The sequence below is a fragment of the Aotus nancymaae genome, unplaced genomic scaffold (genome assembly GCF_030222135.1).
Source record: "Aotus nancymaae isolate 86718 unplaced genomic scaffold, 86718_ANA_hifiasm-v0.15.2.pri h1tg000173l, whole genome shotgun sequence".
In the NCBI taxonomy this organism is placed as follows: Eukaryota; Metazoa; Chordata; class Mammalia; order Primates; family Aotidae; genus Aotus; species Aotus nancymaae.
This window is the reverse complement of record NW_026988588.1, coordinates 939,192-1,055,180: the sequence shown is the minus strand read 5'-3', so window position 1 is coordinate 1,055,180 and position 115,989 is coordinate 939,192. Positions and strand designations below refer to the sequence as shown.

The window sequence follows — 115,989 nt, the reverse complement described above, 5'->3', positions numbered from 1 at the left end:
TACAGCCGTGTTGAGCACGGGGCCCCAGCGCTGCGGCCGGAGGGGCCTGGGTGAGATGTCATATCTGGAGATGTTGCTCTGTCCCACCACACCTCCCTCCAGACGAGCTGTGGCTGCCTGCATTTTTAACCGCAGTGATTTTCCACTCAAGGGGCAGTGCGAGAGGTCTCAGGTGGGGGCAGAGGTGGAGGTAGGGGGCTCTGAAAACACCCCAGGAGATTCTGATGCCTCCCATTCATCCGTGGGTGGGGACATTCCCCAGGTGGGGTGTCGGTGCCATAAAGAGCATCTCATTTCTTAAGCCTTATGATATATTACCCCATAGAGAGGAAAATGAGGAGTCAGGTTGAGGGCAGGGAATGAAGGAACCTGCAGGCATAAAGTGGGTTCAAGACGAACCTCAAAGGCATCTGAGTTGAGAGGTGGGGCACCGGTCCCCAGGCAGGATCACCGATCGTGGAGAATCAGAATGTCAGGAGGGATGGATTAATGGCCCAAAGTCAGAAAGATCTCCAGCCTCATCTCTTCGTGGGCCCCAGAAGTACCTCCTGGGGTTGGGCCTCATTGTCACTCACAGAGGAGCCCCTCCTGCCTGAAAAGGTGCTTCTTCTTGGCAGTGGGGGGTCTGCTTCTTGGCAACCCCTCCAAACATGGCAGCTCCACACATTTGCCCAATCTGTCTTCAAGCCTGGCCTCACCTGCCCTCACCCCAGATGGCCTCATCTCCTATGTCATTTTTCTTTAAGCATGAAACCTGAAGTTTATGACAGATCATCTTAGTAAGAGGTTTCAGCTAAGTGCATGTTCTCAAAGAAAGTAACAGCAGTCCACTCTGATTCTCAAAATCTGACAGGTGGGCAGAGCGTTGAACCACAAAGTGGCCACAGCAGCGATCCTTCTGCTCTGTGATCGACACACATGCACCCGCTTTGACGCTATTAAGTCCGGCTCCGTGAGTTGGGTTTCACTTAATGACAGAAATGTACTCTCCCTGCGGGTTTCAGAAAGCTACTACCCTTAAAGGGCCAGCTTTCCCAAAAGAAAATCTTAACTCAGCAGAGATGAAGTGGGAGGAGACCAAGGATGACAATGAACACAAACGCAGATGACTCCATCCGCTGCCTGTCAGGCTGACACATTGCCTCACGAAACCCAAAAGCGAGGTCGCTGAGAACCTCGGCGTAGAAAGGTGTTCCAACTACTCAGAGCTCAGGATCACAGGAGGATTTGCCTCGTGCACCAAAGGAAACAACTTCATGAATCTTCACGCATGGATAATCTGGCTCTGTCAAGAAGTGGGCTTGGTATGGAGTGATGGGAACGGGATGCTTGTGGAATCGGGGGACTGGAGTATGGAGTGGTGGGAAGAGGACCACGGGCACACAGCTCTGCCCTGAGGACATGGCCCCTCCACAGACCACGGGCACACAGCTCTGTCCTGAGGACGTGGCCCCTCCACAGACCACGGGCACACAGCTCTGCCCTGAGGACGTGGCCCCTCCACAGACCACGAGCACACAGCTCTGCCCTGAGGACATGGCCCCTCCACAGACCATGGGCACACAGCTCTGCCCTAAGGATGTGGCCCCTCCATAGACCACGGGCACACAGCCTGGTCCTGAGGACGTGGCCCCTGCATAGACCATGACCACCCAGCCCTGTCCTGAGGACGTGGCCCCTCCATAGACCATTATTATTGTGCCTGAGAAAGAAAAATAAGTTTTTATCCCTTCTCTTCTTTCTTGCAAAGGGAAGACCCCAGCAAGCTCTCGCCACTGGTGGGCAGTGGGCAGCACGGACACGATGTCTGGGCTGGGGGCAGCACGTGGCTCCAAGTGAGAGAAGAGGGAAGAGACCCCAGGGATGTGAGGGTGGGCTGGTGGGTCTCACAGGGGAGGAGGAGGGTGTGAGGGACCCCACGGGGCAGGGGCACTGCACTTCCAAGGGCAATAGCCAGGGGTAGAGGACTGATGGTGTCCTGGGCTAGTGTGGGTTGTTACGTCCTGTCTCTGTGCCCACCAGGAGCCTCCTTCCAACACTGCATTACCAGTCAGAGTTCTGTGGGGAGTGTGTACACGTGAGTGTGCATGTGTGTGCTTTGCACATGTGTACTTGTGTGAGCATATGCTGTGTGCACTGGACATGTATGTGCATGTGTGTGCTTTGCACTCATGTACATGTGCTGCATGCACGTGTTCCTGAGTATGTGTGTGCATGTGTGTGCTTTGTGAACATGGACGTGTCTTGCATTATGTGTGTGCATGTGCTGTGTGCATGTATGCATGTGCACTGTGTGGTGTGTGTGTACGTGTTTGTGCCATGTGTGTTGCACATGCATGTGTGTGTGCATGTGCTGGATTTAGCAAATCAGAGACTCAGAAGGGAGCAGGGGCAGGAGCTGTGTGACCAGCCTCCTGGACATACCCTGGGCCACTGGCTCTCCAGGCTCTCCAGGCCTCTCCCGCCCACTCAGCCCCTCATGCTCTGGCAATGCCCAGGATCTGGGCCTTTCATCGGTGCCCCAGAGCCCTTCTCACGGCTTTCTGAGGGGGGCTTAATCACCACTCATGTGTGCTTGTCCATCCCTCCAGGGTCCTCCTGACCCAACCTCCATCAGCCCTGGCCCTATTTTTTTTGGAGATGCCCTGAACTGTGTCCCCTAAACCACACAGAGTGCACGAGGTGACACGCCACCTGACTGCTGGTAGCTTCCCGTGCTGAGACTTTAATGCTGAGCACGAGTTTTTTTCCAAGTGAAGACGCTGGTTCCTCCTCCCTGTCTCTGGGAACCTCCAACCCCACATGCAGCCAGCTCGGTGTGGAGTGAGGGGAGAGGGCTTTGGAATTAAATAGCCCTGCCACTTTCTGGCTGTCATTTCAGAAAATCATTAGACTCCCTCAAGGTCTCTAGTTGGTCTGTGGATGATGGCAGCCCCAGTGGTGCCTGCCACCTAGACGTGTTGTGAGGCAAGACCTCAGGGCCCCTGCGCTTTTGAGAAAGGGGTGAGTTTGTTCACTGGGGGAGGAGTGCGGGCATCAAACCCAGTCCTCCTGAGAGCCCCTTGCTGCCGGCTCAGGATGAAACAGAGGATCCGAACTCTACTGCTCTCTTTTGGAGCTGCAGGAAGCTGCCTGGGTCATGTGGGCATTATGTATCATTAAATAAAAGATAGTGAAGACCATGGCTTCTTTTCAAGCCAACAAATTTCAGTGGATAGAATCCCCCAAAATAACATGTGCACTTGGACACCCTGAGCTAATCTCAGCATTGCTGGTGTGAACAGTCCTCACGCAGTTCAGAGCCCAAGGACAGGGGTGTGGCTGCTTACAACCCACCCTGACCAGCCAAGGGGTGGCCCCAGGGCCCCAGCTCAATTCCAGGTGTCTTCGGAGATTGGGGGTTTAGGAGGGACAGGAAATCCTCAGCAAAGCACATTTAGCCAAGTGCTCTCTGCCTCTATTTGGGAAACCATTTCAGCTGCTGTAGCAGACGATGAAACAGCAGTTGTCTAGCTAACACAAGAAAACGTGACTCCCCCACCAAAACAGCGGAGACAGCCCTGGCACTGTGGGACGCAGATGGTCTCAGAGACCCTTCTTCCCACTCAGGCGCCCATTCAGCCTCCCAAGATTGTGCTGGGAGTGCAGCGGGCTGTGGGGTTGTGGTGGTGAAGGCAGGAGTGGCATGTGGTGGCCCCGGGGACCCTGGCCAGATGCATCCAGGGGCCGCCCCCACCTGCACCCACCGTGGGTCACTCAGGCTCAAATTTGCACAACTTTGTTTCACCTGCTGCCCTGGCCCTTCCGAGCCAGGAGATGTGATTTGTCTACCAAAAAGTAAGCCCTCAAGTTCTATTTTTGGGCTCAGAAATGAATGAGGAAAGCACTACAGAAGAGAAGGGAGATGCATCGGTTCCTCCTGCAACACAAACTACCTCCAGCTGCCCCCAGGGCTGCTACAGACATCAAAGGAAGTCACAGCAGGGAGCCCTGTGTCAGCTTACAGCCCAGCCTACAGGCTGCAGCCCAAGGGAGGCTGAGGACATGCCAAGGCCACCTGTGCCCACTTCCACCCCGCTGGGACCCTGCGAGCCAGCCCTGTGCTGGCGGGAACCAGCGAGAACCTCACTCACCTGGTCCTGCCATGGCGGCGCATGTCAGCCACGCTGCAGATGAAAGCATGTAGACCCACTAGGTGTCAGAACCTGCCTCACTTTCCTACCACATCCAGTGACACCTCTCATTAGTTTAACTAAAACTGAATGCTTAATTTGGCCATATGGAGACAGAGCACAGCAAGCTGCCCCTGAAAGCACTCATTAGCGCCTGGCCGGTGCGTGCGGTCCTCCTGTGGGAGGTGCTGCTGGTGGTGGGATTCTTATGCCCTCGCAGGGAAAAGCTGTCCTGGACCCGCAGCCTGGCCAGCTGACCTGGATCCCCACCACCAGCCAGCCGGTGCCTCTAGTGCACTTTCCTGTCTATCACACGAGAATAGTAGCAGCTCAGGCCAGGCACGGTGGCTCACGCCTGTAATCCCAGTACTTTGGAAGGCCGAGGCAGGTAGATCACCCGAGCTCAGGAGTTCGAGAAAGGCCTGATGAACATGGTGAAACCCCATCTCCACTAAAAATACAAAATTAGCCAGGTGTGGCGGCACCTGCAATCCCAGCTACTTGGGAGGCTGAGTCAGGAGAATTGCTTGAACCTGGGAGGCAGAGGTTGGAGTGAGCCAAGATAGGTCACTCCAGCCTGGGCAACAAGAAACTCTTCAAAAGAAAAAATAGAGCAGCTCTCACACAGAGTGTTTGGGAGACTGGAAATAAAGTGTGTAAAATGTCTGGTACGTACTAGTCACTAATAAAAAGTGGTTGTTATGATTAGCTAATATCGTGTCAATGACTCTTCATTGATAGTGGTGTGGATTAAGGAGAAGCCCTTGTTTCAAAGGAAACAAAACACAGCAGAACACAACTTGATGTAATTTTATACATGATTATCTTACTTGCAGACAGTGATTTACCTGAAAGCAGGGGGATATTTATCTCAGGGATTCAATCTGTAATTTTCAAGTCAGTGGTCATACCCTTTGTCTGTATGATCAGATTCTATCATATGCTTCTTGAGAGAAAACATTTTTTAAATTATCTTTTCTTCTTAAGGGATAAAAAAAAAAAAAAAACCCTGAGAATATCAGTTGTGCCCTTCCTGGCTCATCGTAATGAGGTAAGGTGTCTATGACATTAGATTATTATCAACACACCCACCTCACTGTGGCCATCAGACACTTACGGAGGATGTACCCGCCTGAAGACACACGCGTGGCCTAGGCCAGGGAACCGGAGCCCCACCGCCAAGAGAGGTGCATGTGTGCCCCGCCAGGAAATCCTAACGGACCAAATATCTAAACGCACAAAATTTTGGAACTAAACCTAATCTAATGCAACTTCTTCGCTGGTTTAATAAGGGGGTGAATTTTTTTACTCTCAGAAGGAATTTTCCTCAGCAGTTTCAGACGTTGTTCTTAGGGTATGTGAATGCACTTAAGACATTTGGTTTCCTATAATGCAGATAGAAACCTTCTATTATGACGTTTTCCAGTGTATGAAGTGAGACTTAGTTGTGTTTTCAATAGCCCAATGACTGCTAGAGAAACTCCTATCTTAAGAAAACAGAAAAACCAATAAAACTCAGGAGAAATCTCTTAAGAATTAACAGAAAAACCATTAAAACTCAGGAGAAATCTCATGCCCAGAGAGATTACAGAACAATTCTTCTGTGACCCTAAAGAGAAGCACACAGCACAGATGAGGTGCTCAGCGAAATGCAGGCATTGAGAAGTGAGAGGAGGGTGGTCACGGTGCATGTCTGAGATGGACTTCTGTCCCGCGTTCTGTCAGAGCAGTTCATGACGTGGGAAAGCGTAGGGCGCACGGTGCGGTGGAGAAGCAGGGGCAGTGGAACGTACTCATGGAAAGAAACAGTTATCAGTGGCTCTCTCTGAGTGAGAGGCTTGTGGATGACATTTCTATAATGAATACATTTTACATTTATAATTAGGAAAAATCATTATTTTCAAAATACTGATTCCAATTGCATAAGTCACAGGAGTGACGGAGCCTAAAATCCTAATGTGATGCGATGATAAAGATGCTCATGCAGACGCTTCATTTCCTTTAAGATGAAGGGAATTTTCTTGGAAGATACTTTTTCTCTCCTACTCAGGGGTCTTTTTAAGCCCCTTTCACTTGGAAGGACAATTACAGTGGAAATAACCCCAAACGCTGCCCCTGGAAACAGCTCCCGCGGCCACCGTGCGCGCTGGACCTGGTGTGGCCACTTCTGATTCTGGGGTTTGCTGGAGAGGCCTGCCAGGATGTCACCTCCCCAGGCTCCTCCCTGAGACAAAGCTTCAGACAGAGGGTTCCCCGGCGTTGCGGCCGGCACAGAGCCTCCTGAGTGCTGGCCCAGTGAGTTCCTCGACCCTGGGATCAGGTGGCTGGAGAGCCAGTCCCAGGGGTTTCAGCCAAGTCCCAGCTCAAGGAAGCCACCGATGGCCATGAGCTACTGGCCAGGAAGAGAGCAGTCAGCTTGGAGTCTCTCAGGGAAGAGGCTGGGTGCCCTTCCTTGGATCGGAACTGTCCAGGCGGCCACCTCATCCTTGGCCTTTGAGAGCTCCTGATGGTCAGGGAAAGGTGACACGGGAGCTGTGCGTCACAGAGGGAAGCCAGCCCCACACCAGCCCAAGCCTGAGCCTGATCATCCAGCTCCAGCTGAGACCTCCAAGAAGACACTTTCTGATCTTAGTTCGTCTGTGTCTGAAAATGAGGCCTCTACACCTACAGGTCACATGAAATGTGTGGCGTGGGCAAAGTTCTGGCAGGTGGTGAAAACCCAATAAATATCTGTGAGATGAGCAACCACTGTCCCATGTTCCCTGGGGAGGTGAATGCAGGCCCCCGGCAGCCCCCTCAATCTGCACATCCAGCATGGGGCTCAGCTTCCCACCGTGGCTACAGAATCTCCGCAAACTTAGGACCCTCTGAGCCTCCAAAATGGGTCTCCTGGCTAAAGCCAAGGTGGCCGGTGGCTTGCCTCCCCTCCTCCCCTCTCCCAGGGCCCATCAACCCCGCTGTCTTCTCAGCCAGCAAGGTCCTCGCACCCTGCTCTCCTGCCCACCCCCAGTGCTCTTCCTGCACCCCCGTCCTCCCCCTCCTCACCCCCATCCTTCCCCCGCTTCCCCCAGGTGAGCTGTGGGGCTTCTGTTCCAGGCCAGTTCTTTGAGTGATGCTCCCTGCGCTGTCCCAGATTCCTTCCTGTGGACCTTCTAAGTTCTTTGAAGCTGCCAGTTCCCAGCCCTCAGATGACAGGACCCAGTGCCTCATACTGATACACAATACACAGTGCCTGCTGTTTACAACCGAATCTTAATGCATGGCACACGGCACCTAGTACACAATGCAGAGTGCTTCCTATATGACTTTAGCATCCAATCTTCACAAAAGAGGCTGGAGAGGACACAGTGCGGCCCTAATGTTGCCTCTTTCTCACTGTGCCTGCCTCGGTCAAGGCACCTGACCTTCCTGGGTTCCAGTTTCCCCTTCTGTAAATGGCAAGTGTCCTGGAGGACTTATCTCTCACAGTCCTAAAATTCTACAGTTCTGTACAGCCACGCAGAAAAACAGCAGAGAGGTTCCTCAAAAAACCACAAATAGAACTACCATGAGATTCAGCAGCCTACTGCTGGGCATAGACCCAGATGACGGGAAGTCCGTGGGCTGCAGGGACATCGGCATCCCACACTTACCGTGGCGTGGTTCATGATCGCCAAGGAATGGACTCGCTCTTGGTGCTCAACAATGGATGAATGAATGAGGAAATGTGGTGTCGATGCACAGTGGAACACTACTCTCCTATAAAGAATGAAATTCTGGCATTTGTGACAATGTGGATGAACTTGGAGAACATCATATTAAGTGAAATAAGCCAGGTACAGAAAGACAGATACTGGGTGATCTCGCTTGTATGTGATATCTAAAAAAAAGGAAAAATCTTTTAAGTTGATCTCCTAGGAGCAGAGAGCAAACAGCAGTTATGGAAGCTTGGGTGGGGAGGATGCGGACAGGGGATGGGAGAGATTGTTCTATTGCACAGTAGGCTGACTTTGGTTAATAATAAAATAGTGTATTTGACAAGATAGTGAGAAGAGAGGCTTCCGAGTGTTCTCACCAAAAGAAATGATACCCGCATGGGCGATGCATGACACATGCATGACACATGGTGATACCTGCATGATGATGCACGATGCTGATAAATGCATGATACATGCATGAAGTGATACATGATACATGCATACCACATGATGGTACATGTGTGATACATGATACATGCATGATGAGACACGCATGAGGTGATCATGATGATACGTGCATGGTGATATATGCATGGTGATGCAAGCATGATGGCACATGCATGATACATGATACTCATCATGATCCATGCTTGAGGCGATGGGCACACACGCTACCCTGATTGGATCATTACACAAAGCAGATATGTATGGAAACAACAAATCTTACCCCATAAACATATACAATTACAATGAGTCCATTCAAAGTAAATACATAAACTTTTTAAGCCTTCTATAACCCAGCTCTGTCTCATTTGTCTTCTAAGTTTTTCATGCACCTGTTATTCTGTCATTCGTGGCACCCAACACAGTGCTCTGCGCGTAGATGGTTTATGGCAGGTAGTCAGAATGAATGGAAATAAATTTCATGCTTTCTTGTGTTGAGAGAAGCAGGAAAGGAGAAGGGACTTACAGAGTGCCTACATAAATTGGTTATGAGGAACAAATAAACTGGGAACAACAAACCACGGCAAACTGCGGGAGGCCTCTGGGGAGGCAGACTTCTCCGTGCCTCATGTTCCAGTGCAGGGTGAGCTAGGCTCTGTTACCATAAACATCGTGCTCAAGGACGTAAAACCCCTTCAGAGCACCAAGACAACCAGACTCGTAGGCTCCTCGTAAGGCCCACACTCCACCAGGTGCACAGAGATAACAGGCTAAAGAAAACCACATGTTCTTGTTTTGTGAAACTCCCAAACCGCCACTGTCATCGATCTTTAGAATGGCACACCAGTTCCGGCTCCCTGATTCAGTTCTGGCTCACTGATCCACTCCGCCATCACGTCACCCTCTCCCCACCATCACTCCACCTCTACCCTACAGATCAAAGTGATTGTAAGCATAAATACCGTGAGGAACCTAAGCTCAGGGCCTTCACTGCCTCCAGAGTAATAAGTGATGGCCCCCGGTCCCACTCTCTGCACTCTTAATCTGTCTCTTTCTCATTCCTTTGTTGCCACCAAACTCAGGATACCCATGGGTGGGGTGTGGGGCTGCTTCCCTACATTCCTGCTACTTACCTTCCACTAAAAAGTATCAGGTACTTGACTATGCACTAGGCACTTGCTACTCACTTTTCATTACTGTTTTTCATCCTCACAACTTTAGGGAATGGGTATTTTTGGCCTCACATGATATATGAGGAAACAGTGTTAGAGAGCTGAAGCAACTTGCCTGATCTGTCAAAGCGACACGATTTGGGCTCTTAACCTCCACCCAGATGGCTTTCAGCTGCTCTCCAGAAAGCTGAGAATGTGGGGAGATGGGTGGTTTCTCTAGCATAAGGCTCTTCCTTTTATCCACTGCCATTAGCTCCCATACAACGCAGATGTCTCCATGGTGACACTGGTTTGTCCATGTGGAACTTCCCCATGTGTGGCCCCGTCACTGGCCATCAAAGCCACATGTCACGGTCCCCGTGCCCTTAAGAAAGTGTGTCTTTTCTGTCATGTGTGTTTCTAGTTCCCTGCTCCCGTCTGCTCAGGGACTGAGCTGCCGTGAGAAATGCTACCCTGTTGTACCTGCAAGCACATATTATCCCACAGAACCCAAAACTCCTCCAGGAAAAACAAAGACTCCCAACTCCTTCCCTTGCCAGCCACCCGCTGCCGCCAGAATTCACTGCAGCCGACACAATGCCAGGCTTCAAAATGGGCCTGTGAGACGTTTGTCTAATTGTGTCTGAAACACCTGCATAGAACTAAGGCTCTGGTATTTTCTAATTATAGGAACCATGAACAATCATGGTGCCGCCAAAGTTGAGGAGGCATTTTTATAGATGCAAATATTCAGTTTCTTCTGCCAGAGACAGAGAAGGCTCACTGGATTTTCTGTTCTACCTCAAAGGCATCGCATGTTTTTCCTTATTTCTTGTAATATAATTTTTTTGGAAACAAGCCAACCAACTAAAATAACAAATTGATTTTTAACCTGGCAGCTCCCAGAACACACTGGCTGGACCCCGATCACTTCCCACACTGTGGAATGTCAAGGGCCTCATCTTTAAAGCTGTGGCTTGAGGTTTGCAGGCCTTATCGCTCATCAGCTATCCTGCCAGATGCAAGTGCTCCAGAAGCTAGTGCCCAAAGACACAGGACCTTCCGGAAAGGAGACTTCAGAGGCTGAAAAGTGTCTTGGGAGAGCGGCCTGCTCTACACCCAGCTGGCAACTAAGTTGGTGGTAGTGTTGATTTCACTGTCCGTCTTGGCTTGGGTTCTCCCAGAAACAGTCTGTGAGTCAAAGATTTGAGTGCAGGTGGTTTATTAGGCACCTGCTCCCAGGTTAAAAAAAAAAAAAAAAAAAAAAAACTGGTCAGGAATGGGAGGATGAAAGCTAAGAAACCAAAATGTGCAGAAGCATCGCCCTCGCAGGTGACATGGCCATGTGCCAATGTGTCAGCCAGCAGGATGTTGGCATGGTGCTGAGCACCCTCCAGGAAACGTCCCTACCTGGAATACAGGTGTGATGTATGGAGCACCTGCAGCCACTCTGCAGCATGAGATGAGTGTGAGTAGAGGAAACACAGAATGAAGCTGGAAGATGAAAAAAAAAAAATCCTGGCTTGCTGACTTCATGGGGCACATACTGAGCCTCAGTAGATCATTTTCAGGTGGAAATATGAGAGAGAAGAAAACCCCCATTTTATTTCAAAGCTTATTGTGTCTATCAATCACCTGCAGATGTTGTCAAAATGCAGATTCTGACCAGAGACTTGGGCTTGCAACTGAGATTATCTGCAGCTGAAATGCAGACAGCACTCTGAATAGCAAGGATTTCAGCCCCAAACTAATCCTAGCTACTTAAAACAGATAGTTTCAGACTGGGGAGGAAAATACTATTTCACCTTCTTTAAACTACTATGACTTGGGGGTCTGTTAAAATCTCAAAATAAATAAATAAATAAATAAATAAACTTCATTTCACTCTATTTCATTTAGGAAACAAGTGAAGACCCGAATCATGAGTCTCTTCGGAAACTGTTCTCAGCCTTCCTAGCTCAGTGGAAATGGCGTTTTTCAGGGATGCTGAGCCCAGTGGGGTCGGGTGGGGTCTGTACTGGCTCCCCAGGCATTCACACCTTGGAAAGCAAGTTGGGTGGGGTCTGTGCTGGCTCACTGCAGGGTGTTCACACTTGGAAAGCAGGTCGGGTGGGGTCTGTGCTGGCCCCCAGGTGTTCACACTTGGAAAGTGGATCAGGTGGAGTCTGTGCTGGCCCCCGGGTGTTCACACTTGGAAAGTGGGTCGGGTGGGATCTGTGCTGGCTCCCTGGGGGTGTTCACACTTGAAAAGTGGGTTGGGTGGGGTCTGTGCTGGCCCCTGGGTCTTCACACTTGGAAAGTGGGTCGGATGGGATCTGTACTGGCTCCCTGGGGGTGTTCACACTTGGAAAGTGGGTGGGGTGGGGTCTGTGCTGGCCCCCGGGTGTTCACACTTGAAAAGCAGGTCAGGTGGAGTCTGTGCTGGCTCCCAAGTGTTCACACTTGGAAAGCGGGTCAGGTGGGGTCTGTGTTGGCTCCCGAATGTTCACACCCTGGAATTTGGGTCAGGCGGGGTCTGTGCTGGCTCCCAAGTGTTCACACTTGGAAAGCAGGTCAGGCAGGGTCTGTGCTGGCTCCTGAGTGTTCACACCTTGGAAAGTGGGTTGGGTGGGGTCTGTGCTGGTTCCCGAGTGTTCACACCTTGGAAAGTGGGTTGGGTGGGGTCTGTGCTGGTTCCCGAGTGTTCACACCTTGGAAAGTGGGTTGGGTGGGGTCTGTGCTGGCTCTCAGGTGTTTACCCTTGGAAAGCAGGTCAGATGGAGTCTGTGCTGGCTCCCAGGAGTTCACACCTTGGAAAGCTGCAGAGCTGACTTCGGGTTGAGCCCTTTCCAGTCCCTGCATCATCCCTCATCTTCATAAAGCATACGGTGCAGGCCACATGTTGGAAAGCAGCACTTCGACATTGTCCCCTGGATTCTCACGGCCTCCCTCTCATGGGAGGGCACATGTGGACCCCAGCTCTGAGAATGTCTGAGCTCTCTCTCTTGTGTGTGCTCCTGTGGAAGAAATTTGGCCTCCGACTGCCCTCGGGAGAATGGAGATGCCCCAGTGCCGAGGCCAGAGCCAGTGCATGAGGCCACGGAGGCCCCCTGACTCCTCCAGTGGGTTCCTGAAGCCACGTCCCTTCCCATGGTGGAAGAAAGCTGAACTCCCACATCCACAGCCAGGCTGCAGTGCTGCTCAGGAAAAGGTTGGGTGTGCTGGCTTGGCTGGTGGCCCCTGAATGCCCGGAGCCTTGCGGTGGCAGCTGGATGTTTAGAAACTCGCCTGCTTTGGGATAACACAGTGAGACCTTGGGGGCTGCGCTGCCTGAGATGATACTCTTGGGTTTGCAGGGGAGGTTTAAAGCCCTGCTGGAGTCAGCGGCTGCCTCTCCACCCTGGGATAAGAGCAGCCTGCCCCACGCTGGCTTCCTGCAGGACGCAACCTGCATTTTCACCCTAAACAGAAGCAGTCTTGGACATCTGCTCGCCAGCATAGAAATGAGTCGTTTCCCCCAAGTTTATTTTAGTTAATGGATTGAACTGTTTTTTTTTTTTTAACTGCATTGCTTTGAAACATCGCTGGAGTTTCTCAGTCTTCATGTTACTACATTTTTGACATATTGTGATTAAAATGCTGTTTTAATGATGGTCAAAGCAGCTTCCAAACCCTCCTTCCCTGGCGAAGCCGCCAGGAAGGTGCGCAGGTGAGCTCCCGGTGTGCGTGGGCCACTCTCCCCGTTGAAAGACGTGAAGGGAAGGGAACTTCTCGCTGTGCAGGTCACCGGCATCGAGCTGCTGTCCTCTGTCCTGCTGGGCATGGCCCACACACCACGCCAGCCCAGGCGCCCCAGCTTTCCATGACTGGGAGGAAACGCCGCCCGCCCCACACAGATTTGAAATCTGCAATTTGGAAAACTGAACTCATCATCTTTGTTTTTTCCTTTTTTACTTTTCAATTCCTTCTTCTTCTTCGGTCCTCCACTCTCAAAATTTTGGAGTCACCATTGATTCTTTCCTCTCTCTCCCCTGTTCAGTCCAAGGCCAAGTTCTGCCCTACCCAGAGGTGGCATCATGAGCATCTCCTCAGTGCCTTGGCGTGACGGCTTCTCCTCTGCCATCCACCCTGGATGAGCCAAAGATGGTCCTTCCTCAGAGACAGCCGCAACGCACGCACCACTCCCCTCTCAGAAATACCTGCCACGCACCGCTCCCGCCTCAGGGACGCCCGTCACGCGCCACTCCCTCCTCAGAAATACCCGTTACGCGCCGCTCCCCGCCTCAGAAATAGCCGCCACGCACCACTCCCCTCTCAGAAATAACTGCCACGTGCCGCTCCCGCCTCAGGGACGCCCACCACGCGCCGCTCCCGCCTCAGGGACGCCCGCCACGCGCCGCTCCCCGCCTCAGGGACGCCCGCCACATGCCGCTCCCGCCTCAGAAATGCCTGCCACGCGCCGCTCCCGCCTCAGGGACGCCCGCCACGCGCCGCTCCCGCCTCAGAAATACCCGCCACGCACCACTCCCGCCTCGGAAATACCCGCTACGCGCCGCTCCTTCCTCGGAAATGCGTCTCGCCATCACGCGATCTCATGTTTATTGAAGGAAATCAGATGCAGCAGCAAACATGCTTCTCAGCCTCAGAAATGAACCCCTGGCCACTGTTGCGGTAAGTCTGCTCTGTGCTTCTGACCAGTGTAGAAAAGGTTCATGAATGAGGCACAGGCAGGCCTGCGGTTCCTTCCATCGGGGCATCCAAAGCCTGGGCAGCTCCAGGCAGTTTTAAGAGAGGCTGTCGACAGGCTTATTCCAAAGCAAACAGCACCACGGCCCCGACAGGCCAATGATAGAACTGTGCAGTGCCTGCAGGCCCCGGGGGCACAGCCAGAAACTAGCCTGCCCTGGGGACACGGGGCCCAGGGGACACAGCCACAGAGCCCAGCCTGCCCTGGGGACATAGGGGGGCACAGCCACAGAGCCCAGCCTGCCCCAGGACATGGGACCCGGAGACACAGCCATAGAGCCCCACCTGTCCTGGGGACATGGTGGGGCACAGCCACAGAGCCCAGCCTGCCCTGGGGACATAGGGGGGCACAGCCACAGAGCTCAGCCTGCCCCAGGACATGGGGCCCGGGAGACACAGCCACAGAGCCCAGCCTGCCCCAGGACATGGGACCCGGAGACACAGCCATAGAGCTCCACCTGTCCTGGGGACATGGTGGGGCACAGCCACAGAGCCCAGCCTGCCCTGGGGACATAGGGGGGCACAGCCACAGAGCCCAGCCTGCCCCAGGACGTGGGACTTGGGGGGGGGGCACAGCCACAGAGCCAGCCTGCCCCAGGACATGGGACCCGGAGACACAGCCATAGAGCCCCGCCTGTCCTGGGGACATGGTGGGGCACAGCCACAGAGCCCAGCCTGCCCCAGGACATGGGACTTGGGGGGGGCACAGCCACAGAGCCAGCCTGCCCTGGAGACACGGGGCCCGGGGACACAGCCACAGACCCGTATGAACACAGCAGAACTTCCAATCAACCAGATAACCACACGGCTGCCACAGCAATGTATGAACACAGCAGGGTGGCAGCCCCACCATTCCCCCCACTCCCTGACCCGTACTGACACCCACTCCAGTGACACCTCAGACCTTCCTAGAAAGGGCAGGTCCTGTAACATTTGTAGGTGAATTCTTGGATGTGAACCACACGCCCCTGGACACTGATATTTCCATAAAGAGAGAGTCAAATAGAAATATAAGCAACCTTGCAAAAGTTCTCAACATGTGGAGAGATCTCCTATCTCCCCTTAAATACCGCAAATTTCTTTGCAACAGAGACCATATTTTATCTCTCTGATGTTTAGGATAAATTGGCAGGTAGCCTAAAAATCTCATTTTAGAGATACGGAAATTGAGACCCAGAGAACGGCTGTTGTCTGGTTTGGAGAGAAAAAAAGAGAGCTAATACAGTCTGGAAAATGCATTTTAGAGAATAGTTGAAGATAAAAGAATATTACAAAGCCTGGCAGATGCTAACGTGTTATAAGCACACAAAAGAATTTAAAACTACAGTGATCTTTTCAAACATCGTATGATTAATTTAATTCATATGGTGGTCATAAAAAGGAGATTATTTCAGAGTAATCGGATTTATACCAGCTGTGGAGGCAGAATCCTCATCCCCATCCCAGGCCCTGTGACTGTGTGACGCTCCATGGTGAGGGATTAAAGCTTCAGGGAGAGGAGGCAGCTACTCGCCCAACCTGGAAATAGGGAGGGTGTCCCGGGTCATCTGGGTGCCACCCATGTAATCTCAAGGGCCCTTACATGGAAGCTGGCAGAAGAGAGAGGCCAAGGGACACTGGATGAGGGAGGGACAGGATAGGCAGGCCATCTGTGGCCTTAAGGATGGGGAGGGACCCACAGGGGGGTCCCAGAGGCTGGAAGGTAGAGAATGGCATCTCCCCAAAGCTGCCGGAAGGAGCCCAGCTCTCGCTGAGTGGACGCCACATCGGACTCCTAACCTGCAGACTGTGAAATAAGAAACCTGTGTTCATTTGTGACAGCTGCCCCCAAAGACTAATGCAGCCACTTATGCCAATATATACATTTTCCTATTTCTCAGAAAATTCTATAATTTCCTGTATAAGTACAGATTTTCCTGTACTGCTCAGGACACTGTCCTGATATGAAGCTATTGGTAGATAGAAAATCAATAAATAGAAAAAGTTAGGCCGGGCGCAGTGGCTCAAGCCTGTAATCCCAGCACTTTGGGAGGCCGAGGCGGGCGGATCATGAGGTCAAGAGATCAAGACCATCCTGGTCAACATGGTGAAACCTCGTCTCTACTAAAAATACAAAAACTAGCTGGGCATGGTGGCACGCGCCTGTAGGCCCAGCTACTTGGGAGGCTGAGGCAGGAGAATTGCTTGAACCCAGGAGGAGGAGGTTGCAGTGAGCCGAGATTGTGCCACTGCACTCCAGCCTGGTGCCTGGCAACAGAGTGAGACTCTGTCTCAAAAAAAAAAAAAAGAAAAAGCTAAAATACTAGCTTTTTAACTAAAGAGGGATGCCCGCATGAGCTCTCTTGAAACTCATTCACTATCATGAGAACAGTGCAGGAAAGACCCACCCCCATAATTCAATCATCTACCACTGGGTTCCTACCCCAACACATGGGAATTGTGGGAGTTACAATTCAAGATGACAGACAGGTGGGGACACAGCAAAACCATTACCAGGTAGTCTGGCAATTTCTTACAAAACTAAACATACTCTTACCATATGATCAAAACACTGCAGTTCTTGGTATTTACCCAAAGAAGTTGAAAATTTGTCTACACAAAAGTTTGTACACAGATGTTTGTAACATTGTTACGCATAATTGCCAAAACTTGGAAGTAACCAAGATGTCCTTCAGTGGGCAAATGGACAAATAAACTGTGGGACATCCAGGTAGTGGAATATGATTCAGTAGTAAAAAGAAATGAGTTATCAACCCATTAAAAGACATGGAAGAACCTTAAATGCATATTGCTAAGTGAAAGAAGCCAATCTAAAAAGGCTACATGCTGTGGGATTCCAACTATAGAACATTCTGGAGAAGGCAAAACTATGAGTGAAGGTAAGTTTTTTAAAAGTCAGTGATAGACTGGATAAAGAAAATGTGGCACATATACATCATGGAATACTATGCAGCCATAAAAAAGATGAGTTCAGGTACTTTGCAGAGACATGGATGAAGCTGGAAACCATCATTCTCAGCAAACTGACACAAGAACAGAAAACCAAACACTGCATGTTCTCACTCATAAGTGGGAGTTGAACAATGAGAACACATGGACACAGAAAGGGGAATATCATACACCAGGTCCTGTTGGGGGTAGGGGGCTAGGATAGGGATAGCAAGGAGGTGGGGGACTAGGGGAGGGATAGCATTAGGAGAAATACCTAATGTAGATGACGGGGTGATGGATGCAGCAAACCACCATGGCATGTGTATGCCTATGTAACAAACCTGCATGTTCTGCACATGTGCCCCAGAACTTAAAGTATTAGAAAAAAAAAATCAGTGCTTGCCAAGGCTGAGATGAGGGAGGGCTGAATAAGTGGAGCACAAAGGTTTTCTGGAGCAGTGGCACTACTATGCATGATACTAAAATGATGGATCCATGGCGTTATACATTTGCCCAAACCCATAGAATGTCCAAAACCAAGAGTGAACCCTAATGTAAACTGTGGATTTGGAGTGATAATGATGTGATGATGCTGACTCTCCAATTGTAATAAATGCACCCTCTGGTGGGGGGACACTGATGGTGGAGGAGGCTGTGCCTGTGTGGGGGCAGAGGGCATATGCGACAACTGTGCATTTTCTGCTCAGCTTTGCCATAAGCCTAAAATTGCCCTAAAAACTAGTATCTAAAGATAAAATGGTTCGGTAGAGGGATAGAGAATAGATACATGGATATGTGATAAAACAGGAATGTAAAATATTAATCATACAGTTAAGTGGTGGAAATATGGGCTTTCACTGAAAAAAATCTTTCAATTCTTCTGTGGGTTTGAAAATTTTCATAATAAAATGCTGTGGAAAAATAAATGTTGATATCATGAGTTTCTGCCATCCAGGACATCCTGACATCCAGGTGGCAGAGTCTAGAGCTCTGCATAGAAGTTGGCTCAGAGAGAAAATTTAGAAAGTAGCCAGCATGCGTTTCATAGGGTGCAAATCCAAATTTCTGCAGGAGCCCGGTGGTTAAGGACGGTGCTGACCTATCCTGACTCAGGCATCTAGACAGGGCGGCCCCTCCTCAGCTCCACTGGCAGCAATAGCGAGATGCTGGCCCGGTTTTATCTGGTATGCTAATATTTACAGGAAAAGTGACAAATCTGAATCTTAAACCTTTTGCTTCATAAATGTTGGTAAATTCAAATATTAGTTTAAAAAACCAGACTATGTCTGAAGGCATTCTTGGGAGTAGTCTTTGGGGTTGGTAAGCCTCTTTCCTTACAAAATCTGCAGGGATGATCGCCCCACCAGCCACTTGCTCAGAAGAGATGCCCGGGTCCCACCAGCACCTCACTCAGGAGAACTGTCCGCGTCTCACTGGCCACTCAGGAGAGCTGCCGAGTCACGTACTGTTTTCTGACAGCGTTGAACCCACTCTCCAGGGCATCCAGTCATTTACAGAGTTGCTGGAAGATACACCATTTTAAATGGGTTCTTCATCCCACAGGCAGTCATTACTAGGACGGAATATTGTGGGATTCCTCTTTCCTGGCATATCTGGAAATCTTTGAAATACAGAACATAACCACCAACTAGAAAATTACCAGGAAATACATACTGCTTCCCAAATAGTTCAAACACTGAGTGAGTTCCTTGCAGTGGATACTGATGATTCCTAGGCAGTCTCTAATGCAGGTGATTCCTAGACAGTCTCTACCGCAGGCAACTCCCGGGCAGTCTCTACCGCAGGCGACTCCCGGGCAGTCTCTACCGCAGGCGACTCCCGGGCAGTCTCTACCGCAGGCGACTCCCGGGCAGTCTCTAACCGCAGGCGACTCCTGGGCAGTCTCTACTGCAGGCCTGCTGTGTCACCATGTCGGCATTTCACCCTTTTCTGAAGTAGCCATGCAAGAACTGGAGAGGTCTTCAGGAACTGCTGGAGGGGCCTAACCAAGGAAGGGTGACCGTGTGGTCCTCCCTTGTTCAGAGTGTGCTCAAGTCCACACGTGACTTCAAAAGATGCTGCAAAACCATGGACTGAAGCTAAAACTAACAACGCAAGCCCAAGGCTTCAGCCAAAAATGAAAAGAAAGAAAGAAATGGAAGCACAGTGCTGCTTCAGCCTATTTTAGTTTGGGCTAGGAAAATCAGTCATCGATCTCTCAAGACATTTTATCTGTGGGTAAGAAAATAACACCTCTCATAAACAAACTCATTTACAAGGAGAGAAGTGTAAAGCCAGAGGGTGGAAGCATGTTAAAAGATTCCGTTGCTGAGGGCAGCACGTGACCTGGGACAGACACAGCAGCAGAAAGGCAGGAAACAGAAGAAAATCTGTTGTGGCTGGGAGGAGAGGTTTGCTCAGAGCCTTGCCATCAGGACACCCCGGCCTCGTGGAAAGGTATCAAGCCCTGCACCACCCAGCCCCGTTCTCTTTTTTCAAATGGGCTAGAAAAGGGAAGCCTGACAGGAGCAGTCTCTGAGCACCCATGGCTATAACTGAAGGCGCTGAATTAGCATAATCATCCTGTGCATTTTCCAATCAGAGGCATATTTCAACCACTCCAGATTATGATGTTCTAAATTTAAGTTCAATTTTATATTTGAAAAATATACATACCATTCTTGAGAAAAAATAACTGTATGTAAACATAACTGTGCAATGTTTCCTAAAGGGCTATGAAATGTGGTTTCATTCTGGTAAAGATGATTTTATGTTTTTGTGACATTACTTTTGCTAATAAAATGTTTTCACTTAAAAACAATAGCAACAATAACAACAACCAAAAATAAAAACCACAATGTATCACCTATTTTAAAAGTTCTCATCTACACAGTTAGATACTATGGAAATATAATTTTCTCACTTCCATTTAAATCAAAACCACAGCTTCCCACCTTAAGTGAAAAAAGAAGAACAAAGTCAACTCAAAAGTAATGAGAAGAAAGGAAATAATAAAAATCAGAGCAGGAAACAATAAAATACCAAATGAAATAGAAAAATCAATGAACCAAAATCTTGTTCATTAAAAGTATCGATAAAATTGACAGACCTTCAGCCAGATTAATCAGAAAAGACAGGAAAGGAAGACATAGTTACCAGTATCAGGAATGAGAGAGGTGACATTATTACAGATTCCACAGATATTAAAAGACGAGAAGGGAATAATATAAACAACTTTATGACAATAAATTCCATAGCTTAGATGAAATGAAGGATGAAAAATATAAGCTATCAATGTTTAACTCAAGTAGAAACTGGTAACTTGAATATCCTATCTAATATATTCAACTTACAGTTTAAAATCTTTTCATAAAGAAAATTCCATTTCCATATTGCTTCGCTCATGAACTCTACCAAACATTTGAGGTAAAAATAATACCAATTCCACACAAACTCTTACAGAAAATTGAAGACTAGGGAAATCTTTCCAATTCTATGAGGACTGCATTACACGGATACTAAAATCAGACAGACACTTGAGAAGAAAAGAGAACTGCAGCCCAGTCCCTCATTAACATAGATACAAAAATCCTTAACAAAATAACTGGAAATCAAATGCAGCTACATAAAAAATAGTACAGTATGACAAAACTGGGCTTATCTTCAAAAACGCAAGGTTGGTTTAACATTCATAAATCCATTAATATAAATCATCATATTAACAAAATATGGCTATCTCAATAAGCACCAAAAAACTTGGAAAAAAAATCCTGCATGCATTTCTGATAATTCTTCAGCAACCAATAAATGGAACTCCTTCAACTTGATGAACACCTGTCAAAAACATAAGCTAATATCCTAATTAATGGTGAAATACTGAGTGCCTTCGCTTTGAGATCAGGAACAAGATGGAGTTCACCTTCCCCACTTTGGATTGTATTAAGGGTTCTCACCATCACAATACATCAAAGTAAAAAAAAAAAAAAACCAACTGTTATTATCCCAAGGTAGAAAATCCAACAGAATCTATTCTAAAAGTGATTATAATTAACTGGTAACATTTTTTAAAACTGCAGGATACAGATAAATACAAGTGTTTCCTCCGTTTTTGTCCTGGAAACTGTTTCTCTCTCACTTTTGCAGGATCATTCTCTAGACACAAAATTCTTTACTGATAGTCTTTTCTTTCAGAACTTTAAACATTTCACTCCATTCTCTTCTTAGTTCCTGATGTCTGATGTCATTATTATCATTCCTCCATTGATAAAGTGTTTTTTCCCTAACTGCTTTCAAGATTCTCTTTATGTCTTTGGTTTTCTGCAGTCTGAATATAACATGCCTAAGTGTTGACCAAGCCTCTTGGTATTTATTCCTTAAGCCTCTTGATTCGTAGTCTTGTTTTTCCCATTAATTTTGGAAAGTTTTCAGCTATTACTTTACATCTTTCTCCTCATCCTTTCTTCCTCCTCCTGGTATTCCCAAACATGCATATTACATCTTTTGTAATTGTGCCACAAATCTTTGATACCATTCTGCCTTTTTCATTCTTTTTTTTTACCTTGCTCTTCAATTTGAGTGGTTTCTATTGACCTGAACTGAAGTTCACTGATGCTTTTCTCAGCCATGTGTAGTCTGCTAAAAGCCAATCAAAGGCATTCTCCATTTCTGTTAGTGTTCTTTCTTTTTATTCTGAGAATTTCCATTTCTCTACCTACATCACCCAACTGTTTTTGCCCGTTGTTCACTTTTCCCACTTGAGCCCTTAGCATACTCATCATAGTTGTTTTTAAATTCATGTCTGCCAATTCCAAAGTCTCTGCCATATCTGAGTCTGGTCTGATGCTCTGTCTCTTCAGATCGTTTTGACTTTTGGTGTACCTTTTCATCTTCATCTGAAAGCTAAACACGACGTATTGAGCAGAAGGCATGGAGGTAAGCAGGCTTTCGGTGTGAGGTTTTAGCCTCTGTCTAGGAGGGAGGCTGGGCTCATTGTCTGCTACAGCTGCAGGAATCAGAGGCTTCAATATCCTCTGGTGTCTTTGCTTTTGTCTCCCCTGTTGTCTTGGATTTCCCCTGAAACTCCTTCTTAAGTTGAGTCGGAGCTCTGGCCCCCTTGGCGTCTTTATTCAGGAGCTCTGTAGTTGTGAGGCCAGGTGGAAGAGGCGTAGGGAGGAAAGAGAAGAGGAGAAAAGGGGAGAGGAAGGGAGGGGACTGTAGTGCCATGATTTGGTCTCATGTTTTCAGGGGGCCTGCACACTGTGGCTGTAACCTCCACAAGTGATTCTCAAGGTACTGCCCCCTGAGACAGGAAGGCTGAGAGGCTGGAGCTGAGTGATTTTTCCCAAGTCAGACGTGCTGGTGAAGGCCTTGCCCTTGCAGAGTGGGGTCTGTAGGGAGAAAGCTCTGGCTGGCTTCACAGTCACCTTCCCTCCCCTCACCACACTGGAGGGGATCTTTCTCCCATCTTCACCATGGGAACTTGGTGGTGCTCCTGGAAGTAGAACCCATGAAATTGAGGCAACCAGCAGACCAGACATCTGGGAGCCTTCACTCCGCAGTCAGTCCAGCCTCCACCAATGCCTCCATGGCCCCATTTGGGGCCCCTATCCATTTCGGGCTCCAGCAGCTGCTCTTCCAGAAGCCATCATTCTCTGTGTCTGCCTGTTTCTCCAGTTTTGGGGTCAGCAGTTTGCCCTGTGACCACAACTCTCTGCTGTGATCTAAGAAAAATCAGTTTTCTGTTTCTCGCCTTTCTATGGTGAGGGCGGGAGAGACGACTTCCAAGCTCTTTTACGTGCTGGAATGGAAACGAGAGGTCTCCAGAACAGCCACATTGGAAAATGGTATGGCGGGTTCTTGGTGTTAAAAATCAGCCTTTACAGAAATTCACCCAGGAGAATGAAAATATGTCAACACAGAGACTTGTACACGAGTGTGCATTATCAGCTTTATTTGAAATAGCCAAAAACTGGAAAGAATCTAAATGTCCATCAGCAGGTAAACAGATAAATGTGGTATGTCCACACAAAATCCTGCTCAGCAATGAGAAGAAATATATTGATATATATAATAAATTAATCTTTCAAAACAATCTGAGTGAAAGAAACCAAAATATATATACCATATAATTGCATTGATATAAAATTATAGAAAATGAAAATTAATCCCTAGTGACAGAAGGTAAGGTTGGAGTGGGGGTAAGGAGGGGCAGTGTGGGGAACACGGAGGGGCCCAAGTGACTCCCTTGCAGGATTGTGCGTGATTTCGGTTGTGGGGATGATTTCATGATAAATGCCTGTCAAAGGAAAACACGTTTTATACCTTAAATATGTCTGGTGTGTCTCTTACACCAGAATAAAGCTGTTTCAAAAGAGAGGAAAACTAAAATTAGCTCCTTCTGACAGGAAGTGGTTAGAGAACATATACAATTAATTTTATTACTGAAAAAGAAGGAAAATAAAGTTTATCAGTAGAACATTTTTATATTATGGAGCTAGAAAACTCTATAATACTTCAGGAGCTAGAAAACTTTTGTAATACATATGCGTCAGAGAAAATTACATGTTTAGCCAATATTCTAGAACTTATCCACCGATGCAACGAAATGCTGTTTTCCCAAAACACAGACCAAGAATAAAAATTCTTATTCAAATATGCGGCCATCGCTCAATAACCATTTTTGGACTGTCTCATGGATTTGAAATGATTTTCAGTCCCAGTTTATGAGCAACATTAGAAAATTACTTTTATTGTTTTATGATCATGAAATCCTTATTACATTTCCTACTTTAAAGCTGGGATTTCCAAAATGTATTTGAAAGCAGACCAGTTTTGACACAGTGTAACTCACTGCCTTTCAACAGCTTCCTTAGCGACCATTTTCTGAAGAACATTACCTTGGAGCAAAATTGGCTTTGAGTTTCCTCCTATGAAATGTGCACAATGCCTGAAAATCAGACAGTATAGAATAATAAAACTACGTGCTTGTAAATGGAAAAAGTACTAATATGTGAAGCAAATAAAATATGGCTCTTCAATGATGAGTTTAAAACTGATGCTGTCAAAAAATATTGGTAAAAATCCCCCCATCTTATCGGCATTCACTTTATCCATCTTTGGAATAACACACGCTTTCTCTTTAGAATATCTTATATTACTCTTTTAATTACATAATATTAGGTACATTGAAGAAATGGTATTAAAAAATTCCTTCAAATTATAAAGTATGAATACTCAGATTCCCTGAGCCCAGGAGTTCAAGACCAGCCTGGGCAACATAGCAAAATCCTGTCTCTACAAAAATATACAAAAATTAGCCAGGTACGGTGGCACACATCTGTAGTCCTAGCTACTAGGGAGGCTGATATGGGGGCTGATATGGGAGGATCGATTGAGCCCAGGAGATCGAGGCTTCAGTGAGCTGTGATTGGGCTTCAGTGATCAGTGCACTCCAGCCTGGGTGACAGAGTGAGACACTATCTCTAAAAAAAAAAAAAATAACAACAAAAAAAAAACGCATCTGACTTAAGAACCAAACACTGCCAGTTCTCCGCTCTTCCCAATCCCACCCTCTGACCCCAAAATATGTGAACACAGATTAGATAGATGAACAGGCAGACGTGGTTTGGTTTTGCTTTTGTGCTTTATGAAAACGGTTTCATATGTCAATGGTCTTCAGTGCCTATGATTTCATTCCACATTATGTTCCTAAGATCAAGGGTTGCGTGCAGCATGCTGCTCTCCGATTTTACCACTCTGTGCTATTTCTCTGTGTCAATTTAACAGTTTATCTACCCCTGTCGATACGTTTGGGTTGTTTCTAGTTTGGTGCTGTCACCCTGCACGGTCCCCTAGCACATGTGGGGACTTTAGAAGAGTAGTTCTCAAACTGGACAGTAGAATCCCATGTGAGAGCACGTTTATTATAAAAGGCAGTTCACCCTTCCCCAGATATTCTGAGTCAGTAGCTTCTGGAGACCCAGAAGTCTCCATTTTAACAAACACTTAAGACAATTCTAATGCAAATGCTCTAGACACTGCAGTATAATCAACCGTGTTCTAAACACACACCTAGTGTGCTGGGCAGGGATGTATGCACACAGCCAGACTGTTTCCAAGATGTTTCCAAAACTGCTGTACTAATTTAGACCCCAACCAACAAGGTGCAAAGTTCTAGTAGTCTATGTATGCTCCACAGATTTTCCCTTCAATCTAATGACTGTGAAATGGTATTTCATTTTGGCCTTAATTTTCATGTTCTTGATTTCTGTATTTTGGTATTGGCTCTTCATATTTTCTCTTTTGTGACATACCTATTCAGGAATGCTGTTCAATTTCCAATTATCCTACGGACATATAAAATTTTCTTTTGTCTGCTATCCTGGATAGTAGTCCTTTGTGAATTATATATGTTGCAACTACCACTTGTGGTTTATCATTTCACCCTAAAGGTGTCTTATAATGAACAGAACCTTTTAATTTTTGAATTCATCCACCTTTTCTAGTATGCCTAATGCATTTTTTTTTTTTTAGATGGAGTCTTGCTCTGTCACCCAGGCTGGAGTGCAGTGGTGTGTTCTTGGCTCACTGCAACCTCCGTCTCTTGGGTTCAAGCGATTCTCCTGCCTCAGCCTCGTGAGTAGCTGGAACTACAGGTGTGTGCCATCACACCTGGCTAATTTTGGTACTTTTAGTAGAGATGGGGTTTCACCATGTTGACCAGGCTGGTCTCGAACTCCTGACCTCAGGCAATCCGCCCACCTCAGCCTCCCAAAGTGCTGGGATCACAGGAGTGAGCCACCTTGCCTGGCCTGCTTAATGCATTTTTAAAGAACTGTTTAATAAACCTAATGTTATTTTAAAAATTTAATTTTGATGATTCTCCTTTAAAATTTCTTTTAACAGTTAATGCTGGAATTGATTTTTGTTTGGTGTGAGGTTTGATCATTTAATTTCATGTGCATAACAAACAGTACTAGAACAATTAATTAAATAGGTCACTGTATTACGGTTCTCCAGAAAAACAGAACCAATAGGATGTATACAGATACACAAAGACTTGTGATAAGGGACTGGCTCACGCAGTTATGGAAGCTGAGAAGTCCTGCTGTCTGTCATCCACAAACCACAGGCCCAAGAGAGCTGGTGTTTTTGTTCCAGGCCAAGCCCGAAGGTCTGAGACCCTCCCACTCCCAATCAATCATGCCTAGACAAGGTGTCACGTGCTAAGGCATGACCATTCTGATAGCATCCACATGGCAAGAGGCAGACATGGTGCCCAGGTGAAAGGGAGGCAGTCTGTGGAGTGGTGGGGGCAAGATGCTCATCAGCACAAGTGACAGATGAACTTAGCTAAGATAATAATGTCTCTAAGCTGTGACTGACATTTCCTAACCCATCATCAACCATTTAAGGTGAAAATCCTGATCATTTATTTTAGGCTGTCAGTGCATGAAACATCTTGAGTACATTAAGAAATGCCTGCACAGTCAATACCTTTCCTAGATGTTTTCTGAACTTTCGAATGAAGAACACTTCTTTCCAGCAAGAACTGCCTGTTCTAACCCCGAAACATATCTCAGTCCATCCTCTTTCTCCATCCTACTGCAACCAACATAGCCCGGCAGCTAACATCCTTCACCTGGATGACTGGGCAGTCTCCCCACTTCTGATCTTCACCCTCTCAGGTGCAGAGGATGAAAGCTCTTCCCCAGAGCTTCTGAGCGAGACAGTGCCTGCGTGTCATCCCAGCTCCCCCACCCAGGCCACCATTTTTCACCTGCACTCTGGTCACACTGTGACCTCAGCACCTGAAGTGTGCCAAGCTCACCTAGCTTTTGCATATGGCGCTCTGCTCACTGGGCACTCTCCCTGCCACTTCCTGGCGCCTTGACTCACCTCAGAGAAGCCTCCTTGGGTAGCTCCTCACTATTCTCCACTCAGCGCACAAACCAAGAGGCCCCAGGAAACTCCTGGCTGGCTTCCACACAGAGCTCCGCAGCTCCAAAGACCTGCTTAGTTCATTTTCATTTTGGCCAAAAGCTGCTTAATAAAAGATATTCTACTAAAATTAATTTAAAAGTACACAAGACTTTTGGCCAGGCGTGGTGGCTCAAGCCTGTAATTCTAGCACTTTGGGAGGCCAAGGCAAGGAATCAGCCTAGGCAACACAGTGAGACCCCATCTCAAAAAAAAAAAAATTTAATTAAAACAAAAATCATACAAGACTTTTAGCTAATTTCATTTTCAGCTACTTCCCAATGTAATATAAATTGCGTATGTTGCATATAATAAATTCAGGTGTTCCCAAATTTTAGCATAATTTTTTAAATTCTGTTATTAAGGAAAAACAGATAGTAAACCTATAGCTAGTAAGGGAGACTAGTGTCCTGGTGTTTTGGTGAAATCACAGCAACGTGTAAGCATTTCCTTCTGAATTCTTGATACTAATAGAGCATGAACTCTAAATTCACTGAAGATGTAACATTATGAAATTTAGACAATAATCACAGGCTATTTAAGGAGGAAGATTGAGAAAGTTAAGTAACCAGTAGAGAAATGGTCTGCCTTTCTGGGTGAAGATGCTCCAGTGCCAACACAGCTTAGGCAGTGGCCTCGCCAGTGTGAAGAAGCCACTGTCTGCACAAGCAAGAACCCTCCCAGACTCTCCAACTGCTGACACCGTAGCAGCCTCAGCCTCAGCCGCAGCCTCAGCCACAGCCACAGCCACAGCCACAGCCACAGCCACAGCCACACCCTCAGCAACCACCAAGCCCCCAGCCACAGCCCCGGCCCCAGCCCTGGTCTCAGCCACAGCCACAGCCACACCCTCAGCAACCACCAAGGCCCCAGCCACAGCCCCGGCCCCAGCCCTGGTCTCAGCCACAGCCACAGCCACGTCCTCAGCAACCACCAAGGCCCCAGCCCCAGCCCCAGCCCCAGCTCTGGTCTCAGCCACAGCCACAGCCACAGCACCGGCCCTGGTCTCAGCCTTGGCTTCAGCTTTAGTCACGGCCTCAGCCACAGCCTCAGCGCTTGGGTCGGACATGGCCATGCACCAGGAGCCCCTGCCAATCTGGGCTGCATTCTCCCACAGAAAGTGGCACCTACTTTCTGTAACTGTGGTTTTTTTTTTTTACTTTCAAACAAGCTTACTGCAATGAGAACAGTATGAGCATTTTATTATACTGAGGAACTTTACCAAAAATTATATGAAACTGTTCATCCTTTTAGAAGTTGTTGGGGTCCTGATGGGGATGAAGAAGCATAATTATGTATCGTTTAATGTTAGCATAAGAGATAGACAGAAAACACAACTGATTTTTTAAGTCCAAAAATTTTTCAAATGACCAATATTATATTTGTTCAACTTCTGGGTCATCTTGATGTTTATATAGTCATTCCCAATGTTTCACCAAAGCAAAACATGAAAAACAATAAAAATAATAAAATAAGAGACTCCCAATAACACAAAGCTTTTATGATAATAATTATGGAACACGGACATTTTAATGAATTTCATATTGCAATGAAGACACTGAACACTTAGAGACAATTATATCGATACAATAAAAACTGATTCCACAGAACACTTATAAATGCATATACTTTCCTCCAAAGAAACATGTTTTTCACAGATTTAAGTAACAAATGATTTACATAGGATTCTTCAGATTCCAAAATATGTACAGAATTTTTGTCTCTACAGAAACTGACGAGCAGTGGTTGAAAAAGAGAGTTGCTTTGCCCAACAACATGGCTCTTATGAAATTCTGTATTGATACACAGTTTACAGTAACCACAGATTTTCCGTCTATTATTAAATGAAATTCTGGACACATCAGCATAAAGAACAAAACTGTTCCCGTTTCCAAATACTGTTTCAGACGACATCACATGTGGCTGACAGCATGACTTAATTTAGCCACACACGTGCACATGCGTGTGCACACACACACACCATCCCCATCTTGTCTGTGACTCCTGATTAACACACTGCAGCAGCGGTGATGAGTTCACGTTAGAAGATGACACAGCAGCAAACAGCAAGGCGCCCCCACTCCTGAGAGCTCTGCCGCAGCACCGCAGGGCTGCGTCCCGAGGATGTGCAGGAGGAGCCGGTTCTGCGGTCCCTCCAGTTTGCTGGAGAAGGTGAGCAGGTGTGGCAGTGAAGGTCACCAGCATGCCTGGAACTCAATGGCCACTCTGAATGTGGATTTTTAAAAGCTTCAAACTGTTTTAATCTGGTTCTTAAGTTTGATTTAGCTATTTGCAGCCATCTTTCAATGTTCCTAACCATCATCCTAAGACACCCAGACTTTCAAATTAAACTCCGAGGAACCCAAGCCGGCACCTGTGCAGTGGCCCCGGAAGCCGCCCTGGGCTCAGGGAGTTGCATGTGTAGTGCAGGAGGCTCTGGCAATCAGACCTCCGGCCATGAGAAAAAGCAGGGCCCAGCAACATCCGGACACAGCACAGCTGTGCATTGGGCAAGTTCACTCAGGACAGCAGGAGCCAAAACCTGAGATTCTCATCAACCGGAGGGACCAGGAGGACTCTGGACAGTGGACTCTCTGAACAGTGCAGTCAAGAAACAATAAAAACACAACACATTTTTTATCTTTAACATCAAAATGACTGAAATATTTGCTGTTTGTCCCTTAGCCACATCAGATCCAAATGAGGTCACTGTCGAACCTTCTGGGCCCCGGGCTGTCAGTCATTTCAGAATCATTCTGAAGGATTTAGGTCCGAAGCTCGTAGGACCAGCCCCTGAAGACCCAAGTAAGGAAGTGCCTCTCACCCTTGGTGAGCTGCACAGAAGGATGGGTCTGAAAGTCCCACGTCCTACTGCACCTGCATCTACCAGTCACCAGATGGGTTTCCTCCCACATCACCGTAAAACGGGGCGAAACACAAAGACCTGGGGTGTCACACGACAACTGGAAAGATCACCTTCCTGAGTCTCTCCAAGTGGTAAGCGTCCAGGTGGACGTACTGAAAGGACTGAAAATACGAGAGGCAGGAACTGAGAGTCTCTTTATCAAAACTGTAACTCAGCAAGAAACACTAACATGCATATACCAGGTGAGCAGGAATTCCCAAGAAGGCAAGAACACCAGGCTCCCTCGCAGGAATGGGACTGGCACTGAAAGGCGTCCCCACTGTGGGAGCTGGAAGTGTCCCATCACAGGGCTTGCTGGCTGCGGCCGCCAGCGTGTGAGCCTAAGTGGAGAGCCTACACCTTCGGGACACGTCGGTGTGACTGTCTCTCCTGCCTTCTGAACTGAACTCAGTATTCCAGCTATAAACCAAACTCCAGTCAGGCACCAGTGAGACCCAAAGTGTCCCAGAGAGTCGGCTCTGAGGTAGTGTTGTTGGCTCTCAAACACCACCATGGGAGTGAGCCCGTTCGGAAGCACACGACTGAGGTGCGGAGAATTCACTGGGCTCTGTGTGCAGGCAGCAGGGTCACTGATCAAGGTCAAGTCACATTCAATGGACAAGTCATTTGAAACATCTAAAAACTGTTTATAACCACAGCTATAAACTAAAATGCTTTACATTCATTTTGCTTAATATTTGAAATCGGTGATAAGAATCCTATTTCAAAATTTGCTAGCATGAGACCTTGGGAGATTGAAATGATTTTCTACAGAAAAAGCAGAACCCTCTTCTTTCCTAAAGAAACTCCAAATGGTACAAGTCCAACCTCCCATGCTTCTTTTTAACGTCTAAACTCCAGGTTACCTTTGCAGAACTGTAACAGAAATGACAGCGGAAGCAGACTACACAACAGCATGTGCTGAACCTCACACAGAGGTAAACACAAATCCCGGAGTGATCCTGCTGGTCACCAGCCAGCACAGGCAGCCCCACGGCCTTCCCAGCATGGGCAGACACGCATGGTTACTCCAGGGGACGCAGGACTGCCAACGCCGCCACATAATACACAGGTTCACATTTAATTCACACAAATGTAATGCCCTACTGTTCACCTGTCCAACGTCAACAACTCACAACCATTTCGTGTGCTACGTGGGAGGTGAGCTTCGCCTCTATGGCCTAAAGGACCCAATACGCATACACAAGACGAAAGTAAAAAATGCGACCACACGTGTCTCTGTACACTTCATGCAAGCTGGGCACTATGTGAAAAGAACACATACAAAGCACCCTTCCCAGGGTCAAACTCTCACAAAAATGGCTGATTAATATGCAAAAGAGCCTGCACCCGTCAAAGGTCCGTGCTGGCAAACAGTGACACTAAGGACTGCCGGTGACCTTATTTTTCTTGCAGCAATGCAGGGATGTTGATGTTCCAACCAATGGCTTGCCGGTCAAACCCACAGGTGAACAGATTGCACACAGGGTGGTCTTCGCCCCACGCTGAGCAGCACACCATTCTCCTGTGGCCCTAGTGACATCAAACAAACCAAGATCAATGCATTAGTCCTGACAGTAAGATGTGTAAGACCTCCGCCAAATGAATAACCCCATCACTGAAAGTAAGAACGGTGAAACGACACGGTGCACAGGACCAGGCCCCAAGAGCCAAGACCACCGAGCAGGGCAGAGCCACAGAACATGCGGCCAGCCCAGGACGAGTGAGGCCGGGGCCCCAGTGAGTTCAAGGGTTGGTGGGACTTGCCCCAAAAGCACTGTATGACTCCTTCTTTAAGAAAATGAGTAAGATTCCAGGCAGACAACACAAGTAAATGATCAGTGTGAAATTTTTGAATAAATGAGGCTAGGAGATATTTAGGGGTAAATTTTAACTCAAAGACTTCAAATTCCATTTTAACAAATAATTAGCTTTGGTAATAAAAGAACTAGAAAAATACATTTGATGTCATATAAAACAAGGATAAATAAATGGCCTTTTAGGTAGATTCCTGCCATCTTCAGGAATTCCAGTTAAATATCAGCATGTTGGAAAAGTTACTGCAAAACATTTAACAGAGCTTATAGCGTATCGGTGTGTATGTACGTAGCAGATGCAGGCTCTCACACAACACTTGGAATATCTGTGAGCAATGCCTTAGGACCCCATCTGCATTTTCTAAATCACACAACAGCTCTCATGGGTTGCTATTACAGCATAAGGTCCAAGAGTCAGTATTAAATAAAGCTGACAGATTAAGAAACACTCAAAGAATGGCGTAACATTCTCGTGCAAAAGAGTCACATATAAATATCCTATTTATGCATTTGGAGAGAGAATCACAATAGGCCACAAAAATGAAACAACTGTTAAGAAAGACCACATAACAAAGGATTACAAAAGGCGCAGGACAGGAAGCAGCAATGCATCCATTAACTGGCGGTAAAACCAAGGCTGTGGGCCTTGGTTTTTTTAAGGCGCAACTCACAGCATTCACTGCAGAAGTGCCCAGGACAAAGAGCTTCCAGCAGAGAGTCAGCCAGCACTTTCGCCTCAGGCAGAGCTCTCACAGGATTTCTATCTCATGCGCCCACAGCAACGCCACCCAGGAACCAGATACACCCCGAAGATGCCCCATGCCACTGTGGCTGCCCCAGTGCACATGATGTGCTCCAGGACACTCAGCACGGGGCCACGTGGGTCTCTACTTCACAGGGACCCTCGCGCCCCAGGAGCCTCCATGTCACAGGGACCCTCGCGCCCCAGGAGCCTCCATGTCACAGGGACCCTCATGCCCCAGGAGCGTCCACTTCACAGGGACCCTCACGCCCCAGGGGCCTCCACAGGGTTCTGTGACACTGAAAACCACAATTCTCTGAAGAGGTGTTACAAGTTCTAAATAAAGTTAAGTCACATTTATTAATCTTAAAAATAAATCTATTTCACATACCACTTTAGGAGGGAGTAAACCCAGGCACAGAATCCTACAATGCCAACAAAGTTGAATGTTCACAGATAACCGAAAATAAAACTGTCTACGTGGAATTAGGACCACAAAGAACCATTTAGAATTCCCTTTTTCTGAGGGAAAATACTCTCAGAGTAATACAGTCCTATTCATTCTCATGAATTTGTGCTTCAAAATGCAAACTTTACGTGCTGCACAGCAATTTTACAGTTCACATGAGCACCTTCAAAAGAGAACATCCTGGTGTGTTTAGGATGTAGCTTAGGGGACACATGATACTCAGCTGTTAACAAAATATGGAAAGATTCCCCAGGACAAGCATTCATGGCTTTGTTAGGGTTTTGAAGTATATTTTAGTTACTGTAACTTCATTAAATTTTTCTACTCCACTATTTTGATTTGTATCAAGGAGTAAAAACATCAAGTTAACTTCGAACAGTGCATGACTGTGAAGGGGAACCGAAAAGACACCCAGTCTCAGGGAATGTCATTTCCAGAAAGTCTGTACCACAGGAAGAAAAGGTGTTGCCGCGCTGGGAGCCCCCACTTTCGCACCCGCCTCCCTGACCGCCCACCCTGCCTGCCGTTTCAGAGGCTCACACCCCGGGCAGAGCAGCTATGGCCCATGAGCCACGAGCCGGTGTCCACTCGTGCTGCCTGTGAGCATGTGTGGCCCTGTGTACCCACAGGGGGTCTCAGGGAGCAAATCCATCTACTTACACAGGTATCAAGATAGTACTCCAACAAGATCAAAAGAAGACAGGAAAGAAGGAGACTCGGGGGCGCTCTGTTAAGCACAAGGCTGGGGAGACGCTGCCTCGACCGTGGGGGGTTTCTGTGCATCGCAGCTGCCCTGGTGACCTCCTGGGGGAGATCCAACAGCAAACACCACCCACACTATGGCCCAGGCCCAACTCAGAGCACGTCAGAATCACCAGGGAATTTGAACAGTGGCCCCCAGGTCCTCCAGGGCCTCTGCATCTGTGCAGGTGCCATAGTCTCGATTCTCTTTGCGCCTTCCAGGCAACCAGGACGGGTGGGCTGAACAGCATATACCGAGAAACTCCCTCTGCCCTCTTCCGAAGTTAGCAAGGAGAAACCCCTCACCTTACAAGAAACTAACATTTAAATAGATTTCTTCCTGTCTCAACAACCTGCCATATAAATTGGTTTTTCTGGCTGGAGGAGGAGGAGGTCCCACCTTAAAGACTCCTCAGTCTACAACCAAGCCAGCTTCTGCCGGGCCACAGTGTCAACACTTCCAGTCTGTACAGCCTCAACTGCAGACATCTAAGCCTGCTTCCCTACAGAGCAGCCACTAACACGTGCACGAAAGAGCGTGTTCCTCATGGCTGCGAAACAAAGGAAGTGCATGTTTTATCTTATTTATTTTTAAACTTAAAAACTGACCACGGCGTTGAGAACACTGAAGTAAGTCTGGAATAACTCGGGTATGCGACTCTACTTTTTCAGCTTTAAACTTTATGAACTCTAAATATAGCTCAAGTATTTCCAATGAAAATTTGGCAGGCAAAGACTTGGTAAGAAAAGAAGAATGTAAAATATCCCTAACAATTTTATATTGATTACATGTTGAAATTATATTATTTTTGTGTATTTGATTAAATAACGCTAACTCTATCGTTCAAGTTAATTTCTGTCATTTCTCTCTGTTAACATGGTTATTAGAAAATGTGAAATCAAATGTGCAGCTCACATTCCGTTTCTACTGGCAGCAATGGGCAGGCTGTGTAGCCCATCCTCCTCCACCATGCCCTGTGTGTGCACAGTGACCGTGCCATTACCTGTCGGCTGCTCCGGGGAAGTCGTGCCAGGCGCACTCCTGACATATCAAACAGTCTCACTTGTCGGTTGTCATGGGGGAGGGCTATGATTTTTTGGCCGACACATACGTTGATCCTGCAAAGAAGAGATGAAGGTGGATTGTGTATGAAACAGTGACACTCTAAAGTTTTTGAGTTTACAGATAATGATGCAGGAGATTCCTTATTATTCACAATTCAAAGCAAACTACATTAACTACGTGTACCACCTGCTTACACGCAGTATTAAAAGGAGACCAAATTACTCACACATACCTACGAGATCACACAGACCCCATGTGCATACACACAATACAGACACACACACACTGCTCAATGGTGAACCAGACCCACCCAAACACAAGGCTAACCCCTCCCGGTGAGTAAAGGGACGTCCTCAACATCTGGCCACAAATGGGTCATTCTTATTCTCACAAATCTCACTAATCCAACCTGGTTTTAGACTAACTTAGTTTAAGCTTTCACGGAATACTGAGACTGTGCTAGAGGCTGAAGGAGCCCAGGTCATTCTTATTCTGACAAATCTCACTAACCCAACCTGATGTTAGATTAAGTTAGTTTAAGTTTTCATGGAATACTGAGACTGCGCTAGAGGATGAAGGAGCCTAAACCATTTTCCCGAAGGCTCTATCAGTGAAACCTCTATGAATAAAACATGAAATCACAATCAACCCTTTCACATTAAACTAAGCCACTTACTTAACCAACAGATTTACTTTACCTGTTAATGGCAGAGTCCGTGCGAATAGTTGCAATGGGGGATCTCATGTTTTTCAAGTCCCAGACTTTCACCGTGCGGTCATCACTGCCTGAAACCACATTGTCTCCCACGGTGAACACGGCAGAGGTCACAGTGCTACGAGGAAAGGGGACGGGGTCAGACACAACAGCAAAGATGCAGAGGCGACACCACACACTACACACACAACCCTGACTGAGGGTGGGAAGGAGGTCGGAGATGCACAAGCTCCCAGCTGTCTCCTCTGCAAACCGCGCCTGCCTCCCAAAGCCTCTGCACCAGTGCAAAAAAAAGGACAGCTGATTCCTTCCCAGGGGATGAGGAATACACAGTACATTCTACTCTACATCCCCAGGCAATGGAACAAAGAGAAGTGACAGAAACTAGGGCTGGACAGAACATGCCCAAATGTCTACATGTCTGGGTCTACAGCAGAGAATCAAAAAAAAAAATCCATTCCAACAATTCTCAATCAATTTAATCATGACACAGGAGTTTGAAAAAAACACTCTGACAACTCAACAATTCAAACACGGACAAAGGACTTGGACAGATATTTTCCCCAAGAAGACACACAAACAGCCAAGAAGCCCTGCACACCAGCGCCCACAGCAGCATTACTGACAATGGCCAGAGGTGCAAACCCACGTCCATCAGCAGATGGACTGAATGCAGCGTGTGCACACGGCGGAATATTATTCAGGCATAAAAAAGAAATTCTAACACATGCAACAACATGAATAACTTTCAAGACTCCCCCTCATCTAAGATCCCTGAACAGGCAAATTCATAGACACAGGACGTAGAACGGAGGTTCTCAGCGCCTGGGGGAGGGCAGGAATGGGGCGTTAAACAGGCACAGAGTTTCTGTTTGAGATCATGAAAAAGCATGAGAAATAGTGCGGGCAGTTGTACAACAATGTGATTTTATTTAATGCCACTGAAATACATATATAAAACAGTTAAAATAGTAAATGTTATGTATATCTGACCACAAGTTTTATCTTAAAAAGTTTGAGGAAAAAAATTCAACATCAGAACCACTCTTGGAACCTGCTTATATAAATCCAACATAATAATGAATAATTTTCTTTTTAATTCAAATGTGTTGAAGTACGTGGCCCTCAGGGAAAGGGGTTCAAGGAACTGAAGAGGGCCTAAAATGGTTAAGATGGAACGCAAAAGCTAGCAGAAGACAAGAAATAACTAAGATCAGAGCAGAACTGAAGGAGATAGACACAAAAAACCCTTCAAAATAAATAAATCTAGGAGCTGGTTTTTTGAAAAGATCAACAAAATAAACTGCTAGCCAGATTAATAAAAAAGAAAAGAGAGAAGAATCAAATAGATGCAATAAAAAATGATAAAGGGGACATCACCACCAATCCCATAGAAATACAAACCACCGAAAGAGATTACTACAAACAACTCTATGCACATAAACCAGTAACCTGAAAGAAATGGATAAATTCCTGGACACTTGCACCCTTCCAAGACTAAACCAGGAAGAAGCTGAAACCCTGATTAGACCAATAACAAGGGCTGAAGTTGAGGCAGTAATTAATAGTCTACCCACCAAAAAAAGTCCAGGTCCAGACGGGTTCACAGCCGAATTCTACCAGACATACAATGAGGAGCTGGTACCACTCCTTCTGAAACTATTCCAAACAATACAAAAAGAGGGAATCCTTCCCAAATCATTTTAGGAGACCAACATCATCCTGATACCAAAACCCAGCAGAGACTCAACAAAAAAACAAAACTTCAAGCCAATCTCCACGATGAACACAGATGCATAACGCTTCAATAAAATGCTGGCAAATCGACTGCAACAGCACATCAAAAAGCTTATCCATCATGATCAAGTCGGCTTCATCCCAGGGATGCAAGGCTGGTTCAACATACGCAAGTCTATAAATGTAATTCACCACATAAACAGAACCAAAGACAAAAATCACATGATTATCTCAATAGATGCAGAGAAGGCCTTTAACAATATTCGACAGCCCTTTATGCTAAAAACTCCCAATAAACTAGGTATCAATGGAACGTATCACAAAATAATAAAAACTATTTACGACAAACGCACTGCCAATATCATATTGAACAGGCAAAAACTGGAAGCACTCCCTTTGAAATGTGGCACTAGACAAGGATGCCGTCTCTCACCATTCTTATTCAATATAGTATTGGAAGTTTTAGCCAGAGCAATCAGGCAAGAAAAAGAAATAAAGGGTATTCAATTAGGAAAGGTGGAAGTCAAACTGTCTCTATTTGTAGACGACACGACTGTATATTTAGAAGACCCCATCATCTCAGCCCAAAATCTCCTTAAGTTGATAAGCAACTTCAGCTAAGTCTCAGGATACAAAATCAATGTGCAGAAATCATAAAGATTCCTATACACCAATAACAGACAAACAGAAAGCCAAATGAAGAGCGAATTCCCATTCACAATTGCTACAAGAGAATAAAATACCTAGGAATACAACTAGCAAAGGATGTAAAGGACCTTTTCAAGAACTACAACCCACTGCTCAAGGAAATAAGATACAAACAGATGGAAAAACATTCCATGTTCATGGTTAGGAAGAATCAATATCATGAAAATGGCCATACTGCCCAAAGTAATTTACAAATTCAACTCTATCCCCATCAAACTACCAATGACCTTCTTAACAGAACTAGAAAAAAAAACACTTTAAACTTAATATGGAACCAAAAGACAGCCTGCACAGCCAAGACATTCCTAAGCAAAAAGAACAAAGCTAAAGGCATCACGCTGCCAGACTTCAAACTATACTACAAGGCTACAGTACCAAAACAGAGACATAGACCAATGGAACAGAACAGAGGCCTCTGGACCAACAACACACATCTACAACCATCTAATCTTTGGCAAACCTGACAAAAACAAGCAATAGGGAAAGGATCCCCTGTTTAATAAGTGGTGTTGGAAAAACTGGCTAGCCATGTGCAGAAAGCAAAAACTGGACCCCTTCCTGACACCTTACACTAAAATTAACTCCAAATGGATTAAAGATTTAACGTAAGACCTAACACCACAAAAACCCTAGAAGAAAACCTAGGCAAAACCATGCAGGACATAGGCATAGGCAAGGATTTCATGACTAAAACACCAAAAGCATTGACAACAAAAGCCAAAATAGACAAATGGGATCTAATTAAACTCCAGAGCTTCCATACAGCAAAAGAAACAATCATAAAAGCAAACTGGTAACCAAAATGGGAGAAAATTTTTGCAATCTACCCATCTGACAAAGGGCCAAAATCCAGAATCTACAAAGAACTAAAGCAGATTTACAAGAAAAAAACAAACAAACCCATTCAAAAGTGGGTGAAGAATATGAACAGACACTTTTCAAAAGAAGACATATATGAAGCCAACAACATATGAAAAAATGCTCATCATTACTGGTCATTAGAGAAATGCAAATCAAAACCACATTGAGATACCATCCCACGCCAGTTAGAATGGCGATCATTAAAAAATCCGGAGACAACAAATGCTGGAGAGGATGTGGAGAAATAGGAACACTTTTACACTGTTGGTGGGAGTGTAAATTAGTTCAACAATTGTGGAAGACAGTGTGGTGATTCCTCAAAGATCTAGATATAGAAATTCCATTTGACCCAGCAATCCCATTACTGGGTATATACCCAAAGGACTATAAATCATTCTGTTATAAAGACACATGCACACGTATGTTCATCATGGCACTGTTTACAACAGCAAAGACCTGGAACCAATCCAAATGCTCATTAATGATAGACTGGAAAAAGAAAATGTGGCACATATACACCATAGAATACTAAGCCGCCATGAAAAATGATGAGTTCATATCCTTTGTAGGGACATGGATGAACCTGGAAACCATCATTCTCAGCAAACTGACAAAAGAACAGAAAATCAAATGCCGCATGTTCTCACTCATAGGCAGGTGTTGAACAAGTGGACACAGAGAGGGGAGCATCACACATTGGGGTTTATTGGGGGAGGGACAGTAGGAGGGAAGGTGGGGAGGGATAACGGGGAGAAATGTCAGGTATTGGTGATGGGGGGATGGAGGCAGCAAACCACCTTTCTAGGAATGTACCTATGCAGCAATCTTGCATGACTTGCACATGTATCCCAGAATCTAAAGTACAATTAAAAAAAAAAAAAAAGTTTTAAGACAGCAAAAAAAAAAAAAAAAAAAGATGGGAGAACCACGCCCTGAAGATGGAAAGTACCATAAAGACAAGAGGGGGAAGAAAGGTTTCATCAGTTTGTGTTATTTAAACTATTTTCATAAACTTTGCTCTTAAAATGTAAAAAACACTGTTTGACATGGTGCTAAGTATATTAAATACTCTTGCTAGTGGTAAAATTGTATTAAACATATAAACAAAGGATGTTATCACTTGAATTGCACTGGGGATCACTGAAGAAACCAGTCAAAATCTGCAGAGGAAACCGTGTCCTCATCGGCTGAGGCTGGGCTGGCGGGGGCTGGGGTGACCACCTAAACCAGCCAGCAAAGGAAAGTCGCCAGCACCTGCCAGAAGGTATTTAGGACTCAAATAATAAAATGGCATTTGAAGAAGAAAATTCAATCACCTCTTTGCTTGCTGGCAAAGTTCAGTAAAAAGAATGTGATAAAAACCTTACTTTTCCTGTGAGCTAAGGACACCTCATCCAGGCATGATCCACAGATCTCTTCAGCTGTGGCCACAGGGGCTGCTCGTCCTGCCTGGCACAGGGCTGGGGTCAGTCCGTGTGCTCCCCAGTCCCCCATGACTGGCCCATCCAGGAAGACATGCCCTGACTTCAGGGCACAGTGGGCAGATCCTGAGACAGGGGCAGTGGCTTCTCAGAGAGACACAGGCTTGACCCCTACACTGTCTCCCAGGGGACAAAAACTGGGGTCACTCACTCTGTTCAGAGGCATAAAACCCATCTCATCCCTCACTGAAGCGTCTGGGATACCTATGAGAACGACAGCATGTGAATTTCCACCTTTCCAAGAAGGAAGTGCCCTCTTGTCATCACAAATCACTAATGTACGTGGACAAAGCTTGGTTTTCATATCCACCCTCACCATCAAAGGTCTGTCCATCCAAATTGCCTGGAACTTCAGAGTCTGAAATGCCAGTTGTCCCGGCCACTGAGGCTGTATCATGAGATGAGATTTCACGCTTTATGCGGCCCTGGATGAGAGAAGCACCATCCAGTCACCAAGCCCATTTATGAAAATCCCCCTCATGTAAGTGGACGCGAGATAAGTCCTAATTAAGTCTAAGCTCTGCTGCATTACAACAAGGTTTTAAAACACACAACACTGAAGTACAGCAAAGCTACTAAGAAAAGAGCCAAGGAGATTCAACAGCACCTGGGAACACGCTCGGACACTGAGGCCCCGGAGCACAGCCAGGATGCGGCGGCGGCGACAGCGCTTTCACATCTGCCTTCTCAGAGGCCTGGCCATGGCGCCCACAGCTGCAGCGTGGATTTGCTGACGCTGATCCCCCTGCCAGGACCTGACGTCTGGTCAGGGCCCTCCCTGTGCTGGGGCATCATGGCCCATGGATGCAGCAGCCGCCCTGCCCAGACACATCAGAAACTAGAGCAGGTCCTTCCCCAGGGGTGACAACCAACACAGTCTCCTGAGGAAACTGCCCGGCTGGAAACCACGGCATCACCACGGAGCAGGACACGAGCAGACGCTTAACACAGTCGGGTAACGAGAGCAGCACGGGCAGAGGAGAGACTCTGCAAAACCAACCCAGTAACTCCTCCGGATCTTCATCTAAAAAAATAAGGAACAACATGAGGGCCTGACTACAATCAGGCGCTGCGACGCTGCAGCGACGTCACCATGAGGCCTGGCAGACCCCAGCTGCTGGGGAGCCTGGAAGGGCGAGGGGAGGGCTGCCCCCGACTTCTCTTTGAACTGGAGTCTTCAGGATATTTGGCCAAGTAAACATTCTGCTAAATTAATGGGAAAAAAGGCTCAACAAAAGATCGCCTAACCCCATGTTAATGAAATGCTGTAAGACATTAGGTTTTTAATAAATCACAATCCTGACAAGTATTGTCGGACATCAAAAGAAAAAGGAACTGGTAAAGAGGCAGCAGTTTCCAAGGCACCCTCAGCCCACAGGTCCCATGGGAAGGCTGGCGCACACAGTCACTCACTGGAAATGCTTCCGATGCTGCCAAACTCCGGCAAACTCATTTATCTTGTCGTGCAGGGCAGCCGAGCATGCTCCTCCAGCTGACAGCATGGCACCTCCTCGCCGCACACCACTGCCTGGTCTGGAACATTCCGCTCCCTCTGCGAGTCTCCATCAGCGGAAATGTCGTGAAGCTGGCATCCTCATTAGGACGAACAGCTGTCTCCCAGTCACAGAGACACAGAACTGCTTCTGCATAACAATCTGCTGAAATTTCACAGCGACGGAAAAGAAGACATGATGCGGAAAACGCTGGGCCACAGAGCGCTGATGGGAGTGCTTTCCTGGCACATCAAACACTGACGATCATTCCCTTTCCTATTTTTAAAACGCGGCTTCCTCAGGTAATGTGTTTCCATCTGGGGAGCAGGCCTGTGTGTCCAGAGAGAGCCAGCGTGCGCCAGAGGAGGCCCGCGGATGGCAGCCCCATCCTGGGAACACAGGCTTCTCAGTCAAGGTACCGACAAGAGAGCTTTGAAAGGAATGGCTGTGAAAGCACCACTGCGGCTTCACTGCCTTGGCGGGTCAACTGTTCTGTTACGCACTTGTATAAAGTGTGAGTGCAACATCTGCACTGCCCAGCAGCCCCTTGACTTTAAAAAGTGCTTTAAGTAACCAAAGGACCCCCCAACAAGCCCGCCCAGGACCCCTGGTGCCCTCAGAATGGGCGCTTCACAGCAAAAGGGAAGACGTGGGTAGCTGCGTTGTGTTCAGGGTAATCAGAGCCCTTCCCACAATTTTCCAAACTACCTGCATGAAATCCAAGTATCACACGAATCGGGTCTTCCCTTCACAGCCAGACCGCCCACATGTACACTCCGGAGTCTCCAAAGCCCCATCCCAGCCTCTCTCATACCCATGTCTTTCAGAATTCAAGAACTCACACAAGTCTTCATTCGATGAACTCGGAGGACTCACCGAAAAACAGAAAGTCACATTCGAATACAAAGCATTTCTAAATACTCCTTGATGGCTACCTCTCAAAAAAGTGGACCCTAAGATAAAACAATCACAGCAAAAATCAAATATGTATCACACATGATTCTTTCTCAGAATTTAAAATTCAACTGTTCCCTGGAGAAAAGAAGTCAGTTCTCATAACACGTAGTTCTACCTCAGTAGTCTCATGGAGCCAAGCTACTCTTCAAACCACCTCGCCAGAAATAGTGAGACATTTCCCAACTAAGTCACTGATAAGGGCTGCACTACAGAACTGTTCATGCAACAAATACTTATTAATCACGGCTGTGTGCAGGCTCCGCTCCTTGTGAGACCGCGTGCAGCAGAGTGGGAGGTGAAGTTGCTCCAGTGACACCTCCCTCTTCCCAGGGAAGGAGTCAAGAGACTGGCCACTTTTAGAAGGTCAGCAGTGTTAGGCACACAATAGCACCCTAATGGCTGGAAGTGCTGCCGACAGGCACCACAGCAAAGCTACAAAGCCTCTGCAATACTGTGTTACCATGGCCCACAAAAACGAGCTTCTAAAGTGACTTCAGACCACACTAAAGCCTCCCTAAGATTTGACGAACTGAATTACTAAGAACCTTTCCACACACTATTCAAAGAAAACATTTAGAAAACATTTAGTTCAATAGAACCTGACCACCTCACCCGGCCAAAGATCAGGTCCATAAGCTATATGCAGGCACAGAGAGAACACTCTTCTGCTAGCTCAAGAGCTTCACCTCGGCAATGACACAAAGAAAGAAGACCCATTACAGACACGTTGAGCTGTGTTACCTGGACTCAGTTACAGCACTCAGCTCTGTGATCTCTGGACTAAGAACACAGCACTCACCTATATGATCTCTGGAGTAAGCACACAGCACTCAGCTCTGTGATCTCTGGACTAAGCACACAGTGCCCAGCTACGTGATCTCTGGACTAAGCACACAGAGCTCAGCTCTGTGATCTTGGACTAAGCACACAGCACTCACCCATGTGATCTCCGGACTAAGCACACAGCACTCAGCTCTGTGTTCTCTTGATCAGCTCTGTGTCATGTACTGATCTTATAATCCTAGAATGTCAAGGCTACTAAGGACACAGACCATTTCTTATAACTACTGCATCTGCAGGAGCCTATACAGACATATTTTCCAAATATATGCTCTTAACTTTTTGCAACATGGCCTTCTGGAATATAGAAGAAATTCCTAACACCCATGCACTCATGTTCTTTTTCATAGGAATGGCCCTTAGTCTTTTATTCGCGTTTTTATTCCTACATATTCATTTTAGAATGTTCAGCAGCAAGAAGTGAGAGAAATCAGTGAGATTGAGAAAGAAACAGCATTAGAAACTAGCACAAAAATAACAAAAAGCAACAACTGACTTCCAGAGAAGCCAAAACAAAACACAAAAGACACAACACAGTAACGCCCAGGCTGTGAGGCCGCCCGGGCAGGGAGGCAGCGTGGCAGCACACACTCCTCAACAGACACAACACAGTAACGCCCAGGCTGTGAGGCCGTCCGGGCAGGGAGGCGGCATGGCAGTGTGGTACACACTCCTCAACAGACACAACACAGTAACGCCCAGGCTGTGAGGCCGTCCGGCCAGGGAAGCGGCGTGGCAGTGTGGTACACACTCCCAAAGCACTGGTATGTCCCTCTCTTAAACATACATGAAATAAAGTCTTTTTTCACAAAGTGTTGGTTCTTGAGGCATCACTGGAGAAATCACTTCTGGGGAACATCATGCTCTCCAAAGACGGTGTTAAATGAAGTGTTTCTCTGCTCTGCTGCTGAGCACTGGAAACCCTGCAGGTCAGAGGCGTGCAGGGACGTCAGGCAGCGCTGGCTGCAGGTGGCTGCATGGACGCGGCAGTGGGTGCTGATCAGAGGCTGCCAGGCAACCCTCACCTGCCACCCGGGCCCTGGCTCTGCAGTGGCCACGCACACAGCATGGTCACCACCATCCTTTCCAAACGTAAGCTGGGGCTTTAGGCAGCCTCCCTCCCCACGCTGCCCGCTCTGCCCGCTCTGCACAGATGCTGGTTTCTGCCATGTGGATTCTGACTGAGACCCCCGCACCTGTCTCCAGAGTCTGTCCTAAAGTCCAGCACAGTTAGGAAGTTTCTAGTATGTATCAATAGCCTGATGGCTGCTTTAGGGTCATCTTAACGAAAAGAGACAGAATCCGATCAGTCAAAACAAAGCTTCAGGTAGAGCAATTCAAATGCAATAATTTCCTTAAGTCCTTATTTTATTAGTTCCTGAGTAGCCCTTCTTAAATGAGGAACTTTAAAAGCGTAAAATAGAGATATACTAAATCTCTTCTCACTTTTAAAAACAGTATTCTAACTTAGAAGCAACTTTAAAACGCATCAACAGGCAGCCAGGTAAAGTGGCTCATGCCTGTAATCCCAGCATTTTGGAGGCTAAGGTGGGAGGATCACTTGAGGTCAGGATTTTGAGAACAGCCTAAGCAATATAGTGAGACTCTATTTCTACAAAAAATGCACAAGTTAGTAGGCAGTGGTGGCACAGCCCTGTAGTCCCAGGTACTCAGAAAGCTGAGAAGGGAGGATCCCTTGAGCCTGGGAGCTCGAGATTGCAGTGAACCATGATCATGCCATTGCAGTCCAGCCTGGGAGAGAGAGTGAGGCCCTGTCTCAAAAATAAATAAATAAAAATTTTAAAACATGCCCAGGGACTGGTTCAGGAAGTGTGTTAGGTTCACACCACACTTCACTGATACTGAGAGGGGAGGCCGAGACGGCAGCCCTGCAGGCGGTGGCTCTGCTGCTGAGAGGCAAGGATTCTCCTCTGCACAGAAAGCACCATGGGCCTATGTGCCCAGCCAGGCACTGCATCTGCTAACGTCTCCTTGGCAGTTTCTGTGGTAACAAGACAAAACATTCACTAATAGACATGAAACACCCAAAACCACCCCAACACGATCGCTGCAGTGAGATCCTGTTCCTGCCAACTGCTGCCCACTACAGTTCTCTGGAATCTGTGTACCCTACTCAGGCCAAGCAGCAAAGCTCAGAAAACCTGCCACAGGCGACAGAGGGAGTCCTCAGGGACCCTAGCCTCAGTTTTACAATAACCTTGGATATCAGCCGGCTATTACTAAGAATTGTATTTATATAAATATATACGCTTCCTCAAAATAAAATGAATTACCTTAATTAATTTATGCAGCAACAAGGCTAGAACTAGGGGCCAGTATCTTAAATGAAACAATGCAAACAGCGAAAGACAAAGAGCGCAGGTCCTCACCGGCAGGTGGGAGCAAAACGACATACACACAAGGACAGCAGAGGACTGACGGACAGTGCAGGGACCCAGGGTGGAGCGGACAACAGGATTGATAGTGCGGAGACCCAGGACAGGGTGGACAACAGGACTGATGGACAGGGCGGAGACCCAGGGCAGGGTGGACAACAGGACTGATGGACAGGGCGGAGACCCAGGGCAGGGTGGACAACAGGACTGATGGACAGGGCGGAGACCCAGGGCGGGGTGGACAACAGGACTGATGGACAGGGCGGAGACCCAGGGCGGGGTGGACACATGACTGATGGACAGGGCGGAGACCCAGGGCAGGGTGGAGACATGACTGATGGACAGGGCGGAGACCCAGGGCAGGGTGGACAACAGGACTGATGGACAGGGCGGAGACCCAGGGCAGGGTGGACAACAGGACTGATGGACAGGGCGGAGACCCAGGGCGGGGTGGACAACAGGACTGATGGACAGGGTGGAGACCCAGGGCGGGGTGGACAACATGACTGATGGACAGGGTGGAGACCCAGGGCAGGGTGGACAACAGGACTGACAGACAGAGCAGAGACCCAGGGCAGGGTGGATGATGGGAGGACTGATGGACAGGGCGGAGACCCAGGGCAGGGTGGACACATGACTGATGGACAGGGCGGAGACCCAGGGCAGGGTGGACAACAGGACTGATGGACAGGGCAGAGACCCAGGGCAGGGTGGACACAGGACTGATGGACAGGGCAGAGACCCAGGGCAGGGTGGACACAGGACTGATGGACAGGGCGGAGACCCAGGGCAGGGTGGACAACAGGACTGATGGACAGGGTGGAGACCCAGGGCAGGGTGGACACAGGACTGATGGACAGGGCAGAGACCCAGGGCAGGGTGGACACAGGACTGATGGACAGGGCGGAGACCCAGGGCGGGGTGGATGATGGGAGGACTGATGGACAGGGCAGAGACCCAGGGCGGGGTGGACATAGGACTGATGGACAGGGCAGAGACCCAGGGCAGGGTGGTCACAGGACTGATGGACAGGGTGGAGACCCAGGGTGGGGTAGATGATGGAGGACTGATTAACAGGGCAGAGACTCAGGGTGGGGTGGATGATGGGAGGACTGATGGACAGGGTGGAGACCCAGGGTGGGATAGATGATGGAGGACTGATGGACAGGGCAGAGACTCAGGGTGGGGTGGATGATGGGAGGACTGATGGACAGGGTGGAGACCCAGGGTGGGGTAGATGATGGAGGACTGATGGACAGGGCAGAGACCCAGGGTGGGGTAGATGATGGAGGACTGATGGACAGGGCAGAGACCCAGGGTGGGGTGGATGATGGAGGACTGATGGACAGGGTGGAGACCCAGGGTGGGGTGGATGATGGAGGACTGATGGACAGGGTGGAGACCCAGGGTGGGGTAGATGATGGAGGACTGATGGACAGGGCAGAGACCCAGGGTGGGGTGGATGATGGGAGGACTGACGGACAGTGCAGGGACCCGGGGGTGGAGCGGACAACAGGACTGATAGCGCAGAGACCCAGGACAGGGTGGACAACAGGACTGATGGACAAGGCGGAGACCCAGGGTGGGTTAGATGATGGAGGACTGATGGACAGGGCGGAGACCCAGGGTGGGGTGGACACATGACTGATGGACAGGGCAGAGACCTAGGGCGAGCTGGACACATGACTGACAGACAGGGCGGAGACCCAGGGCAGGGTGGACACATGACTGACAGACAGGGCGGAGACCCAAGGCAGGGTGGACACATGACTGACAGACAGGGCGGAGACCCAGGGCAGGGTGGACAACAGGACTGACAGACAGGGTGGAGATCCAGGGCAGGGTGGACACATGACTGATGGACAGGGCGGAGACCCAGGGTGGGGTGGACATGGGACTGATGGACAAGGCAGAGATCCAGGGCAGGGTAGATGATGGGAGGACTGATGGACAGGGCAGAGACCCAGGGCAGGGTGGATGATGGGAGGACTGATGGACAGGGCAGAGACCCAGGGCAGGGTGGATGATGGGAGGACTGATGGACAGGGCAGAGACCCAGGGCAGGGTGGATGATGGGAGGACTGATGGACAGGGCGGAGACCCAGGGCAGGGTGGATGGTGGGAGGACTGATGGACAGGGCAGGGACCTGGGGCAGGGTAGACACAGGAGGACTGATGGACAGGGAGAAGACGACCTATGGCAGGGTGGATGACAGGAGGTTGCCTGGTATGTGCAACAAGTGTCACTGCAGTGAGGGGTACACTGAAGGCCCTGGCTTCACCTCAATGGAGTACATCAAGGTGGTAAAACTGTACTCACACCCAAGGAATACCTACAACATTTTGTTAAATTATCCTAATTTAATCTAACTAAAAAGACAACCACCAACCTTTCAAGCATACGGGTGGGGCTGTAACCCTGAGAGGAGACACAGGTGTGCTTCCAAGGCCCTGCAGCAGCCCGCAGACCGTCCTCATCCCCATGCCACGTCCACCCCGAAGGCCCTGCCACAGGCCCAGCCATCCTCGAAGTCACCACCTGGTAGACGGCTGGCTCTCCAGCTTCCCACAGATGATGACTCAAAGGCCATCACCAAAAGGAAAGCAGATCTGAAAGCGGAAAGCAAACCGATCCACAGACCACATGCGGCCTTTCCAATACCCACCTCCCAGGCAGCCGGCCGGACAGCGTCCAGGGGCCCACCCCCGAGCTGACGCCTGCATGCTGACTGTGACCAAGCACCAAGCTCAGGTGCAATTCAAACTGCCCATCATCCAGCTAAAAATGCCGCTTTCCAAACATCATTTCCCTTTAAAAGCATAAAGAAAACTCGTGACACAGAGTGCAAAACTATGCTTACCTTTCCGAGCACACGATCTAGAATTCAGTATTTAGGACCGACTAGCTCCCCCAGGTGTTCAGGAATAAAAGCATACGAAGATGGCATCACTTCAAAGTCATCATTATAGTTTTTCAACTGATTTCTTAAAGTCTTCTTTGGTTAGATGTGTGTTTTGTTTTCTTTAGAAGAAAGCACCAAAGGCCACATTTTGGGAATGAAGTTACAATCGTCTGTAAATAATTAAAGCATCCTCAAATATTGCATCCATGTTGAGATGACCTCCTGTTTTTTCACTGTTGAAGTTTATCCACACCGCAAACACTGCCAGCCCAGCAGGAGGCAGAGCCACCGCCACCCATGGAGGAGGCTTAATGGCCAGTGACGCTTCACCCGTCAGCTCCTTTTTATAGCAACCAAAATAACAAAACAAACCAACAAACAAAAAATGGGGATGGAGAGAAGAAGAAAATTCCACAGGGGGTGGGGGTGCGCTGGTGGGGGGCGGGGGTCTGAGGGCTGAGGGCTGGGGCTGGGATCTAAGCAGGCAAAAAAGCCTCTCCCAGGCACATCTATCCACCCACGGTCTGCAGTGAGGGCCCACGCTGGAATGGCCATCTGTGGGCTCAGCTCCCTGGGTGTGTGCAAGGGCATGCAGCAGCCACGAGACAGCCAGGCTACGAAGTTGCTGGGCTCACGGAATTACACTGCCAGGTGAAAAACACACAAACAGAAAAGAACTTAGTTCAGGGGAAAAGCACTAACTTCCAGCTGCAGCTCCTCGTGGTTAGGACAAACACAGGCACTCCGGAGCTTCTGCGCGTTCTGTTCGTTCCAGACCACACTGTACGGCGAAGATCGCTGTCAGGTGAAGATCGTAGTACGGTGGACACACGAGCTGTCTGCTTTCCCAGTGCATACAGAAGTCATATCCACACCATCCTGTAGTCTGTTAAGTGAGCAATCGCATCACCTCTAAAAACACAATGTGCATTTCTTAAGAAATTTTACCGTTAAAAACACTAATAGTCATCTGAGCCTTCGGTGAGACATAATCTGTTTGATGGTGGAGGGTCCTGCCTCAATGTTGATGGCTGCTGACTGATCAGGGTGGTGGCTGCTGAAGACTGGGGCAATTTCTTAAAATGAGACAGCAATGAAATTTGCTATAGCAACTGATTCTTCCTTTTACAAAAGATTTCTCTATTCCATGTGATGCTGTTTAAAAGCATTTTACCCACAATTGAACTTCAAAACAGGAGTCAGTCCTCTCAAACCCTACCACTGCTTTACCATTGAAGTTCATGGAATATTCAAAATCCTTTGCTGCCATTTCAACAATGTTCAGAGCATCCTCATCAGTACATTCCAAATCAAGACACTACTTTCTTTGCTCGTCCATAAGAAGCAATTCCTCATCCATTCAAGTTAATCATGAGACTGCAGCAATTCAGTCCCATCTTCAGGATCCACTTCTAATCCTATTTCTCTTCCTACTTCCACCACATCTGCAGTTTCTTTCTCCACTGAAGTCTTGAACCCCTGGAAGTCATCCATGAGGACTAGAATCAATGTCTTTCAAATTCCTGTTAATGTTGACATTCTGACCTTCTCCCATGAATCACAAATGTTCTTAATGGCATCTAGAATGATAAATCCTTTCTAGAAGGTACTCAGTTGATGTTGTCCAGATCCATCAGAGGAATCACTGTCTATGGCAGCTATAGCATTATGAAGTGTATTTTTTAAACAATAAGACTCGAAAGTCAAAACGACTCCTTGATCCACGGGCTGCAGAAGAGGGGTTGTGTTACCAGGCATGAAAACATTCATCTCCTTTCATCTCCATCAGACCCCTTAGGTGCACTGTCAATAAGCAGTACAATTTTGAAAAAAACTTTTTTCCTGAGCAGTAGGTCTCAACAGTGGGCTTAAAAAAATATTCGGTAAAACCACAGTGTAAACAGATGTGCTGTCATCCAGCCTTTGGTGATCCATTATAGAGCACAGGCAGAGCAGGTTTCACAAAATACTGGAGGGCCCTAGGATTTAGCTGCACTGGCCCCTCACCACAAGAGCATCAGGCTGTCCTTTGAAGCCAGGCATTGACGTCTCTTCTCTAGCTGTGAAAGTTCTAGATGGCGTCTTTAACAGAAGGCTGTTTTGTCTACACTGAAACTCTGTTGTTCAACGCAGCCATCTTCATCAATGATCTCAGCTGGATCTTCTGGAGAACTTGCTGCAGCTTCTCCATCAGCACTTCCTGCATCACCGTGCACTCTCGTGTTATGGAGACAGCTTCCTTCCTTAAACCTCATGAACCAACCTCTGCCAGCTTCCAGCTTTTCTTCCACAGCTCCCTCACCTCACTCAGACCTCATGGAACTGAAGAGAGTCAGGGCCTTGCTCTGGATTAGGCTTCGGCTAAAGGGAATGTTGTGGCTGGTTTAATCATTCCAGACCATTCACACTTCCCTCAGATCAGCATTAAGGTTGTGTTCTTACCATTTGTGTGTTCACTGGAGTAGCAGTTTTCCTTTCCTTTCCTTCAGAACTGTTCCTTTGCATTCAGAACTGGCTGTCCGGTATAGGACAGCCAGCTTTCAGCCTCTCTGCCTTCAACATGTCTTCCTCACTAAGCTTCAGCATTTCCAGCTTTTAAGTGAGGGACATGCAACTCTTCATTTGAACACTGAGAAGCTACTGTAGGGATGTTAATTGGTCTAATTTCAATAGGGTTATGTCTCAGGGAGGAGGGAGGCCTTAGGAGAAGGTGAGAGACAAGGGAATGGCCAGTTAGTGGGGCAGTCGAAACATACTCAATTTATCAACTAAGTTCACTGTCTTCTATGGGCGAGGCTCCTGGGGCCTCAAAACCAGTTACAACAGTTATAGCAAAAGCACTGCCCACCCTCACATAATCATGACAAAAGTGTGAAATACTTTGAGAATGACCAAAATGTAGCAGACAGGAAGTGAGCATGTGCTGTTGGAAAATGGCACCAACAGATCTGCTAGGCCAGGGCTGGGCTGCCACAGACACTCATTCGTAAAAAACATCAATCTACGGAGTACAATCAAACAAGGTGTAAGAAATAGCCACCAACAGCTGAATTCCTGGGACACACCGAAATTTTCAAATTAAGCCTTTTTATTTCCAAGAACAACACACACTACAACTTTGTATTCCTGCTACATGAAGTATCTAAAATTGCTTTTCATACAAATCAGTACACATTGGGTCACTAACAGTGAAATAATAACAGCCACGCAGTTATGCCAACTAAGTAGTATCACGGTAAAACTCCTGCTATAACAGAGAGATGCCTTAACACACAGTGAAAAGAAATCAGACACATCAAAAGGCAAAGGTGACCAGTCCTACTAAACATGTGCGATCAAAGCCTTCAGCAGCTCACAGCACGGAGTTCCATCCCCATCCAGCAAAGATAACGACCACACATTTCAGGAGACCCATTTGGCTACGGTTTTCTTTCTTACAGTGAAGCACTGGAACTCAAACTCCAGTCTTTCAAAAGGCACAGAATTCAAAGCAAAGTACAGGGATTACAGTGAGAAAAAAAATGAAAAAGAAGAAAAATGTCTCCTAGAAACTGGATCACAAAACCGGGCCAGTTACCCTTAAGCCTTTAGAACAACTTCTCGCCTTAAGAAAACCCAATATACAGCAATTCGTATTAACTAGACAGTTAACTGAATTGTAGAAGACATCAGATTCTAATACACTGTACTAAATAATTGATGCTGGATTCCTACAAATGAAAATATGCCCTAAGATATAACTTTGGAAAGCACATTCCACATCCTGTTAATATAAATTATGTGAGAAACGGTATTTTTAGTCACATATGTTGAAGAAATACTGCCTCCGTTTAAGCGATGATCACTAAAAACACCCTGCATACAACTTTTCAGGGCTACATCAACAAGAACAGCACACTTCATAAGACCTGCATGTCTGAGGTTTGCTTTCAATGCTCAGGAAAAGAACTGGTGAAGAGGACTCAGGATCACCCTGGAAAACCGACAGAGCGACTTCCTAGATGAGGAGGCAGTCCTGCAGGCCCACGCCGGGCTGCGGGAGAACATTCCCACCTATCAGGGTGGCAGACACTGCGCTCGGTCCCAGGACCCTCGGGTCTGGGCACTAACAGGCTGGACACACATTGGAAGCTCACAGATGTCCTTAGCGATGCTGTGACTGCTGCAGAGAAGCCCCCCGAGCAGAGGGTCCCTCCGAATGACACGGTGGCAGGGAAGGCAGGAAACCCAGGGTGTGCTCTTACAAGTCACGTTCAGAATGTCCCAGACTAGTGATCAAACAGAACACACACACAACCTGGCCATTCCTCTGCTCTTAATCAGGAATTAAACCTGCACCCTGGACTTAATCCAGGTGTGCTATGGTGCAGATGCACACCTCTACACATCTGTAAGGATCACGCACTCTGAAGGTTTGATTTGTCACATGGGCTCGAACCTACAAAACCCATGCCAGGCAAGCATTATTGACTAAGAAGACTCCTCAGATAAAACATTTTTGTAAAATGTCTCATTTTGTGCTTTTCTCATTATGAGGCATGTCTAGAGGCTTACAGCTGATCTGACGTCAGGAAGGAAGAGTTTCTGTTCAATAAAGGCGTCCATGGCTCCACCTGCTGACCAAGCCCTCAGCCTTCATGAGCACAGCGGAGGAAGCGCCAGGCCAGTGAGGGGAAGCTGGATGCCCAGGAGCCCAGCGGACCCCCCTGACATAGCACTAAAATTAGTACAAAAGAGAGATGTTTTCAAAACTAATTTCTGGATGTACACATCAACAAAATATGCTAGAGTTATTATCATTTGAGTAAGAAAAGAGAAAGCATAAAGGATCTGAGTAAGCCTGGCCCGGGCAGGTCTGGTCCATTTTTACCTCAGCGCCCATTCCCAATTCTCAAAGGTCTGACAGATTTTTTTGTGCTCCATACAGGTGACCAGAGTCAATGTAGTGAGAGCTGCTGGGTCCTCCCAGCCCGGGACAGGGAGCCATGCCAGGATGGGGCCGTGCAGGTCCCACGGGGATGGGGGCGGCACACTCATCAGCCAAAACTAAACCACCGCAGGATCACAACCGTCAACACCAACAAAGTGCCACGTCCAGACCAACCAAACCACCACAGGATCACAACCACCAACACCAAGAAAGTGCACGTCTACACTAACAAAACCACTGCAGGGATCACAACCACTAACACCAAGAAAGTGCTGCATCTACACTAACAAAACCACTGCAGGGATCACAACCACCAACACCAAGAAAGTGCACATCTACACTAACAAAACCACTGCAGGGATCACAACCGCCAAAACCAAGAAATTGCTGCGTCTACACTAACAAAACCTCTGCAGGGATCACAACCGGCAACACCAAGAAAGTGCACGTCTACACTAACAAAACCACTGCAGGGATCACAACCACTAACACCAAGAAAGTGCTGCATCTACACTAACAAAACCACTGCAGGGATCACAACCACCAACACCAAGAAAGTGCACGTCTACACTAACAAAACCACTGCAGGTATCACAACCGCCAACACCAAGAAAGTGCCGCGTCTACACTAACAAAACCACTGCAGGGATCACAACCGCCAACACCAAGAAAGTGCACGTCTACACTAACAAAACCACTGCAGGGATCACAACCACCAACACCAAGAAAGTGCCGCGTCTACACTAACAAAACCACTGCAGGGATCACAACCGCCAACACCAAGAAAGCGCCGCGTCTACACTAACAAAACCACTGCAGGGATCACAACCGCCAACACCAAGAAAGTGCACGTCTACACTAACAAAACCACTGCAGGGATCACAACCGCCAACACCAAGAAAGTGCTGCATCTACACTAACAAAACCACTGCAGGGATCACAACCGCCAACACCAAGAAAGTGCTGCATCTACACTAACAAAACCACTGCAGGGATCCACCAACACCAAGAAAGTACAGGTGTCTATGCTAGCTAACACACAGAACACAGTGCCAACCAAACAGTATAGACACAATGACAAGGATCCCCTTCTGCAGGACTCAACATAACAATGAGCTGAGGCCCTGGGCCAAGGCAATGTCACTAGGGAAGTCAACATGCGCAGAATAGTGTTACTTTACTATTTGAAACAGGAGAGCACCTCTGACAGGCAGATCTGTGGACACCATCTTAACCACAGGAGCGCCTCAGCACACCAATAGCGCAGCAGAGAGGCACCATCAGCAACAAAAGGAAATTATGAGAAAAATGCAGAACGAGGGATGTACAAAAGAGCAGGCTTGGATTCTTCACCAAAAAACTCAATGTCCTAAAAAGTAACAAAAAATGGGGGAAAGACCATTCCAGATTAAAAGAAACCAACGGATATAATATCTAAATGTGATGAGAGAATCCTGGTAAAATCCTAGATCTGAAAAAAGTATCAAAGACATTTTGGAGAGAAATGAGTAAATTTAAATATGGACCAGATAAAGGATGCTATAGAATTTTTGCTAATTTTCTTATTTGGACAACGGTATCGTATTAGGAGAACATCCTTTTTCTTAGGAAATGCATGCTGAAGTTTTCCTTTTAAAGGGCTCAGCCAAAGAAAATACAGAAACATGTGTTACAGAGAGAGGTGCACACACGTACGTAAAGAGACAGCAGTGCTGCAGTACAGCAGGTGAGCCTAGGTGGATTGTTAGTGGGTGTGTGTGTTAGAGACAGATGTGTACTAGGTGGAGGTTAGTGGGCGTGTGTGTTACAGAGAGGTGTGTACATGCATGTAAAGAGACAGCCATGCGGCAATACAGCAGGCAGGCCTAGGTAGAGGGTTAGTGGGTACACTGTACCACTCTGTTAGTTTTTATGTAGGCTTGAAACTTTTCTAAGCAAAAAGCTGAGGAAAGCCCTGCAGGCGCAGGAGTAAGACCACCTTGCTCTGCCGGTCCTCTGGGCCCCAACTGCCCTTCTGATAACTCTCATGCGGAGCAGCAGGCAGCCACGCGGCCCTCCGCCACACCCTGCACAGTGTTGCCAGGTGGCGGATCCAGGACCAGACAGGGCTTTGCCGCTCAGCATCTGGTAGACATCAGGGAACACCCCATCCAAGCTAACGTGTAGGAAGCAGCACTCCCTGAGCCATGACATCTTCCTCACCTATGAGCTGGCCTGCAGCAAGGTCTGGCACACGGTGGAGCTCGTGGGGGCCCAGCTTGGCGACTGCTGCACGCTGGTGCAGCAACAGCACAGTGCTGTGTTCAGCCACTGACTGCCAGGAGGCCTATATTACTGTGGCTATCGCTGCCCAAGCTGGCAGAATAAACGCCAATTTGATGTCAGAACGGAGCCGTTTAACACGTGTGACGCCTCCAGAACAGACCCAGGCTGACAAAAAGATCTCCACGCATGGTCATGACTGCTGCCTGCTCCTGTTCCAGCCTCAAAGTCAAGGTATTAGCTTTCCAATCTCAAGCTTCTCTGAAAAACATTGTTCTGGCCGGGTGCAGTGGCTCACACCTGTAGTCCCAGCACTTTGGGAGGCTGAGAGGGGCAGATCACCTGAGGTCAGGAGTTCGAGATCAGCCTGGCCAACATGGTGAAAACCTGTCTCTACTAAAAATACAAAAATGAACCAGGCATGGTGGAGGCACCTATAATCCCAGCTACTCGGGAGGCTGAGGCAGGAGACTTGCTTGAACCCGAGAGGCAGAGGTTGCAGTGAGCTGAAATCATGCCACTGCATTCCAGCCTGGGTGACAGAGTGAGACTCCACCTCAAAATATAAATAACTAAATAAAAATTTTAAAAAATTTAAAAAGTCCTATTTTCCTTTCCAACAACTTACTAACATTTTGAACATTAAATCTAAAACTTAGTAACTAACGTTAAACAGATGAATTAGAGTAGCCAAACACACAAATGTTCCTTTATAAACCACCCCTGAATGTGCTTATCCAGAGGCTGGGGTGTAGAGCGGCACTGGTGAGAAGTCTGAGGGGCTTGGAGGAGCAAGGAGCAGCCAGGACAGACCCCACAAGCACGGCTGGCAGGAGACTTACCAGTGGACCACAGGGGCGTGAAGTGGGAATGGGGAGCAGAGGTTAAAAGAGAAGAACCAGGGAACTCTCTAAGTAGACAGCCCCTGTGACTGGGCAGACGGTATCATCATTGACTGAGCAGGGCCAGACTCAGGGAAGGAGGCAGTCATGGAAAGAACTGAAGAGTCCTGTTAAGACTTTACGCTTATGAGTTGCTGGGGAAAACCCCAAGCAGACAGGAACACACTGGATTGAGGGTCTACATCTGTGTGAACGTCTGTGTGTGTACCTTCTCCCAGAATATACCATGAAGACACATGTAATAACAAAAACTAAATGGAAAAGATCCAGGAAACGCCCTGTGGGTGGCGGTAACAGCTGCAGCAGCCCCCATGATGGCGTGGCCGGCCCCATGCTCAGGTACAGGCCCTGTGGGTGGCGGTAACAGCTGCAGCAGCCCCCATGGTGGCGTGGCCAGCCCCGTGCTCAGGTACAGACCCTGTGGGTGGTGGTAACAGCTGCAGCAGGCCCCATGGTGGCGTGGCTGGCCCCGTGCTCAGGTACAGGCCCTGTGGGTGGTGGTAACAGCTGCAGCAGCCCCCATGGTGGCGTGGCCGGCCCCGTGCTCAGGTACAGGCCCTGTGGGTGGTGGTAACAGCTGCAGCAGCCCCCATGGTGGCGTGGCCGGCCCCGTGCTCAGGTACAGGCCCTGTGGGTGGTGGTAACAGCTGCAGCAGCCCCCATGGTGCCTGGCCGCCCCAGTCCTCAGCCACAGGGTCTGGCAGCCCTGCTCTTCTCTAACCCTCTCCACCCACTGCCCCATTATGTCCTCATTAAACTTCTTGAGAGAACATCGGAGGGTGCCTTTTCTTAATCTCCTAGATCCTCTGAAACAGCCAAACTGGAGCTAAATGGTTATAAAAAGAATAGTGGAGTTTGAAAGATGGTCGTTTTTTGAAAGATACTAGAGTTGGAAACACTGAAAGTTAAGGCTGGAATTAAGTTTTCATGTCAATCCGCAGAACTTTTTTCATGACTAGAGAGAGATGTTGAAACTACCACGACTCACTCCGTGTGTCCCTGGAAAACATTCACCGAGTGGATGGAGGGGTCCCTGAAATCCCAGAGGCGGAAAGTCGTGTCGCGGGAGGAGGTCACCACGAGCCGCTGGGTGGGGTGTGTGCAGCAGTGCGTCAGCTCCTGGTCATGCCCTGCAACCAAGATGGCAAAACGCAAGGTCAATCCCCGCAGATGCACTGAGAGCGAAGCTTTTCAACAGCACAAGAACCCAAGCAGCCGTCTCTCTGAGAAGGTGAGCCTGACCTAATGGAACCACTCAGCCGCATGTGGGTCACGGTGGGGCCAGTTTTTCCTCAGAAGCTGAAGCCCTTTCAGCCGTCCACATCAAAGGAACAGGGAACTAAGCAGGTGCATAACCCATTTTCTGACCCTAACAGTTAGAAGGTCAGGAGAATTAACAGGCTGAACATGAGAACCCCTTAAATCTTAATTCTTTGCTTCCAGAATATCTTCTAATGATAGAATGCTGTGGGTCCTCAGTCAAATACAATCTTTAAGCTCCTGCAGGAAATGCACTTACAGACAGATTCGCAGAAGCAACTTCAGCAGGCAGAACCCCAAGACGGCCCCAAGCCACCCCGCCCCGTACATGCCCTGCCTAAACCACCACACCCATAACCCTGCATACGCCCTAAGCCACCCCTGCCCCATACACACCCTGAGCCACCCTGCCCCGTACACGCCCTGCCTAAGCCACCTCCCCAACCACCCCGCACACACTCTAAGCCACCCTGGCCCGTACACACCCCAAGCCACCTGGCTCGTACCCACCCTGCCTAACGCCCTTCCCTTCAGAGCCTGCTAACAGGGTGAGATTATCTTTCTGGCAATTTTGATACATTATAAAGCAAAAAGGATTTTGCAGATGTAATTAAGGTCCCTAAATGAGTTGACTTTGAGTTAAAGGAAGATTGTCCTGGGTGGCCTGGCCTAACCCAATGGGCCCTTAGAAAGGGTCCCAGAAGTCGGAGAGTTCAGAGCAGCAGGGGAGGAGCTCTAGCCGAGGAGGAAAGCAGCTGCTGTGTGAGAAAAGGCATGCCCTGTGCAGGGGCTCCCAGGGCCAGGCACAGCCTCCAGATGCCCAGAGGCTCCCCAGCTGGCAGCTGGCAACATGGGGCCTCAGGCACCAGGGCAGGAAGGGGCTTCTCTAAGGACAGCAGACTCGGAAGAAGACCACAGCCTCAGGGAGGCCCTGCCCAGGCCACACCCTGGCTTCCGTCTTCAAGCCCCAGGGAGAAGAGCAGCTGCCACAGACCCAGAATCCCTGACCTGGGAAACCATGAGGCAGTAATTCCTGTCATTTTAAGACACTAAGTTTGTGGAAATTTGTTATAGAGCAATGGGAAACTAATCAACCACCCTATTCCCAATATCTACATGCTACATGCTACAGTTAAAATCCCCTGAAGATAATACACATTTAGCTATCAAAAGTTCTATTATTAATACAAAGAATCTCCAAAAATTACCACAGAAGAGCCAAAAGGACTGAGACTCATTCTGGTCAAGAAGCAAGTGGCAAGGTCAGACATAACACATGGACATAAACTAACATGCACAGCCAGGAGGCCGAGGACTCAAAGAACTCAGGCACCTGTCAGAGAATGAACGAGCTCAGATGTCTCCACATCATACAGGTTTGCCGTCCGGTCCCATGAGGCAGTCACGGCCTGCTTCCCCCCGACCAGCCAGTCTGCAGCGATGACCACGCCTTGGTGGCTCTTGAGGGATGTCAGCGGGACGCGGATGGTGGGGCAGTCGCTGGACACGTCCCCATCGAGGTCGGGCTCGTCCTTGTCAGAGCACTCTACTTCATCTTCCCCGGATATCTGCTGCCAAAGAGAAGACCAGAAAACAAAGACATTTCCTGGGAATCTTGAGTTTCTTCCAACACAGCGACAAAACAGACTGCTCTCATTCATCTCCTGACGACGTACCCACCACGACAGCCACCACCAGGAGCCCGGTGCTGGCCATTGTGACGAGTGTGTCCTCCTCCGACCCGTAACTGCTGCCCGCTGAAAACCCATCAACTTTATGACTATTTCATACAAAAAAAAAGTGGAATGTACCATGTTGTCAACTGAACTACCATTTATTTCCACTAACCAACAGAATGGCAAATAAAGTGACATCAACACTTAAGTTTTCATCACTTATCAGTAGAAATGCAATATAAAACTAAACAAATACAAGTGAAAGTCAGTAATTTATCATATTACAAAAAAGAAGCATGTTCATGCTCAAGAGCCTATTTAGAATACACTTAGAATTCTTTGCTACAATTATTAGAGTCTACTTTCCTTTGTAACATCAAGTCTCCTGTCGAAGGCCAAGGATAAATAAACACATTAGAGCCAGCTCTGTAAGAAAATCTGTATATCCATCCAACAAATATTTATCAGGGGCTGACAGACTGCCAGCCCTCACCCCCAGCTCAGGTGCTGCTTACACAGTGCAGAAGAGGACAGACGGCTCCTGACACGCACACATGCAAAACTACGCGCAATCTAGCAGGAAAGGACTCCAGAGTGAAGACCACTGGCAAAGCCCCTGCCCTCAGAGAACTGACGTTCTAGCAAAAGACAGAGAACACACACACACACACACACACACACGCGCGCACGCTAGTATGGGGACGTATGTCATATGTACACAAGCTGGAACCGATAGTTTGGAAATCTGTCCCGGCCTAAATCTCAGGCTGAACTGGAATCTCCTGGTTGGAGGTAAGGCCCGGTTGGGGTGTCTGGCTCATGGGGGAGGATTCCTCCTAGCCTAGGGCTGACCTCACAACACTGAGTGAGCTCTCACGAGATCTGGCTGTTTCGATGTGTGGCACCCCTGCCTTGCTCCTGCTTCCACCATGGGACACATCTCTCGTTTCGTCTTCTGCTGTGACTGAAAGCTCCAAGTTCCCTGAGGCCTCCCCAGAAGCCAAGCAGATGCTGGCGCCACACTTCCTGTACAGCCTGAAGAACCAGCCAATTAAACCTCTTCAATTCTTTATAAATTCCCCAGTCTCAGGTATTTTTTTATAGCAATGCAAGAATGGCCTAACACACAAATGTCATGAGCACATACACATTACTTGGGAACACACGTCACAGTGACGCAGAGCAGGACAAGAACACACGTCACAGGCACGCAGAGCAGGATGAGAACACATGTCACAGGGATACATGGCAGGACAGGAACACACATCACAGACACAGAGCAGGATGGGAACAGACATCACAGGGACACACAGCAGGATGGGAACACACGTCACAGACAGAGCAGGACAGGAACACATGTCACAAAGCAGAGCAGGACGGGAACACACGTCACAGGGACGCACAGCAGGATAGGAACACACGTCACAGACAGAGCAGGACGGGAACACGTCACAGGGACACATGGCAGGACAGGAAGACACATCACAGGGACACACGACAGGACGGGAACATGTCACAGGAAAGCAGAGCAGGATGGGAACACACGTCACAGGGACACACGGCAGACAGGAACACACGTCACAGACACAGAGCAGGACGGGAACACGTCACAGGGACACACGGCAGGACAGGAACACAAGTCACAGGGACACACGACAGGACGGGAACACACGTCACAGGAAAGCAGAGCAGGATGGAAACACACGTCACAGGGACGCACGACAGGACGGGAACACACGTCACAGGGACACAAAGCAGGACGGAAACACATCACAGGGACGCATGACAGGACGGGAACACACGTCACAGGAAAGCAGAGCAGGACGGGAACACACGTCACAGGGACGCACGACAGGACGGGAACACACGTCACAGGAAAGCAGAGCAGGACGGGAACACAAGTCACAGGGACACACGGCAGACAGGAACACACGTCACAGACACAGAGCAGGACAGGAACATACCTCACAGGGACACAGAGCAGGACGGGAACACAAGTCACAGGGACGCACGGCAGGACGGGAACACACGTCACAGGAAAGCAGAGCAAGACGGAAACACAAGTCACAGAGACACACGACAGGACGGGAACACACGTCACAGGAAAGCAGAGCAGGACGGGAACACACGTCTCAGGGACACACAGCAGGACAGGAACACACGTCACAGAGATACATGACAGGACGGGAACACACGTCACAGGGACACATGGCAGGACAGGAACACACGTCACAGGGAAGCAGAGCAGGACGGGAACACACGTCACAGAGACACAGAGCAGGACGGGAACACACATCACAGGGACACACGGCAGGACAGGAACACACGTCACAGGGAAGCACGGCAGGACAGGAACACACGTCACAGGGAAGCACGGCAGGACAGGAACACACGTCACATAAACACACACAGAGTAAGGCGGTAGTAAGTTCTGTGGAGTAAAATAAAACAGGACGAGGGGCAGCTTGGTCAGGGGCTGCTATTTTCCATGGAATGACTGAGGAGGGCTCTGTGACGAGGTCACGCTTGAGTCAGGCATGAGGAAAGGAAGGTTAAGGCCCGCCTGTGCTGAGGAGCAGCATTTCCACTTCCACATGTGCAGAGCAGCTACAGGAGGCAAAGTCAGAGGTCGCATCAGAAACAGCTCGTTTCATCCCAGGAGACTGTGGAAAGGACGCCGGGTTTTATTCCAGGTGTGATGCCAAATCACCAGGCGGCTGTGTGTGGGGTGTGGTGCCTGGCGTGTGCTGCAGGAACAAAGGGCTGCTATGGACATAACTGTGGACCCACATTCCTGCGCTGAAGTCCTCACCCAGGACCTCAGAATGTGGCTGTTTAGAGAAAGGGACTTGAAAGAGGTGATTAAGGTAAGACGGGGCCAGGAGAGTGGAGCCTAATCCGACAGGCCTGACGTCCTCCTAAGAAGGGATGAGGACACAGACACTCCCAGAGGAATGAAGGACCCATGGTGAAGACGCCATCTCTGAGCCATGGAGAGGCCTCAGCAGGAACTGGCCCTGCTCACATCCTGGTCTCAGCTCCAGCCTCTGGGACTGCAGGGACACGGGCCTGTTGTTTAGAAGCCACCCTGCCTGTGGCGCTTTGTTATGACAGCCCCAGAAAACAACGTGGGGAGATCAGCAGAGATGAGAGAAGCGCTGGTGAGAGAGAGCGGCCTGGAGCAGGGTGGGAAGAGAGAACTGAAACCCCCTCTGCTTCAGGAGCTTCTGACAGGCTGATTTCCACATGCAGTAAGAGAACAATACGGACCATGTAAAGGTGTTTGGTCTGAAGCACCAGGTGACCAATGGTGACATTTCCAGAGGGGTGGCACAAAGAAACCAGACAGCAAGTTCAGAGCGGCATGCGCAGCTCAGTCAGGACAGGGGGTCAGGGACACGATGGGGGTGAGGCTCACAAGGCTGGGAGAGGACCCCCAGACAGGTTGCAGCGGGGGGAAGGGACTCGGATTGTCATCTTGAAGGCAGGGGGTGACAGGCAACAGCACTGCCCACGGCTGGGAAAATGGCTGCGAAGGGAGCACAGCAAAGAGCCAGGAGCAGCGACGGGGCAAACTCCTTCAGAGGAGAAAAAGAAGCCCAATGAAGTTAAACTAATAACTCGGCGTGACCTCACTTGGGTGCGACAGTCGTTCTGCTGGTAATCTAAATCTGTTTCCACTACACTACCGAAACACTTCCTCATCAACATTGCAGATGTCAAGCAAAACAAGATGTCTGTCCAAAAGCTATGATGATTCAAGATGAACACAGATTTCAACAGATTACAGTTCGTGTTGAAATTTAAAATTAGAACTGCTAAGAAAATCAGAGTCAAGACTGGCCAGCAAAAGCTTCAGAAAACAAGGCCGCTTTCCACCTAAGGAGGCTCATTTCATCCAGCAATGCTGGAAGGAGCCTACCATGCTGTTTATGCAGGGACTTGGGCGTCCACGGGCTCTGGCATCTGTGGGCACACGGTCCTGGAACCAATTCCCCGCCAACACCCGTTTATGCAGGGACCTGGGCGTGCATGGGCTCTGGCATCTGCGGGTCCTGGAATGGCTCCCCTGCCGGTACCAGGAGGCAGCTGTATTATTATCTACTCTTCATTAGGGAGGGACCGACACAACTGTGCCTGCTCGGGACAGCTCAAGTCATGGCACACCACAGAGGTTCATCTTTAACTCGGACCCCCCCAACACCAGCCCCAAATCTTGAGGTGGCAACTAACAACATGAGACGTGCACTCACCCAACACAAGCAAAGTAGTAAAGAAGAAAATAAAATCAGGTGAACGTTCTAAGTAAACTATTAGGTGTTTTTAATGTAAGTACTGCACATGAATCTTCCCTCTGAGAAAACCGGTATTTTTCCTATTTTATGTGGACAACGGTCCGTACATTAAGTCCTCTGAATTTCCCGAGCCTCAGTGCTCACCCTCCGGACCTTTCCACTGCACCTACCATCAATGCACATTTCACTGGTTTCATCACCAAACGTGCGTGTTAATGGACAACGTTCTGCGCTACAGAATGAATAGTCCGGTAATTCCACAAAGAGAACAAAAATGTGTTAAAATACATAATACGTTCAGTTAAAAATGAACTATTAGGACCTCTCAACTAAAGAAAACTCATTTATCACTGGAATTCATTAACTGCTAACTATCTCCGCATAGAACAGTGTTTAGAACTTCATGAAGCAGAAAAGTCAAGGAATATTCCAAGATGAAAATACCAAAACGAGATTACTCTCATCCTTGCAATGACCACAGCCCAATGCAAACTGAAACTTCTAGACATGTGCGTCATTCACACTGTCTGCCTGGCGCCGTTCCCACCTGCTCGGGTGCACAGGGAGGGCTGAGCATGCGGGAAGACCACGCCACTAACGTTTATCCTGTCACTACTAACGTTTATCCTGTCACTGAAACTAGGAAGATAACTGCACTCAGAGGAACAGGCAGGCCTCTTTGTGATCATAAACACAGGGCTGGGCTACAGCAGGCAGCGCGAGCAAACAGTAAGTGAAGAATTTTATGAATTTATGGGATGAGTACATGAATTCATTCCTCTCAATAGGCAACATCTTTCATTACCTACGTTTAAATTTGAACCACATAAAAATGATGTCATACAAGCCATTAACTGGAGTGATGAAAGTCCATGAAAGACACACCAGATGTCTAATATTACACAGATGAACCAGTTCACACAAGCCGTTAACTGATATGACAAAAGTTCACGGAAGATACCCCAGATGTCTAATATTAAACAGATGAAACAGTAAGAGACTGGATGGTAAATGTTCCCTGTCTGTAGAAAGGAAGGCTGAAGCAGACGCGCGCACAAGTGAAGCAGCATCTTTCTAGGTGCTGACTCAGTCAGTGCAGGCCTCCAAAACACAAGACTACAGGCCAAGCGGCTTCAACAACAGAAATTAGTTTTTTCCCAGTACTGGAGACTCCGAGTCCACGACGAAGGTGCCAACCAGTGCAGCTTCTCTTCCAGTGCATAGCACTGCCATCCTGCCATGCACCTACAGGGGCTTTTATTAATATTAGCATGGAGACAGGGCGACAGGGAGAAGCGGGGAGGAAGGGGGAGAAAGAGGGAAAGAGAGGGAGAGAGACGGAGAGGCAAGCGCATGTGCAAAGACCACTCATCCTATGGGATCAGGGCAGCCCCTCCACTACCTCATTTTGCTTTAACCACTTCCTTAGACCATCTCCAAAGACAGCCACGCTGGGGGTTAGGGCCTCAACACAAAATTCAAGGGGACAGAGACATTTAGTTGAGAACATCGTGTCCCTGCCCACCCCCCCCCCACACCAAAATTCACATCCTTCTTGCATGGCAAATGCACTCATCTCATCCCCACAGCCCCAGAAGTCTTATTCCAGCCATCAGGCTGAGGTGTGAAATCCTGAGTTTCAACAAAACATCATCTGAATCAGGAGTGGGTAGGACTCAGGGTGACTCACCCATCCTGAAGCTGAGTTCCCCTCCAGCCATGAACCACTGAACCCGAACAAGTTATGGGTTCCCAAAATACAACAGTCAGGCATAGTAGACAGGACAGACACTACTTTCCAAGAGAGACAGAGATAAAAGGGAAAGGGTGGCGGGGCCCAAGCAAGTTCAAAACCCCACAGGGCAAACTCCACAAGCTCTTCAGGCTCCAGAGAGCCCCTCCTGGGCTGGATGCCACCCTCCAGGCATGCTGGGGTGAGGGCATCACCCCCTTGGCTCGGCCTGGCAGCCCCACCCCCACAGCACTGGACCATGACAGTCAGGCCCTGAAACCATGGAGGCCCCATGCTTTGAAACCAAAGAAGAAACAGGCCCTCATCCTGGGCCTGCGGTGAAAGCTGCAGCCCTGCCAAACTCAGAATCACCTTCGGGGGCGTTCTTCCCTTGTCTTGAAGGGTGCTAAAGGTTCTTGGCCAGGCAGCGCTGGTTTCTGTGCTGTGGAATCTCAGCAGTCTGATGCCTTCCTTCATTCTGTCCCCATGGCGCCCCCTCTGGTTGGAGCTGGCGGGGTCTCTGGGTGTAATCTCATGTCCCCACCGTGTCCCCTCTGGTTGGAGCTGGCAGGGTCTCTGGGTGTAATGTCATGTCCCACCGTGTCCCCTCTGGTTGGAGCTGGCAGGGTCTCTGGGTGTAATCTCATGTCCCCACTGTGCCCCCTCTGGTTCAAGCTGGCAGGGTCTCTGGGTGTGATCTCATGTCCCACCGTGTCCTCTCTGGTGCAAGCTGGCAAGGTCTCTGGGTGTAATTCCATGTCCCCACAGTGTCCCCTCTGGTTCAAGTTGGTGGGGTCTCTGGGTGTAATCTTATGTCCCACCATGTCCCCTCTGGTTAAAGCTTGCAGGGTCTCTGGGTGTAATCCCATGTCCCCGTCGTGTCCCTTCTGGTTGGAGCTGGCAGGGTCTCTGGGTGTAATTCCATGTCCCCACAGTGTCCCCTCTGGTTCAAGCTGGCAGGGTTGCTGGGTATAATCCCATGTCCCACTGTGTCCCCTCTGGTTTAAGCTCGTGGGGTCTCTGGGTGTAATCTTATGTCCCACCATGTCCCCCCTGGTTAAAGCTGGCAGGGTCTCTGGGTGTAATTCCATGTCCCCACAGTGTCCCCTCTGGTTCAAGCTGCCAGGGTCGCTGGGTGTAATCCCACGTCCTACTGTGTCTCCTCTGGTTTAAGCTTGTGGGGTCTCTGGGTGTAATCTTATGTCCCACCATGTCCCCTCTGGTTCAAGCTGGTGGGGTCTCTGGGTGTAATCCCATGTCCCACTGTGTCCCCTCTGGTTGGAGCTGGCAGGGTCTCTGGGTGTAATGTCATGTCCCACCGTGTCCCCTCTGGTTGGAGCTGGCGGGGTCACTGGGTGTAATGTCATGTCCCACCGTGTCCCCTCTGATTGGAGCTGGCAGGGTCTCTGGGTGTAAGTCATGTCCCACCGTGTCCCCTCTGGTTGGAGCTGGTGGAGTCTCTAGGTGTAATTCCATGTCCCCACAGTGTCCCCTCTGGTTCAAGCTGCCAGGGTCGCTGGGTGTAATCTTATGTCCCACCATGTCCCCTCTGGTTCAAGCTGGTGGGGTCTCTGGGTGTAATGTCATGTCCCACTGTGTCCCCTCTGGTTGGAGCTGGCAGGGTCTCTGGGTGTAATGTCATGTCCCACCGTGTCCCCTCTGGTTGGAGCTGGCAGGGTCTCTGGGTGTAAGTCATGTCCCACCGTGTCCCCTCTGGTTGGAGCTGGCGGAGTCTCTGTGTGTAATCCCATCTCCACTCCTGGTTCCTGCTGTGGTGGGTGCTTAAAGCTGTGGCTCCCACCCACACTCACCTCCCTGTCAACTGGCTGTTCAGACAAACCCTGCATGTTCTCTTCGGAACTGGCTTTCTCCTTTTTCTGTAACAGGCATAGGCTGGGAATGTCCCTAATCTCACAAGTTCTTGTCCCCTTTCCCTTAACAACTCCTTCGGTGTGTCTCCATCCTTTCACACTTTATTATATGCGAGGAGAGAAGCCAGGCTGCACCTTTAACATTTCACTCACGAGATCTCAGCTCAGTCAAGTCCTCTGCCATTTTGTACGAGGATCACTTTCCTCTGGTTCCCGTACCCTGTCCCTCGCCGCCTCTGAGGCCTCACCACAAGGGCCTTCAACATCCACTTTCCACAACATTCTATGATACCTGAGTTCTCCAGGACGCTAGACGCTTTCCCTCCAGCTCTCCCCTTTCTTCTCTGAGCCTTCACCAGAGTCATCATTAATGTCCATATTTCTACCAACAAACCCTTCACAGCCAGAGGCTTTCTCCAGCAGGTACCTGAGAACTCCTGCAGCATCTACCCATTCCCGATTCCAAAGCCACGTCCTCGTTTTTAGGGATTTCCTAAGCAGCCCCCCTACTTTGTGGTACTAAAATCTGTCTTAGTTTGCTCTGGCTGTCATAACAAAATACCATAGACTGGGTGACTTATAAAAAACAGGAATGTATTTTCTCACAGTTCTGGAGGCTGGAAGTCCAAGATCAAGGTTTCTGCCAATTCGGGTTCTGATGCGGTCTCTCCTTAGGGCGTACAGATGGCCGCCCTCTGGATCTGCCCGTACATGACACAGACAGTGACAGAGAGACTGAGAACACAGGCGAGCTCTCCATTGTCTCCTCATGGGAGGACACTAATCCCAGTGGACCTCACACAACCTCACTGAACCTCAACTACCTCCTTAGAGGCCCATCTCCAAAGTCAACCACGCTGGGAGTGAAGGCTTCAACACTGAATCTTGGGGGGACACAAACATTCAGCCCATGGCAGATATTAGAAACGGATCTCAGATTCGCAGACATCAGCATCCTACGCGCTCGCAGGTAAGGAAAGGTGCTTACACTAGTGTCAGCGACAGGCTGGGGTGTCGGCAGCTGCACCGCGTATCTCCAGATATGAGCAGTCTGATCTCCAGAAGCTGAAGAGAGAAATCGGGGAAAATTACCCAAGGCACAGACCATGGTAAAATGTGCTCTTCACTGCATGCTGGCTGAGCGGCAGCAGTCAGACCTTTCCGGCTTAGTGACCACTTAGTGAAATGAATGTACTTTGCACTTAAATAACTCTTTTCTGAGACTGCACAATGCTATTGAGAACAGAGTACATGTGCAAAATTGATGAGATAATGATGACTTATAAAACTACTTCACTTTTCATTTTAGCATAGAAAGCCCCGGAGGTTCAGAGAAAATGGACCAATAGTAGACTTTACTCTCCATCTGTTTAACCTAAGAAACCCTATTATACCAGAACCTAGAGCTGTGATCAACTCTGAGATGCAGGGGAAAGCGACGCTCATCTCCATCCATTCGACACCGAGGCAACGTCTCAACGGGCGGCACCCATCGCACTCCTCACCTGTGCGGCTCCATCCCGCTCTGTTTTCAGCAGCCAGTTTGCTAGGAAACGCTCTGACTGAGGACTGGAAAGACAAAGGACAGCACTGCAGGCAGAGAACGCGCCTCCGACACCGGAGCAGCCACGTCTCCCCAACGCAGGGGCAGGCTGGCTTCCACCTTCTCTTCACTGCACCAAACTTCCCTGAAGGAGCTGCTCTGAGCTGAAGCAGCACGTTTCATAAATGAAGGTGCTGCCCTGACTTGCAACTGCTCCTCACATCAATATCATGCCCGATCCAGTCTAATTCTCCTCTCTCTATGCCCATTACCACATGCTTCCAAGGCTTCGTCAGTTCCCGGATGTGTCTGGTTCCACCCTCTTTACCCGCCCTTTGGTTTGAATCTGGACACGTCTAACTGCCACAGTCTCCTTTGTCCTCTTTCCCATCATCCAACAAACCACTAACTTCAGAAGATTCAAACTCCTTGCTTGCTTTAGTTTTCACATACGTATTAAGGTGAAAATTAGCTATGTGGTCTGGACTGCTCCAAATGACTCTCAGTCTAACCCTCCCACATTTCTCTCTGACATAAAAACTCCAACCTAACTGTGTGACTCACTGTATCACACACACTGGAAGTACTTGTCACTTGGGCTCCTTCTTACACAACTTCACCTGCACAAAGCGGCCAGTCATCTCAACCTCGGTGTTCTATCCCTGGTCAGCACAATCTGGCCTGTAGGCAATACCCAGGCAGCCACCCATTTTTGTGAATGAAGTTGCCGGACACAGCCATGCCCACTCATCAGTGCACCGTCCACTGCTTTTATGTTACAACAGAACTGGAGACAGAGCCTGAATGTCCCACAGAGATGAAAATATTCACTCACTATTCCTTTACAGAAAAAGCGTAGGGACCTCTGGTCTGCAGAAAGCCCACGCACAGCCTTCGAGATGATCGCCAATGTCCCTGGACTACCACGGGCAACTGTGGGGGTCTGACAGTCTCACAGGAAAAGCCCTCATGACTGTAAAGCTACCCTCCAAAAGCAACCAAGGGAGGCACGTTTTTACAACTACTCCATGCAAGCTATCACAGTGTAGGTAAACTATCCAGAAAGAAGTAAAAATGCTGACTCACAACGTGCCGTGTCTCTGCGCTACTTTTCTCCTTTCTCCATATCCGATGCATAGAAGTTAAGGGAACACAACGATAGCCACGGGCCCCCAAGGAACTGTCCGTCTACAGGAACCACAGGTAAACAGCAAACACGCTGTACGAGTCAATCATCTTCAGCTCACCGTCACTCTAACTGCTACCCACCACTGTCTCCAGAAAGCACTGCTCAATGTACTTCCCCGTATCCACTTTTCATTTAATTCATAAAATGTTGACTAAAGATTAACTTTCAGAAACGCCATGGATTATTCTGCTAGTGATAAGAAAGGAATATTTATAGCTGTTTTAAGACCATCTATCATTTTGTTCAATAAAGAAAAAAATCAACATACCAGTGAGAGCCAACTGCTCTGAGGGATGAAATTTTATAGAATTTACTGCAAAATAAAAATATGATAAAAACAGGTTTAAAGTGACAAAAACATGTTATCAACATTTATTAGCTATAGCATGTATTTCGAAGTCAACATTAAAAGAACTATGAGAGTTCAATATTAGATCCCCCACTCAATTAAACTATAAATAAATGTGAGAATTAAAACAGAGCCACAATAAACAACAGCTAAGGTATGAACCCCCAAATCGCTACAGTATAGGACCCAGGAAAAGGATATTAATAATCTCTTTCCTTTTATAGACAGGGATGTCATTTTTATCTTAAATCAGGATTTTAAAAAAGAAAATATAACAACAGGTGAAGGCAAATTATAGTGTGGCACACACAGTTTATAAGCCCACCCCCACCCCACCTTCCTTCCCAGCCTGAGGACCCTAATCATTTCTGTGACTAGTAGAGACCACAGGATCCTAGAGAGTATCACCTCTGCCGGCCTCAGGGGATGAATGAGGACTGGGTTACACCAGGCATGATGTCCTCCCGCTCTCCTTACAAAAGGGGTATTTGGTAGAGGTCTTACTTCGGTTGCCTAGGCTGGAGTGCAGTGGCGCCATCTCAGCTTGCTGCAGCTTTGACCTTCCAGACTCAGGTGAGCCTCCCACCTTAGCCTCCCAAGTAGCTGGGACTACAAGAAGATACCACCACGCCTGGCTGTTTGGGGTTTTTTTTGTATTTTCAGTAGAGGCAGGGTCTTGCCATGTTGCCCAAGCTGGTTTCAAACTCCTGCCGGCCTCAGCCCCAGCCTCTCAAAGTGTTGGGATTCTAGGTGTGTGCCACCACGCCCAGCCAGAAGTCTTCTGAGGAAGCTATCATTTTCTTGAAAAAGGTGCGTGAGACCCTGGTACTTCACCTTCCCCCTTGCTTCTGTCCTGACTGTAGACAGGATAGCTTGGCATGTGGTCAGCAAGACACCAAGCATGCGCACAAACACCAGCACTGAACACAGAGCCCGGCTCCACAGGCCTGACCCAGTCCGGAGTCCACCCTGCCCACCTGGAACCTTCCGAAGCAAACAACGGGGCTTGGGATAGGGTGAGCTACCCTCAGTCAGCACTGGTCAGCACAACAATGAGCTTACTTGTGTCACTCTGGGGATATCAACCCTTATTTCCACCCCTTGTAAAGAAAATGCATGTCCCTAACACAGAACATATTGGAAATTTTACCAAATCTGAATACGTTATCTCTTAACAAAATGTTAGCTATACCATTAGAATTATATTTTTCTAAGGAACTAAATGAAAAATGCTAGAAGATAGTCTCATTATTAATATTAAAATACAGATAACTGTGGGAAAAGCTGGTAGCAACTGTGTACACTTATAAGTAATAAACCTAAGCACTCAATAGAGCTAAAACCAAATTATCACCATAACCACTAATAAATAGCATTAATGCTTCCAACTTCAATCAATTTTCACTTTATTACGTCTATCCCAACCTTCAGCTAATCACAAATGAAGCTGGGCCACTGTGAGGTGTGGCTGGAAGACACCGCGCCAACCGTGGCTGAGAAGGCAGTGGAAGGCAGGCACGTGGTGATGGGAGCTGCGGAGGAAGCTTCTTTGTAGGACTACTCATGCAGGCATAATGATGTGAACACTGACCACAGATCTTACCAAAATCAGCAGAGAATCAGGATACAGTGAGGATGGAAACCACACCTGGTCTAATGAGGGCCTTGAGAGAGCTCGATCACCCCTGGTCACCTTCCACAGTGGACGGTCAACAGACGGCCCGGTCGGGGCAGCACCATGAGCCATGATTTAAAGGCATAGCAGGAGAACCCACAGGCACCTGACCCAATCCACAGTGGCCATGAGGGGAGCAGAAACAGGGATGCCAGCCACAGCTACCCTTCATCAAGTGTCAGAGGTAATATGGCTCTTTCCATCACATGCACGCTTAACTGTCATAAAATTTAAGCTGAAATCTAAAAAGAGAAGAACAAAGGGGACAACCACCTCTGCCACCAGAGTCACCTCTGCCTCTGAGAGGTGCAGACGCAGCGACACTGGGACCCTCACACAGTTTATCTCCCGGAGGCCTGACAGGGGATCTGTTGTCGGGCATTTTGCTCAGAGGACCCGAGGAAAGAGGCAGAGTGTGATTTGTGGTCAGACCACCTCCTTGTAGAGTTGTACCGACTAAATTCCCGCCAGCCTCACCACTCCCTTCAGGTAGGTCAACTTAGAGATCAAAACATCCCCTAGCGGAAGAACGCAAACACAAGTCCTCAGGAGGAAGAGGAGAGACACACGCAACACGACAGCGTGCCGGAAACACAGGCGTCTTCGCCACTCTCCAACACCGCTCTAAGTACAGGAGGCGTCCTAGAAGAAACAGGCACAGACCTACAAAGAACTAAAGAGATGATGAACGAAGAGACAGACACCAAATACTGGAAGCCAGAAAAGCAGATGGTGATGGTGGGTGGGTGGACACGGGAAGGTTAAATTAACCTGCGTGAAGAACGGAAAGCCAACAAAAAAGCCGGGCTCAAGAAGAGACAGAGACAACTTCTTGCTGGGACAAGGCAGCCTCTATCAGATTCACTCAAACTCCTTACTGGGATTAATTATAAAAGCTATAGATAAACAGCAAAAACTAAACAAAAGGCTTGACATCATCATGGAGCCCCCGAGGCACCCAGGCCCAGAGGCCCCAGAGAGAAGCACTGGAAGCCCCATGACCTGACACACTCCCTCAAGGCACAGAGAAGGCCAGGAGCAAGGGTGCAGTTCAGAAGTGAGGGGCAACGCCAGGAGCTGAGGCAGCCAGGAAGGAGCGAGAGAGCGCTCGCATGCCCCCAGGCACTGACAGCACCTAAACTGGGCATGAGGCCAGACACCAAGCAGAAAGCCTCCAAGAGTTAAAGCGGGGAGTACCGGCAGATCAAACTAAAGCTGGGGCCTGTGAGGGCACCACGGACAACTCCCTTAGAACAAGGGAAAGAAGCCAGAGGAATAGCAGTGCCCCAAAAGCCTAAAAGCCACCGACCCCCAACTCTTCAGTGAATCAAGGCTTGCCGTCCACTCTATGTGCTGGCCAGGGAAAAATTAAATCCTCTCTAGTGAAGAGATGACTCTGCGTCTATGTGTGCGTCTGTGTGTGGATGCAGGCATACCCCGTTCTATTACCCTTCACTTTACTGTGCTTTGTAGGTATTGGATTTTTTACAAATTGAGGGTTTGTGACAAGCCTGCCTCAAACATCTAACTCCCACCATTTTTCCAACAGCACATGTTCACTTCATGTCTCTGTTCCCTTCTTATTCAAACTTTTTTATTTTATTTTATTTTTTTAAGTTTCTTTTTGCCAGCACCGTGACCTTGGACTTTTTCATTAATATAATATCTGTTAAGAGTGACCTGCAATCTCTGATGCTACCACTGTCACTTTTGGGGGAGGTACAAACCACACCCACGTAAGACCACAAACTTACTCTATATATGCTGTGGGGGTTCTGACTGCTCCAACAACCAGCCTTTCTCTCATCTCTCCTCTGCTCAGGCCTCTCTACTCCCTGAGACAAAACAATACTAAAATTAGGCCAACTAATAACCCTATAATGGCCTCGATGTATTCCAATGAAAGGAAGGGTTGCACATGGCTCCCTTTCAATCCAAAGCTGGAAGTGATTACACTTAGTGAGGAAGACAAGTCAAAAGCTGAGACAGGCTGAAAGCTGGGTGTCTTGCACCAAACAGTGAAGTTCTGAATGCAAAGGAAAAGTTCTTGAAGAAAAGTAAAAGTGCTATTCCAGTGAACACACAAACAGTAGGAATGCAAAACAGCCTTCGGACAGTTGTTTATGAGGTTTAAGAAGCCATCTCCACAAAATAAAAGTGCACGGTGACGCAGCAAGTGCTGATGGAGAAGCTGCAGCAAGTTCTCCAGAAGATCCAGCTGAGATCATTAGCGAAGATGGCTACTCTAAACAATGGGTTTGGAATGCAAACAAACAGCCTTATATTGGAAGAATATGCCGTCTAGTACTTCCATAGGTAAAGAGGAGACATCGATGCCTTCAAAACTTCAAGGCACAGGCTGACTCTTGTTAAGGGCTAATGCAGCTGGTGACTTTCAGTGGAAGTCAATGCTCACTTGCCATTCTAAAAACCCTAGAACCCTTAGGAATTACGCTACAACTCCTCTGCCTATAAATGGAACAATAAGGCATGGATGACAACACGTCTGATTACAGCATATCTGATTACAGCATTGTTGACTGAATATTTTAAGCCTACCATTGAGACCTACAACTTTCAAAATATTACTGCTCATTGACAATGCACCTGGTCACCCACGAACTCTGATGGATATGTACAAGATGAATGTTGATTTCATGCCTGCTGATACAACATCCATTCTGCAGCCCATGGATCAAGGAGTCATTTTGACTTTCAAGTCTTATTATTTAAGAAACACACTTCAAAAGGCCATAGCTGCCATAGACAGTGATTCCTCTGATGGATCTGGGCAAACTCAACTGAAAACCTTCCAGCAACAATTCATCTTCCTAAATGCCAGTAAGAACAATTGTGATTCACGGCAGAAGGTGAATATATCATTAACAAGAGTTTGGAAGAAGTTGACTCCAACCCTTACGGATAACTTTGAGAGCTGCAACACTTCAGCAGAGAAAGTAACTGCCAACGTGGTAGAAATAGCAAGAGAACTAGAATTAGAAGTGGAGCCTGAAGATGGGACTGAACTGCTGCAATCTCAGATCAAACTTGAATCAATGAGGAGTTGCTTCTTAGGCATGAGCAAAGGAAGTGATCTCTTGAGATGGAATCTACTCCTGGTGAAGATGTTGTGAACACTGTTGAAATGACAACAAATGGTTTAGAATATTGCGTAAACTTAACTGATACAGCAGCAGCAAAGTTTGAGAGCACTGACTCCAATTTTGAAACTGCATAAATGCTATTAAATAGTATCACATGTGATAGAGAAATCTTTTGTGAAAGACTCAGTCAATGCAGCAAACTTCATTGCTGTCTTATTTTAAGAAACTGCCACAACCTTTAGCAGCTGGCACCCTGATCAGTCAGCAGCCATCAACATCAAGGCAAGACCCTTCACCAGGAAGAAGATTATGACTCACTGAAGACTCTGATGATCATTAGCATTTTTAAGCAATAATTTTTTAAATTAAGGTAGGTACACTGGACCCTTGAGCAACATGGGTTGAAACAACATGAGTCCACTTATTTTTGGATGTTCCACCTCTGCCACTCCTGAGACAGCAAGACTAACTCTTCCTCTTCCTCCTCCTCATCGACCCACTCAATGTGAAGACAAAGAGAATGAGGAACGTATTCCACTTAACACATAATAAATACATTATACATTTTCTCTTCCTTACAATTTTCTAAATAACATATCCCTTTCTCCGGCTTACTTTATTATAAAAACATCACCCTTTATGGTAAGTATGTAATACATAGAACATGTAAAATGTGTTAGCTGTTAATGTTATTGGTAAGGCTCACAGTTAACAGTGGGCTCTCAGTCATTTAGTCTTTGAAGAGTCAAAAGTGATGCACAAATTTCAACTGCAGGGCAGCGGGGTGGTGCCACTGTACATTGGTGTTTTAACATGATGCTATTACACACCTAATAGACTCCAGCACAATGCCAACATAACTTTTATACACACTTGTACTGGGAAACCAGAAAATTCATGTGACTCACTTTGCTGCAAAACTTGCCTTTCTGGAACCAAACCAGCAACATCTCCTGTGTTTGTGTGTACAGCATGCCTATAATACAGGGCCACACAACAATGCAACAACACAGCCATCTGGAAGAATCTCACAGTCAACACCTTAATCTTGAAGGTGGTTTTACACTTTTTGTAAAAATTCACACTGTCCACTTATGATTTGTATACTTTCCAGTGTGTACGTCACACTGTAATAAAAAGTTCAGAAAGTAAAAGAGAATGAAAGGTTCTAAGCACCCAAGGCAGGGGTCAGGCATTTGAGCGAGGGGAATGCATTGAGACTTGAGTAAGCAGCAGCTGGAATCCCAGGAAGCACCCCTGGTGTCCCCAAGAAGATAGGTTCACTCTCCCAATGGGCTAACTAAAAGAGATGACTTCGCAGAATGTTATGGTAAAAAGGAACCTTCAGAGAACAAAGAACCATAGGAAATTAAAATCATCATGGAAAGAATCTCTTTTTCAACAAAAGGCTGATAGATAACGTTTGGGAAATCTCCTAGAAATAAACAAAAATAAGGTAGAAAATGAAAGAGAGAAGATAAAGGAACAATCTAGCAGGTCCAACATCCTATTAACACGAATTCTAAAATACATGAATATTTCTGAGAACATATACTTCTAGACTGGAAGTCCCACTGAATGTCCAGCATATTTTTTTTAAAGTCCACAAACCAAACCCAAAAAGAAATCCCAAGACACTTTTAGACAGAAACATCAGATCACCTACATGTGATCAGATTCAAAATAGTGTCAGACTTACTATCAATCCTAGTAGTTACAAAAATAGCCCAACAACATAATAATCTTCAAATTTTTTGAATGAAAATTATTTCCTATGTGGAAGAAAATACTCAGCCAAATTACCAATGAAGTGTAAAGATGAAATCTGTTTTGCAAACACTTAAGGTCTCAAAGGTTTTACCTCTAAGAAACCTTTGTTAGAAAGCTACTGAAATATGAACCTCCATGAAGAAAAAAGATTTGGGTTCCAGAAAGAAAGGCTGTGACAGAGAAGAGAGGTTGAGAGAAATCCCTGGATGCTGCTAAAGGGAAATTCGAAGGGCAACGGCTTTGAAGAACTCAGACATCAACCCAGTCGCAAGAGTGGGGGACCCCAGCAAGGGAATGAGAACAGCACAAAGAACAAAGACTCATCTGAGGAGGCTGATCACACTGAGAAAAACTTTACGAATACAGCTGAGTTTAAGGATCATTAAGGACATAAACAGAAAAGTAAGCAAGAGGGAAAAATATGGCAACTACCAACTTCTGAAAACACAAAACTGGGGAGAAAATTCAGGCTCAATACATGAGTAGGGGTAGTCATAATTCCCAAAATTTGTACATCTCAATAAAAATCATGACGTAGGCCTGGTACAATGGCTCATGCCTATAATCTTAGCATTTTGGAGGAGGCCAAGGCGGTCAGATTGCCTAAGCTCAGGAATTTGAGACCAGCCTTGGCAACATGGTGAAACCCCATCTCTACTAAAATACAAAAAAATTAGCAGGGCGTGGTGGCCCACATCTGCAATCTCAGCTACTGAGGAGGCTGCGGGACAAGAATCACTTGAACCTGGGAGACGGAGGTTACAGGATCATACCACTGTACTCCAGCCTGGGCAATGGAGCAAGACTCTGTCTCAAAAAAAGAAAAGGTGCAAAAAAATTGGCCAGGTATGGTGGCATGCACCAGTAGTTCCAGTTACTCAGGAGGCTGAGATGGGAAGCTCACTTGAAGCCTGGGAGGTTGAGGCTGCAGTGAGCCGTGATTGTACCAATGCACTCCAACATGGCTAACAGAGTTAAGACCCTACCTCGAAAAAAAAAAAAATCCTGATGTATCTCTTTGGGATGGTAAGGCCAGATCTCCATCTCCCTTAATAAGTCACTTTTTTGTCTAAAACTCAAAATTTATGACATAATAAAATATGTTCTTATGAAAAAGGGAAGAAAAAGCAGAATACTTAAAATAGTCATTGCCTTTTGAAAGGTGAGAATAGGGAGTAAGGAAGAATGAGGCAGGCGACTGTCAATGATTTATGCAGGATGTGTAACACTTTTCAAGTTTTTAGCCTATGCACATATATTTAATTTTTTAATGTTTCTTAAAGAGGAAATTCGAATGAGGAAACAGAATACAGTGCTCGTTCCCGTACCAAGGTTTTGCTCTGCATTTGAGCACTGATCACACATGCTAGGCACTGGAAACTGCAGGTGGCACTGTGGCACCCCAGGCAGTGTGTGGGATGCCAGGGGAAGGCAGGTAAGAAAGCAGCACAGGGGAGGGCGTCTAACACGGGAAGGCACCATCCTGTCTATGCACTAAGGGGAAAAGTCAGAGCAAGAAAGAGAAGACACGACGACAAGAAGAATGGCCGAAGGAGAAAGGGTCCTGGGAAAGGGGAGGTGAGGAGAGAGGTCCTGAGAAAGGGGAGGTGAGGAGAGGGGTCCTGGAAAGGGGAGGTGAGGAGAGGGTCCTGGAAAGAGGAGGTGAGGAGAGGGGTCCTGGAAAGGGGAGGTGAGGAGAGGGGTCCTGGAAAGGGGAGGTGAGGAGAGGGGTCCTGGGAAAGGGGAGGTGAGGAGAGGGGTCCTGGAAAGGGGAGATGAGGAGAGGGGTCCTGGGAAAGGGGAGGTGAGGAGAGGGGTCCTGGAAAGGGGAGGTGAGGAGAGGGGTCCTGGGAAAGGGGAGGTGAGGAGAGGGGTCCTGGGAAAGGGGAGGTGAGGAGAGGGGTCCTGGGAAAGGGGAGGTGAGGAGAGGGGTCCTGGGAAAGGGGAGGTGAGGAGAGGGGTCCTGGAAAGGGGAGGTGAGGAGAGGGGTCCTGGAAAGGAGAGGTGAGGAGAGGGGTCCTGGGAAAGGGGAGGTGAGGAGAGGGGTCCTGGGAAGGGGGAGGTGAGGAGAGGGGTCCTGGAAAGGGGAGGTGAGGAGAGGGGTCCTGGGAAAGGGGAGGTGAGGAGAGGGTCCTGGAAAGGGGAGGTGAGGAGAGGGGTCCTGGAAAGGGGAGGTGAGGAGAGGGGTCCTGGGAAAGGGGAGGTGAGGAGAGGGTCCTGGAAAGGGGAGGTGAGGAGAGGGGTCCTGAGAAAGGGGAGGTGAGGAGAGGGGTCCTGAGAAAGGGGAGGTGAGGAGAGGGGTCCTGGGAAAGGGGAGGTGAGGAGAGGGGTCCTGGAAAGGGGAGATGAGGAGAGGGGTCCTGGAAAGGGGAGGTGAGGAGAGGGGTCCTGAGAAAGGGGAGGTGAGGAGAGGGGTCCTGGAAAGGGGAGGTGAGGAGAGGGGTCCTGGAAAGGGGAGGTGAGGAGAGGGGTCCTGGAAAGGGGAGGTGAGGAGAGGAGTCCTGGGAAAGGGGAAGTGAGGAGAGGGGTCCTGGGAAGGGGGAGGTGAGGAGAGGGGTCCTGGAAAGGGGAGGTGAGGAGAGGGTCCTGGAAAGGGGAGGTGAGGAAAGGGGTCCTGAGAAAGGGGAGGTGAGGAGAGGGGTCCTGAGAAAGGGGAGGTGAGGAGAGGGGTCCTGGAAAGGGGAGGTGAGGAGAGGGTCCTGGAAAGGGGAGGTGAGGAGAGGGGTCCTGGAAAGGGGAGGTGAGGAGAGGGGTCCTGGGAAAGGGGAGGTGAGGAGAGGGGTCCTGGAAAGGGGAGGGCGGGCAGGGGTCTGCAGCTCATCAGGGCCCTGGGGACGAGACAGGCACTCAGAGCCACAGGCCCAACCACACCTGTCCCTCTGTGCACACAGGCGATGCCACCTCTCAGCCTGGCAGCATGGAGGGCATAAGGAAGGGTGAGTGAGTAGGTGAGAAGCACTGCAGGGGAAGGAACCACATAGCACATGCAAGAGGAAACAGAAACAAAATCTGGTCAGGAAACTGGTACACACACAGCTCTAAGTGAAAGGCAGAAAAGAGCTCCGGTGGACAGCATTAACTACAGGCAGCAGGCACATCCATGGAGGATCCCTTATCCAGCCTGAATACATCTCAACTATCACTACAACACAAGTGAATCTCTAAAACAGATATATATTTTGTGATAATGTACACATTTCAGTTACAAAATTTCCTACATATGGTTTATATACAACATTAAATAAAATGCAGACTAATACGTTATGTGCATTGTATAAGAGTTAAGCTTTTCCCTGTTATCGAGCCCATACAAGCTCAAGACACAGAGTTTATCCCAGTCTCTGAATAGACCAGACTGTCCCCTAACGACCCAAACAATAAAACTGGCTACCGAGTTACACAGCTGACTTTATCATGCACAATTTTAGAAACACTGGAGGCGGCGATGGCCTTGGAGACAGCACGCCCCTCAGGCAGCACTTACCTGAGCCCACGTGGCCTGCGTACTTGACAAGGCACTTCGCCATTTCTATGCTCCACAGCAAAGCCGTGTGGTCTGCAAGATGGAAATGAACAAGTCAGAACTTACCTGCCATCAGTTTATAGTTTTTTAAATGAAAGAATAAGACAAATACCCTAACAATGGGAAGTTACACTACCACTGATATCTCCTGCACCTTGGATTCTATTATTCTGCACACTTCAACTGATCAAAGAAAGCACTTCCCAAATGGGAGAAGCTGTGACCTGTCTGAGGCCACGACGTTGGCTGACAGACAACCAGAGACTCCGTTTCCTCCTTTACTATGAGGTTGGCTGCATCGTGCTGGAAGCTTACAGACAGGGGTCATCCACATCACAGTTTCATGATTTCATTAAAGTATTAAAATGTTGCAGAACATCTTCCAGCTTCATATTCAAATAGCATCCAAATCCAGTTACAACTGTTGAGATAAGTTTTTGTTTGGGCATTTCTCTTACAGCCATTATTTTTTTAAGTAGACTTAACGGTTTCAAAGAGAAGCAAGAACTTTCCTCACTGTTCAAGTGGTTTATCACATTCACTTCTGCCTCTAAAAAGCAGAATCCAGTGAGTGATTAATGTCTCACAAGCTGGAGCAGCATTTACAATGAGCACCATTTTTAATTTGAGCAATTTTTATCTGAAGGGGTATTATGCCACCTTAGATAGCTTTCATAAAATACCTTTTTTTAGAGAAAACAAAGGGTCCCTTTCCACACTCTGCCCCTGTGAGTCTGTGGGCAAACCCCGGCTGGGGGAGGCCATCAGGCTCCACTGCTGGCTACGTGCCCAGGTAGTAGTCACTTTCAGTGAGTATCACAGCACTGTCCCTCAGCTACTCCACTTATGAGAAAAAAGTCAAACATATCTACAAATCAGAAGCATACTTGGCTATGGATAAGGAGAAAAAGAATAACTGGAACACCAATTCCTCAACACATTTAAGTTAAATCCATCCCAAACAAGTATTTCTTTCCTCAGATATTTTGTTGACTGTGAGTTGCAACACCCTACCCACGGGGACCTGGAAAAGGCAGGGAGCAGCTGCACACCTATCCCTGGGACTGCGGAATGCAGGATGCAGCTGAACACCCATCCATGGTACCACGGAATGCAGGATGCAGCTGAACACCTGTCCACGGGACCATGGAATGCAGGGAGCAGCTGGACACCCACCCATGGGACCACGGAATGCTGGGTGCAGTTGGACACCCACCCACGGGACCATGGAATGCTGGGTGCGGTTGGACATCCACCCACGGGGCTACGGAATTCAGGGAGCAGCTGGACACTCACCCACGGGACCATGGAATGCAGGGAGCAGCTGGACACCCACCCATGGGACCACGGAATGCTGGGTGCAGTTGGACACCCACCCACGGGACCATGGAATGCTGGGTGCGGTTGGACATCCACCCACGGGGCTACGGAATTCAGGGAGCAGCTGGACACCCACCCACAGGACCATGGAATGCAGGGAGCAGCTGCGCACCCACCCACAGGACCACGGAATGTAGGACTGCAGGCCACAGCACTAAGCATCACCAAGGGCTAATGCGCTGGTTCCACTGACTCCTCCACGACACTTCTGCATCTAAGGTTCCTCTGTCACAGACAAGTGAATGTCCGTCACTCAGGGATCAGGCACAGCCATGCTTCCGCAGGCTGGCCAGGTCCGTGTGCAACTCACCAGCTGACGCAGTCCCGAGCACCACTGGCTGTGTCCTGGCCACACTGACATCCCAAATGCCATCCCGGTGACCAATGTACTCCTTCACAAGCTGGCAGGCAGCCCGCGACGTCGTGGTCTTAAAGCTGGAGACAATCTGAAACCATGATGGGGAGTCTTGTGAAACAATTTACTGAAGTGAATTTTTCTAAGTCAAGAAAGATAAAACCAAAAGGATGTCTTGAAAAATGCATAAATCACTGACCAGGACAGGTAAAGCACTAAAGAAACACAGCACATGCATGAGCTGAAGCGCCCCGTGTGGAAAGGGTGGCAGGTTCAGCTCGTGTCACAGAGAACGCATGGAGCCCTTGTGATGACTTGTGAAGGCTCCTCCACCTCAGTCTCACAGCCAGGCATGGAAGCTCTCACTGCAGAAGGCCAGATTTCGGTATTCCAAGTCACTCTTCCCCAAACCCAAACTATCAGACAAAATTTCCAAATTCTTTAAAAAACCAAATAGCTAGCTAGCCACCCAGACACGAAAAAGGAAGGACACCCCAAACCCTTAACTTTAGCTAATGACACTGATCACTAAACACGTTCACATTTTGCTGTTTTTGGGTAATTTGCACCAACCACATATCATCAAGTAGGAAAAAGTCTGTGGTGGGGAGGAATCTAAAGGCGACACTAACGGGGGGGGGGGGGGGTGTGCCAGTTCATCCGAGGCTGCCCATTGGGTGCTTGCTCAGGGCACGCACCGGCCACAAGGGTGCAGGGCAGCACCGCTACGGGCCCCTTGCCTTTCAGACATATTCAGCCCAGCAGGACACAACGCAAAAACAGCACGGACCACAGAAAGGCATCGTCTCAAATGACAACACACACAGCAGACAGTTCTCATGTTATCATATCAGGAAAAATATGAAGTGAGTGAAGAAACTAATTTAACACAACAATTTCTGCAGTTTACTTTTTACATTTTTCTTAGGTAAGAAAACAGCTGTCCAGCTTTTAAGTAAATCAGAATAATGTAGACTTTTCAGAATAATAAAGCAAAAAAATTAAGTGAAAAAAATCAGTGGCATTACCCAACTTGTTTTAAACACAGATTTGGCAAAGCCCTGAGAAACCAGATCTCAATTAATTCTTCCATAAGTACATGAAAGCACAATCCACTGTCACATCAGTTCAGGTATGCACACTCAAGTTATTCTCCGCCGATACAGTGACAAAAAGGCTGAGGAAGACACCAACATTTTCACCAGTAACAGAAAGAACTTCCACTGGAATTGGTCACAGGAATTATAAAAGTACTTGTTCAACCTCAAACCCATTACTATCTTCTTTCCTTTCTCAACGCTAATATCCTATTCAATCCAGCGAAATCTGCCTCCAAAACATGGGAAATGTGCCATTCAGATGTTCAATAATATTGTAACATTTTAGGAGGGAGTGAAACTAAAGAACACACACAACTTCCAACCATAATAAGCTATAGTAAATTTCATTTTCCAAATCTCTCACCATTCCTAACATAAATAACAGTATTATAAGAAACAAACGCTAGCGTTCCATTCTTCACCTGCTCCCTTCACAGGCTGAGAACAGAGTGGCTCCTTCCCTGAGGCTCCGACTGTGCTTCTGGTGGAGCTGTGCAGGAGATAACGTGCCGTTTTCAAGTATTTTCTCATGTGTGTTGCTTCCAAAATCCCCACTGCATTTTGACCATCTATTACTTTAACTCTTTGACATCATTACAAAGAGCCTCAACAAAGCAGACTGAATTACTTAGAGGGAATGTTTATAACAGAATAGCAGCAGAATGAAGCAGCAAACTGATGCTTACACCCATCATCCCAGATCATTTTAACTGAGCCACAATCTAAAGCTCTGCTGTGAAAATGTTTGCAAATATTTTTGTAAATCTAAGTATCTTTCTTTGTAGAAAAAGCCCTTTCTGATTTTTACAAGTTTCTTTAAAGTGGGCTGCAGGTTAGACTGCCTCACTTCCCTCCCATGTAGGCATTGGAAATGTCATGAAGCCACCAGGAAGGGGAAAAACCCCTTCTGTGTTTATGTAACACACTTCTGTGTTCCCACTATCCCACCAAACACACTACTTGCTTTTCATGGCTCTGAGTCAGAAGGATGGAAAGTAATAAATCTAGATTGTGGCCTTTCTCTTGTCGCATTCATGCTTAGCTTTGGCACCAAGAATCCACACTGTAGTACAAATCAGAATATATTCTGTTACCAAATAATTTTTTCAATCTTCAGATGTCTTATATTTTCATGGTTATTTTTTTACAGTGGGTACAGACATTGTGCAAAAGCTATAAAGATCACTAGTAATATGCTTCCTATAAATTCAGATTAATTTCTAGTACCTAAAATGACAGAGCTTTAAATATCTCTAATATATTTTTTAAAGCAATACGTTACTATACATATCCTTACCCTTGTCCAAATCTTATTTTTTACTGCTCATGGTAAAGGACAAATTTATATAATCATTTCTTCCTCTACTTCAGAAATAATCAGAAAGTTTTGGAACTCCAAGACCATACACTGTATACATACAACTGTACACATCACAAAAAGCAAAATAATCCAAGATAATGTAACAAGAACTTAATGAGGAAGAACATAATTTCACACTTCATTATGAAGAAAACGCTTCAAGTTAATTTATTAAAAAGTTCAAAACTGTCTAAGTGTAAGCTATGTATTACATGGCCAAAAAAATCAAATAAATTAGCAGCTTACATTCTAGATGTTATCAAAGGAAAGTACAGTAGAAAATACCAGCAAAAAGTTCAAAACTGTCTAAGTGTAAGCTATGTATTACATGGCCAAAAAAATCAAATAAATTAGCAGCTTACATTCTAGATGTTATCAAAGGAAAGTACAGTAGAAAATACCAGCAATTTCAGATTTTCTTTTGAATAACAAAGAATTACCAAAGGCTATCAAATGAGGAGAAATAGCAGAAGGACTAAATTTACTCTATTAATTAAAGTTAATCTGGCCGGGCGCGGTGGCTCACGCCTGTAATCCCAGCACTTTGGGAGGCCGAGGCGGGTGGATTACGAGGTCAAGAGATCGAGACCACCCTGGTCAACAAGGTGAAACCCCGTCTCTACTAAAAATACAAAAAATTAGCTGGGCACGGTGGCGCGTGCCTGTAATCCCAGCTACTCAGGAGGCTGAGGCAGGAGAATTGCCTGAACCCAGGAGGCGGAGGTTGCGGTGAGCCGAGATCGCGCCATTGCACTCCAGCCTGGGTAACAAGAGCGAAACTCCGTCTCAAAAAAAAAAAAAAAAAAAAAAGTTAATCTTACTATAGATGTCATGCTAAATAACTTTAAACTCAAGGAAACAAATCAGAAAAATAAAAAGCTAACAAGAACTATTTAACACCATCATAGCAGACTCACTGAAAATTTCAACATTTTCCCTCAAGCTTAGCAAAAGGAATGTGTATTCACTAAGGTTAGGTAATCAATTTATCTTTTGTATCCTTGAAATATGCCAAAGTACAGACACATACAAAATTACCTCCAAATATCACTTGATAGTAGTACTCCACCATAGACAAATGAATTCCCAAACAATTAAACCCTGGCCACTTTCAGAAGGTCAACACAAGACACTTCATGAAAATACAAAATGCCATGAACGTCCCTATTTGCCTCAAAGATAGACCTTCACCTCCTGATCACACTTAGAAAACTAAGGAAAAGAACATAATGAACTAAATGTAACTTTAACTCAGAACATAATTTCCACTAATTTATACCTATTTATTAGCTTCCTCCAAATTCAGAGTCTTTATATTAAGCCAATTAACAACAGAATATATTCCCTCTACAGACAATATGTTACTAATACATCATAGATAAATTCCAGTGGGTACTAGGGTAAGCTACTATATAAGGGTCTGCATACTGACTTTTTTTTTTTTTTTTTGAGACAGAGTCTCACTCTGTTGCCCAGACTAGAGTGCAGTGATGCAATCTCGGCTCACTGCAACCACCGCCTCCCAGGCTTAAGCGATTCTCATGGCTCAGCATCTTGAGAAGCTGGGATTACAGGCACCCACCACCACACCTGGCTAATTTTTGTATTTTTAGTAGAGACAGGGTTTCGCCATGTTGGCCGAGCTAGTCTCACAAACTCCTGACCTCAAGCAATCTGCCTGCCGCGGCCTCCCAAAGTGCTGGGATTACAGGTGTGAGCCACCATGCCCGAGCAAGACATTCCTTTTACAAACTAAATTTTCCTGAAAACCATTTATCTTTTTCTACTGTGCCCTTCTAATTGGAAAATGTGCAACTTGAAGTACACATCTGCACACCTTAACCACCACATGATGGCTCGAGAGCCCGGGCCTGCGTACCTTGCTGGTGGAAGCCTTGTAAGTGGTCTTCAGTTTCTGGGAGAGCTGGCTGGTGCTGTGACTGGCTGCAGAGACAGAGAGTGACAATCAAACACAATCACACAACCAAAGACCCCAGCCTCACAGATGGGTCTTGTGTCTCACACAGGAAGAAAGGGGGCCCAGAGGGCTCGTCTGGCCCTAGCAACACGAGCCATGGCAGGGCAGGAACAAGAACTGAGCTCCTTATTCTCCCAGACCCACACCTGAATTAGACTCTCCTAGACCCACACCTGAATTAGATAGCTCAAGGTCTGCTGACAGCAAAACACAAACCAGCCAGCGTCCTGCACTCAATTCCACATTTCCTGCATAATCTGCAGGACAAAACCTTCATGGGAATTCACTTTACCTTTTGTTTTGAGTTGGCCCTTGCTCAGCTCTGCTCCATCAATCGCTTGTCCTTCAGCAGCTAAACGTTCGTTAAGAGTGTCGATTTCTCTACGTACTGGTAATAAAAAAAAGTTTTCAAAAATGTAAAGTATGTTTTTATGTTTAAATGTACTCACCACTTCCAAAACTTGCACACAGAAAAAATGTTACAGTGTTATATCAAGACATAAATCATATTCTAATAAGCAAGATCACAATTCACAGAGTTCCCAAAAAGCTAAAGAAATCATTCAAGATACCATTCCAAAAATAAAAGCCCATATACATTTGCTACACTGTGGAAAACACTGCTATCAGGGTCTCAAGAACAGCACCTGCACTTCAACATAGTCTCCATAGTGCTTGATTCTGTGCAATTAAAAACATTATTCTGGGCTGGGCATGGTGGCTCATGCCTGTAATCCCAACACTTTGGGAAGCCGAGGTGGGCAGATCACTTGGGGTCAGGAGTTCAAGACCAGCCTGGCCAACATGGTGAAACCCCTTCTCTGCTAAAAACACAAAAAAAGGCTGGGCATGACTGTAACCCCAGCTACTTGGGAGGCTGAGGCATGTGAATCGCTTGAATCTGTGAGGCGGAGGTTGCAGTTAGCCCAGATTGTACCACTGAACTCCAGCCTGGGCGACAGAGCAAGACTCTGTATTTAAAAAAAAAAAAAAAAAAAAAGATTGAAGTAATTTTTCCCTCTATGAATTGTCAAGAAAGTTTAAACCACATAGAATTATATTCTCTTCATTACTGATCCAACCACACCACTTAGTTATAGAGTAAAAAATAGCTTAACAACGGAAATGCTCTTTGTTAGCATTCAACTTTTAGAATCAATGTGTAGATAAAGCATGAAAGACTTGATTATAGCTACATTTGTCTAATACAAATTTTATAGGTTGGGTGGTGGCTCACACCTGTAATCCCAGCACTCTGGGAGGCCAAGGTGGGTGGGAAGATCACTTAAGCCCAGGGGTTTGAGACCAGCCTGGGCAACACAGTGAGACCCTGTCTTCATATGTATAAATTTTACAAACACAAACCCTAGAAAAATAAAAACTGACAAGTAATGGAGCAGCAAAAAGGACCTGTTTATTTCACTGTGAAGCATTAACACTAAAGCAGATCCACCTAAAACCAGAAGAAGCTTACTTACATTTACAGGACTAACCATCAAAAGAACCAAAAGCAAAAACATGCAGAAAATGCCTTCCTTTGAAGTGTGATGGGGTTGAGGGGTAATGGTAGCTTTCTTTTTATACTGTTTGATAAATTTTTTTTTTTTTTTTTTTTGAGATGGAGTTTCGCTCTTATTACCCAGGCTGGAGTGAAATGGCACAATCTCAGCTCACTGCAACCTCCGCCTCCTGGGTTCAGGCAATTCTCCTGCCTCAGCCTCCTGAGTAGCTGGGATTACAGGCACGCGCCACCATGCCCAGCTAATTTTTTGTATTTTTAGTAGAGACGGGGTTTCACCATGTTGACCAGGATGGTCTCGATCTCTTGACCTCGTGATCCACCCACCTCGGCCTCCCAAAGTGCTGCGATTACAGGCATGAGCCACCCACCACGCCAGGCTTGTTTGATAAATTTTTAACCATATATAGGCATTACTTCCAAAATAAAAAATGAAAACAAAGTTAAAGCCAAGCTAATTCAAAATTGTTTTGATTTGCCTTTAATAAGTCAGATAGTACATGCATCATCTTTCAAATGATGGTATAGTATCAAAAAAGTAAATCAATGTTTTTTCAATGTATGGAGTACTTGGTAAAGGGAAAATTGTAAGATTCATGTATTTTTTATGAAATCACAATTTGGACCAGTTGGTGCAGTAAGCAGGATAATGAACCCTCCAAACATGCCCATGCCTTAAGCCCATATTCTATGTGAATAGAACATGACACAGGCACAGGGTCTCCACCTGACTATCCTGGGGCCCAATCCAATCACACGCATTCTTCAGAGGGCAGGAGAGGCGGGGGTGAGTCAGAGAGCAAGCAGGAGGATTCCAGCAAGAGGGAGGGGGCCAAAAGCCAAGGAGTGCAGCAACAGACCTCTGTTCTAAAACTGCAAAGAACTGAATTCTGTCACAATCCCAACACGCCGGAACATTCCTCCCCACAGCCTCCAGAGGGAGCAGAGCTTAGCCAAAACCCGACTGTGGCCTCATGGGAATCATACCAGACCCACAGAACTGCAAGATGACAAATCTGCGTTTCGTTTCTTTTTTTTTTTTTGAGACAGTCTCACTCTGTTGCCCAGGCTGGAGTGCAGTGGTGCAATCTCAGCTCACTGCAACCTCCACCTCCCAGGTTCAAGTGATTCCCCTGCCTCAGCCTCCCGAGTAGATGAAATTACAGGCACGCACCACCACGCTCGGCTAATTTTTGTATTTTTAATACAGACAGGGTTTCACCATGTTGGTCAGGCTGGTCTCGAACTCCTGACTTCATGATCCACCGGCTTTGGCCTCCCAACATGCTAAGATTACAGGCGTGAGCCACCACGCCCAACAATATCTGTGTTATGTTAAGCCACTAAAATAAGTTTAAATTTGCTACAGCAGAACAGAAAACTAATACAGTGATGAATGTCTATTCATAAATTTGACTCTCAAAGATTTCTATGAATAGGTAAAAAGCTATAAAAATATATTAAAATGGGAGATACTCACATTCTAAGTTTTCAATATAAAGGTTTTCAAATTCTCTTTCTATTTGCCCAAACAGTTCCAGAAGTGTACTGCGAACGGAGGAAGGCAGTTTAGAATCCTGCAGAAGAAGACTTTGCTTAGAATGAATGAATGAATGAATGAAAGAACAACTCTTAAGACCAAGTACAAATATGCTTTTTCCAAAGTGAATTATCTTTTATTTGAAACTCTTATTTTGTATCATTACATATTTTTATACATAAAATGCATAAAGAGTTTAAAGTTCCAAATTTCTGCCGAGGAAACTATAAATCAAATTGTATAAATGGCTACCTAGTGTGATATGTGATTTAAAAACAAACACTCCTTCAAAATAACATAATTTTCCCCTTTATAAGAGAGGACATTAGCATACTTTATTTTAAAACTTCGAAATTTGTAGAGAAAGAAGGCAGCTCCCATAAATGAACTATTATAAACAGCCTCTGAGCACCATCATACGCTATTCTCCAAGTATTTTAATCTGCTATACACTCACAGAAGAGGCGCCTTTGCAGCGTTACCACCACGCCCACTGCACTTCAAGCGAAAGCACACTCTTCTCTACATAACACCTATAAGAGTGTAATGAAGAGGAAAAAGAGAAAAATCTCGCCAAAAAGAGCCAAATATCTATTAGTTGAGTGAAAACATTAACTTTTAAGTTCCCGCCTGGGCCACGTTCTTCACGCCTGTGTGTTTCCCACACCTCTGGGAAGGTGAAGGGAAGGAGCTACACTGTCAAGTGCAGTCCAGCAAGTGAGCAGGTCCTGAGCACCAAACATATCACAGACACTCACCGCTTGGGCCCGCTAACCAACAGGAGCCTGCCAGACAAGGCCACGTGCCATCTAACCTCCCTAAGGGCGTGGCCTATGTACTATCCGGGTATGTGTCCCCTACCCTTAACACCCAGAGTGATTTTCAAAATAGTCCTCATCAAATATTTCTAAAATGGTGTTTTGATACTTAACCTTTCTGTGGGAACTTTCAGATTTACATATAGCATAAACTTTTTTATTCTGATGAGTTGTAAACTTTAAAAAAAGATACACGACATTTATTAAATCTTTCTGAGATTAAGAAGACGAATTTTAAGGAAAAATGACAGCATTTTAGCAATGTGAGTTTTATCATAGATTTCTGACATCAATTTTATAAACACACACACACTACTTTAAACATTGAATCTACAGAATTGGTACTATAGCCTCTAAACAGCCTTCTAAAACCAATGAAGAACATGAAAAAAAAAAAAAAAAAAAAAAAGAAAGGAAAATGTAACAATAAAAATTAAAACCAAGCCAAGAAAAAGGATGTTCCAGCCAGGCGTGGTGGCTCACACCTGTAATCCTAGCACTCTGGGAGGCTGAGGCAGGTGTATCACCTGAGGTCAGGAGTTCGAGACCAGACTGGCCAACATGGAGAAACTCCATCTCTACTAAAAATATAAAAGTGGGCTGGTGCGAGTGCAGTGGTATTTACAACTAATTGATCACAATCAGTTACAGATTTCTTTGTTCCTTCTCCACTCCCACTGCTTCACTTGACTAGCCTTAAAAAAATAAAAAATACAAAAATACAAAAGTGGCACACATCTGTAATCCCAGCTACTTGGGAGGCTGAGGTAGGAGAACCGCTTGAACCCGGGAGGCGGAGGTTGCAGTGAGTGGAGATAGCACCACTGCACTCCAGCCTGGGTAACAGAGCAAGACTCTGTCTCAAAAAAAAAAAAAAGAAGTTCCAATAGCTATAAAACATAAGCTTGCACTGAACTGAGAATCATTAATATTATCTTCCCTGCCCTGTGGCCTCTGCACACCCCATTCCCTCTCTGTGAACATCCCTCCCTGCAAGTGGCGCCCTCTCAGAAGCCCTTCCGATTCCTACATGAGGCCAACCTCCTCCCACAGGCAGCAGTTCCTACTCAACTATACCCATAATGTTTTAAGGCTCTTATTGTTCAGCAACTAATGATATAATGCCATATGTACTTGAATATTAAGTGCATATTAATATAAAAGTAATCGCTATGGAAAAGAAAGCTGAGAAGTCAGTATTAACCTCACTTTGTAATCAAGAAACTAAATGCACAGTGAAATGAGGACTTTTCCACTAGAGGGCAACTTGAGCCCAGGAAGAGCATGCTTACAAAATGACTTTCAACCTTTTCCATCAGTTCTTTTCTGTGCCATTCAATTTCAGAATCTAAACTCAGAGTTGTTGAACTTTTGGTACATTTGAGAAAACTCAAGACATAACTGCTATGACTCAGTAAGGCTTTTAAATGAATTTGTTTCATCACTGACACACACAACACCGACACACACAACACTGACACACACTTGAAAGCTGCAGCACACACATGCAGGGAGCAGCCAGCTCTTCGGGCCACAGCTGGCACTGTGCTCGGCAATGACAGACCTCTGGTGCCTGCACGAACCTGGCTTTTTAAACAACCTTAGACTGGCACATCTGAGACGCATAAAGTTAAACCTAACACGTCTCCCTCAGGCTCATCTGCCCTCTCTTCTCTATGGCTGCCCCTCAACAACTGAAAGGCACCATCAGACACTGTCTAGAACGAGACTACCCCTATGTTCAACAACCCTCCCTGTTCTGAGACTGCCCCTCACACCTACCATGCCAAACGCATGCATGGACACCACCCCTCTCCCGCCAACCACAGGGGAAAGGCAGAGCACCTCACACTGGCCACTCACAGAACATGCTGGCTGGTCCTACTCCAAATCACTGGTCATTTAACAAATGAGCTCCATCTAGGGAGCGAGTGTGGGAGACACAGAGACCAGAGACCAACCGTGGTGCACCACAAGGACAAGGCTTGGCGGCTTGGAGACCTCTGAGCTACCTTCCTAAGGTTACCACTAGATGCAGTTACCGCCTGTGCCGCATCACAAAGGAAAATAGGCCTTCAGGGCCCATAGGGGAACACATTCACCCCACGTGGAAGACAAATCCAGAATATGCCAGCAGAGGAGGCTGTAGGATTTCCACCACTAGAAATTAAGTGAATCTATAAATTAGGAAAACCTACCACACTGCCCAATAGGGTAGTCACTTGCCACAATTGACTATGTAAATTTCCATGTTCTTACAAGTTTTAAAAATTAAAATTTCATGTCCCAGGGACACTGGCTACATTTCAAGTGCTCAGCAGCCACATGTGATTGGTGGTTCCCACATCAGACAGCACAGATACAGACACTGCCGCCACCACAGGAGTCCTGCCCCACAGCTCTGCTCTCTCCTAAGTGCTATGTTGGACGGTGACCCCTAAAAGTCCCGCGTGGAAGTCCAAAGGCTGAGGACCTCAGCATGTGACTCTCTGGAGTCTAGGGCCCTGAAAGAGGGGGTCAGGGTAAAATTAGGTCATAAAGGAGGGCCCTCCAGTATGACAGGGGTCCTTGTAAGAAGAGATTAGGACATAGACGCACACAGAGGGACAACCCTGTGAGGACACAGGGAGAAGACAGTGTCTGCAAGCCATGGAGAGAGACCTTGGGAGGAACCAGCCCTGCCCACACCTTGATCTGGGGCTTCCAGCCACTGGAGGGACCATGAGAAAATCTATTGGTTAAGCTGCCCAGTCTATGGCATTTTGTTATGGGAGTCCTAGCAAAGTAATACACTAACAATACTAAAGCTATTTTTATAATTTTATTTTGAACATTAAGTTAAAATGTAATCATTTTTCACAGAAATGAGAACCAGATATTGGTTTACTTATTCAACGCATAACCATCTAATTTGAGTTGAAGATCCTCTTCGTGGCAGCAATCATGTCAGGTTCTGGGTTCACAATGTTGTATTCAGTACAGAGGTCACAGCCTCTAAGTCCCGGGCATAAAGTTACTCACATGGTCCTAACAAGATCCAATATTCACATAAGCCAACTTCTCATTTAGGCATTATCTTCCTACAGCATTATGGCTGATAAATTTGTTCTAATTGTGAAGGAATGGTTATAAATTTATTTATATATATATGTATATATATATATATGCATATGTTAGATATATCTAGAGCTTATTTTAATGTAACATACACTTTGTCTCAGCTTTACAATAATGTTCTTTTTTTTTTTTTTGAGACAGAGTCTCACTCTGACACCAGGCTAGAGTATAGTAGTGCAATCTTGGCTCACTGTAACCTTTGCTTCCCGGTTCAAGTGATTTTTCCACCTCAGCCTCCCGAGTAGCTGGAACTACAAGCGCACACCACCACAACCAGTTAATTTTTGTATTTTTAGTAGAGACGGGGTTTCACCATGTTGGCCAAGATGGTCTCCATCTCCTGACCTTGTGATCTGCCCGCCTCAGCCTCCCAAAAGTGCTGGGATTACAGGCATGAGCCACCGTGCCCGGCCCCACAACAATATTATTTTAAAATTCTAGCACAAGCCAGGCACGGTGGCTCACACCAGCACTTTGGGAGGCTGAGGCAGGCAGATCACCTGAAGTCAGGACTTCAAGACCAGCCTGACCAACGTAGAGAAACCCCGTCTCTACGAAAAACCCAAAATTAGCCAGGCGTGACGGCGCATGCCTGTAATCCCAGCTACTCGGGAGGTTGAGGCAGGAGAATCACTTGAACCAGGGAAGCGGAGGCTGCAGTGAGTCAAGAACGCACCATTGCACTCCAGCCTGGGCAACAAGAGTGAAACTCCATCTCAAAAAAAAAAAAAAAAAATTCTGACACAATTTCAACATCTATAAACAGACAAGAAAAAGTATAAGCAAAACTTATCTTTATCCAAAAAATTACTTCATTTTAATCAAAGGATAACATACTCACTGCAGCATAGATAAGGATAAAGCCAAATAAAGTCACTAAAAGATCTGATTCCAAAAACTCTTCAGAGAACACAAAGAGATCATTAAAGAGTATATAATACTCTTCTATTCCTGAGACTGTTAGAGACAGAAAACCCAGAATTGTATTGTCAACAAACCTGTACAAAGAATAAAACTAATCCAAACTGTCATACCTACTTTGATTTGTTATTACATATTATACATATGCTAACCCATCTGTGTATGCTGTTGCATTTGACAGAAGTTTTAATGAGTTTATTTTGGGGAGTTTGGGAGAGGTGATCTTTTTTTAGTAATCCAAACCTTTTTTTCTACTTTGGAGACTTTTATACATTTGGCAGCTTTTATAACATTACAGACACAATCACTACCTTTGAAATCAGGCCCTGATCAATACTAGCTTACTTGTCCTTCTAACATGTCTCTCGGCAGTCCCGTCCTCTCCTGCTCCGAGCTGTTAGTTCTTCGTATAGAAAGGCTATGTGATTTGCGCTTCTGTTTTGCTTGGCGAGCAGTCGAACAGCTTGCGCTTTCTGTGGGCATCACTTCTAGAAGGTAGTGTCCTGGTCACTCCTGCAATAAGCTAAAAACAGTAAGAAAAAACAGTATTCTGATACAGTGAATTGAAACAAAAGAAAAACACTGAGCAAGGTAATGATTACAAGCTTCCTTACCATGGTTAACATTTACTATATAATTGAGAACATGACAAATTAAGATATTTTAAGGTGGAGACCACAGCCTTTGTTAAAGAGGTAATTTCTTTATCAAATTTCATTAACATCTTAAATAGCAAATAGCAAAAAAGAGATTCTAAAAAAAAAAAAAAATAACTCTCCCTTAACCCAATTTTCCCCAGGCGAGGTCTACTCCCCTGGGAGAACCAATTTTTTGCATATACTAGACTACAGATTCTAGACTCATGCTGTCCAACGGGAGGACAATCCAAGCCACGGACATATTCAACACTACAGATTCCAGATTCCAGATTCCAGACTCATGCTGTCCAATAGGAATATAATACAAGCCATGCACATATTCTAGACTACAGATTCTACACTCATGCTGTCCAATGGGAATACAATCCAAGCCATGGACATATTCAACACTACAGATTCCAGATTCCAGACTCATGCTGTCCAATAGGAATATAATACAAGCCATGCACATATTCTAAACTACAGATTCTAGACTCATGCTGTCCAACAGGGATATAAAGCAAGCCATGGGCATATTCTACACTACAAATTTCAGACTCATGCTGTCCAATAGGAATATAACGTAAGCCATGGGCATATGCCACGCCACAGATTCCAGACTCACGCTGTCTAATAGGAATATAAAGCAAGCCACGGACATATTCTACACTACAGATTCCAGACTCATGCTGTCCAACAGGAATATAATACAAGCCATGGGCATATTCTACACTACAGATTCCAGACTCATGCTGTCCAACAGGAATATAATACAAGCCATGGGCATATTCTACACTACAGATTCCAGACTCATGCTGTCCAACAGGAATATAATACAAGCCATGGGCATATTCTACACTACAGATTCCAGACTCACGCTGTCCAACAGGAATATAATACAAGCTATGGGCATATTCTACACTACAGATTCCAGACTCACGCTGTCCAACAGGAATATAATACAAGCCATGGGCATATTCTACACTACAGATTCCAGACTCACGCTGTCCAAAAGGAATAAAATACAAGCCATGGGCATATTCTATACTACAGATTCCAGACTCACGCTGTCCAAAAGGAATAAAATACAAGCCATGGGCATATTCTACACTACAGATTCCAGACTCACGCTGTCCAAAAGGAATATAATACAAGCCATGGGCATATTCTACACTACAGATTCCAGACTCATGCTGTCCAACAGGAATAAAATACAAGCCATGGGCATATTCTACACTACAGATTCCAGACTCACACTGTCCAAAAGGAATAAAATACAAGCCATGGGCATATTCTATACTACAGATTCCAGACTCACGCTGTCCAAAAGGAATAAAATACAAGCCATAGGCATATTCTACACTACAGATTCCAGACTCACGCTGTCCAAAAGGAATATAATACAAGCCATGGGCATATTCTACACTACAGATTCCAGACTCATGCTGTCCAAAAGGAATAAAATACAAGCCATGGGCATAATCTACACTACAGATTCCAGACTCATGCTGTCCAATAGGAATATAATGCAAGCCATGGATGTAAACTTTCCAGTGTCCACATTTTTAAAAATAAAAGCATATGAAATTACTTTTAATGATTTACTTAACCCAATATGTTTAAAATATTTTAGAGTCAACATAAAAAATAATGGGATATTTTATGATCACCTCTTTGAAATTCAGTGTGTAAAAAAAAAAAAAAGAAATTCAGTGTGCATATTTACAGCATATCTCAATTCAAACCACATATAATTAAGTTATTCAAATCTCTAAACATTATGATTTACCCACTATAGGCATTTTCTACTCATTTCCTATTATCCATCCTTCCTCCCAATTACATCGCTATGTTACTTACTATAAACTTAGGTAACATTTACACACATTTCTTCTGTCTTCGACTACAGATTTAGCTGTTTTGAACATTACCTGATGATTTTTTGCTATTACTGATCCCTCCTCCAATGAACACAATCCTATTGTCAGACCAGCTCAGTACCTCCCTCACAGAATGTCTGCCCCCACATGCAGCCGAAGGCAAAGCAGGACACACCCATGACCTCCCAGAAGCCAACATGCCTCCATGATCTTCATTTAGAGAAAACACTGGCCCAAGTCCCAGCAGTAGGGGATGGTTCTATTAAATGAATATATCAACATAATGGGAAAATATACTAACCTTTCAAATAAACATAAGGAGACTATGTAAACATCTAAACATCTAGACAGTTACAATGGTGACTTATGCAATAAGTCTGTGCCTAGTCTGTGCCTCAAGGCAAGACCTTATTTCTGGTATGTCCAACCCTCTTCCTTATCGACGTCCTAGACACCACCTGATGCTGACACACATCCCTGAAATGCTACTCCTTTCCTTCCAAATGGCTCTCACTTCCTGAATAGCCCTAACACCTCCTTACTTTGCTACAGAATGATTCCTTTTCTACAATATTTCAAAATCACTAGCATTCTCTTTTCTTTTTAAACATGTCAGCCTGTTTGGAAAAATAAGTTTATCCAAACATAAAGGAAAGTATTCGTAACAGAGATGAAATGTATTCACAAAAAATTTAGAGTGTCTTCCATAAAGGTTATTAATAACAAGATAAACAAGATTTTTCCTATTCAGCTTGTTAAGTATTCTAATTATAATCCTAAATACCAAGGATGAAAATATTTATTTTCATATGAGAAAATACTGTCGCTTTAAAAATTCACTTTGTGGGCCGGGCACGGTGGCTCACGCCTGTAATCCCAGCACTTTGGGAGGCCAAGGCGGGTGGATCACGAGATCAAGAGATCGAGACCATCCTGGTCAACATGGTGAAACCCCGTCTCTACTAAAAATACAAAAAATTAGCTGGGCATGGTGGCGCATGCCTGTAATCCCAGCAACTCAGGAGGCTGAGGCAGGAGAATTGCCTGAACCCAGGAGGTGGAGGTTGCGGTGAGCCGAGATCGCGCCATTGCACTCCAGCCTGGGTAACAAGAGCGAAACTCCATCTCAAAAAAAAAAAAAAAAAAAAATTCACTTTGTTTAGATTTTTTAGTATTATAAATAAAATAGTAGAAATCAACATATTTAAACTTAGAATACAAGGAAGTTGTAGCACTTTTCTACATATTTCTTCTAAATCTTTCTAAATATGAATGTATGTACAGTTTAGCTTTGTCTCCTATTCATTATATACTATGCAGAACTTTCAAATACAAATTTTCTTATTAATACTCTAAAAGTCAAGCATAACCCAAAAATCTTAGAAACCTGGAAGACAGTTTGCCTATTATTTAGGACAGTTTTTTATTTTTATTTTATTATTTTTTTTTTTTTGAGACAGAGTTTCACTCTTGTTACCCAGGCTGGAGTGCAATGGCATGATCTCGGCTCACTGCAACCTCCGCCTCCTGGGTTCAGGCAATTCTCCTGCCTCAGCGTCCTGAGTAGCTGGGATTACAGACACGCGCCACCGTGCCCAGCTCATTTTTTGTATTTTTAGTAGAGACGGGGTTTCACCATGTTGACCAGGATGGTCTCGATCTCTTGACCTCGTGATCCACCTGCCTCGGCCTCCTAAAGTGCTGGGGTTACAGGCATGAGCCACCGCGCCCGGCAGGACAGTTTTTTAAAGCTTTAACTTAATCACAAGCTTCTAGTAACTCTCAACCAAAACAGCTGTGTGAGTTATGAAGTTCCCACTTTTTTTTTTTTTTGAGACAGAGTCTTGCTCTGTCACCCAGGCTGGAGTGCAGTGGCGTGATCCAGGCTCACTGCAACCTCCGTTTCCCAGGTTCAAGCAAGAATCTCGTGCATCAGCCTCCCAAGTAACTGGGACTACAGGCATGCACCACCATGCCTGGTTAATTTTTGTATTTTTAGTAAAGAGGGGGTTTTGCCATGTTGGCCAGGCTGGTCTTGAACTCCTGAGCTCAGGTGATCCACCCACCTCGGCCTCCCAAAGTGCTGGGATTACAGATGTGAGCCATTGCGCCCCCCGGCCTCAACTTTTTATTTTGAAATAACTGCAGATTCACAGGAAGTTGTAAAATATGGTCCATATTTCCCCAGTGGTTACATCTTACATCATTACAGTACAATTTGTTAATTTGTTAATTAGTTTGTTAATTTTATTAAACCAGCAAACTGACATTGGTATAATGTGTGTATAGTTGTCACTCTGTTACATATACAAATGCCTTTAGGTGCCACATGTTCAAGATGTAAAACACTCCCCTCACCACACAGATCACTCACACTACCCATCAGTCACCCCAACTCCCTGACACCATCCTTCAACTCCTGATAACCATTAATCTGTAACCATTTCTACAATTTGGTCATGCTGAGAATTTTATGTAAATATGATCAAACAGCATGTGCCCTTTTGAGATTTTTTTCTACTCAATTTAATGGTTACGATCCAACCAATTTTCTGCATGTATCAATGGTTATTTCCTTTTTATTACTAGCTAGTGTCCACAGTATGGACATAACAAAGTTGCCATGAACAACAATATATAGGGTTTTAAATAAACCTAAGCTCTCATTTCCTTTGGATAAACAGCCCAGGAATAAGGCTTCTCAGTCACAGGGTAAAATGTATATTTAGATTTAAAAGAAATCTTATTAATATATGATTTGCACACCACGTAAGGCACCTATTTAAAGTGCACAATTCAATGACTCTCAGGAGATTCAGGAAGTTGTGCAATCATTACCATAATCAACTGTATATTTCTATCACCCCAAAAGACACCCCACACCCATCTGCCCTCACTCCTTTCTCCCACCCACTTTCCAGCTAGCCTTAGGCAACCACAAATTTACTTTCTCTCCATATGAATCTGCCTGTTGAGGCCATTTCATAAAAATGGAATCCTACAATATATGCTCTGGTCTGTTACAACTGGCTTCTTTCACTTAACATGATGATTTCAAAGCATATGTTGCAGCATAGTGATAATTCATTTCTTTTTACTGCAAAATACAACTGATAGATACTTGGTTGTTTCCATTTTTTAGGTTATTATGAATGTTAACGTGTAAGTTTCTTGCATGTGTATGTATGCTTCTATTTCTCTTGGATATACCTAGAAACAGAACTGCTTCTAGTTTAATCATGCTTAGTTTTCGTGGTTTTCTTTTTAATAAAGTGTCAAACTACTAGTATTTTCCGGAGTAGCTATTTCATTCTACATTCCCATCAGCAACACATGAGATTCGGTTATGCATATCCTCACCAGCATTTGGCATCGTCACTACTTTTATTCTTTATGCAAATTTGTCACGTGAGAAATTTTGTGCCACATATACAACACATAGTGATCAAGACAGGCTATTTAGGGTATCCATCACCCCAGTAAAATACCATTTTCTTAGGGATAGTCACCCTACTCTGCTATCAAACACTCAATGTATTCCTATCTTACTGTATGTTTGTACCTTTTAACTCTCTTCTCCTCATCCCCCTCCTCCCAGCACTCACCCTTCCCAGTCTCTATTATCTATTTTTCCAGTGTTTATCTCCACGTCTTCAAATTTTTCAGCTCCCACATATAAGAACATGAGACATGACTTTTTGTGCCTGGCTTATTTCACTTAAAATAATGACCTGTGGTTCCATTCATGTTGCTGTGAATGGCATGATTTCATTCTTTTTATGGTTGAATGGTAATCGAGACAGAGGGAGAGAGAGAGAGAGACAGAGAGACAGAGAGAGAGAGAGAAAGTGTGTGTGAGTGTGTGTACACGCCTGAATGGTAATCCAGTGTGTGTGTGTACACACATGAATGGTAATCCAGAGTGTGTGTGTGTACACACCTGAATGGAAATCCAGTGTGTGTGTGTGTGTGTACATGTGCACCACACACACACACACATCCATTGTCTCTAGTCATCCATTGATGGGCACTTAGGCTGATTCCATACCTTTGCTATCGTGACTAGTGCTGTGTAAACCTGCAAGCGCGGGCATCCCTTTGTCACTATTTTTTTATTTAGCTGTTCCATTAGGTGTGTAATATCTCACTGTCATCTTAATTTGCATTTCCCTGATGGCCAGTGACAATGAGCATCTTTTCATGTGCTTATTTGTCATCCACATATCCTCTTCAGTGAGGTGTCTCTTCATGCCCATTTTCTAATAGCACTGTTTTGGTTTTTTACTGTTGAGAGTTAAGAGTTCTTTATATACTCTATAGCATGAGTTATGTGCCACATTATGTTGAGTTGCAAATCATTTCTCCCAATCTGTTTGTCTTTTCATTCTAATAGTTTTTCACAAAGCAACACTTTTGAATTTTGATAATTTTTTCTATGCATCACACTTTTAAAGTCATGACAAGAACTTTTTGTGAATCCCTAGGGCCCAAAACTTTTCTAAAATTTTTATAGTTTTCTGTTTCACATCTAAATTTATTACCTATATGGTGATGACCTTTTTTAAGCTGTAAAATTTAAGTCAAGGTTTGTTTTTTTTTGTTTTCACCTGTGTACCCAATTATCCCAGCCACATTTGTTGAAGATGATCCAGCCTAGATTGAACTATTTTGGTATCTTTGTCAAAAAAATCAACTCTCTGTACTTGTATGGGATTATTTCTTGGTTCTGTTCTGTTCCACTGATACATATTTATCCTTCCACCAACAGCAGTGATATGGTTTCACTGTGTCCCCACCTAAGTCTCCTCTTGAATTCTCACATGTTGTGGAAAGAACCCAGTGGGAGGTAACTGAATCATGGCGGGGGGGTGGGGGCAGGTCTTTCCCATGCTGCTCTTGTGACAGTAAGTCTCAGGAGATCCTATGGTTCTATAAGGGAAAGTTTCCCTGCAGGAGCTCTCCCTCTTTGCTTGCCGCCATCCACGTAAAATGTGACTTGCTCCTCCTTGCCTTCCACCATGATTGTGGCCTCCCCAGCCATGTGGAACTCTAAGTCCAATAAACCTCTTTCCTTTATAAATTGCCCAATCTCGGGTATGCCTTTATCAGCAGGGTGAACATGGACTAATACAAGCAGTTTCTATTACTGTACTGTATGATAAGTCTTAAAATCACTTAGTGATTCCTATTAAATCTTTCTGCATTTTGTTTCAGCTATTCTAGTCCTTTGTCCTTCCTTTTACATTTTAGAATAATCTTTTACATATCTACAAAAATCTTGCTGGGATTTTGATAGGAACTGTGTTAAATCTGTACATCAATTTGGGGAGAAATGGTATCTTTCTTATGTTAAGTCTTTTAATCTATGAATACAATATTTACTTAGATCTTGCTTTCCTCAATGTTAAGGTTTTCTGCATAAAAGTCCCACATATGAGCCAGGTGCAGTGGCTCATGCCTGTAATCCCAGCACATTGGGAGACTGAGGCAGACAGATTATGAGGTCAGGGGTTTGAGACCAGCCTGACCAACATGGTTTTAACTCTGTCTCTACTTAAAAATACAAAAATTAGGGGCTGGGTGCGGTGGCTCACGCCTGTAATCCCAGCACTTTGGGAGGCCGAGGCAGGTGGATCACAAGGTCAAGAGATCGAGACCATCCTGGTCAACATGGTGAAACCCCATCTCTACTAAAAATACAAAAAATTAGCTGGGCATGGTGGCATGTGCCTGTAATCCCAGCTACTCAGGAGGCTGACGCAGGAGAATTGCCTGAACCCATGAGGTGGAGGTTGCGGTGAGCCGAGATCATGCCATTGCGCTCCAGCCTGGGTAACAAGAGCGAAACTCCATCTCCAAAAAAAAAAAAAAAAAATGCAAAAATTAGCCGGGCATAGTGGCATGCAGCTGTAATCCCACCTACTTGGAAGGCTGAGGCAGGAGAATCACTTGAACCCGGGAGGCAGAGGTTGTGGTGAGCCAAGATCGTGCCATTGCACTCCAGCCTGGGTGAAAGAGCAAGACTCCATCTCAGGAAAAAAAAAGGTCCTATATATATTTTCTCAATTTTACACTGATGTCTTTTTATTTTTTGCATAATTTTAAATATTATATTTTGGTTTCCACATGTTAACTGCTAGTATAAATACAACTGGATTTTGTGTATTAAACATGTACAATCCTGCTGAACTTAAAGTTCAAGATTTTTTGTAGATTCCTTGGGATTTTCTATGTAGACTATTATGTCATCTAAAGAAAAAAGACAGTTTTATTTCTTCCTTTCTGTTTTTACGACTTCTATTTCCTTTCATTACATTATTGATTTGGCTAGAAATTCCAGTACTGGCCGGGCGCGGTGGCTCACGCCTGTAATCCCAACACTTTGGGAGGCTGAGGCAGGTGGATCATGAGGTCAAGAGATCGAGACCATCCTGGTCAACATGGTGAAACCTCGTCTCTACTAAAGATACAACAAATTAGCTGGGCATGGTGGCACGTGCCTGTAATCCCAGCTACTCAGGAGGCTGAGGCAGGAGAATTGCCTGAACCCAGGAGGCAGAGGTTGCGGTGAGGTTGCGGTGAGCCGAGATCACGCCATTGCACTCCAGCCAGGGTAACAAGAGCGAAACTCCGTCTCAAAAAAAAAAAAAAAAAAGAAATTCTAGTACTATCTTAAATTACAATAGTGACAGCAAACATCCTTGCTTTGCCCTGAATATTAGGGTGAAAATACTGTTTTTCACCATTACGTTTGATGCTAGCTGTAGATTTTTTTGTAGATGCTGTTTATCAAGTTGAAAACATTTCCTCTATCATTCATTTTCTGAGAGAGTTTTTCATGAATGAGTGCCGAATTCTGTCATGGTTCTTTGGAGTAGGTTTCCTTTTCTGACCTACTGACAGAATTACACTGATGACTTTCAAATATCGATCCAACCTTGCAGCCATGAAATAAACTGCACTTGGTCATGGTGTATAATTCATTCTCTTTCCCTCTATTCTTTTTTGCCTTCTTTTTCCTGCCTTCTTGTGGGGTAAACATTTTTTATCATTTCATATTTATTTACCTAAAGTATTTCTGAGTTTGTCTCTTTGTATAATTTTAGTGGTTGCTCTAGGTTTTAGATTGTACAACTTACTGTAGTCTACTGATTATCAACATTTTACCAGTTCACATAAAGTATAAAAATCTTACTTTCCTCTATGCTTCTTTACCTTTCCCCATTTATAATGTAATCATTATATTTCCTCCACATACACTGAGAACCAACCGTATCACAGTTATGTTTCAAATTCCAAACATAATTTAGAAAATAAACAAATGTTGAATCTGACATTTTTGCTGTCCATTGTTTGTTCTTCCCTCCTGATGTTCCCACATTTCTTTTATCATTTCCTTTCTGTTTAGAGAATTTCCTTTACTTGTTATTTTAAGAGAGTAGGTCAGCTGGAGATAAATCATATGAAGCACGTTTTCACTAGATATCAAATTCTGAGTTGACAGTCCTTTTCTTTCAGCACCTGAAAAATGTCCTGCCACTTCCTTCTGGCCTCCATAAGTTCTGATAAGATGCACTGTCAGGCCAGGTGCAGTCGCTCCCACATGTAATCCCAGGCGTGATTTGGGAGGCCGAGGCAGGCAGATCACCTGAGGTCAGGAGTTCAAGACCAGCCTGGCTAACATGGTGAAACCCCATCTCTACTAAAAATACAAAATTAGCGGGGTGTGGTGGTGCATGCCTGTAATCCCAGCTACATGGAAGGCTGGGGCAGGAGAACTGCTTGAACCTGGGAGGCAGAGGTTGCAGTGAGCCGAGATTGCACCACTGCACTCCAGCTGGGTTACAGAGCAAGACTCCATCTCAAAACAAAAACAAAAAACAAAAAACAAAAAAAACAAAGATCTACTGTCACTCAAATTACTTTCCGTTACAGGTAAAGTGGTATCTCTCTTACTACTCTTTCGTCTTCAGAAGTTTACCCAGGATGTGTCTTAGAATCTTTGTGTTTATCTTCTCTGGGCTTACTCTGCTTCTTGAAATCTGTAGATGTATGGCTTGCCAAATATAGGAAACGTAGCAATTATTTCTTCAAACACATTTTTCCCTGTCCTTCTCTCTTTCTAGACCTCTGACAACACATATGTTGCATTTTCTGTTAAAGTCCCATGGGTCCCTGAGGCTCTACTCACTTTTTTCCAGTCTATTTTCTCTCTGCTGTTCAGATTGGGTAACTTCCACTGTTCTATCTCCAAACTGACAGCTTCTTTTGTCTGTCCTCTCCTTTCTGCTACTGAGCCATCCACTGAATTTATTTCATGTATTCTATTTTTCACTTCTAAAATGTCCATGTTTCTCTTTTACATCCTGCATTTTCTTCCTGGGGTTATTTTTCATTTAAGTGTTAATTGGTTATTGAAGAGTTTTTATGATGGCTGCTTTAAAGTCATTGTGAAACAATTCTAAAATCTGTGTCATCTCTACATTGGCATTAGTGGTCTTTTCTTGTTTAGGTTGAGATTTTCCTGTTCTTCCTATAAGTGATTTTCCACTAAAATCCTGACATTTGGGGTTTGATGTCATCAGACTCAGGATCTGATGTAAATCTTCTGTTATAGAGGCCTCTGCCAGGTGGAGGTGGAAGGTGAGGTGGAAGTTAAGATTCCCACTCAGCCTCCATAGACCCCTGCATGAGGAGGTCCTCATTGCTGCTGGTTAAGGGGAAAGTGCAGCCACCTCCTGAACCTCCACTCCCACCACCAAGGCCAAATCAGAGCTGCCTCCTTGCTGCTTCCTACAGTCTCCCCCATACCACAGAGGGGTGGCCTCATTACCACCAGGCAGCAGTAAAGTCCCTGAGTTTTTGTGACGTCACTCTTGATACCCTAGCAGGAAGGGGAAGCTATGCTTTGTAACCACCCAGCAGAATTAAAACCCCTACTCCTCAGCCAGCCTTCTCTGACAGCAGCCCTGCAGCCTGTCATGGGTGGGAAGCCAGAGCACCTACCCAGCCTCTGATCACCAGGGTGAGGGTGCTGCTGCAGTGTTTCCTGTGATATTCAGCTGGAGTAAAGCACTCACCGTCTATAAGTTCTGTACCTTGCAGGCTGCCCCTTTCCTGGTCTCTCAGTCACAGAGAGCAGGCTTTGCTTGGGCCTTGTTTTGTCTGAGCCCTTTTATACCTGTGCTGCTAGCTTCTCCAGCACAACATGTGGGATAACATTAAGCAAAAAGAAAACTCACAGAATTAAGTTTTATGTCATTTCTGAGGTCCCAATGAACGAAGCAAGTCTACTTTCTTTTCTCCATCTTTCAGTCTTACATTTGTTTTATATATGTCCAATGTTTTTAGATATACTTAGTGGGACGAATAAAGAAAAATAAGTCTACTCCATCTTTACGCAAGCACAAAGCCAAGAATCCTCTTTTATTCTCAAATTGCATACGTGTAGGCCTATTTTTAAAGGAGAGAAAAGTAAGTGTTGCTTTACAACATAAAATACATTCGGTTACTCTGTAGTTTATAGAGTATGTTTTATAAAGGAAAAAAAGAAACCATATCAAAAGCCTGTGAAAGCTGTCCTGACATGGCCTCAGAGAAAAAGGGAGACTTTATCTTCAGTTAAACGAAGCAAGTAAGACTAGCAAAGGGCTTCCCTTCCCTCTCTTAAGAACTTTATCTGTAAAAATATTCTGATATGTTCCAGACATTCTACAAGCTGGTTACCAAAAAATGCAAAAATTACAGCATCAACTTTCCTTTCTCATCAAAATGATAAGCTTTGGATCACTGATTTTATCTTAAGAACCACATCCTTGGCTTTTCCAGCCTCTCCGTAAGTTACACGGTGCTCTCTTTGGTTTAGTTTGCTTTCTTCGCCACTTCACAAAACAGTCAACACCACAGATCAACTGCAACAGAATGTATGCATTTCCTACAATCACCTCCCTGGAAGTTGGCAGCAAATAAAGATTTTTTCATACTGAGTCATCTTATCGTCTCTATGTTCAGACCCTCCACATTCTTCCCAGCAGTCCACATTGGTCCCATCACCACTTCCTTCCTTTCACACCAGATCCTCCTTGGCCAAAAAAAAAAAGCTCAAGACCAGAAGTGTTTTAGATTTCAGATGCTTTCAGATTTTGGAATATCTGCATATACATAATGAGATATCCTGGGGATGGGACCCAAGGCTGAACACAAAGTTCATTTATGTTTCATGTATACCTCATGCACATAGCCTGAAAGTAATTTTTTTTTTGAGATGGAGTCTCGTTCTGTCACCCAGGCTGGAGTGCAGTGGCACAATCTCAGTTCACCGCAACCTCCGTCTCCTGGGTTCAAGCAATTCTCCTTACTCAGCCTCCCAAGTAGCTGGAATTACAGGCGCCCACCACCAGGCCCAGCTAATTTTTGTATTTTTAGGAGAGATGGGGTTTTGCCATGTTGGTCAGCTGGTCTCAAACTCCTGACCTCAAGTGATCCGCCCACCTTGGCCTTCTAAAGTGCTGGGATTACAGGCATGCGCCACTATGCCCAGCCACCTGAAGGTAATTTTATTTTTCCCTTGGGGACTCTGAATAAACTATGTTGTGTATCCACATTTTGACTACAACTTGTCACAAGGTAAGGTGTGGAAATTTCCACTTGTGTCATGTTAGCACTCAAAAAGTTTTGGATTTTGGAGCACTTTGGATTTTGAATTTTTGGATTAGGATGCTCAATCAGTATTAGCATAGATCTTATTTAAATGTTTAATAACCAGTTTAGGGGGGTTTCAGGTTTGTATCATGGGAAGAGGGTCAAGGAAGTGGCAGGTGTTTGTAAAAGAACTACTGAAATGGTATACCATGGAACCTAAAATAGACAAGAAGGGAAGTGAAAACAGAATTAATGGAGACATACTGGGAGAAAGCTGGTGGACTGGCAGGTCTACCAGAAGCTGAAGAGCTACTACACAGAATTACTGTAAGGCTTAAATAGATCAATAAACACAAAGAGTCAGGAATCCTCATGACATCCCTATGAGACAGAGTTCCCAAATCCAATTAAGAGCCTTTCAACAGTCATATATCACTTAAGGATGGGGATAGGTTCTGAGAAATGTGTTGTCAGGAGATTTCATCACTGTGGGACCATCACAGAGTACACTTACACAAAGCTAAGTGCACAGCCTACTACACACCGAGGCTAGATGGCAGAGGTTGCTGCTCCTAGGCTATAGCCCTGCACGGCATGTTACTGTACAGAAAACTGCAGGCAACTGTAACACAATGCCATATTGTCTATTTGTGTATCTAAACATATCTATACATAGAAAAGGTACAGTAAAAATACAGTATTATAATCTTATGGGACCACCATCTTAACACAAGGTCTGTTGTTGAACAAACATCATTCGTAACGTGGCCCCTGACTGTATTTAACTGACTAAACACTAATAAACTGATTATAGAACTGTAAAGAGAAAAAAGAAACTTCTTCACTCCAAAAATAAAATCTCTATGCACTGTTTTACCTAAATAAAAACAAAAAGAAACCTGAGATTCCAAACCATAATTATTTTCCTTCAAAATATTCACATTTACCCAATATTATTGGACAGATTATCATATTAAACAGAAGGCTTATGTTGATTAAATATGCTTCTGGTTTTTAATAAACATTATTTTCAAAAAACTATAAATAGTCCACTCTAAAAATTCAATCTCTCTCTCCTACCATAGATTTAATAAACTCTCCTTCTGAACTCTTGACTGATTTATACAGTCTGTCCAATTCACCCATCCTCAGTATATGTTGCCATGTACATAGTATACACCTATTGCTTGTAAGCAGTCAGAAACAGGCACAGAGCTTTGATGCAGCACAGTGCTCTGCATACAGCAGGCAATGGCCAAACACTCAACAAATTAATGAAACCCATATACACACTTTGTGTTAGCAAGCTAAATTCCTCATCTTTAGAAATGCTGTAATATTGGGTCAGGTGCAGTGACTCACGCCTGTAATCCCAGCATTTTGGGAGGCTGAGGCAGGCGAGGTCATGAGTTCAAGACCAGCCTGGCCAACATGGTGAAACCCCGTCTCTACTAAAATACAAAAATTAGCTGGGTGTGATGGTGCACACCCGTAGTCCCAACTACCCAGAAGGCTGAGGCACAAGAATTGCTCGACCCTGGGAGGTAGAGGTTGCAGTGAGCTGAGATCATGTCGCTGCACTCCATCCTGGGCAACAGAGTGAGACTCCATCTCAATAAAAAAAAAAAAAAAGAAATGCTGTAATACTAAATAGCATCAATGAACACTTAGCTTCCTGCTCTTTTACAAAAGATTCTTTCCAATATTAATTAAATTGTAGCTATAGAAATTATCATTCTCCTGAGTGCATACAATTTGAGGAAGGAAGATAATCAAAGTAGCTTTAAACAGCAATACAATAAATTCTTTATTTTGTTGTTGTTTTGTTTTGTTTTGTTTTTGAGATGGAGTCTCACTCTCTCACCCAGGCTGGAGTACAGTAGCATGATCTCGGCTCACTGCCACCGCAACCACCGCCTCCTAAGTTCAAGCGATTCTCTCAGCCTCCCAAGTAGCTGGGATTACAGGCGCCCTCCACTAGGCCCAGCTAATTTTTGTATTTTTAGTAGAGACGGGGTTTCACCATGTTGCGCAGGTTGGTCTTGAACTCCTGACTTAGGCAATCCACCCACCTCGGCCTCCCAAAGTGCTGGGATTACAGGTGTGAGCCATCACTCCTGGCCAACAAATTCTTAATTTACACTTTCATTTGAAACAAAAAATACAAAACATTACTTTCAGTTTGATATATAGTAGGATTTTAAACACTTTTCATCGAAGCAAAAACACTTGCTTAAATGGTTAATGCCAGAAATGCTAATCATATGCAAAAGAATGGTTAAGGAATATAATTTCCATGTGACATTAAAATAAATTGGAGAAATAAATTGAAAATGGAATAAAATGTGATGGAATTTCCACCAGAAGTTTAATAAAGTTCGCAGTAACATTATATCACAACAGCACTATTAGATGAATTCCTAGTGGGCTAAAACACCAAACTCAATTTCTGAACAATACTGAGGAACAGAAAGGTCTCTACAGGCAACCTCAGAACTCTGTCATCAATATTAACCTGATACAAATGTTTTGTCATTAATGAGATGAAGGCATGGAATACATACACCTTCAATTCCGTAGATGACACTGAATTAGAAAACATCATTAATTGGAGAAATAACCATCAAGATCTTCAAAAGATCTCAGTAGTTGAAAGAATAAGTTTAAACCAAGGATGAAATTCAACAGATGTAAAATCTTTTCCCTGAAAAATAAGACAGGATAAATAAGAAAACTCCATCTTGGCTGGGCGCGGTGGCTCAAGCCTGTAATCCCAGCACTTTGGGAGGCCGAGGCGGGTGGATCACGAGGTCAAGAGATCGAGACCATCCTGGTCAACATGGTGAAACCCCGCCTCTACTAAAAATACAAAAATTAGCTGGGCATGGTTGCGTGTGCCTGTAATCCCAGCTCCTCAGGAGGCTGAGGCAGGAGAATTGCCTGAACCCAGGAGGCAGAGGTTGCGGTGAGCCGAGATCGCGCCATTACACTCCAGCCTGGGTAACAAGAGCAAAACTCCGTCTAAAAAAAAAAAAAAGAAAACTCCATCTTAGTTTCAACTTGGGGAAAGAGACTTAGGAATTTTAGTTCAGGGCAAAAGCGCAAAGTGAACAGTCTAATAAAGCTACCCAAAAGGAGGAAGGGGGAAAACACACTCACTCAAGGTCTCCTGTATACAGCACTTCGCAAGAATGGCTGACATATATTACATAACATAACCTTTCCAATAACAAAATGAGGCTGATATGAACACCATGTGAGAGGACAGGAAGTGGGGACTTAGGAAGGCCTTGCCCAAGATCACACTGCTGTTGTGAGATGTGGCCAGTGTCCATTCCCCTACTCTGTCTCCTGTGAGCAGTATTAATAGAAAGGCAGCATTCAAACCCAGGGGATAACAGATCACTCCATTTGTTCCTCATTAGTCAGTTCACATTTAGATACCGTTCAACTCCTGGGATCACATTTCAAAAGCGATTTTGAAAGACCCGAATTTGATCAGGAAAGTAACCAGAACTGTGTGTGTGTGTGTGTGTGTGTGCGCGTGCGCTGGGGTCGCGGGAAGTTCAGAATAGGAAGAAAAATACTGAAGAAATATAGTAACTATCTTGAGCTATCTCATTTAGAGAGAAATAATTCCTGGAATACTTTTATGACCATAACTCACAGGCCAACATACTGAATTTAAGAGAAAAACGCTTGAACTTTAATAAATGAAACTTTCAAGCAATTAACACTTTCCTATAATGGTATCAGCTTCAAGTGACCCCGCCAAGCACAAGGAACGTTTTACCGTTTAAGCTAAATGACTAAATCTTTAAAAACCTGGCAGACCTTAGATAGTTTTGCTTACAATCTGGAAAAATGCATTTATTCAACTTTCTTTAGTGAATGAGTATATTATTATTGTTGCTGTTGTGTTATTCCGGTGAACAGCTATCTTAATGTTTCCCTCCAGCGGAGGTTGCTTACCGGGGAAGGGAAAGAAAAGGAAGTCTTAAAAGGGGAACAATATCATGGCGCTGTGTTAATCACTTCAGCATTCGTCACCCCGCAATCACCATCCTTCTTGAAGCCGGCCATCCCCACTCTGGCTAGAAGGCAGGCCATCCTCCTCTCCGAAAGGCCTCCAAAGTGCCACCCTGGAGACGCACTTCCCCAGGGTGCCCAGGCCGAAGCCTATGGGGCGAAGAGAGACCCCCGAGCAGAACCCTTCTGCCCCAGACCTCTCCAGTGCCGCCCGGGGCCCTCCAGCGCCCCGACTCCTAGACTACGACCCCTGCTGCACCGCTCCGGGCCCGGATCCCTCCTGCACCCCGGTCCCTCTGGCACCGCCACGGACAACTCCTGCGCCCCGACTTCTCTTGCACCCTGAACCCTCCTGAACCACGGCACTTCCAGCACCGCCACCGGCCCTCCTGGGCCCCGACCCCTGCTGCACCACCCTGGATCCTCTGCATTCCGAGCCCACCTGCATCCCATCCCCCACCACGCCCCAACGGCCACTGCACCCCCTAGAGCCCGGCAGCGTCCCGACTCCTCTTCTGGGTAGCCGGGAAAAGACTCGGCGCTGGAGAGATAGGAAAATGGCGGCACTCACCTGTCACAGCCGCCGTGCCCGCCACCCCCGGAGCCAGCGCGGGTCGCGCACCGCCCGTGAGTCCCTAGGACGCGGTCCCCAGTACTGACCCCACGACGCGCAGGACACCAGCTGCCTCCACACTGACGCGACCCCACGACCCCGACCCGGCGCTTCTATACTTCCGGCGCCGCCGGAAGTCCCGCCCCACTCCCGCGCCTCTGGGGCCGGCGGAAGCCGCCGCCGGCGTCGGAAGTCATGCCTCGGCTTCCGCCCCGCATCCCCGTGGGGTCCGGGCGCCTCTACTCCACAGCCGACGTCCCAATCCTGGTCGCCTACTCCTGCCGCATAGCGGGGCGCGGGAGGAGGCCTCGGGGGTCGTATCTACTCACCGGCGGGGCGCTCTGAGTCCATCTGCGCCGCAGCCCGGCAGCCGGGGCGGGAGTACAGCGAGCCCGGGGCGGGGTCCGCCCGAGGCCTGAGAACCCGGGCCGCCTGCGCTGGTGGACGCGCTGCCTGCGGTGCGGGAGCCTGACGAAGACGGTGCGGTCAGCATTCAGCTCCTCCGCAGTGACTCACCCGCATCCCGAAGCTTTTGATCACCATTGGCTAGGAAGGAAAAACAGAATCAGCTGTTCCTTGCGAAGGTGGGACTTGAGCCGCTTTTTTCCTAGAATCTAGGTTGGAAACGCCGCATGATAGTCTTTACGTAAACAGCCGTCTCTCCGCTCTGCAGAAAGCTCTAACTGCGCCTTTGAAGCCCGTCTAGAGTAAATCTGCTGCGTGAAAGTATTTTTTTTCTGTGTAGGTCAACATTCCTGCAACTTCCTTTAAACATGAAGCTCAACGCCGGGTGCGGTGTCTGACGCCTGTAATCCCAGCACTTTGGGAGGCCGAGGCCGGTGGATCACAAGGTCAGGAGTTCGAGACCAGCCTGGCCAACATGGTGAAACCCCGTCTCTACTAAAAATACAAAAATTTATCGGCCGGGTGTGGTGGCTTACGCCTGTAATCCAAGTACTTTGGAGGCCAAGGCGGGCGGATCACCTGAGGAAGGGAGTTCAAGACCAGCCTGACCAACATGGTGAAACCCCGTCTTTAAAAAAAAAAAAAAAATTAGTCCGGCGTGCTGGCGCTCGCCTGTAGTCCCAGCTACTCGGAAGGCTGAGGCCGGAGAGTCACTTAAACTCGGGAAGCGGAGGTTGCCGTGAGCCGAGATCAGGCCACTGCACTCCAGCCTGGCAACAGAGTGAGAGACTCCGTCTCAAAAAAAAAAAAATAAGCTCAAGATGAAGCGTCAGGAGCGGTAACTTGTTTGTTGCACGAGAATCAAATTTAACATATTTAGGGGATCCAGATAACCAAAAAAAAAAAAAAAATTAAACGTGTATTTCTGCATTGAGTATATTAATAAAACTTTATCGCTAAAACAGTTCTCTAAGAGGAACGCCAAGGAAAAAATATTTGACATTTTAGAGAAGTCATTTTTTAAACTTTTAGAGGTTGTGACATTTAAGTAACAAATGTTTATTTAGCACCCGATATGCATACATTCTGCTGGGCATGGCAGCAAAGAGAAAGCTTTGTAAATCGCAGTGTCTCATCTAACCCACATTCTAATAGGTGGTTTTATTTTGCAGTCAGATAACGCTTAGGATATCATTAATGTAATGTTTTAATTTGATATATTTAGGATTCCACAAAAGTCACTGAAAATAACTGAGTGCATGACATGTCACAAAACCAAGGGAAAGAAATCAACATTTTTTTGAGAGCCAGTCACTTTACATCTTTTGTAACTAATGTAATCCCCAAAAGAATCCAGTAAAGTAGAAGTTATTATTCTAAGTTGAATTTTAAGTATGAGAATGTTGAAATAACTTGTCAAAAAGATAATCGTGCAGTCGGGCAAAGACTAAAGGCTGACGTCAGAGCCCATGTTCTTTTCACTACCCATGCTAGGGCTGCAGTAACAAAATACTGCAAACTAGGCAGCTTGAACAAATTTATTGTCAGAGGTCTGACTGGAAGTCCAAGATGAAGGTGTTGGCAGGGTTGGTTCCTTTTGAGAGCTGTGATCGGAGCCTGTAATGCTTCTCAGCTTCCAGGCATTCCTTGGCTTGTGGCAGCTTACCCAGTCTTCACATGATGTTTTCCATGTCCATATCTGTCTGCACACTTTGTGTTCTTTTTATGAGGACATCAATCATATTGGAGTAGGAGAGGGCCTACTCTGACCTCAGGTTAACTAATCAGCCACAACAACCATATTTCCAAATAAGGTCACATTCTGAAATACTGGAAGTGAGGTCTTCAACACATGAACTGAAGAGGGGGACACAGGTTAACCCATAACACACAGTTTCCTGAAATAACTGTCCAATGTAATTTTTTTGAAAGACACAAAACTAGCCAAAATTATAAAAGGTTATGATTGCAATTCTGGTATCCAATTACATACTCCCTCCTACAAAAGCTGCAGGGAATCCTGTCTGACAAAACAAGTTTCTATCTTGTTACATGTCCACCTATGCAAAATACATGTAATTTATTTGTCCCTGCCATAGGGCAACAATGCTGAATTTAGTAAGACTCATTTACGAGCATGGTTTGATAGAGAATTAAGATTTACTAGGTATTATCTCATTGTCCTCATTACTGATTATTTTAACTGTGCTTCAAACACTTGGGTAGTTAGTATACTCTAGTGTTATAAGCTGGTTGCCATGTTGCTTCATAATCATTCTCAAGTTGTATGTGTGTGTATACATGTGTGTATGTCATAACAGGCCCACCTGTTTTAGAGTGCATCACTTTATTGCACTTCACGGGTATCATGTTTCTTACAAAGTGGAGATTTGTGGCAACCTTGCATGGAGCAAGCCTATCAGCACCATTTTTCCAACAGTACGTGCTCACTTCATGTTCTGTGTCACATCTTGGTAATTCTTGGAATGTTTCAAATGTTTTATTATATCAGTTATGGTGATCTGTGATTGGTGATATTTGATATTACTGTCGAAATTATTTGGGGAGGCACCAAGAACCACCCCTAGATAAAATAGCAAACTGAGTTAGTAAATGTTAGATGTGTCTGACCACTCCACTGACCAGTTGCCTCCCTGTCTCGCTCCATCTACTCAGACCTCCCTATCCTTGAGACACAGCAATAC

At 46.3% G+C, this 115,989-nt stretch overlaps 1 protein-coding gene across 3 annotated transcripts; it reads right to left on the bottom strand.

Annotated features, from left to right (window-relative positions):
• Positions 1-28,263: 28,263 nt before the first annotated feature.
• WDR37 (WD repeat domain 37) lies at positions 28,264-113,388 on the bottom strand. Of its 3 annotated transcripts, none has more exons than XM_064371784.1 (14): positions 112,838-113,388; positions 95,424-95,601; positions 90,163-90,259; positions 87,456-87,551; positions 87,065-87,129; positions 82,681-82,816; positions 80,952-81,023; positions 70,838-70,882; positions 68,826-68,902; positions 59,597-59,831; positions 57,992-58,133; positions 35,517-35,651; positions 34,757-34,871; positions 28,264-31,516 (listed from the first exon to the last, which is right to left on the bottom strand). In XM_064371784.1, the coding sequence occupies exons 2-14, from the start codon at positions 95,559-95,561 to the stop codon at positions 31,385-31,387; spliced, it is 1,485 nt and encodes a 494-aa protein (XP_064227854.1). In that variant the 5' UTR covers positions 95,562-95,601; positions 112,838-113,388; the 3' UTR covers positions 28,264-31,384. The 3 variants fall into 3 exon arrangements, with proteins under 3 accessions (XP_064227854.1, XP_064227853.1, XP_064227852.1); XM_064371783.1 differs by having other exon boundaries at positions 59,597-59,834; positions 112,927-112,999; XM_064371782.1 differs by having other exon boundaries at positions 59,597-59,834; positions 112,838-112,919.
• Between the last annotated feature and the right edge of the window lie 2,601 nt (positions 113,389-115,989).

Bases quoted from the DNA above. Each gene is read 5' to 3' on its own strand.
- WDR37 (XM_064371783.1), bottom strand. From the start codon at position 95,561: ATGCCCACAGAAAGCGCAAGCTGTTCGACTGCTCGCCAAGCAAAACAG. The intron at 87,552-90,162 runs GTGAGTATCTCC...TTTTATTACCAG, and splicing joins TTATATTGAAAACTTAGAAT to TACGTAGAGAAATCGACACT. The intron at 81,024-82,680 runs GTGAGTTGCACA...TCCATCTTGCAG, and splicing joins GCTCGGGACTGCGTCAGCTG to ACCACACGGCTTTGCTGTGG.